Source organism: Pecten maximus, chromosome 12 (assembly GCF_902652985.1).
Source record: "Pecten maximus chromosome 12, xPecMax1.1, whole genome shotgun sequence".
Classification (NCBI taxonomy): domain Eukaryota; kingdom Metazoa; phylum Mollusca; class Bivalvia; order Pectinida; family Pectinidae; genus Pecten; species Pecten maximus.
Genome location: NC_047026.1, coordinates 19,451,802 through 19,573,697, shown reverse-complemented (window position 1 = coordinate 19,573,697; position 121,896 = coordinate 19,451,802). Strand labels below are relative to the sequence as shown.

At 37.8% G+C, this 121,896-nt stretch overlaps 7 protein-coding genes across 9 annotated transcripts in view; 4 read left to right on the top strand and 3 right to left on the bottom strand.

Annotated features, from left to right (window-relative positions):
* Positions 1-922: 922 nt before the first annotated feature.
* LOC117338904 lies at positions 923-4,713 on the bottom strand. Its single transcript, XM_033900268.1, has 3 exons — positions 4,485-4,713; positions 1,743-4,320; positions 923-1,139 (listed from the first exon to the last, which is right to left on the bottom strand). Exons 1-3 carry the CDS (start codon positions 4,711-4,713, stop codon positions 923-925), a joined length of 3,024 nt encoding a protein of 1,007 aa, XP_033756159.1.
* Positions 4,714-7,181: 2,468 nt separating this feature from the next.
* Positions 7,182-24,324, top strand: LOC117339223 (solute carrier family 49 member A3-like). Of its 2 annotated transcripts, XM_033900698.1 has the most exons (12): positions 7,182-7,396; positions 8,670-8,751; positions 9,886-10,044; positions 10,714-10,930; positions 15,860-15,942; positions 18,024-18,158; positions 19,122-19,238; positions 20,816-20,968; positions 21,219-21,376; positions 21,667-21,758; positions 22,257-22,301; positions 23,669-24,324. In XM_033900698.1, the coding sequence occupies exons 1-12, from the start codon at positions 7,374-7,376 to the stop codon at positions 23,812-23,814; spliced, it is 1,410 nt and encodes a 469-aa protein (XP_033756589.1). In that variant the 5' UTR covers positions 7,182-7,373; the 3' UTR covers positions 23,815-24,324. The 2 variants fall into 2 exon arrangements, with proteins under 2 accessions (XP_033756589.1, XP_033756588.1); XM_033900697.1 differs by lacking the exon at positions 7,182-7,396 and having other exon boundaries at positions 8,561-8,751.
* A 7,610-nt stretch (positions 24,325-31,934) lies between these two features.
* On the bottom strand, positions 31,935-73,542 carry LOC117339410 (probable tRNA(His) guanylyltransferase). Of its 2 annotated transcripts, XM_033900978.1 has the most exons (7): positions 73,414-73,542; positions 64,146-64,907; positions 47,237-47,413; positions 42,638-42,807; positions 39,314-39,402; positions 35,681-35,788; positions 31,935-35,300 (listed from the first exon to the last, which is right to left on the bottom strand). In XM_033900978.1, exons 2-7 carry the CDS (start codon positions 64,247-64,249, stop codon positions 35,127-35,129), a joined length of 822 nt encoding a protein of 273 aa, XP_033756869.1. In that variant the 5' UTR covers positions 64,250-64,907; positions 73,414-73,542; the 3' UTR covers positions 31,935-35,126. The 2 variants fall into 2 exon arrangements, with proteins under 2 accessions (XP_033756869.1, XP_033756870.1); XM_033900979.1 differs by lacking the exons at positions 64,146-64,907; positions 73,414-73,542 and adding an exon at positions 48,554-48,645.
* Positions 73,543-74,210: 668 nt separating this feature from the next.
* On the top strand, positions 74,211-81,264 carry LOC117339560 (E3 ubiquitin-protein ligase RNF103-like). The gene is made up of 3 exons (XM_033901240.1): positions 74,211-74,851; positions 77,707-77,953; positions 78,739-81,264. Exons 1-3 carry the CDS (start codon positions 74,626-74,628, stop codon positions 80,366-80,368), a joined length of 2,103 nt encoding a protein of 700 aa, XP_033757131.1. The 5' UTR covers positions 74,211-74,625; the 3' UTR covers positions 80,369-81,264.
* A 3,695-nt stretch (positions 81,265-84,959) lies between these two features.
* LOC117339148 (nuclear receptor-binding factor 2-like) lies at positions 84,960-93,316 on the bottom strand. The gene is made up of 4 exons (XM_033900569.1): positions 93,259-93,316; positions 91,333-91,417; positions 89,763-89,893; positions 84,960-88,627 (listed from the first exon to the last, which is right to left on the bottom strand). Exons 1-4 carry the CDS (start codon positions 93,277-93,279, stop codon positions 88,091-88,093), a joined length of 774 nt encoding a protein of 257 aa, XP_033756460.1. The 5' UTR covers positions 93,280-93,316; the 3' UTR covers positions 84,960-88,090.
* A 22-nt stretch (positions 93,317-93,338) lies between these two features.
* On the top strand, positions 93,339-102,704 carry LOC117339149 (vesicle transport protein SEC20-like). The gene is made up of 6 exons (XM_033900570.1): positions 93,339-93,481; positions 99,160-99,252; positions 99,543-99,634; positions 100,510-100,611; positions 101,810-101,931; positions 102,447-102,704. Exons 1-6 carry the CDS (start codon positions 93,401-93,403, stop codon positions 102,632-102,634), a joined length of 678 nt encoding a protein of 225 aa, XP_033756461.1. The 5' UTR covers positions 93,339-93,400; the 3' UTR covers positions 102,635-102,704.
* Positions 102,705-113,053: 10,349 nt separating this feature from the next.
* The window catches only part of LOC117339396 (transmembrane protein 128-like), a 19,856-nt gene continuing 11,013 nt past the window's right edge, over positions 113,054-121,896 (top strand). Inside the window, exons 1-3 of the mRNA XM_033900958.1 lie at positions 113,054-113,192; positions 117,222-117,447; positions 117,807-117,974. Coding sequence (XP_033756849.1) covers positions 113,075-113,192; positions 117,222-117,447; positions 117,807-117,974 — 512 coding nt within the window. The 5' untranslated portion in view covers positions 113,054-113,074. The remainder of the gene's footprint in view (positions 113,193-117,221; positions 117,448-117,806; positions 117,975-121,896) is intronic.

The following is a 121,896-nucleotide window of genomic DNA, read 5'->3' as shown; positions in this document are numbered from 1 at the left end:
ACATCATTTGCTGAAAATGACACCGGTTCCATGTTCAACGTTGAAAATGGACACCACAACATACTGACCCATTTGCATATCATTTGCTGAAAATGACCCCGGTTCCATATTCAAATGTTACAGCGGATCTCGGTTTACGACCCCCCCCCCCCCCCCCCCCCCCCAAAAAAAAAAATAAACAAAACAAAACAACGAACAAACAAAAAAAACGAACGCTTAATAGGAGAAATTGTTTATTCATGTCGATGAATATAATATACATGATTATCTTATTATTGTTTGAATTTATACGAAAGGTCATTATATGGGTCAACCAAGGTCAATGGTAAATATCGATCAATATCGTATACATTTTATATGCATATCTTATAAACCAAAGGCTATTATATAGGTTATCAAAGGTCACAGGTCACATCGTCAATCAATGTCGATCAATATCTTGTACATGTTACATATATGCATAACTTATATAAGTCATAATTTATAGCAAAGGTCATTATACCGGTCACCAAAGGTCACATGTCAAATTGTTAATCAATGTTGATCAATATTGTATACATTTTGTATGCATATCCTATTACCGTTTGAAGATATACCAAAGGTTATTATATGGGTCACCAAAGGTCAAAGGTCAAATTATCAACCAATGTCGATCAATATCGTTTGCATGTCATATGCATATCTGATAACAGTGATAAGTTATACCAAAGGTCATTATATGGGTCACCAAAGGTCATAGACAGACAGACAGACAGACAGATTCTTTATTTCCTCAATTTTGAGATTACATGTCTTTTATCAGTGAACTAATTAACATGAATAAAGTAAAGAAAACATGATATATACATGTTACATTGCTACATTATAAGCGTTTCAGATTATTTACATAATTCAGTGTCACCGGTATCTCAAACACAGAAATTTATGCCTCAAGAAAAGTGCTAACTTCAAATAGCATCTGTTCTACGCAGTGCGCAACTCCAGTGATGCAGTTCTCCCACTCACTATCGTCTATATCCATCACCATTCTACTTCCTAACAGAAACAAGTACTGCTCATCTTCTTCCAGCGAATCCAATTTAACGTAATCACTAACTTTCAGTGTGTTAACAACATGCTCCAATAGCACATCTCCACTGCTGAATAGATATGGACATTGCACAAGAAAATGCTTTGCTATGTTGTCTGTTTCTTTTCGACACAATTTACAAGTTACTCTTTCGGCTTCTGTCCTATACGATAATTTTATTAATTCCGCTATTGTCCACGTTAGGTTTGGATACTTCAAGCTCAATTCCCAAAGAGGATTTGGGCCAATGTGTGGGTGTATACTAGTATAGCACTTCAGTAGATAATTGTTCTCACTTTTATAGCACCACTCATTGAAATAAAACTGTTCGGTAACGTTTTTAACAAAGAGTTTCCACTGTCTTGAGTTGCATGTCAAAGATGAAAGAACGAATTCAAGGAAGAATGAGTGTATTCCAAATCGTATCATGGTGTCTGATATGTCCCGAATAAAACTGGTTCTACAAAAAGGGTTCTTTCCAAATATAAAGTTACTCACCCGGATAAGGAATAAAGTTTTCCAAACGAAATCAGTGCTAGCATTGCACACCTTATTCCAAAAGAATAATGTTCGTTTCTCGACTTCGCACCAAACATCGGGAAGTCCAAGCGCTCTTGTTGTTATTGCAGAAGATGAAGTTTTTTCGAAACCCTGACACCTTCTAGCTGCATACCTCTGTGTTCGCTCGAGCTCTTTGCTAGATGATTTAGTTGGATCTGCCCATAGCTCACATCCATACAATATAGTTGGAAGGACAACTGATTTGATGATCCGTACACTTTTTAAAGGATTCATTCCGTTTTGATGTATACCGACACTAATAAGACTATTAACAGCTTTACGACCTTTCTTGCACGAACTCGCGATTTGCAAATCGGGTTTAAGGTTATGGCATAAAGTTATTCCTGCGTACACTTTTGACGTTACCCATCCAATTGCGGTATTTCCTAAGGAACACGATGTCGTAGGCTCACTTTGCGGTCGTTTCCGGTTTGAAAACTGCATAAGTGACGACTTTGTTGAATTATAATTGAGTCTCCATAGCTTTGCATAGTCATGAACAATGCCTAGTTGCATCTGTAGACTTCTTATCGACGCAGCTAGAAGTAATGTGTCATCTGCTAGGAAGACACACGGAATATGGACACTTTGCACATGTAACCCAAGGCCTGAATCTTCCAATCTAACCGCCAAATCGTCAATCATAACCAGGAAGAGCCAAGCAGAGAGCGTGCGTCCTTGACCGACCCCTTGCTCTATAGGGTACGCATCGCTCGTTTCCCCGTCGTAAAGAACGCACGCAGTCACATCAGCAAACGAATTATGCAGAATCCGCCAGAATTTACCGTTTATGCCTAATCGATATACCTTCACGAGTAATCCATTTATCCAAACACTGTTGAATGCTTTTGCGTTGTCCAGAAACGCGGCGAAAACTTTTGAATTGCGCTCCAAAAAATGGCAGATTGATTCTTTTGCAGTGAATGCAGCGGTGATACTGCCACATTGAGGTCTAAATCCCTGTTGTAGTTTGTTTGGGAATCCAACTTTTAAACAGTATTTTGAAATTCGCTGATACATGATTTTTTCAAATATTTTTTGCAGTACAGGAGTCAACGTAATGTCTCTGTAATTGTGCATGTCCAGACGATCTTTCTTTCCACCTTTGAATAGTGTAATGACGATTCCCTTCTTGAAGTGTTTAGGATAATCCTCCAGATCAATAATAATGTTAAACAAAATGACTAGGACTTTCTTCAGCACAGTTCCTCCATAACGAATATGTTCCACAATAATGCTATCATGACCACCTGCTTTCCCATTTTTCATATCGCCAATTGCTTTTGTTAATTCATCAAACCGAATGTTTTTCTTGCATATAGTGTTCTGGTTATTAAAACTGTTCATGTACATTTGTCCGATGTTACGCTGTACTTCCTCTTTGAAATCAGCATCAAAATGTGGTTGCGTACCCGGTTTCGCCAGGTTTTTATAGTGTTCAGCCCATGCTTTCCTGTTAGTATCCGAATCGCGACTGATCTCATTTTCGATACGCAGTTCATTTGACGCAAATTTGTGGCATTTCTTTTTCCTGACCGCCTTGTAGAATGTTCCAATATCTATTTCGGCTGCCTCTTGTAGTTCCTCCATCTGTTTTTCCTCATATGTTTTCCGCGCTTCGTCCAATGATTTTCTAAATTCGCGCTTTGACTCTTTATATACTTTGTACGATTCATAGTTATGTCCTCTTGGACGTCCTTCTTTCAACCAATTTGCACGACGTTGCCGCATAGCATTATGTAATTCCTTAACATGCCCGTAATTCCAATAAGGTTTAAGAAATGGGCGGTATCTCTTTATTGGTAGGTTTGCGTTAGCAGCCTCCCGTATCGTAGCTACAATATACTTAACAATGCTTTCCAGCTGATCAAAATTGATACTGGAATCACGAAGATTTAGCAGATGGCTCAAGCTCTCGTCTAACTGTGACACATATTTAGTTTTCTCTTCAAATGTAGCCTTTTTCCAGTTAACTGTCCGAGGGGCGTTTGTATGCGTTCTAGTAACACATAATTCCGCTTCATAATCAATGGTAACAGGTAGGTGGTCGGATACGTTGAGGAAGTGATCATCATGTGTTTCACAAGATGCCACCAAGTCACACTTACTGCTTTCAACCAAAATATGGTCAATAAGAGAATGGTGTTGCCCGTCGTATGATACAAACGTAAAGTCACATCCTAAAGACCAGTCTTGTGAGTTCGCAGATAAAAGTTGTTTCTCATGGATGAAGTTTTCAAGTATTAATCCCCTTTCATTGGCACGCTCATGATTTTTTTCGCCGAATTTCTTTGAAATATGCGCGTTCAAATCTCCAAGTATGATAATTTGCCCTTGTTCACTATAACGATCAAACAAATCAGACACGCATTCAAGAGCTTCCTGATATTCATACAATGGGCGGTTCGTAGAAGGTAAAAGGGCTCCAATGACATACAGGAATGATTTATCGTGTAGCTGTACAGCTACTACTATCACGCGATCACTACCTTCACTAAGAAGTGGCGTTACTTTTAGATGATTCCTCCACAGAACTGCTATACCTCCACAACCACGAAAATGCGATCTTTGTTCAATATCAATTGGTATGCGATTATCAGATCTTCCAAACGACCTGAAGTTACTGTCAATACTTTCCAAGAAATTTAATTGCTCAGGAGGCAACCAGTGTTCGGTAACAACGGCTATGTCTACATTTCGAAGAATTTCGGACAAGAGAGGTGTCCCATACATCACACCTCTTGTATTCCATGTAAGTAGCTTCACAAGCAAAAAGGAACATAGCGAATATAGCAGTTGTACGTATCCTGTATTTACATCCATCAATATTTTTGTTGTTCGAATCTATTCTTACGATCTTCCCACTCACGGATGAGTACATTTTCAGGCCAAAAGTTGGGATCTGTCGCTGACGCATAGTCTTGTTCAAGAATATTCAGTTTCGCCGTGTACGTGGGGTGTTCTATGTCGTTCCAATATTTCAGAATACGCATGAATGTTACTTTGACACCTCTGTTTGCCGCGTAGGAAACAACCGAATTGATTACATCCTCCTCTGGTGCATCTGCTGTAATTCGCGACATGATCATTCTTTTTATTCTAGGTTTACGTTTCACACCACGAAATTCATATTGCGATTGTTTTCTTTCAATTCCAAGTTGTTGTTGCGTATTATATCCATGAAAAGACACATAGGTTATCAAAGGTCACAGGTCACATCGTCAATCAATGTCGATCAATATCTTGTACATGTTACATATATGCATAACTTATATAAGTCATAATTTATAGCAAAGGTCATTATACCGGTCACCAAAGGTCACATGTCAAATTGTTAATCAATGTTGATCAATATTGTATACATTTTGTATGCATATCCTATTACCGTTTGAAGATATACCAAAGGTTATTATATGGGTCACCAAAGGTCAAAGGTCAAATTATCAACCAATGTCGATCAATATCGTTTGCATGTCATATGCATATCTGATAACAGTGATAAGTTATACCAAAGGTCATTATATGGGTCACCAAAGGTCATAGGTGAAATGTTGATCAATATTTTGTACATTTTATATGCATATCCTATTACAGTTTGAAGATATACCAAAGGTCATTATATGGGTCACCAAAGGTCAAAGGTCAAATGTTTTACCGATATTGATCAATATTGTATACATTTTATATGCATATTATACAACAGTTTGAAGATATACCAAAGGTCATTATATGGGTCACCAAAGATCGAATTGTTAATCAATATCGATCAAAATTGTATGCTTGTTTAATTGTATACAGACTTGTTACTTATAACAGTGCTATTATTCAGAGAAACATGTACATGTGGCTCACTTTTCAACGGGTTCCGTTTTCAACAGGCTACACGTGGAAAAGAGAGACCTGATGGGGTCCATTTTCAACAGGAGGGTCAGTTTTCCACGGCATCCCGGTTCCATTTTCAACGTTGAAAATGGAACCGGGTTCCATTTTCCACGGGGGTCCATTTTCAACGTTACACCGGCGGTTTCCGATTGCATCAGGGTGTTCAACCTAGATCGCGTGATATCGATTGCGCCCCGAAGCATATCGGGGCTATATATCATATAAGTTCTTAGTAAACATCATGACAACACATGGTTTGACCGTTTCGAGTTTGGCAAAAGCCATGTCTGGTTAACTTACATATTATTGATTATAATTTAAAAACCGAAATGTAATTACGGTACTGCGTTATCCGGCCGAATTGTATAGCGGTATTGTTAATTCCCGAGAACGCGGCTAAAGATGGATGGCTGGGTATACTGCAATCAGCGTATCTGTCTGTATGTATACACGATTTTGTACCATATATCTATTCCTCCCATGATTATGCATGGGTTTTAACGAAACTTTGTACATTATAGGTTCCATATATATCTTTACCGGAGTTATGACCCTTGACATATTATGGCCCTTGATGCCCTAAAGTAAAACAGTCCTTGTGTTAACGGCTAATTACCTTGGAAACAGTTAGTATTTCGTATGTACATTGGGGTATTTAAACATGGAGGTAAAGGTAAAAATTTAAGGCCACGGACGCATTAAGTGAAACAGACCTTACAGTACTAGTCACCAAATGAAACAGACCTTGTTCAAACCTCGTCAAGTGGTGTAATTTATTAATGTCTTTAATTTGAGACACAGTGGTGTGTTTCCAGAAACGTTAGTTTGGAAACATAATGGAGGCTTCTGAATGGTCAGAATTGAGATATTGTCTGATTAAGCTGAAAATTGGAATATAAGGGTTTTGAGGGATGGCAGTCACAATGGCGCAATAAGAAAACAATAAATGTCATTTGTTTGTCATTGTAACTAAAATAAATCCTATGGCGAGATATTTTGTCTATACCAGTCCTCAAAACTTGTTAAACCAATTTAAATGAAACTACACTGGAATGTTAAGGACAATATTTAGTTAAGCATGCAATTGTTTTGATCATATATTTTGTTGCCATGGTAACCAGGTCACTGTAGACAGAGTTGTGTAATGACCAATAGCTCATTAGCCATGGGATCAATTTTATTCAAACTTGGTCAAGAGGTGTAACTCATTGCCTATAACTTGACACATCGGGTGTTTCCGGAACCGTTACTATGGAAACAATTTTTTTTTGATTGGTCGAAATTAAGGGGTTCTAGTTCAGTTCTAGTCTATGGTATGCACCTACAATGCAGTACAGTATATATATGTTTTCTACAATCGATGCGAATGCACCAAATAATACTTCGCTGATTTGCAATGCGCTGAAATCTTGTACGCCGCTAAAATCTTGAACGAAGCGGACGAAAAGTACAATATTGTAAATAACTTTAACCGTAATTCGAACTACATATTTATGAAACTAGGCAAGTCGTGACTGACACGGGACCCTTTAAAGGTTTGATATATGTTTATAAATACGGCAGGCAAGTTTCATATTGAAAAAAAAAACTACCACAAAGTAACGTAACCCAAGCCCCTAGCTATCGTAATCGTGAATACGGGGGATTAGATTACATCATAGTACTGATCTAAGCTAACATAAAAAATGTTTGGTAAACAAATAACCGTGTCCTCGGGTCGACACAATAAATGTGCAAAGTACTTGGGGATTCCCCTAATTCCGCGTTGCTTTGAAACTTATTGATTGAATGTCTATTCCTTTATGTTTCCTTATCGGCAGTGATCAGATGTTCCCGGTGATAAGCGACCAAAACTACAGCAATGATGGGGCCGATGGACATTAGGTATGTATACATGTAACATGTGTAATTATTAGTCTGGATTTCCCCTGGTCCCGGCACATGTCATGATGTCCAATTAAGTCTTGTGTACGGGCCAGAGGGACATCGGGCTTGTGTAACCATACAGCAGAGCGGATGCTCTAAAATACTTAAGCACTATGATGTCTAATTACCTGCATTAAATCGCCCCCTACCCGAGTTTCCCCTGACCCCAACACCACATATACGATAAGATGGGCAGACCCAACCCCCACTACGAAAACAATTTTGTCCAAATCGACTTGGACAAGGCTATTCATTATATCATTTTAGGCAGAGCCTCTGGTTCTACAATATTTTGTGACCCCTCGGGTGGAACATCCCTATCCCATATCTAACATATGTAATAGTGTTAATCTAATGATACACATGAATATAATCTAGTGCGTGTTCCGATGTCAACCTGACTTGCCATAAAAAACCGATTTTTCAATCGCTTTCTTGGTCCTTAGACAACTTTTAATTGTTACCTCTAATTTTTGCAAGAACTATCAACAGTCTCTTCTTGGAACTACATGGCCACGCTCACTACAAGCACTATATCAAGGTCCATATTACAGGTCCTATAGTTATAGGCATACCACATAAGATTATCAGGATCGGATATTCAAGATGGCCGTCAGCGGCCATTTTTATGCATTTGAAGATTGCTACTGGCCACTATTTCTTAAGAACTCTTAAATGAGTCCGATAAAATTTAGCATATTTTTTTGTTATGATTCTAGTTATGTAAGATAGAATTTGTGAGCTTGATTTCATATTCAAGATGGCCGTCTAAGCGATCATGCACATCATTTTGCTATTCTTGAATTTGTTAACCTTCCGCTTTTAAATCTTCTGGAATACTTAGTTATTAATATTAGGTAGACCTATGCATCACTAAGTTGTGCGTGACCTATTTCGAATAGCTTGGCCTACCATATTGCAACAAGGGGAAGTAACTCTGATTGATCAGACTTATACATATTTATTAGTTTAGTTATACTATTGCTGTTAATATATTATCAATTTATTTCTGAGTCCTTTTTTGCTATCAGATTAATGAAGCAACCAAAAATAGATATATGTATAAAGACAGCATTTTGCAAAATGAACAAAATACGTGTTCAGTATCTTTAATATTATACAGCCTGTCACATGATCATTAGCAGGACAAAATGGCGCCGACGGGTGGTGGACAGTCCACCACTATCAATGAACGAACTGTAATATCTTCTGATTTCTCTTCCTCGTCTAGCACGCCGTCAGAGTACAGGACTTACAAATCGCGATGGTTCATTCTCGTCGTTGTCAGCATCCTGAATTTGTCAAATGCCATGGTAAGTAATGTTGTAGACATGTACCGATAGGCCTGTTCCCAGCACAGGGGTTTGAAGTTCCACAGGCGTCTGAAGTTCTGACAGTAAACTGAGATAAAATACCATATAAAAAATAAGAGTATCTACTATAAAAAAAGAAAATACCCTTATTTTTTATATGGTATTATATATCAGTTTACAGTCAGAACTTCAAACGCCTGTGTTCCCAGTTGCCTGGCCGAAACGACACTCGATATATAGCTCCCTGTATATTGAGGAATGTCCAAACCCGGTGTCACACCCATGGCCGATAGTGTGAGTGTAGGCTGGGTTATAATAGAACAGAAGTAATTGAGAAATTTAGATAAATCTATATGGCACCGTAAGTCGGTTAGGTATGTATTCATGAAATATAGAACGAGAAACGGAATGAAATGATAAACGAAGTTAAAAATAAGCTTGGTATGATAAGCAGAAACGATAAATGAATGTTGTACTCTGAATCTGCGGTGAAATGGTTATTAAATTTAAAATATTATAGAAACATCACCTTTATTCGACTTCTCAGCATTGTCATTAAGTCCATTAGAAATTAAATCAAATGCTAATTATATTTTCAATATTAACCATAAAAATACTTATTGAAGATTGAGGCATATAAGGTTCTGACTATTTATGTGCATTTTTTTCTTTCATTGCAATGGTTTATTGCAAAAGCAAAATGGTAATGATGATAAGAAATAAATGAATGAATGAATAATTAAATAAATTAAATTAAATTGTAACCCCTAAATACAATTATATATAAGTAGTCAGCCATCTTCCAAACAAAATATTTGTTTTGGCATCGATCTGCAGGTCTAATCCTATAAGTTATATTTGAAGACATTCTATGGTTTTTATTTTACATCTTATAACATTTATAATAACTGTACCTGACTCAGCCATCACTACTGACCAGTACTCCTATAACATAAGAGGCCGCTGGTCGGCTCTTTTTCTATCGGATATGATTTTGCCTGTCAAAAGTATCTCGCCGTGTAAAACCTCTAACATTGTTGGAGTATACTGACCAGTAATGATAGAGCAATCATTCCTTCCATGACCTCCTCTTCAGGTATTTCTCACCATTTAACACTATCTATTTTGTTCCAGGTATGGATAACATTTTCTCCAATAGCCGACCTGACAGCTGTTTACTACAAGATAAATTCTTTCCAAGTAAATATACTATCTTTAGTATTTCTCATTGCCTCTATTCCTTTTGGACTGACAGCTTCATGGATTCTGGATACCTTTGGTCTGAGAGCCAGTGTAAGTATCAAAATATGTTCTGACCTTACAGTCTGGTAATGTTAATGGAGAAATATGCTTTGTTGATTAGTTTTTGCAAATTAAAGAGAAATATTCATTTCCAATGCCTCCTTTCGTGTATCATGGTTTTAAGTGGTAAATTCTATCCAGAGATCTTTCTTTCTTTTTTCCCCATTTTCTGTACAGATCATCATTATACACTATGTTATATTAAAATACAGATCATCATTATACACTATGTTATATTAAAATACAGATCATCATTATACACTATGTTATATTAAAATACAGATCATCATTATACACTATGTTATATTAAAATACAGATCATCATTATACACTATGTTATATTAAAATACAGATCATCATTAAACACTCCGTTATATTGAAATAGTGATCATCATTAAACTCTACCTTATATTAAAGGGACATTACTTCGTTTGAATAAAGTTTAGGTCGTCAAAATTAAACTTACTTCAAAGTAGTGTTTCAATTACAACATACTGATGTAGTTAAAGTAGAGAAAATATAGCAAAACTGTCGTTAAATATTAAATGAATTGGAAATCAAAGAAAAGCTATTTGGTTGGTAATTAATCATGCCTGTATTTACAAAATTTAAACTAGTACCCAATTTGGTTGTTAATAATTATGCCTGTCTATATTTCAGCTATTGACAGCAGCATGGCTGAATGGTATCGGGTCACTGCTTCGTAACTTCAGTACCTTTGACTTTATCCCGGATGACTCTAAATTTGCTGTACTCTTGGTTGGTCAGATCCTAGCAGCATGTGCCCAACCATTTGTTATGTTTGCCCCAACCAAACTGGCGGCTTTATGGTTCCCAGAAAACCAGAGAGCAACTGCCAACATGCTAACCTCCATGGGTAAGGGCTTCTGTGTTAGACTTACTTACCTCCATGGGTAAGGGCTTCTGTGTTAGACAAACTTACCGCCATGGGTAAGGGCTTCTGTGTTAGACATACTTACTTACCTCCATGGGTAAGGGCTTCTGTGTTAGACATACTTACTTACCTCCATGGGTAAGGGCTTCTGTGTTAGACATACTTACTTACCTCCATGGGTAAGGGCTTCTGTGTTAGACATACTTACTTACCTCCATGGGTAAGGGCTCCTGTGTTAGACATACTTACTTACCTCCATGGGTAAGGGCTTCTGTGTTAGACATACTTACCTCCATGGGTAAGGGCTTCTGTGTTAGACATACTTACTTACCTCCATGGGTAAGGGCTTCTGTGTTAGACATACTTACCGCCATGGGTAAGGGCTTCTGTGTTAGACATACTTACCGCCATGGGTAAGGGCTTCTGTGTTAGACATACTTACTTACCACCATGGGTAAGGGCTTCTGTGTTAGACATACTTACCGCCATGGGTAAGGGCTTCTGTGTTAGACATACTTACTAACCTCCATGGGTAAGGACTTCTGTGTTAGACATACTTACCTCCATGGGTAAGGGCTTCTGTGTTAGACATACTTACTTACCACCATGGGTAAGGGCTCCTGTGTTAGACATACTTACCGCCATGGGTAAGGGCTTCTGTGTTAGACATACTTACTTACCACCATTGGTAAGGGCTTCTGTGTTAGACATACTTACCTCCATGGGTAAGGGCTTCTGTGTTAGACATACTTACTTACCACCATGGGTAAGGGCTCCTGTGTTAGACATACTTACCGCCATGGGTAAGGGCTTCTGTGTTAGACATACTTACTTACCACCATGGGTAAGGGCTTCTGTGTTAGACTAACTTACTTACCACCATGGGTAAGGGCTTCTGTGTTAGACATACATACTTACCTCCATGGGTAAGGGCTTCTGTGTTAGACATACTTACCTCCATGGGTAAGGGCTTCTGTGTTAGACATACTTACTTACCTCCATGGGTAAGGGCTTCTGTGTTAGACTTACTTACCTCCATGGGTAAGGGCTTCTGTGTTAGACATACTTACTTACCTCCATGGCTAAGGGCTTCTGTGTTAGACATACTTACTTACCTCCATGGGTAAGGGCTTCTGTGTTAGACATACTTACTTACCTCCATGGGTAAGGGCTTCTGTGTTAGACTTACTTACCTCCATGGGTAAGGGCTTCTGTGTTAGACATACTTACTTACCTCCATGGCTAAGGGCTTCTGTGTTAGACATACTTACTTACCTCCATGGGTAAGGGCTTCTGTGTTAGACATACTTACCGCCATGGGTAAGGGCTTCTGTGTTAGACATACTTACTTACTGCCATGGGTAAGGGCTTCTGTGTTAGACATACTTACTTACCACCATGGGTAAGGGCTTCTGTGTTAGACTTACTTACTTACCACCATGGGTAAGGGCTTCTGTGTTAGACATACTTACTTACCTCCATGGGTAAGGGCTTCTGTGTTAGACATACTTACCGCCATGGGTAAGGGCTTCTGTGTTAGACATACTTACTTACCGCCATGGGTAAGGGCTTCTGTGTTAGACTTACATACTTACCTCCATGGGTAAGGGCTTCTGTGTTAGACATACTTACCTCCATGGGTAAGGGCTTCTGTGTTAGACATACATACCGCCATGGGTAAGGGCTTCTGTGTTAGACATACTTACTAACCTCCATGGGTAAGGGCTTCTGTGTTAGACATACTTACCGCCATGGGTAAGGGCTTCTGTGTTAGACATACTTACCTCCATGGGTAAGGGCTTCTGTGTTAGACATACTTACCGCCATGGGTAAGGGCTTCTGTGTTAGACATACTTACCTCCATGGGTAAGGACTTCTGTGTTAGACATACTTACCGCCATGGGTAAGGGCTTCTGTGTTAGACATACTTACCACCATGGGTAAGGGCTCCTGTGTTAGACATACTTACCGCCATGGGTAAGGGCTTCTGTGTTAGACATACATACTTACCGCCATGGGTAAGGGCTTCTGTGTTAGACATACTTACCGCCATGGGTAAGGGCTTCTGTGTTAGACATACTTACCTCCATGGGTAAGGACTTCTGTGTTAGACATACTTACCGCCATGGGTAAGGGCTTCTGTGTTAGACATACTTACCACCATGGGTAAGGGCTCCTGTGTTAGACATACTTACCGCCATGGGTAAGGGCTTCTGTGTTAGACATACTTACTTACCACCATGGGTAAGGGCTTCTGTGTTAGACATACTAACCTCCATGGGTAAGGGCTTCTGTGTTAGACATACTTACCGCCATGGGTAAGGGCTTCTGTGTTAGTCATACTTACCTCCATGGGTAAGGGCTTCTGTGTTAGACATACTTACCACCATGGGTAAGGGCTTCTGTGTTAGACATACTTACCTCCATGGGTAAGGGCTTCTGTGTTAGACATACTTACCGCCATGGGTAAGGGCTTCTGTGTTAGACATACATACCTCCATGGGTAAGGGCTTCTGTGTTAGACATACTTACCGCCATGGGTAAGGGCTTCTGTGTTAGACATACTTACCTCCATGGGTAAGGGCTTCTATGTTAGACATACTTACCTCCATGGGTAAGGGCTTCTGTGTTAGACTTACATACTTACCTCCATGGGTAAGGGCTTCTGTGTTAGACATACTTACCGCCATGGGTAAGGGCTTCTGTGTTAGACATACTTACCTCCATGGGTAAGGGCTTCTGTGTTAGACATACTTACCTCCATGGGTAAGGGCTCCTGTGTTAGACATACTTACCGCCATGGGTAAGGGCTTCTGTGTTAGACAAACTTACCGCCATGGGTAAGGGCTTCTGTGTTAGACAAACTTACCGCCATGGGTAAGGGCTTCTGTGTTAGACATACTTACCGCCATGGGTGAGGGCTTCTGTGTTAGACATACATACTTATCGCCATGGGTAAGGGCTTCTGTGTTAGACAAACTTACCGCCATGGGTAAGGGCTCCTGTGTTAGACATACTTACCTCCATGGGTAAGGGCTTCTGTGTTAGACATACATACTTACCTCCATGGGTAAGGGCTTCTGTGTTAGACATACTTACCTCCATGGGTAAGGGCTTCTGTGTTAGACATACTTACCGCCATGGGTAAGGGCTTCTGTGTTAGACATACTTACTTACCTCCATGGATAAGGGCTTCTGTGTTAGACAAACTTACCGCCATGGGTAAGGGCTTCTGTGTTAAACATACTTACTAACCTCCATGGGTAAGGGCTTCTGTGTTAGACATACTTACCGCCATGGGTAAGGGCTTCTGTGTTAGACATACCTACCTCCATGGGTAAGGGCTTCTGTGTTAGACTTACTTACTTACCACCATGGGTAAGGGCTTCTGTGTTAGACATACTTACCGCCATGGGTAAGGGCTTCTGTGTTAGTCATACTTACTTTCCTCCATGGGTAAGGGCTTCTGTGTTAGACATACTTACTTACCTCCATGGGTAAGGGCTTCTGTGTTAGACATACTTACTTACCTCCATGGGTAAGGGCTTCTGTGTTAGACATATTTACCACCATGGGTAAGGGCTTCTGTGTTAGACATACTTACCGCCATGGGTAAGGGCTTCTGTGTTAGACTTACTTACCGCCATGGGTAAGGGCTTCTGTGTTAGACATACTTACCGCCATGGGTAAGGGCTTCTGTGTTAGACATACTTACCTCCATGGGTAAGGCCTTCTGTGTTAGACATACATACTTACCGCCATGGGTAAGGGCTTCTGTGTTAGACTTACTTACCTCCATGGGTAAGGGCTTCTGTGTTAGACATACTTACTAACCTCCATGGGTAAGGGCTTCTGTGTTAGACATACTTACCTCCATGGGTAAGGGCTTCTGTGTTAGACATACTTACCGCCATGGGTAAGGGCTTCTGTGTTAGACATACTTACCGCCATGGGTAAGGGCTTCTGTGTTAGACATACTTACTTACCTACATGGGTAAGGGCTTCTGTGTTAGACATACTTACTTACCTCCATGGGTAAGGGCTTCTGTGTTAGACATACTTACCTCCATGGGTAAGGGCTTCTGTGTTAGACATACTTACTTACCTCCATGGGTAAGGGCTTCTGTGTTAGACATTGTAAAACTCTATCACCTGAATATTTTGAGGGTTGCAGTGAACCACAAATAGATCTATGTGAATTGTGAAATAATGTGAATTTTGTACAATGAATATTTGAATGGGGAATTTATGTACTGTAAGTTTTTGTACTTTCTATTATTAATGATGAATTTATGTATGATGAATATATATATATAGGATACATACACTGTATTTGTGTGGTGAAGTTGACCTTACAACAGGACTTGGTTCATTTATGCCTTAAAAAGATTTTATATGAAACTTGTTCCAAAGTTTCTTTCTTGCTTGAAAATTGCAGAGACTTCCAATAATGAAATATAACTTTCATTTAAAAAAATTTCGTTTGCAAACTGTATGAATCCGCGTTTGCAAACAATTTTTTTTCATACCCCTATGAAACTAAAAAATAATTGACATCAACGCTTATAATTAATTTTTGAAAATAATTTTCTAATTTAAAACTTGTTTTATGTGCAATTTTACTGGTTTTATATGGGATTCTTTTTCTCAAATCAATATGCAACGTCAATTGTCGTATTGTGATGTCACATTTTTCGTGCCATTCTCGGAATTTTTTTCATAGTGGTATGAAAAAAAATCTCAACCAATCAGAAAGCCGCATTCTGCGTACAAACAATGGAAAATTAATTATAAAGACTTGATACATAGATTTATTTTTCATGGAAACCTGTCAAAGCCATACAAAATTGCTACAGTTATTGCCTAATTTGATCTGTATATATACTGTATTGTATGTTGATCTTTTCACAGCAAATCCACTGGGGATTCTCGTCACAAACGTCTTAATCCCGGCTATTGTGAATGGCTGTAACAAACAGGAGATACCAATAGCGGTAAGTACATATCAACACTAATACAGGTACCATTTTATCTGTGTCTTAACACTCATTTAAACAAAATGTCCTGATATCAGTGTTATAACACACATCACATAGCAACCCTGTTATTAGTGATATAACACCCAACACATAGCAACCCTGTTATCAGTGTTATAACACCCAACACATAAATACCCTGTTATCAGTGTTATAACACCCAACACATAAATACCCTGTTATCAGTGTTATAACACCCAACACATAAATACCCTGTTATCAGTGTTATAACACCCAACACATAAATACCCTGTTATCAGTGTCTTAACACCCAACACGTGAATACCCTGTTATCAGTGTCATAACACCCAACACGTGAATACCCTGTTATCAGTGTCTTAATATCCAACACATAAATACCCTGTTATCAGTGTCATAACTCCCAACACGTGAATACCCTGTTATCAGTAGTGGTGTACCGATAACCGGAAACATCGATTAAATCGAGTTGGACCCAAGATCGATTTGATAATCGATTTTGCACTTAAAAGATCGATTGTGAAATTTGGCTATGAATAGATCGTTTCATATGTTTCTTATTTGAATGGCTGAAGTTATTCAGATACGTACTGTTGTTATGAATGCTTTTATTTTCAATAAACCAAAATAAAACATCCATTTCGCTTGTTCTTGTTATGTCTCGCTTGAACCACGCCGGCATTCAAGCGTTGTAGCTACCTTACGTAATCGTGGTCGGTGCAGCGTTTTGTACAAGGCTATACTAATTTGCTAATATATGACGGAATCCGGACTTTCCAGAATTTATTTAACACGTGGTCGGACCTAATTAAAAACCATTTCCAGCCGATAATCGATTATCGATCGATCTTGACAGCCCGATAATCGATCTTCAATATCATGGCGATTCCCAGCACTAGTTATCAGTGTCATAACTTCCAACACATAAATACCCTGTTATCAGTGTTATAACACCCAACACATAAATACCCTGTTATCAGTGTTACAACACCCAACACTTGAATACCCTGTTATCGGTGTTATAACACCCAACACATAAATACCCTGTTATCAGTGTTATAACACCCATTACATAACTACTGTTATTAGTGACATAACACCCATTCTACCACAATACCCTGTGTTATTCAACTCTCAGACCATCAGTTAATCATTACAGCTGTTGATTAACAATCTGTTTATACCACACGTGGTATAAACTCTGTACGCATTTCGATTGGCTAACACGGTGAACTTTGACCCAAGCTGCAATTGTTATTGACGTCATCAATAATCAAATGACGTCACATCACCGGGTCCCGGACGTCACCGGTACACTTTATTTGCATATGCGAAATTATACTTGGCCACGTTTCCCTTTGATTCAAGCCGATATTATTGTGGTAGAAACAGGTCACACGACTCAAAATTGTTGGATATGGAATTTATTTCACACTCGTAAGTTATTTTTTTAAAGTTGCAAAAAACACTGGCTAAAGCTCGTGTCTTTTGTAACTTTTAAAAAATAACTTACTCGTGTGAAATAAATTCCATATCCAACAACCACTCGTTGTGTAACCTCTATTTACATAACTACTGTTATCAGTGTTATAACACCCAACACATAAATATCCTGTTATCAGTGTTATAACATCCAACACGAGAATACCCTGTTATCAGTGTTATAACACCCAACACATAAATACCCTGTTATCAGTGTTATAACACCCAACACATAAATACCCTGTTATCAGTGTTATAACACCCAAAACATAAATACCCTGTTATCAGTGTTATAACACCCAAAACATAAATACCCTGTTATCAGTGTTATAACACCCAACACATTAATACCCTGTTATCAGTGTTATAACACCCAACACATAAATATCCTGTTATCAGTGTTATAACACCCAACACATAAATACCTTGTTATCAGTGTCATAACACCCAACACGTGAATACCCTGTTATCAGTGCTATAACACCCATTACATAACTACTTTTATCAGTGTTATAACACCCATAACATGGAACTTATAAAGTACAGATAAAACTGATGTTGTATTGTATCCCCTATAGCTGTGGATAGTGACAGGGCCTGCCTTACTAGTGATGTTGATGACTACGTTTGGAGTTTGTAGCTCAGTTCCCCCAACACCACCGTCGGCCAGTGCTGACGAGGCTTCACAGCCATTCGTCCAGGGATTCAAAAAGGTAAAGAAATACTTTGATTTACCAACTGTTTACTTACTCACTTGAAAATATGTATAATTTTCCTTCCAGATATGTGTGGTCAGGTTTCTCAGGGTAAATTAAGTTTATTGATAGTTCTACAAATATAGAACTGTATCATCTCCGTGGCAGATTAATCAGATAAATACACCAAAAATCTTTTGATAGATTGATTTAAAAAGATATTGTAAATGATTGATCAGGTGATGAAAGAACATTTCAACAATTTAAGTTGGTCAATGCCAGCTGTGGTAAATTGATCTTATTGCTAAAGTTCACTGATGTGGGAAAATCTCGAATTGTTTAAGTTTCCCAATCTCACTTGTTGAAGTTTCCCAATTAGGTAAAATTATCTTATTATTTGAAGTTTGATGTGGGAAAACTTGAATGGTTCTGATTATAGAAGTTTTAATGTTTAGTTAAAATTATTTCCGTTGAGCCACTTGATTACAATCAATGCATGTACAATGCATTGTACATGCTTGAAAAATAAATCGCTGAAAGACATGAAATTTAAAAATATGTTATACTAAGAATGTCACATATTTCAGATATTTTTTCATTTGTATTATACTATATCCATGTTGGATTTTTCCAATCATGAAGAAATATCATTCTAAATCATTTTCAATATTTTACGTTAGTTTGGACCTTAGTTACCTCCCTTCATTAGCATTTGAGAGTCTGGGGTTGTTTTAGTTTATATTTCCGTGGTCCAAATGATTGGACTGGTTGGACCAGAATTGTTCATTAATGAAACAAGGTAGGACTTGGTGATTTCATGTTGTTGTCATACAAGCCTTGACAAAGACTTTCAAGGCCTGCAGGTCAATCAAGATATCTGCCTGAAATATTACATTTAAAACAGATGAACAGGCCCCAGGAAACCGAAAAAATATTTATATGCAATGATTTATAAATCATGTATTAAATATCATGTTTCAGATGGCAAAAAACAAGAACTACTGGATACTGAACTTTCTGTTTGGAGCAGGACTCGCCATTTTTACCGCCTTTACATCATTCCTTGATCAGATACTCTGTCCGCGAGGATATTCCAATGTAAGTTTAGTAGTACTGCGAGGATATTCCAATGTAAGTTTGGTAGTACCGCGAGGATATTCCAATCTAAGTTTGGTAGTACCGCGAGGATATTCCAATGTAAGTTTGGTAGTACTGCGAGGATATTCCAATGTAAGTTTGGTAGTACCGCGAGGATATTCCAATGTAAGTTTGGTAGTACCGCGAGGATATTCCAATGTAGGTTTGGTAGCATCGCGAGGATATTCCAATGTAAGTTTGGTAGTACCGCGAGGATATTCCAATGTAAGTTTGGTAGCACCGCGAGGATATTCCAATGTAAGTTTGGTAGTACCGTGAGGATATTCCAATGTAAGTTTGGTAGTACCGCGAGGATATTCCAATGTAAGTTTGGTAGTACCGCGAGGATATTCCAATGTAAGTTTGGAAGTACCGCGAGGATATTCCAATGTAAGTTTAATAGTATTGCGCGGATATTCCAATGTAAGTTTGGTAGTATTGCGAGGATATTCCAATGTAAGTTTGGTAGTATTGCGAGGATATTCCAATGTAAGTTTGGTAGTACCGCGAGGATATTCCAATGTAATTTTGGTAGTACAGCACGGATATTCCAATGTAAGTTTGGTAGTACCGCGAGGATATTCCAATGTAAGTTTGGTAGTAAACAGATACCATATCTTCTCGGATAGCTTTTAGGTTTTCGTATAAATTTCTTAGTTATAGATAAAACATGGTGAGTAAAGTTGAATGTAAGAGAAGCAGGTCAGTGTGGATTGTATATGGTGTTAAATACAGTCTGTGTCACTATGTTGACAGAGCTTGCTTCTTTGACTCAGTTGCATATTGGTAGAGTAGACAACGGAGACATGGGTTTTCGATTCCTGTCAGGGTACTTGATAGGAATTTTCTTTTTCTGTTCTTTTACATATATTGTATTAATGAAGTAAACTTTCCAACCAGCTCGCTGTTTTGACTGAGGTACATTTGTTATGAAGTAAACATTTATGTGATAGCCTACGTGCAGCTAGTATTATACTGCAAAGTTTGAGAACACCACCGTCACATCGTGTGTGTTCTTGCAGGATCTTTCAGGACACCTGTGGAGCCCTGCTATATTATCTCATACTCTGTGCTCTTCTAGAACATTGCAGGGACCTTATTATGCCCAGATATGTTCTGTGATCTTTTAGAACTTCCTCGGGGCCTGAGATGCCCAGATATATGTTTTGTGTTCATGCAGAACGTCCCAGTGACCTGTTGCCCAGATATATGTTTTGTGTTCATGCAGAACGTCCCAGTGACCTGTTGCCCAGATATATGTTTTGTGTTCATGCAGAACTTACCAGGGACCTGTGATGCCCCAATATAATATAATGTTCTGTGTCCTTGCAGAACTTCCCACGGACCTGTGATGCACAGATATATGCTTTGTGTTCTCTTGCAGAACTTTTCAGGGGCATGTGATGCCTCCGATATATGTTCTGTGTCCTTACAGAACTTCCCAAGGACCTGTGATACCAAGATATATGCTTTGTGTTCTCTTGCAGAACCTCTCACAGGTACCTGCGATGCCTGATATATCTTTTGTGTTCTTGCAGAACTTCTCAGGGATTTGCGGGGCTCTGATGATAGCAGGTGGCCTGTTTGGTGCGATCATTTCTGGTATCTATGTGGACAAGACAAAGAGGTTTGAGGAGGTTGTCAAGGTGTCGTATGCATTGGCCATTGTATTCGCCGTAGGTTTTATGGAGGTAAGCCCATTGATCTACAGGTAGATATGTTGATTTATATGTTTTACCTGATAAGCTGTGCTGTTAGATTTTTTGAGAGTAACATTTCACATGTGACTAAAATACTGTTCTAACAGGCCAACTTAAGAAGTTGAGTTCATTTAAGTAGGAGTTATTTGTATCTGACACAATTCAGCATTCGATAAAAAGATGTTTTGTAAAAGATTAAATAACTTCATCACCATTGAGCTGTATTTGTGTATTTCACCAGGTTTCACGCTTGAGAGACCAAGAAGCATTGGTAGCAGCCTCCATTTGTTTGTTTGGAATGTTTGGATTCGCCCTGTATCCCATCAGCCTGGAAATGGCAGTAGAGATCACGTATCCTGTTGCCGAGGCAACAAGTTCTGGTCTGCTGGTTGTCTCTGGGTAAGCTGAAGTGATAGGTATTACATTTATGTCATTATTTGTAGGTATTACAATTATGTCAGTATTTGATGTGTACTTTGTCAGTATTAAGTGTGTACTATGTCAGTATTTGATGTTTACTATGTCAGTATTTAATGTGTACATTGTCAGTATTTGATGTGTACTTCGTCAGTATTATGTGTGTACTATGTCAGCATTTGATGTGTACTGTGTCAGTATTTGATGTGTAAAAATGTGTTCTGTGTCATAAATAAGTGTATACTGTACCAGTATGTTCTTTTGTATTACAGACAAATACAGGGAATTGTTATGATATTGGTATCCCAGGTTCTAGCCCAGCCTCTCCCAGCCACTGAAAAGTCATATTCAAGTTGTGTAGTTGGTATGTAATCAATATTCTTGATCATTGTGGTCACTTTATGAAACATGAGACATTTTAATCCAGTTACAAGGACTGTACATATTTTAGTGGTAATCTTATTTTAGCGATTTTTTCGCACTGGAAGAATTTCACTAAATTTTGATTGGGCTAATGGTAGTTTATCTACAATGTTTTATAGGGAAAGCATTGTTGACACTCTTAGTCATCATTTTGCTAATCCTTTTTAACTTTTGCACTAAAATTTGAATACGCTAAAATAAGTATGTTTACAGTAATTCACCTGATAAAAAAAAGTTCTGTTTTAATTATGACTTTGTGATACAGCAGCTTGTATTATCTGAAGATAACAAAGTCTATGTTATTAATAAAGGTAGTATTTATTTAAATCTTTGAGAATTTATAAAATAGTATTACTGATATTGATAGTTCCCACATTATTTCGTATTATCACCAGAGAAATGAGTAACATTTAGAATTACGTACAAATACCTGTTGTAGGCTGTGGAGCAGATGATGACAATTTTACTCCTCAGGACTGGACAGGTCAGTGATATTTTAAAGCATACATTTTCTGTCCTCAATTAAAGAATACCTCCAATGAATCCTGGAATAACTACCATATTTATCCTGCATGAAGCCTAGAGGCCTCAAATTTAAGTGGTGTCCAATTGTTTGATACAAATTTTCTAACTGTACAGTAAGAATTGCATACTCGTATGTTTTGGGGAGATGGAATGTCATGTCATAAACAAAGTTTGGTCAACGTCTGAGCATTATTGCTTCATTAACCAAAGCCGTTCGAATTGAACAAATATACTTGTTGGATTGTCATTTACTCTATACGGTATATAAAAGTAACAGGTTAATTTGATTATATCCCTCGACTTTGCCTAGCTTTTAGTCCAGTGTAATAGTCTTGGAACTCAAAAACCCTTGTGAACTAAAGCACTCCTGCACTATGGGGATTCCGTCAAGCTAATCAGGCAAGAGGCGGGGCTTGTTGCCAAGCAATATAAGAGAGGGATAAAGTTTGTTACCGAACTAGTTGTCATTTGACAAGCAACACGAGAGATGAGCAGTGTAAAGTTTCTCAGATATTTTTTGGTAAAGGTCACGGTTTTCTGTAAAAGATGATCCAAAAGATATTGGATTACACATAGATGTTGAAGGGATGTGTTGTCGATTTATATATTATTTAACGGAAAATACAGACGAGATTGATGGATGTCAGGTTGATTAATGCAATCAAGTATTTAGAAAATCTTGCGCTGAACTTTAGATTGAAGATGGGTATATGTTACAAAAGCACTTTCCGTTCAGATAAGGAACCAGAATATCATCAACTACAAATTATTTGCCAAGTCAAATCCTGGGTCATGCAGTTATTCTTGTGTACTATTATAATGAAAGTATGTTGCCATAGCTTTCACATCTTAATTCACTTGGGTAGCATTTGGTTTCATTGCCATCTAAACAAAAGCCTTGGTTTATAGATACATGTATTTCTCAGATCTGTATCAGTATAATAAATCGGTTTGCAAACATTTTTTTTACCTACTATGAAACTAATAAATAATTGACATCAATGCTTGTAATTAATTTTTGAAATTGATTTTCAAAATTAAAACATGTTTTATGTACAATTTAAATGATCTTATAATTAATTTTGGAAATTGATTTTCAAAATTAAAACACATTTTATGTACAATTTAACTGATCTTATCAGGGATTCTTTGGCCGTATTGTGACGTCACATTTTTCGTGCCATTTTCGGATTTTTTTCATAGAGGTAAGAAAAAAAATCTCCAATCAGAGAGCCACACTCTGCGTAAAAACAATGGAAAATTATTATTTGATGTTGCTTATTCTTTGTTTGTAACATCTTTTAATAGGAACTGTCTCTATTTCAGATCCAATTATATTTATGTTATGTTACGGGACCACAGCTGCTGTGATAGGAGTTATATTCCTGAGGGGTGACTACAAACGCCTCAAGGCGGAACAGAAAATCATGGCAGGAAAGATATTACAGAATTCCATGACGGTCCCTACGTGATCTTAATCCAGGATATGCTTGGGTGTATATGCTTTAATCTGAGTGTGTGTGACAGAAGTTAATTTTCATTCAGTCCTTACAATATAACTATAGCCCATTCAACATAGATAGAGATTGTAAAAAAGTATTTGTCGGTCCATCAAGTACAACACATCCCTGTGAAACATCATAAACATCTTATAATTTATTTAGCATTTCCATGATTTTTGTTTAGAGTTATGCCCCTTTATTGAAATTCTTATACGTTTAGATGTGAAATGTTAAGATAGCCTACAGTGCTTGTTCCATAAAGAAGAAGGTATACATTGTAATTCAGATTTTGACATTTGCATACATCCACAAAAATAATTCAACTTTATTTATTATTTCTTTGCAAACAAATGTTATAATTTGAAAATTATACCATGCAGGATCACAAGAGACCTACGGAAGTGGATGTTATAATGATATGCCAGGTGGCATAAGAAAATTATGAAAGTAAAAAAAAAAAAAAAAATATATATATATAAAAGAAATAAAAACCATGGTAAACTAAAGAGAATTTACATGCAATGGGCCCCAGGGGACCTTAATAAATCCATTTGTAACGACCGGGAAGTGATCTAGAAATGATTCTTTACACTAAAACATGTTGAAATGTAGTAGCTGGGGACCTAACATCCTTTTAACATTGATCAAAATTTTTTATTACAAAAAGCTTAAAGAGATTGAAGGGGAGTTAATTTTCTATAGAAACAGATAATAATGTAGAGTTTGAGACAGTACCTACCAGTGTATAAAATATGACTATTTCTTTCTAAAAATGATTCACAATTTAATCTGCTGTATTAAGAAAATATACTTCACCAATATTTCTGTTCATGGTTGTTTGCAAACAACGCAATTACAAATGTAAAAGTGGTGCTTGATACCGGCATTATATTTAACACAATATAAATGTGGGATGTGGCTCTTGTCCCACATATCTACCGGTATATATATTTACAGATATATGTTCAAACACAGGGACTTGGCAAAAATTCCATTTATATGTGTATTATAAGATATTTATAACATATATGCAGGCCATCAAGGTAGAGAATAGGTGCCAGGTCCCTGTGCCTTTATTAAGTGCTTTATTGTATCAGTGTTTTTACAAAGAGATTGTGATAAATCGTAGAAGTGATTTCATTTCCTTTACATCAGATCAAAACTTAATTATAATATAACTGTCAACATGGTTTAGTTGGCCAGTTTTGATACCAAGGTATACAGTAAGACTATTATATAACACAAATACATGTTATTTTATTTCATATCTGTTTGGATTCAAATTTATGAAATTGTTTCCGATGAATTTGTTTAAAGTTTTGTATTTTTTCAAGGTAAGATAAATGAACTCTACCAGGGTTAATGATTTTTATATGCCAACAGTACTTTCAATATTATGAAATGTCATGGGTGACTGGACATCAACGTTTATTTATCTAGACCATAACCTTCTTACTATTTCATCAACAAACTTTTCTTTATAAAGTGGAGTGTCACATATAGTCTAATTCTGCCAGATATACATGTATACCAGTACACGACTCATTGTTAGCTTTAATACTAAATTTTCAACGGAGCATGTAAAGTTCTTTCTATTTCACCTGAAGGTCCTCGGGAAGGAGGAGGACATGGGCCTGTTTTTTGTTTTTGTTTTTTTTTGTACTGTTACATATGACAGGGGTAGATTATTCTGCCCTCTTGATATTCATTTTTATAATGAGGCAGTTTTCAGTATTGTCCCTTTTAACAAGTATTTCAACATTCCATAAATATTGTGTTGAAATCTGGTCACATGTTAATTACACGTACATGTATGTTTTCTTTGTAGAAAATCATGTCTTTTGAAAATGAGGTTGATTAATGTATTCAGTATTACTTGATTTTAATTGCCCTCACACGATTTTAATTGCCCTCTGTTACTGGTATCAAGATGTTATTTTCTCACATACTTCACAAGGTGATCCCATGGTTGCCTGGAAGAGATCAGAATCTAACATGGGCCTGTTACATGGACAGGGATCTCTCAACCCGAGTATAAAAGTCTGGGTGGTCTGTACTACGTTTTCCGAGTGCTGGCCAGCCAAACTCCTACAGGGCTGAGATATCCTTGTTTACAGTACAGACCCATGTTTGTTATTTTTCTCATATACATACTTAAAAAGTAAAAAGTAACAAATTGTAAAGTGTTGTGAAACCTTTTCTTCGCACCATCACCAATGTCCTATTGAATGTGCGTTAGAATTGATGTCATGTCCATTTCACATGAAAATTGCTTATTTTTAGCCTTGCATTAAAAATCTTCCGCAGGAAGAAAGGCTTTCAATATTTAGAAATACATATAAATCATCATTGTGAGCTATTTTGATATATTTCATACATCAAGGATAATTGTAAGTTTTCCAATTTCTTTTCATTGATGTAAATTTTGTGGATTTGTATGTTATAATGATTGTGCTATATGCTACAATTTGACAAAGATGTATTTCAACTGTCAAAGCTTGTGCCAAACAGCATGGTTAGTAATTAAGGTGGAACATGCTGCCTTTCTGTGATATAAACCTTCATTTTTAGAGAGTTCCTGTGTGAAAAAGGTCTGTAAATTATTCTATACAGATGTTGGTTTGGATTTGATCGAAAACTGAGGGCACATTTTGAAAATAATTATTTTTTCACCTTTTATAGGATTCATCCATTTTTATTTTTTTGTAATTTCACAATTTTAAAACAAGTGAAGATTTGACTCAGCTTGACTCTTTTAAATAAGGTGCAATGTGTTTCTATATTGCATACTTGTACCTCATATTTTGTTTTAACTGCAGATCCATTTCAAGACACTTGCAATTTTGATTTTTAGCCCACCATCATCAGATGGTGGGCTATTCAAATCGCCCTGCGTCCGTGGTCCGTCGTCCGTCCGTCCGTCCGTCCGTCCGTCCCTCCGTCCCTCCGTCCCTCCGTCCCTCCGTCCGTAAACAATTCTTGTTATCGCTATTTCTCAGAAAGTACTGAAGGGATCTTTCTCAAATTTCATATGTAGGTTCCCCTTGGTGCCTAGTTATGCATATTGCGTTTTGAGACCAATCAGAAAACAACATGGCCGACAGGCAGCCATCTTGAATTTTTACAATTGAAGTTTGTTATCGCTATTTCTGAGAAAGTACTGAAGGGATCTTTCTCAAATTTCATATGTAGGCTCCCCTTGGTGCCTAGTTATGCATATTGCGTTTTGAGACCAATCAGAAAACAACATGGCCGACAGGCAGCCATCTTGAATTTTTACAATTGAAGTTTGTTATCGCTATTTCTGAGAAAGTACTAAAGGGATCTTTCTCAAATTTCATATGAAGGTTCCCCTTGGTGTGGTGCCTAGTTATGCATATTGCGTTTTGAGACCAATCGGATAACAACATGGCCGACAGGCAGCCATCTTGGATTTTGACAATTGAAGTTTGTTATCGCTATTTCTGAGAAAGCACTGAATGGATCTTTCTGAAATTTCATATGTAGGTTTCCCTTGGTGCCTAGTTATGCATATTGCGTTTTGAGACCAATCGGAAAACAACATGGCCGACAGGCAGCCATCTTGGATTTTGACAATTGAAGTTTGTTATCACTATTTCTGAGAAAGTGTTTAAGGGATCTTTCTCAAATTTCATATGTAAGTTTCCCTTGGTGCCTAGTTATGCATATTGCATTTTGAGACCAATCTGAAAATAACATGGCCGACAGGCAGCCATCTTGGATTTTGACAATTGAAGTTTGTTATCGCTATTTCTGAGAAAGTACTGAAGGGATCTTTCTCAAATTTCATATGGAGGTTCCCCTTGGTGCCTCTTTATGCTTATTGCATTTTGAGACCAATCTGAAAATAACATGGCCGACAGGCAGCCATCTTGGATTTTGACAATTGAAGTTTGTTATCGCTATTTCTGAGAAAGTACTGAAGGGATCTTTCTCAAATTTCATATGGAGGTTCCCCTTGGTGCCTCTTTATGCTTTTTGCATTTTGAGATCAATTGGAAAACAATATGGCCGACAAACCGCCATCTTGGATTTTGACAATTGAAGTTTGTTATCTCTATTTCTCAAAGTACTGAATGGATCTTGCTCAAATTTCATAAGTAGGTTCCCCCTGGTCCCTTGTATTGCATTTTTTGACCAGTCTCCTCAAAACAACCTGGCAAACAAACAGCCATTATCGTTAAATCTCAAATTTCTTATATAGCTAGGATTCCCTTGTTTGAAAAGTAGTGGAGGGATGTCTCAATTTGCACAGATTAGTAAAATGAAGGGAAAAGTAGAGAAAAGATCAATCTGACATGGAACTTATGAAGATCATTCAATGGTGGGCGCCAAGATCCCTCTGGGATCTCTTGTTATACAAAACATTGTACAGGGTAAATTTTATTTTTGTTTTTGTAAAGATATCACATGTTGTATGCATGTACACATCTATATGTGCTATATTTCATATTTCGGGGTGTCAACTATGTACAAGAAAACTTGTGTCTGTGATTTTAGGTAAACATGTGATGTTAAACATATATTACCCCATGGGTTTTTTCGTTGTTTTAACAGTATATTGACAACATCATAAACATGTAGTTATGTTGTGTTGTGCTGTATTATAACAAATTATATATGTTTGTTAATGTGGATGAGTTAATAATATTGGTATGAGGAAAAACTAGTCCCATCATGTTTTGTTATTTATAATCAAATCTGTCTAAAAAGGCTAATCAGGGAGCAGATAAAAAGGCCTCTATAGACAGGTGGCCTTTATATAGAGGCAACAGGTGGCCTTTATATAGGGGCTCATATACAATAAGGCATTCAGTGCAGGTTCAACTGTAGTGATAACTAGAAAATTTTGTTAAAAGATGCTACATGGCCAACGGCACATACACTGCTCATCACAAAATACATAAGATAGCACCAAACGTATAGATTAGAAATAGGTACAAAATATCTAATTAACACAAACAAAATAACGGAGGAATTTTTTTTTTTAAAGGATCGCTTAGAAAACCGAAACATAAGTTACAAATATAGGGGTGGAGAATGATAGAATTTCTCTGAGATGCAACTATTGCATAAATTATTTATTAACTAAAGAATTAAGATGAAATGGAAAGCTTGAACTTTCGGAGGGTTCTAATAGCATGAAGTATGAAGCTTTTTGTATTGTATCAAATATACAACCTATTATTGTTTTCAAATGACCACAATTGCTCTTTGGTGGAGATGTCGTATGTTTAAGATTTAGACTAACCTTGTACTGTGAAGCAGAAATTTTAATCTTGATTTTATAAAGAAAACCAAATTTTGAAAAAAAACGTGTTTCATCTGGAAAATGTATGCTGGCATCATGATCTTATATCATGGTTGTGTGGATTAATGATCTCTGACTTGTTACTTTCAACTAAAACCTCAAAATACACGATATTTTTAATTCCACAGAGAGATTTCTGCTACTATAGTGAGTTGTTTTGGGTGAGTGTGTGTGATTATGAGACGTGACCAATGTGTTTTGAATTATTGCCTGCAATAGAATTTTTAGATTAAAATGATGCAATGCATTCCATTTGATGTGAACAGTCAGATGAAATGAAATATTAACAAGAATACACATTTTTCATGGAAGATAATCTGGAACTTTTGAAGCTGTCCAGTTTTCCAAAATAGCTGGGAGATTGAAAACTAAGGGAAATGGATTCTCAGGGTCATTTTCCTAGTTTTGAAATAACATGATATAGTAATATACCGATATAAAATGATATACAGAGGAATTTGTCAAATTACTTGATATACAGAGGAATCTATATCAAATCATGATATAAAGAGGAACATTTGATATAAAGAGGAAGCTTTAAAATTATATGATACAAAGAGGAGTTCATGCCATATTACATGATTTTAAACTAACTTGTAAGTTGATAAATTGGCACACCCACTTTAAAAAATATACATGTATATGCATCTGAAGACAATGTAATAAAACTTTAATTTAGCACAACCATTATTTAGGATGATAAAAATTATATTAAGTTAAGAAATAAGATTGTTTACATTTACAGTATAATCAAAGATTACAGGAAACTTAATGTGATTTCAGGTGAAATTGACCATGTATGATTCTCTTGCCATTAAATGTAAGTAAAAGTATGTTTGTGTTTTCTTTTTGTTTCGATCAATACACAGGCAATTAATTGGTTTCAAAGGAAATATGGCAGAGTAATTTAATTTGGTCTTTTCTTTGTCTTTTCATTGGTTTATTTACAGGGTATTGTCCTTTAGCGGATAGACTAACCCAACCGTATTTGTCACTGGAACTTCATACATGGGGTAAGGGTTCACCTAGGTGAGGCAAAAAAATATATGTTGTTTACCAAATGTAGGCCACTTTAATCCACATCAAAGAAAAGGTTTTCTGAGATCCATTTTCATTACATGTACTTGAAACTTCATATTGGGGCATGGGTTGACCAAGGTGATTCCAATTAAAAAGAAGTTCACTCTGACCTACATTTTGAACTTTAACCTACATCAAAGAAAATGGGTTATTCTTTCATGGCATTTATGAGTATGGCTAAATATTGGTGTACAGGAAGTTACCAGAGACTCTTATGAGTATGGCTAAATATTGTCTCTTATGAGTATGGCTAAATATTGGTGTACAGGAAGTTACCAGTCTCTTATGAGTATGGCTAAATATTGGTGTACAGGAAGTTACCAGTCTCTTATGAGTATGGCTAAATATTGGTGTACAGAAAGTTACCAGTCTCTTATGAGTATGGCTAAATATTGGTGTACATGAAGTTACCAGTCTCTTATGAGTATGGCTAAATATTGATGTACAGGAAGTTACCAGTCTCTTATGAGTATGGCTAAATATTGGTGTACAGGAAGTTACCAGTCTCTTATGAGTATGGCTAAATATTGTCTCTTATGAGTATGGCTAAATATTGGTGTACAGGAAGTTTCCAGAGTCTCATGAGTATGGCTAAATATTGGTGTACAGGAAGTTACCAGTCTCTTATGAGTATGGCTAAATATTGGTGTACAGGAAGTTACCAGTCTCTTATGAGTATGGCTAAATATTGGTGTACAGGAAGTTACCAGAGTCTCTTATGAGTATGGCTAAATATTGGTGTACAGGAAGTTACCAGTCTCTTATGAGTATGGCTAAATATTGGTGTACAGGAAGTTACCAGTCTCTTATGAGTATGGCTAAATATTGGTGTACATGAAGTTACCAGTCTCTTATGAGTATGGCTAAATATTGGTGAACAGGAAGTTACCAGTCTCTTATGAGTATGGCTAAATATTGGTGTACATGAAGTTACCAGTCTCTTATGAGTATGGCTAAATATTGGTGTACAGAAAGTTACCAGTCTCTTATGAGTATGGCTAAATATTGGTGTACATGTAGGAAGTTACCAGTCTCTTATGAGTATGGCTAAATATTGGGGTACAGGAAGTTACCAGTCTCTTATGAGTATGGCTAAATATTGGTGTACAGGAAGTTACCAGTCTCTTATGAGTATGGCTAAATATTGGTGTATCGTTAGTAACAATATTTGTGGGTTATCCAATGGCACAATGTTCATGTACCAAACTTTTACCTAGGTGGCTGTGGTTTGATTCCCAATTGTACGTCAAAAGATATGGGGTCATCACCTACCCCACCATATGGGTTTTCTCACCATACTCCTGTTTCCTCCCTCAGCAAGAACCCTGGTTTGCTTCCATCCGGGCCAACAAACCTGATTAATAGGAGTTTATACAGTCTTATCCATTAGAGTTACTTCCCTTTGTTTCATTTTGTCAGTACAGTTTGGTTTGGTTTATTTTGTTTAATGTCCTATTAACAGCCAGGGTCATTTCAGGACTTGCCTGGTTTTTGAGTTGGAGGAAAGCCGCATAACCTGGAGAAAAACCACTGACCTACGACAAGGTCATTTGAATACATCAAAATTTATGCTACTGATGATGCACCTTTTGGTGCAGATTATCTCCTCATGCTGGTATTGTCCTAATATCGTGATTCTTGATCTTTTGGTTGTTGAAATATTAAGGAGCACTACACATTTTGATTTAATAAACATTTATTGCTGAATATATCATACATGTAATTAACTTCTGTAACTTCGCTCACAAAGTACATGTACAAGGTTAAGTTGACAAGGTCACAACAGAAACTTGCAGACAAGTCTAGTTTGTCATACAAAATAATGTAACCATTCTAGGCTTGAAGTTCACTCATTGTGACCGGACATGTACCATATTATAATAAGCCAGTCCATATCTATTGCAGTTAGTGAAAAATGTTCATCTATGCTTTACCTTCTATCTCTTGTACTCCTCCATACTTTCAGTACTTCATGGCCTACGTAAAATGGACTGGTGATCTTGACCTATATACTTATAACATGGTTGATGAAACATTCTGTATTTCACTTCCTACATGCAATTGTAATATGAATTAAGGGACTTGGCATGAATTCCAAATGAAATGTCCGTAAAATACCTATAGACTGTCAGTTGGGACTGTACCTATTGCCGGTGTGTTGAACAACCAATCTCTGTTCTAGTGCCAGAGTGACACCATCCCAACAAATGTACACAATTTTATCAACTTAATGCTATGCTCAATACACCACTGAACCATGAAAAAGTTTTGTAACAAATGGACAGTTTTAGCAAAATGCCTAAAACATATCAATGATCCTTTTTCTTATGCTTTAAACATGAAAATTGATGGTTTTTCTGTTTGGCCATGAACAAAAATCCTTGAAACATATAAAAAAAATTCATATCTAACTAGCTCCAACATATATTTATGTAATCTAAACAAATATGAATAATTTCCAGTCTAGATATTTAACGAAAAGAAGCATCTCGTTCCATTATCTCTGATCCCAGGAAACCACACGAAGCAGGTCGGTGTGGGCAGGTATAGCACAAGTACAATGTACCGATACAAGTGGTACTTACAAATCTGATAAAGGAATGAACAGTTTCTCATCATTAAAACTATTTCTCCTCATTGTAATACTTCTAGATTTGGTGAAATTCTCTACTTCCACATATTTGTCACGGATGATTAAATGGCGAGTTGATTTGTTACACTGTCCCGAACTCATTGGGTATTGTCACCAAAATACTCAAAAGTAGATTTCCCGAGGAGTTCCGGATGTCTGTAACAGGTGATATTTTAATGGTAATTTTGATTACTGATCATAAATTACCTACATACATGTTTAATATCAAGTTTGTTAAATGTACGATTGCATGTGTATTTATTCTTTCAAATGATACTTAGTAACCACTTACTCTCTTCATGCATTTTAATGACACAAATTTCATCAGCCAATAAATGATTCCAGCCAAACTGGATGAAAATCCCTTCACCCTTCACCTGTGACTCTCTAGGTGATGGTGACTGAGGCACACCCTTCATCTATACAACTTTTTATGAATTTTAACAATTAGTACACACTGGTAGTAACCGTGCACATATATCCAGATGGCCTGCACCTCATGGATGATTCTGACATGTTAATTTTGTTGAGGGATGGAATTTGTCAAATTTATTCACCAAATTTACATTAGTCATGCTTTTCTTCAACAAGGGTAGACACACCTTTTTGTTTCTACAATATTTGTGTTACCTAGGCCCCAAAATAGGGGAGTCAGTCAGTAACACATTGATCAGTTGTTTTATAGAAGTATGCTTAGGAAAAAGATGATACCTTGCCATAGTATAATCTCACCTGGCCTTTGGGTTGGGGTATGTGAATCAAGTATGTAGATAAAAATATCTGATAGGTAGGACTTCTATGCTGTTACCATCAGTTTATCAATTAATTTGAAAGTGCCAGTATTTGGAGTCAATGGTACACAAATTGCACTGAATATTTGTCATGTTTTAATTTTCACAAAAGGAATTTGACACATTTATGAAAATATATCATTAAACTATTGTTGAAAAATGAATGAATTAACGAAAAATTATTTTAAGTACATTGTATACTTCTGAAGAATTCTCTAAGATAAACATAACCTTGGCTCATGAGCCTGGTCATGTCTTATAAACTGATATCTTTGTCGAGAACCAAGGATGAAGTTTGACCTAATTTCTCCATTCACTTATACACTAGTGAATGGAATTTCTTATTGATTTCTTGTTAACTGTAGCCAAGAAGTAATATATCGGTGTCATTCACAGATAATTAGACTTGATGTTGAAACCTCACATATAATAACTGTGTAACATTCCAGAAAATGAGGAAAGAAAATCAATAAAAGCGTAAGTTACATACAGTAACAAATCTACCTACTATAAATAATTGATCTAATAGCTTGTACATAATACAGTCAGGCTCAAGTTCACACCAGGTAACGGCATCTGGTTGTCAACCGACAGGTATTACTGGTTTCTAATAAAGGACAGAAATTGGGGTAAAAAGAAACCTGTCTAAACTGAACTTCATGGAAACCAATAATCATATAAGACAGGTATTCATTTATGTCAAGAATAAATCTGGATTTGCTTCAATTTAATGATACCTGTCTAAACTGACCTCCACTGAAAACCAAATTTTTTAATAATCATATTGGATAGGATTCATGATAACCATTTCATTTATGTCAGGAATAAATCCGGATTTTCTGCAATTTAATTAAACCTGTCTAAACTGACCTCCAGTGAAAACCAAATATTTTATTCATCATAATATAGACAGGTTTTCTAATTACTGATTTATTTATATTGGAATTAAACCCTGATTTTCTCAAACATTAATGTAAGTTTAACAGTGAGAAATACACCTAAACACTGGTCCCAACACTGACACTCTTCATACCAGTCCATATCATTCTTATATTTAACATTTAAAAAAATATATATAGAAATCAAATCAACACCAGACTGATATATATATATATATAAAAAATTATGTCAGAACAATTCAGATTATGTTCATACTTGGCAGGTGTCTTGTATATATAATTCTCATAAAACCTTCCATGATTACTTATACAGATGGAATAATTGGTAATTACAGTCTGCATTTGCTCACATTTTCCAGAGGAACAACAGGATTCCAGTCACACCCATGAAAATCTCGGACAATTTTTGTGAGGAGCTGTTCACCAAACACTGCGCCAGATACAGAATTCATGTTTAATTCTCACATCCAGCATCCAGATACTCTCTGACATGCTCCCTTAAATTGCATGAAAACAAATTTGATAAAACCTAGAATTTTCTATAACAACTATCCATCTAATATTTCAGGGTGTTCCTGCCAGAACCTTTCACCGATAATGTCTGTATGGAGAACGTTGATACGGGGTTTACTGCTTGGGTCGGACGGATACTCAAACGAGACTGACAAGCTTCGCACCCCATTCTGTAACTCTCTGTCACCAGGCCGATCAGCATCCGTATCCTAGAAGAGAAATCATTATTCATTCTCTTAGAGAAATACCGGGTAAAAACAAAATACTCCAATAAGGATGTATATGTCTAATTTACATCTAATACAATGCCAATTCATAGAACAATGGTTTTGAAATAACATGTATAGAGCTTTATTTCAGGATGTAAACCTAAGAAAATGTTAATAAAAATTTGGATCATGCAAGCAAAATTGATATAGATCTGAACACATGATAAAATAAAATGAATTTTATTTAAAGTTGGTATGCATTAATAAACAAATAACATAAGAAGACAACTGAAGAGAATTTGATCAACATCAATGTGAAGCCTGCAATCTAACAATATCTAACCAGAAAGTATAAATCCAGATTATTTAGACAAACTTACCTTCATTCTCAATAATACTGATCCTTTTCTATACAGCTCTGGGAGACTGTTGTAGTTTAGACCAAAGTCAGAGAATAACAGTTCATTTTTATCACTGGAAAGTGTTCCCTGTTAAACAGAAACTTAATTAGATGACATAATAGTTTGATGGAATTTCTCTACATTTTAAATGTTTGGATTTTTTTCTCACAACACTGCATTCGGAATAACTTCATGAACGAGATATTTATGAATGGAATTCTTACTATAATCAACATGTTTCTTCCCCCATGAACAGGTGTAATACTAATTATAGGACAAAAGAATGTTCATATCATAATTCAACGTACACAGAAAACTAATTATGGCTGTGGTAATTTAGACTAGGGTGCAAGACCCACCATTGAATCATTTATACAAAATTAGTTCCCCTTCACCCAAGTATGCTTCAGCCCAAACTTCAAAATCCATTCCACTGTTCATGACTAGTAGTGTTTTATAGAAAAAGTTGACAGATGGACTAAGTCCCATGGAATAAGCTCACAAGGGATAAATCTATTTTATTCTAGTATAGTTTATCTAATGTTTAAGAAACAAGAGATCCCAGAGGGATCTTGGCGCCCACCATTGAATGATCTTCATAGGTTCCATGTCAGATTGATCTTTTCTCTACTTTTCCCTTCATTTTACTAATCTGTGCAAATTGAGACATCCCTCCAGTACTTTTCAAACAAGGGAATCCTAGCTATATAAGAAATTTGAGATTTAATGATAATGGCTGTTTGTTTGCCAGGTTGTTTTCAGGACAGACTGGTCCAAAAATGCAATACAAGGGACCAAGGGGAACCTACTTATGAAATTTGAGAAAGATCCATTCAGTAATTTGAGAAATAGAGATAACAAACTTCAATTGTCAAAATCCAAGATGGCGGTCTGTCGGCCATATTGTTTTCCAATTGATCTCAAAATGCAATAAGCATAACGAGGCACCAAGGGGAACCTCCATATGAAATTTGAGAAAGATCCCTTCAGTACTTTCTCAGAAATAGCGATAACAAACTTCAATTGTCAAAATCCAAGATGGCTGCCTGTCAGCCATGTTATTTTCAGATTGGTCTCAAAATGCAATATGCATAACTAGGCGACAAGGGAAACTTACATATGAAATTTGAGAAAGATCCCTTAAATACTTTCTCAGAAATAGTGATAGCAAACTTCAATTGTCAAAATCCAAGATGGCTGCCTGTCGGCCATGTTGTTTTCCGATTGGTCTCAAAACGCAATATGCATAACTAGGCACCAAGGGGAACCTTCATATGAAATTTGAGAAAGATCCCTTCAGTACTTTCTCAGAAATAGCGATAACAAACTTCAATTGTCAAAATCCAAGATGGCTGCCTGTCGGCCATGTTGTTTTCGGATTGGTCTCAAAATGCAATATGCATAACTAGGCACCAAGGGGAACCTACATATGAAATTTGAGAAAGATCCCTTCAGTACTTTCTGAGAAATAGCGATAACAAGAATTGTTAGCGGACGGAGGGACGGACGGAGGGACGGACGGACGACGGACCACGGACGCAGGGCGATTTGAATAGCCCACCATCTGATGATGGTGGGCTAAAAATCTAAGTTATGAAATCATCATAAAAATAAGTGAAACAAGAGATCCCAGAGGGATCTTGGCGCCCACCATTGAATGATCTTTATAGGTTCCATGTCAGATTGATCTTTTCTCTACTTTACCCTCCCTCTAAGTCTTATAATACTAATCTGTGTAAATTCAGAAACAGCCCTCTAGTACTTTTCAAACAAGGGGAACCTATATATAAAATTTAAGATTTAGCGATAATGGCTGTCTGTCGGCCATGTTGTTTTCCGATTGGTCCCAAAATGCAATACCAGGGACCATGGGGAACCTACATATGAAATTTGAGAAAAATCCCTTCAGTACCTTCTGTACAATAGCGATAACAAACTTCAATTTTCAAAATACAAGATGGCTGCCTGTCAGCCAGGTTGTTTTCCGACTGGTCTCAAAATCCAATATGCATAACTAGGCACAGAGGGCAACCTACAAATGAAATTCAGAAAGATCCTTTCAGCAATTTCTGATAAATAGAGATAACAATCTTCAATTGTCAAAATCCAAGATGGCTGCCTGTCGGCCATGTTGTTTTTCGATTGGTCTCAAAATGCAATATGCATAACTACGCACTGAGGGAAACCTACATATGAAATTTCAGAAAGATCCCTTCAGTACTTTCTGAGAAATAGCGATAACAAACTTCAATTGTCAAAATCCAAGATGGCTGCCTGTCGGCCATGTTGTTTTCAGATTAGTCTCAAAATGCAATATGCATAACTAGGCACCGAGGGAAACCTACATATGAAATTTCAGAAAGATCCCTTCATAAGTTTCTGAGAAATAGCGATAACAAACTTCAATTGTCAAAATCCAAGATGGCTGCCTGTCGGCCATGTTGTTTTCCGATTAGTCTCAAAATGCAATATGCATAACTAGGCACTGAGGGGAACCTACATATGAAATTTCAGAAAGATCCCTTCATGAGTTTCAGAGAAATAGCGATAACAAACATCAATTGTCAAAATCCAAGATGGCTGCCTGTCGGCCATGTTGTTTTCCAATTGGTCTCAAAATGCAATATGCCTCACTAGGCACCAAGAGGAACCTTTATATGAAATTTGAGAAAGATCCCTTCAGTGCTTTCTCAGAAATAGCGATAACAAACTTCAATTGTCAAAATCCAAGTTGGCTGCCTGTCGGCCATGTTGTTTTCCGATTAGTCTCAAAATTCAATTTGCATAAGTAGGCACTGAGGGGGACCTACATATGAAATTTCAGAAAGATTCCCTTATTAGTTTCTGAGAAATAGCGATAACAAACTTCAATTATCAAAATCCAAGATGGCTGCCTGTCGGCCATGTTGTTTTCAGAATGGTCTCAAAATGCAATATGCATAACTAGGCACCAAGGGGAACCTACATATGAAATTTCAGAAAGATCCCCTCAATAGTTTCTGAGAAATAGCGATAACAAACTTCAATTGTCAAAATCCAAGATGGCTGCCTGTCGGCCATGTTGTTTTCAGATTGGTCTCAAAATGCAATATGCATAACTAGGCACCAAGGGGAACCTACATATGAAATTTCAGAAAGATCCCCTCAATAGTTTCTGAGAAATAGCGATAACAAACTTCAATTGTCAAAATCCAAGATGGCTGCCTGTCGGCCATGTTGTTTTCAGATTGGTCTCAAAATGCAATATGCATAACTAGGCACCAAGGGGAACCTAAATATGAAATTTGAGAAAGATCCCTTCAGTACTTTCTGAGAAATAGCGATAACAAGAATTGTTTACGGACGGAGGGACGGACGGACGGAGGGACGGACGGACGGAGGGACGGACGGACGGAGGGACGGACGGACGACGGACCACGGACGCAGGGCGATTTGAATAGCCCACCATCTGATGATGGTGGGCTAAAAAGCTGAAATCTTCTGAAAATTCACATTTCCGTGAAGTGCCTCAAATATCATTTGAGTCATTCCTGTGAACTCTAGAGTTCTCTATGGTATTTATCTTGGGGGTATTCCTATAACTGCACATGACCTGTTTTCTGTAATACGTACTTTGAGGCGTTCCTGTGACTGGGCCGGTGACAGACCTTTCTCCTGGACTAACTTCCAGAAACATGTGTTATATAAGTTGTTGATGTGACCTGCAGGTAAATAACACAGGTATATAACAAGATATTAGTGTTTATTACTTCAAACATGTCACAACTACAGTCAAACCTGACTATAAAAGTCACCTGAATTAACAAGAGGCCCATGGGCCTTAACAGTCATCTGACAAACATTTACAGCAGAGACACACCCCTCAATCAAGCATCATTACAATAAATTGTCTATATTATATGCAGCCAGTTATGTTTCAGATCAAATTTGGTTTTTTATCTTTTTTGGATAAAGGAGGAGCAGCATCTTAAAAGCAAAATTTCAGCCAAGTTCCCATTTTTGGGCCATGTCCCTCTGTCCCCATGGGTCGGATAAGCCTCATTTATATCAATTAGGATTACCCTTCCCTGATGATGTTTCATACTAAATATGGTTATAATCAATTAAGGCATTAAGAAGGAGAAGCATTTTTAAGCAAAATTTTGGCTAAGTTCCCCTTTTGGGGCCTCATCCCTCTGTCCCCAGGAGCCCCACAAGCCTCATGTATATCAGTTTCAAACCAAATTTGGTTGTAATCCATTAAGGAGTAGCGTTTTAAAGAAAAAACTTGGCTAAGATCCTATTTGGGGCCTTGCCCCTGTATCCCCAGGGGTCACACTAGCCTCATTCATAAACAAGAGATCCCAGAGGGATCTTGGCGCCCACCATTGAATGTTCTTCATAGGTTCCATGTCAGATTGATCTTTTCTCTACTTTTCTCTTCTTCTAAGTCTTACTAATCTGTGTAAATTCAGAAGAAACCTCTAGTACTTTTCAAACAAGGGAAACCTATATATAAAATTTAAGATTAAGGCACCAAGGGGAACCTATATATGGAATTTGAGAAAGATTCCTTCAGTACTTTCTGAGAAATAGCGATAACAAACTTCAATTGTCAAAATCCAAGATGGCTGCCTTTCGGCCATGTTGTTTTCCGATTGGTCTCAAAATACAATATGCATAACTAGGCACCTGGGGGAACCTATATATGAAATTTCAGGAAGATCCCTTCATTAGTTTCTTAGAAATAGCAATAACCAGTTTCAATTTTCGAAATCCAAGATGGCTGCCTGTCGGCCATGTTGTTTTCTGATTAGTCTCAAAATACAATATGCATAACTAGGCACCAAGGGGAACCTACATATGAAATTTCAGGAAGATTCCTTCAGTGCTTTCTGAGAATTATCGATAACAAACTTCAATTGTCAAAATCCAAGATGGCGGTCTGTCGGCCATATTGTTTTCCAATTGATCTCAAAATGGAATTAGCATAACGAGGCACCAAGGGGAACCTCCATATGAAATTTGAGAAAGATCCATTCAGTACTTTCTCAGAAATAGCGATAACAATCTTCAATTGTCAAAATCCAAGATGGCTGCGTGTCGGCCATGTTGTTTTCTGATTGGTCTCAAAACGCAATATGCATAACTAGGCGCCAAGGGAAACCTACATATGAAATTTCAGAAAGATCCATTCATTACTTTCTCAGAAATAGTGATAACAAACTTAAATTGTCAAAATCCAAGATGGCTGCCTGTCGGCCCTGTTGTTTTCAGATTGGTCTCAAAACACAACATGCATAACTAGGCACCAAGGGAAACTTACATATGCAATTTAAGAAAGATCCATTCAGTACATTCTCAGAAATAGCGATAACAAACTTCAATTGTCAAAATCCAAGATGGCTGCCTGTCGGCCATGTTGTTTTCCGATTGGTCTCAAATCGCAATATGCATAACTAAGCACCAAGGGGAACCTATCTACGCAATTTGAGAAAGATCCATTCAGTACATTCTCAGAAATAGCGATAACAAACTTCAATTGTCAAAATCCAAGATGGCTGCCTGTCGGCCATGTTGTTTTCGGATTGGTCTCAAAACGCAATATGCATAACTAGGCACCAAGGGAAACCTATATATGAAATTTCAGAAAGATCCATTCAGTACTTTCTCAGAAATAGTGATAACAAACTTCAATTGTCTAAATCAAAGATGGCTGCCTGTCAGCCATGTTGTTTTCAGATTGGTCTCAAATCGCAATATGCATAACTAGGCACCAAGGGGAACCTTCATATGAAATTTGAGAAAGATCCCTTCAGTACTTTCTCAGAAATAGCGATAACAAACTTCAATTGTCAAAATCAAAGATGGCTGCCTGTCGGCCATGTTGTTATCCGATTGGTCTCAAAACGCAATATGCATAACTAGGCACCAAGGGAAACCTACATATGAAATTTCAGAAAGATCCCTTCAGTACTTTCTCAGAAATAGCGATAACAAACTTCAATTGTCAAAATCCAAGATGGCTGCCTGTTGGCCATTTTGTTTTCCGATTGGTCTCAAAAAGCAATATGCATAACTAGGCACCAAGGGGAACCTACATATGAAATTTGAGAAAGATCCCTTCAGTACCTTCTGAGAAATAGCGATAACAAAAATTGTTTACGGACGGAGGGACGGCGGGACGGACGGAGGGAAGGACGGACGGACGGACGACGGACCACAGACGCAGGGCGATTTGAACAGCCCACCATCTGATGATGGTGGGCTAAAAATATGATTGCCCTCCCCCAATGATGTTTCAAACCAAATTTGGTAGTAAACAACCAAAGGGTTAAGGAGGAGTAGCGTTTTGAAATAAAAAGTCTTACGGACAGCGGACAGCGGATAGAAAACGATGGCTATAGATCATCCCGACCCTTTGGGTCAGATGACCTAAAAACTAGAAAATGTCTTAAGACGTAAATGCCCCCGCTGCCACTCGACACCCCGAAACCTCAGCAGTTCCTGAGACAGGACGGAACGGGACAGGACGGAACGCCCCATTTCATGGCAGGGCATAGAAAATAAATACTAAGTGAGAAGACTGACCATCTCCCTCATCAATAGAATAAATCTGTCCAGGGCTTCATTAGTTATCATATTTTCCAGCTTTTCTAAAGTGGTCAAGTGGAGCTTTTAACATTTAACCTTGACCGATGACCACCAAAAATCTAATCAGATCTTGATGGCCTTATGCTATGGTGTGAATATGAACTTTGACCAATGACCACCAAAATCTAATCAGATCTTGATGGCTTTAGCTATAGTATGAATATGAACTAAATCTGTCCTGATGCTCATAACATTACCGATGACACTGATCAAACGCCATCCATCAATCAATATTTTAAAAACAATTCACAATATGATTTTAATCTTGTTTACCTTGAAAATATCTCATGACATTGTACTTACAGTCAGCCTGTCTCCAGCTGAGGTAGTCTTTGAGATTCTTGTCTGAAGGGTAAAGGACAACTCGCCCATCAAACACTGGTGGGTATTGGAGAGGCTGCTTGTTGAAGAATCGTGCCCAGTGAAAGACGAAAGATGAGGAAAACTGGCTCACAAGGTTCGTCATAAGTTTACTGCGGAGGTCAAATAAATGTCATATATAAATTAGAATACAATTTTGGTTGGTAACCTAATTCCTACTTTAGAGTGTTAAACAGATGACAAATATGGGTCAGCAGTTACTGTACTATGGACTTAAAATAGAGAAGAAATATATGAAATGTGGTTGGATAGCAGTTTATAGTATTATAGTAAAGGTCAGAGGTCAGAATCTAATACATATAGATTGGTGACCCGTTTACAGGGGGAGCTAAAACAGATATTAACGACAACTGTTCAGATTGATTTTCTTGTATTAGAAATGGTTTTGACTATTCAAAGCTTTATGTGAGAACCAAACTTTTTAAGATAGACTGCTGTTTCTCTTTCAGCCCAGTTCGTTCTGCTACAATAAGTCAGGAAAAGAAATTCTTCTGTTCACAACTTTTTTTGCAGTATACCAACCATTCATCATTTGAACAAAATCCTTTTTGATTTCATATAATATAAAATGGGTATTTAAGGGAGGTAGCTGTGTTTACAATGACCACACCAAGTTTGTAAGGGAGGTAACTGTTTTGACAAAGATCACTACAGGTTTGTAAGGGAGGTAACTGTTTTGACAAAGACCATTACAGGTTTGTAAGGGAGGTAACTGTTTTGACAAAGATCATTACAGGTTTGTAAGGGAGGTAACTGTTTTGACAAAGATCATTACAGGTTTGTAAGGGAGGTAACTGTTTTGACAAAGATCATTACAGGTTTGTAAGGGAGGTAAATGTGTTTACGATGACCAAAAAAGTTTTGTAAGGGAGGTAACTGTGTTTACGATGACCACAACAGGTTTGTAAGGGAGGTAACTGTGTTTACAATGACAAAACAGGTTTGTAAGGGAGGTAACTGTGTTTACAATGACAAAACAGGTTTGTAAGGGAGGTAACTGTGTTTACAATGACAAAACAGATTTGTAAGGGAGGTAAATGTGTTCATGATGACCACAACAGCAGGTCATCAAAATGTCTTCCTGGTGTTGGACACACTACCTTATAGTGAGCCTTTGTTATGTAGATCTAGCTATCATGGTCAAGCTATGTGTACATAACGCTATCCTACCAACTCAACACATAAATCAATATTTACGTAGGTTTGGGGTTATGTTTTCGTTAACTGTCGGTAGTGCTAGTCTAACAGGTGTGTTAAGACCCATTAAAGGCCCAGGTCTTTGTAACCACAAAATGACTGTCATTCAATAAGTACAAGTCAATATGTAAATATAAAATGTTTTTTTAAATATTTAATATAATACATAGAACGTGGAATTGACCCCAATTTACCACTTAGAATTCCCAGCTCTATATCAACTCAAGCTTGAGATGTTTATCATTATGTTACCGACACCTATGTTAGAGATAATCTTATGATATATTTGGTAACATTTCATTCTTAGCTTCGCCCCCAATGACATTTCATTGAAGGATGCCGCCTTTGACAAGATGAATTGATCACGATCACATATGAACATATATATTCATATACAGGATCTTATTTTATGAATTTATGAAATGAGTCTTAGAAGTTTTTCTTTTTGCAAGTCTTGGTGAGCAAAATTTAACATTACAAGACAATTTTCATAAAATCTCATATGTAATGAAAACATATCATAAAATTTAAGATACTTTTTATCACTTTATAACTCGGAAACATTTTCTGACAGGCTGTTTTAGACAGGCTTTATAGTCAAAATGTGGAGGCTTAATCAAATGGAAAGGCTCCTGGGTATATCACACTAATGCCATATGAAAATATATATCTTAGGTAAACATAATATACAATTTTAGTGTATCATAGTAGTTATAAATAGCTGGCTTTAGCTGCATCCCAAAATTGCAAGTACTTGATGAAAGAAACCTATTGAAACCTCATATCAATAATAAGACATGATGTATGAACTATCCTGTAATATTAGGCCAAAGGGCCAACACATCAACTACATGTACATGTATGGCTCAAAGTAAAGGTTGAGCTTATTGCAGGGCAAAATATATGAGAAAGCATTTGTTAGCTGGTTTGTAGGAATTTCTCTTTAGCTTAGAGGTAAGATGTTCACTTAGAGATTGAGAGGTCAGTAGCTCGATTCCTATTAGCAGGGTCTTTTTCAATATTCCTTCCAATAACACATGTACAATATTTGTTCCGTACCTGGAGACTTAATGTTCCTTAGGTGGAAGTGCACGTCCTTTATGGCCACCTAACTCAAGGGGACATATTTCAAAACCATCTGTGGCACATATAAGGAGACAAGAGGCAATGATTTAATGTTGTGATTTTCATTAGTCATGCAACCTGTTTAGACCAATAAATTAAATCTGGTACATCATGGGTAGAACTTGTATAATACTACATAACACCTCCAACACAAAAACCTGGCAACCACTGTACAGGTAAAATTGACTGGACAGATCTACTATCTACCTTACAAATATAAACATGCCATTACTGACCACATCTGTGCCAATACAAATTCCATTCTTACCCCTCTATCCGGGTGAAAGTTATAAATATGCTAGAACCAGAGTTTATTATGATTTCATGTGGCAATCTAAGGTAGAAAATAACGTCAATAATTCGCCTTTAAACACGATAGGAGTACTGCTGTGTACCAATATTCCATACTTATTCACCAAGCTTGGTCCAAATCCATTTACTGTACAAATACAGTTCTGATTACTTGTTCAGAAAATAAAGACAGACATCAGATATAGTATAATTAGTATATATGAACCTAATACTACCAAATAACAAGATTTTTTTTTTTTTTTTCCAAAAAATATTTATATATACCGATATATACCGATACAGGTCAAGGTTTACGGTAAAATATTCAAATGTGGATACAAGTAACCAGTTACAGGTAAATATGTAAAGATAATTTTTTACAGGTAAATAGTTACAGGTAAATATAAGTAAAAGTGGTTTCTTCAGGTAAATACGAACATGTAGTATCTAAATGTAATTACATAAAGGAAGTTTCTACGGTAACTTCTCAAAGATAATTATTACAGGTAACTATTTATATGTGAAAATTTAAGATACGTTTCTTCAGATATTTATCTACAGGTGGTTCCAAAAATAACTTGTTTTAAATAATCTTTGCCACTTTTAGTTGACCAGAAAGAATGTTAATGACTTACAGAATAAATTTGTACTGTTGACAAAAATGTGACAAGGACAAGACAGAGATTGTAAAGTACTTAAAGCATTCAATTTCTCACTGACAATTATGTAAATCTGTAGACAGGTACACACATTCCAAGGTGATTTGATAAAAACCAGGCAAGATATCTGTACCTCATTATCTGTTACAGGATATATATCAATGTAACAAACAAACAACAAATCTGTGAAAATGTGTAGGTGTTGTTAGTACCAACAGAATCTGTGTAAATGTCGTTAGTACCAACAGAATCTGTGTAGGTGTGGTTAGTACCAACAGAATCTGTGTAGGTGTGGTTAGTACCAACAGTACCTGTGTAAATGTCGTTAGTACCAACAGAATCTGTGTAGGTGTGGTTAGTACCAACATAATCTGTGTAAAGGTCGTTAGTACCAACAGAATCTGTGTAGGTGTGGTTAGTACCAACAGAATCTGTGTAGGTGTGGTTAGTACCAACAGAATGTGTAGGTGTGGTTAGTACCAACAGAATCTGTGTAGGTGTGGTTAGTACCAACAGAATCTGTGTAGGTGTGGTTAGTACCAACAGAATCTGTGTAGGTGTGGTTAGTACCAACAGAATCTGTGTAGGTGTGGTTAGTACCAACAGAATCTGTGTAGGTGTTGTTAGTACCAACAGAATCTGTGTAAATGTCGTTAGTACCAAGAGAATCTGTGTAGGTGTTGTTAGTACCAACAGAATCTGTGTAGGTGTGGTTAGTACCAACAGAATCTGTGTAAATGTCGTTAGTACCAACAGAATCTGTGTAGGTGTGGTCAGTACCAACAGAATGTGTGTAGGTGTGGGTCAGTACCAACAGAATCTGTGTAAATGTCGTTAGTACCAACAGAATCAGTGTAGGTGTGGTTAGTACCAACAGAATCTGTGTAGGTGTGGTCAGTACCAACAGAATCTGTGTAGGTGTTGTTAGTACCAACAGAATCTGTGTAGGTGTTAGTACCAACATATTCTGTGTAGGTGTTGTTAGTACCAACAGAATCTGTGTAGGTGTTGTTAGTACCAACAAAATCTGTGTAGGTGTGGTTAGTACCAACAGAATCTGTGTAGGTGTGGTTAGTACCAACAGAATCTGTGTAGGTGTAGTTAGTACAAACAGAATCTGTGTAGATAGTAACAGCTTCTTCAGTGCTAGTGCTAATTATAAGGTACCACTGTACAATTATACAAGATTACAAATGTGATTGTTTGCACTTTTAAAATCAGAAAACAGCATCCTATCTGTTATACTTACCTAGCTCTTCTGTTGAACATTTTGGTATTTTTCTTGAAGATGAAACTGTATTCGTCACTTTGACCATATGCCATGACAACATCTTTGAACTCCTCGAGGACACACTGAGCAGCCTTGGTCATTAAGCCGAGGCCTCGTTCATCATTAGGCTTCATGTAATGGTGGACATCTGTGAATCTGTAGGGAGAGCATAAAAAAAATATCATCTGACACTTAACAGTATGTATCAACTGATATCAAAGGCAACAGTACATATATATATATCGTATCCATGTATGTTAATACATTGCGATCCAGGTATTCATATCATCTAATAGACAACTTCCACAATGATCATGTCAGGATATCAGGGCCGACCATCACTGCGCCATTGAACAGTTCTTTTTAAGAACGCCGATGTGGCGCAGCGGTGTAAGCTGCCGGTATTTCTGGCTAGGCGATTGGGTGCCGTAGATCGTGAGTTCGAGGCCCAGTCAGGGCACGAGTCAAAAAGTTGTCTTCCTTCATCATTCGTGTTACTATGTTATATATCTATTTATTAGCACAATGTATCATATACACTATGTGTTGGTTGGTGATCCGAAGAATATAGATTTCAATTTCCTGTCGTAGTTGTACCGAGAGAAATATATACATGTATATATATATATATAATTGTCAAGTAGTAATAACGACAGTACAGACAAGTAAACTGTCGAATTTTCGAGGCAATCTGCTCCTTTATCAAGACACAGGTAAATTACATACGATCACATAGACATAGAACATGAAACAGTTACACAAATATAGTGGGTATAAACAACAATAAATATCGTTATGTTGTGAAAACGATTCCCCCTCGGCTGATAATTAATTCGCCGAGGGCCTATTATGATTATTTAGAAAACATCTCAGGTGGTGTACAGATGGTAAAAGTAGATGAATAAATAAATAAATAAATAAATAAATAATATAACTAAAAGGTTTAACAAAATAACATCGCGAGTTAAATTGATGTGATGGCAGTGCGTGCTATGTAGTGAATGTTTTTGTTTTTGTTTTTCTGCGCGGTATGTTCATTTCGTACCGCAAATCTCGGCCCAAACAGCGGGTAGCAGTGACAATATTGGGTGGCAAATCCCATATTACTGACTGAAATTAGTTCGTTTTAAAGAGAATGAATAAATATTTAAATTATGTAAATGTATTTGTGTAGAAATGCATAATTTAGGCATTAAAAATCAAACAGAAGGGTGGTCGAAGGTCCTATTAGGGTAACGATAACCGGGTGGCAGGTATATCAGGACGACTCATCACAAACCGACAACATGTACTCACACAACTTATTCAACCATTCAGCTGCTGTTTCATGTGATCCAAGTCCCTAAGGAAAGTGTGTTTATGAGGTCTGTAGGGGTGGGTCTGATTAATAAACATATGGAGTGGGTATTTCCTATGAGCGAGAATAGAGATTAGTGGTATAAGGTTTGAAGAACAAACATATACATCCCTACTAAAAATAGGATGGCGAAGGACTACAGGTGGAAAAAAGGCGGGAATTCCCCAGATGGGGGTTCCCCCGTCTGCTGTAAGGTCCTTTAATAACCCATGTGTTCCTATATGCTATGAACCTGTACATGTGCACAATATCTGTTTGTGTGTGGCGAGAACATCAAACTATAATAAATATTTATTCCATCATTTGTAGACTAGTTCACTACTGGCATAAGTAGTGGTCTCTCTAGACAGGTTCTACAGTGTTGAGAGAGAAGTGGTAAGTTTGCTCCCTTACAAAATAGGTGGTCCCTCTAGACAGGGTTTACTGTACTGACAGAGAAGAGGTGGTCTCTCTTGATAAGTTTACTACTGATAAAGGGGGTTTTCCATTTGTAAAGGTTTTACTGTACTGACAGAAAAGTGGTGGTCCTTCTTGATAAGTTAATTTACTACTGATAAAGGAGGTTGTCCCTTTGTAAAGGTTTTACTGTATTGATAGAGAAGTGGCGATTCCTCTAGAATAGTTTGCTCCTGAAAGAGGTGGTTTCTCTAGAAAGGTTCTATACTGTACTGACAGAGAAGTGGTAGCCCCTCTAGACATGTTTGCTCCTGACAGAAGAGGTGGTCCCTCTAGAAAGGTTCTACTGTACTGACACAGTTTGCTCCTGACAGAAGAATTGGTCCCTGTAGAAAGGTCCTACTGTATTGACAGAGAAGTGGTGGTCCCTTTAGAAAGGTTCTTCTGTACTGACAGAAGAGGTTGTCCCTCTAGAAAGGTTCTACTGTATTGACAGAGAAGTGGTGGTCCCTTTAGAAAGGTTCTTCTGTACTGACAGAAAAGCTTGTCCCTCTAGAAAGGTCCTACTGTATTGACAGAGAAGTGGTGGTCCCTCTAGAAAGGTTCTACTGTATTGACAGATAAGTGGTGGTCCCTCTAGACAGGTTTGCTACAGACAGTAGACAACAGGTGGTTTGTGTTAAGGCTACACTGTAGATGTATTTTACATGTACAACACAGGAATTCATGTGTTAATATGCAAATTATGAATATCAATTATGAGAACATGGATGATTACGTTTCTGTATGGTTCTCACTGAATTAATTCATCAACGTAGTTTCATGTAGATTAGAAAAGCCACAGGTCGGATTATGTCCAATTGGTCCAGACCTGGGACTTGTATTCCATTAGGCTTATCCTGATATAGTGACAAGAAAGTAGGTAATGAGAGCGCAGATCTCATCACGAATGTAATCTCAATTACATATTAGATTAATCTCGTTTAAAAACCACAAATATATGTAATATGAACAGACACGTTATCTACTTAAACCCAGTGACCTTTTTCACTCGAGACTATAGAGGTGTACTTGATACACCATACTCTCTCTCAGGTATTAGTACAGCTCTTTTGTAAGATAAATGTAGCCCTGGTATACGTATTACATGTAATTTTGCAGATCATTGATAAGGGCTGTTATAATTATTAAATGAGAGAAAATTTAAACACGATTTAAATGAAAACAGATCAGTGCTGCTAACTTATGTGTGATTAATTATCATTTCATTAATTGCTCCAGTTTTTTCACAGATAGAACAGCATATATAGATATTTTCATTAATAATGTGTTTTTTTTTATTGAGAGACATTTACTTTCAATTACTGAATCTACCCGGTGAGACAATTGGGCCCAGGTTGTGTCGGAAGTACATTCTATCACCAGTTCTCTAGATAGTTATAGGCAGGTGATACATATCAGAAATCATGTTAGACCTGTACTTCTATAATACCAATGGCTTAGGAAATACTTTTATCTAAACCATCCAAGTTAAGAGCATATAAATTCAGGTAAAAAATCAGAACCTATCCAACACTACACCTATCTGTTGTCTTTTCTTCAGGAACGTAACTCACTCCAGGTAAAATAGGGTAATATGATTTTAAACACAGAATGTTTCCAGAACCTATTATTAATGTAAGCATGTACAATTCAATGAGAAAACATTTCAGGAAAAAGACATTAAATCGAATGAACATGACAAATGTATTGCTAATGGAAATGCCTATGGTACACTATGTCATTACGTAGGTGAGGAAGTTTATCCCTATCAATTTCAAATCAGGAACACATATAAATGGGAAATTTTCAAATGCATTTAAACAAATTCTTCAGAATTAAAATTGTCATGCATGTTTGGACATATTAGAGGGGTCGATATGTCATGATCTACATAACAACTATCTTAAATACAGCAAAAAATTGTATGTCTGGCAATAAGCTGTCCCATGTCTGGTAATAAGCTGTTCCATATCTGGCAATAAGCCTACTCATGTCTGGTAATAAGCCTACCCATGTCTGGTAATAAGCCCACTCTTGTCTGGAAATAAGTCCACCCATGTCTGGTAATAAGCCCACTCACGCCTGGTAATAAGCTGTCCCATGTCTAGTAATAAGCTGTTCCATGTCTGGCAATAAGCCTACTCATGTATGGTAATTTAATAAGCCCACTCATGTCTGGTAATAAGCCCACTCTTGTCTGGAAATAAGTCCACCCAGGTCTGGTAATAAGCCCACTCACGCCTGGTAATAAGCTGTCCCATGTCTAGTTATAAGCTGTTCCATGTCTTGTAATAAGCCCACTCATGTCTGGTAATAAGCTGTCCCATGTCTGGTAATAAGCTGTCCCATGTCTGGTAATAAACCCACTCATGTCTTGTAATAAACCCATCCATGTCTGGTAATAAGCCCACTCACACCTGGTAAAAAGCTGTCCCATGTCTAGTAATAAGCTGTTCCATGTATGGTAATAAGCCCATCCATGTCTGGTAATAAGCCCACTCACACCTGGTAAAAAGCTGTCCCATGTCTAGTAATAAGCTGTTCCATGTATGGTAATAAGCCTACTCATGTCTGGTACTAAGCCCAAACATGTCTGGGAATAAGCCCACCCATGTCTATTAGGAATGCTAACTAACGCTATTTCCTGCATTAAGCTCACCCACCTTCAGTACAAGTTTATGTATCCTGGCCCCCTGGGAATACCAGATAAATACAGCATATTTTAAGGGAAAATATTTATATCAATCCCCTTATTTCTAAAAAATATTCATATCAATTTCCTGTCATTTTCCCTTAATTTTTATAGAAGGTCAGTTTTTCCTCAGTACAAAGACCCCTATACCATATTTGAACATTTTAAAAATAACATTACATACAAGTACCTGTGCTAAAAATAAGTAACATCTTATCTGGGGACATACTGCAGTGAAACATCAATAGAAATAAGTTTAATACCAAGTACAATCCAAATACAAAACGCAATATTGACATAAAGTTCAAAGGCAATTTATTTTCTACTGACAGCATTGCTGTGATTCTACACCAAGAGTAAACAAGATGGTGATCTCCTCTTTGCTTGTGTCAAGTTTCAGTGTTACTGTAAGATGAGGTAGTGTGCTTCCTGAGTAGTACAAAGAATGTTTTCCTAGGCCTGTGTACATAATGTTCAGACTCTCAGGGTACCTAATTCAAGTGATCACAAGGTGCCTCGTAACATGTTATATTATCTAATGACTGCACTTGGCCTGAAGCTGTAAATCAGTTTCACATTCAGTATTTATTATTTGATCAATGCCGACGCTGAGTTACATGAGAGAGGATTTCAACAATGAAGTATATGAGACATTTTTTATGACATCAATGATCATATGCATGCCCCTTTTCTTACCAATCTCCACACACTGTCTAGGACATTTGGCCTCTTTCCTACTAGGTTCCCATGGTGCTTAGGACCTTGGGCCCTTTTCCTACATGAGGTCCCAATGGTGTCTAGGACATTAGGCCCTTTTCCTGAATTGGGTCCCAATGGTGTCTACAACATTAGGCCGTTTTACTACATGAGGTCCCAATGGTGTCTAAAACATTAGGCCCTTATCCTACATGAGGTCTACATGGTGTCTAAAACATTAGGCCCTTATCCTACATGAGGTCTACATGGTGTCTAAAACATTAGGCCCTTTTCCTACATGAGGTCCCTATGGTGCCTAGGACATTAGGCCCTTTTCCTACATGAGGTCCCCATGGTGTCTAAAACATTAGGCCCTTTTCCTACATGAGGTCCCCATGGTGTCTAAAACATTAGGCCCTTTTCCTACATGAGGTCCCCATGGTGTCTAAGACATTAGGCCCTTTTCCTACATGAGGTCCCTATGGTGCCTAGGACATTAGGCCCTTTTCCTACATGAGGTCCCAATGGTGTCTAAGACATTAGGCCCTTTTCCTACATGAGGTCCCAATGGTGTCTAAGACATTAGGCCCTTTTCCTACATAAGGTCCCAATGGTGCCTAGGACATTAGGCCCTTTTCCTACATGAGGTCCCAATGGTGTCTACAACATTAGGCCCTTTTCCTACATGAGGTCCCAATGGTGCCTAGGACATTAGGCCCTTTTCCTACATGAGCCCCCCCCCCCATGGTGCCTAGGACATTAGGCCCTTTTCCTACATGAGGTCCCCCCCCCCATGGTGCCTAGGACATTAGGCCCTTTTCCTACATGAGGTCCCCATGGTGCCTAGGACATTAGGCCCTTTTCCTACATGAGGTCCCAATGGTGTCTAGGACATTAGACCCTTTTCCTACATGAGGTCCCAATGGTGCCTAGGACATTAGGCCCTTTTCCTACATGAGGCCCCCCCCCCCCCCCATGGTGCCTAGGACATTAGGCCCTTTTCCTACATGAGGTCCCCCCCCCCCATGGTGCCTAGGACATTAGGCCCTTTTCCTACATGAGGTCCCCATGGTGCCTAGGACATTAGGCCCTTTTCCTACATGAGGTCCCAATGGTGTCTAGGACATTAGACCCTTTTCCTACATGAGGTCCCAATGGTGTCTAGGACATAAGGCCCTTTTCCTACATGAGGTCCCAATGGTGTCTAGGACATAAGGCCCTTTTCCTACATGAGGTCCCAATGGTGTCTAAAACATTAGACCCTTTTCCTACATGAGGTCCCAATGGTGTCTAAAACATTAGACCCTTTTCCTACATGAGGTCCCAGTGGTGTCTAAAACAGTAGGCCCTTTTCCTGAATGGGGTCCCCATGGTGCCTAGGACATTAGGCCCTTTTCCTACATGAGGTCCCAATGGTGTCTAAAACAATAGGCCCTTTTCCTGAATGGGGTCCCCATGGTCCCTAGGACATTAGGCCCTTTTCCTACATGAGGTCCCAATGGTGTCTAGGACATAAGGCCCTTTTCCTACATGAGGTCCCAATGGTGTCTAGGACATAAGGCCCTTTTCCTACATGAGGTCCCAATGGTGTCTAGGACATTAGGCCCTTTTCCTACATGAGGTCCCAATGGTGTCTACAACATTAGGCCCTTTTCCTACATGAGGTCCCAATGGTGCCTAGGACATTAGGCCCTTTTCCTACATGAGGTCTACATGGTGTCTAAAACATTAGGCCCTTTTCCTACATGAGGTCCCTATGGTGCCTAGGACATTAGGCCCTTTTCCTACATGAGGTCCCCATGGTGTCTAAAACATTAGGCCCTTTTCCTACATGAGGTCCCCATGGTGTCTAAAACATTAGGCCCTTTTCCTACATGAGGTCCCCATGGTGTCTAAGACATTAGGCCCTTTTCCTACATGAGGTCCCTATGGTGCCTAGGACATTAGGCCCTTTTCCTACATGAGGTCCCAATGGTGTCTAAGACATTAGGCCCTTTTCCTACATGAGGTCCCAATGGTGTCTAAGACATTAGGCCCTTTTCCTACATAAGGTCCCAATGGTGCCTAGGACATTAGGCCCTTTTCCTACATGAGGTCCCAATGGTGTCTACAACATTAGGCCCTTTTCCTACATGAGGTCCCAATGGTGCCTAGGACATTAGGCCCTTTTCCTACATGAGCCCCCCCCCCCCCCCCCCCCCATGGTGCCTAGGACATTAGGCCCTTTTCCTACATGAGGTCCCCCCCCCATGGTGCCTAGGACATTAGGCCCTTTTCCTACATGAGGTCCCCATGGTGCCTAGGACATTAGGCCCTTTTCCTACATGAGGTCCCAATGGTGTCTAGGACATTAGACCCTTTTCCTACATGAGGTCCCAATGGTGCCTAGGACATTAGGCCCTTTTCCTACATGAGGCCCCCCCCCCATGGTGCCTAGGACATTAGGCCCTTTTCCTACATGAGGTCCCCCCCCCATGGTGCCTAGGACATTAGGCCCTTTTCCTACATGAGGTCCCCATGGTGCCTAGGACATTAGGCCCTTTTCCTACATGAGGTCCCAATGGTGTCTAGGACATTAGACCCTTTTCCTACATGAGGTCCCAATGGTGTCTAGGACATAAGGCCCTTTTCCTACATGAGGTCCCAATGGTGTCTAGGACATAAGGCCCTTTTCCTACATGAGGTCCCAATGGTGTCTAAAACATTAGACCCTTTTCCTACATGAGGTCCCAATGGTGTCTAAAACATTAGACCCTTTTCCTACATGAGGTCCCAGTGGTGTCTAAAACAGTAGGCCCTTTTCCTGAATGGGGTCCCCATGGTGCCTAGGACATTAGGCCCTTTTCCTACATGAGGTCCCAATGGTGTCTAAAACAATAGGCCCTTTTCCTGAATGGGGTCCCCATGGTCCCTAGGACATTAGGCCCTTTTCCTACATGAGGTCCCAATGGTGTCTAGGACATAAGGCCCTTTTCCTACATGAGGTCCCAATGGTGTCTAGGACATAAGGCCCTTTTCCTACATGAGGTCCCAATGGTGTCTAGGACATTAGGCCCTTTTCCTACATGAGGTCCCAATGGTGTCTACAACATTAGGCCCTTTTCCTACATGAGGTCCCAATGGTGCCTAGGACATTAGGCCCTTTTCCTACATGAGGTCCCCCCCCCCATGGTGCCTAGGACATTAGGCCCTTTTCCTACATGAGGTCCCCATGGTGCCTAGGACATTAGGCCCTTTTCCTACATGAGGTCCCCCCCCCCCATGGTGCCTAGGACATTAGGCCCTTTTCCTACATGAGGTCCCCCCCCCCCCCCCATGGTGCCTAGGACATTAGGCCCTTTTCCTACATGAGGTCCCCATGGTGCCTAGGACATTAGGCCCTTTTCCTACATGAGGTCCCAATGGTGTCTAGGACATTAGACCCTTTTCCTACATGAGGTCCCAATGGTGTCTAGGACATAAGGCCCTTTTCCTACATGAGGTCCCAATGGTGTCTAGGACATAAGGCCCTTTTCCTACATGAGGTCCCAATGGTGTCTAAAACATTAGACCCTTTTCCTACATGAGGTCCCAATGGTGCCTAGGACATTAGGCCCTTTTCCTACATGAGCCCCCCCCCCCCATGGTGCCTAGGACATTAGGCCCTTTTCCTACATGAGGTCCCCCCCCCCATGGTGCCTAGGACATTAGGCCCTTTTCCTACATGAGGTCCCCATGGTGCCTAGGACATTAGGCCCTTTTCCTACATGAGGTCCCAATGGTGTCTAGGACATTAGACCCTTTTCCTACATGAGGTCCCAATGGTGCCTAGGACATTAGGCCCTTTTCCTACATGAGGCCCCCCCCCCATGGTGCCTAGGACATTAGGCCCTTTTCCTACATGAGGTCCCCCCCCCACCATGGTGCCTAGGACATTAGGCCCTTTTCCTACATGAGGTCCCCATGGTGCCTAGGACATTAGGCCCTTTTCCTACATGAGGTCCCAATGGTGTCTAGGACATTAGACCCTTTTCCTACATGAGGTCCCAATGGTGTCTAGGACATAAGGCCCTTTTCCTACATGAGGTCCCAATGGTGTCTAGGACATAAGGCCCTTTTCCTATATGAGGTCCCAATGGTGTCTAAAACATTAGACCCTTTTCCTACATGAGGTCCCCATGGTGTCTAGGATATTACATGAGGTCCCCATGGTGCCTAGGACATTAGGCCCTTTTCCTACATGAGGTCCCCATGGTGCCTAGGACATTAGACCCTTTTCCTACATGAGGTCCCAATGGTGTCTAAAACATTAGACCCTTTTCCTACATGAGGTCCCAGTGGTGTCTAAAACAGTAGGCCCTTTTCCTGAATGGGGTCCCCATGGTGCCTAGGACATTAGGCCCTTTTCCTACATGAGGTCCCAATGGTGTCTAAAACAATAGGCCCTTTTCCTGAATGGGGTCCCCATGGTCCCTAGGACATTAGGCCCTTTTCCTACATGAGGTCCCAATGGTGTCTAGGACATAAGGCCCTTTTCCTACATGAGGTCCCAATGGTGTCTAGGACATAAGGCCCTTTTCCTACATGAGGTCCCAATGGTGTCTAGGACATTAGGCCCTTTTCCTACATGAGGTCCCAATGGTGTCTACAACATTAGGCCCTTTTCCTACATGAGGTCCCAATGGTGCCTAGGACATTAGGCCCTTTTCCTACATGAGGTCTACATGGTGTCTAAAACATTAGGCCCTTTTCCTACATGAGGTCCCTATGGTGCCTAGGACATTAGGCCCTTTTCCTACATGAGGTCCCCATGGTGTCTAAAACATTAGGCCCTTTTCCTACATGAGGTCCCCATGGTGTCTAAAACATTAGGCCCTTTTCCTACATGAGGTCCCCATGGTGTCTAAGACATTAGGCCCTTTTCCTACATGAGGTCCCTATGGTGCCTAGGACATTAGGCCCTTTTCCTACATGAGGTCCCAATGGTGTCTAAGACATTAGGCCCTTTTCCTACATGAGGTCCCAATGGTGTCTAAGACATTAGGCCCTTTTCCTACATAAGGTCCCAATGGTGCCTAGGACATTAGGCCCTTTTCCTACATGAGGTCCCAATGGTGTCTACAACATTAGGCCCTTTTCCTACATGAGGTCCCAATGGTGCCTAGGACATTAGGCCCTTTTCCTACATGAGCCCCCCCCCCCCCCCCCCATGGTGCCTAGGACATTAGGCCCTTTTCCTACATGAGGTCCCCCCCCCATGGTGCCTAGGACATTAGGCCCTTTTCCTACATGAGGTCCCCATGGTGCCTAGGACATTAGGCCCTTTTCCTACATGAGGTCCCAATGGTGTCTAGGACATTAGACCCTTTTCCTACATGAGGTCCCAATGGTGCCTAGGACATTAGGCCCTTTTCCTACATGAGGCCCCCCCCCCCCCCCATGGTGCCTAGGACATTAGGCCCTTTTCCTACATGAGGTCCCCCCCCCCATGGTGCCTAGGACATTAGGCCCTTTTCCTACATGAGGTCCCCATGGTGCCTAGGACATTAGGCCCTTTTCCTACATGAGGTCCCAATGGTGTCTAGGACATTAGACCCTTTTCCTACATGAGGTCCCAATGGTGTCTAGGACATAAGGCCCTTTTCCTACATGAGGTCCCAATGGTGTCTAGGACATAAGGCCCTTTTCCTACATGAGGTCCCAGTGGTGTCTATGACATAAGGCCCTTTTCCTACATGAGGTCCCAATGGTGTCTAGGACATTAGGCCCTTTTCCTACATGAGGTCCCAATGGTGTCTAGGACATTAGACCCTTTTCCTACATGAGGTCCCAATGGTGTCTACAACATTAGACCCTTTTCCTACATGGGGTCCCAATGGTGTCTAGGATATTACATGAGGTCCCCAAGGTGTCTAGGACATTAGGCCCTTTTCCTGAATGGGGTCCCCATGGTGCCTAGGACATTAGGCCCTTTTCCTACATGAGGTCCCCATGGTGCCTAGGACATTAGGCCCTTTTCCTACATGAGGTCCCCATGGTGTCTAGGATATTACATGAGGTCCCCATGGTGCCTAGGACATTAGGCCCTTTTCCTACATGAGGTCCCCATGGTGCCTAGGACATTAGGCCCTTTTAATACATGAGGTCCCCATGGTGTCTACAACATTAGGCCCTTTTCCTACATGAGGTCCCCATGGTGTCTAGGATATTACATGAGGTCCCCATGGTGCCTAGGACATTAGGCCCTTTTCCTACATGAGGTCCCCATGGTGCCTAGGACATTAGGCCCTTTTAATACATGAGGTCCCCATGGTGTCTACAACATTAGGCCCTTTTCCTAAATGAGGTCCCAATGGTGTCTAAAACATTAGGCCCTTTTCCTATCAGATCCTGTACAATAGTGAGCCTGACTACATCACCTTGAACACATATACGTATACACTGTACAAGCCAGACTACATCACCATGAACGCATTTGCCGTACAAAGCACATTATACAAATATGTAATGATTTGGAGGAGTTGTATCTAATTTCATCACTCTACTTGGAAATACCAATAAAACAAAACAAGGGATATATGATAAAATTATACTCTTACAATAAGTCATGATTTATGCATACATCTTACCGGTATTATTAAGCCAAACTTTTCATCACTAACACTGCAAATTACATGCTGTCAACAGACATTCATACATAATTTATACGTACAATATATACATAACAATGAAATAGAACTGGTCAAATTGATTTGCATCACACAAACTTTCATTGACAGAGCCTCGCTCGGCTTTTTGCCAGCAGTGAATCCATGCAGTATTCCAGAGTTGTGCTGTATTTTACATAAGCTGTACATGTATGGGGCTACATAGGAAGGAACTCGTCACATATAAAACATTAATATTTCAGTAACTCAAGGTACAATTTTCACGAAATGGTGGATCCTCTGTGTAAATTATGTTAGCATATATATACATATATATAGGTACATGTTACATGTCATTGACGAAATTCAGCAAGCCCTGGTCTTTCATGATGTCTAAATGAGAAAAATGAGTAAAAAATGCTTCAAATGTGTGTGGCCACCCTTGGCCATCTTAAGATGTAGTATCCTCTTCCCTTTCTTGATACTTTATCGAGGCTGATAATATCACTTGTTAAATAACAAGTGATATCATCAGCCATGACTTTGACCTGTGATTCTCATGTTCAGTGTTAAAATCTTACACGATGTATTGAACCCAACACTTTTGTACATGTGACATGTATAATCTTGAAGAATAAAAATACATCTTTAATCTTCTGAAGGTGACTAGATTATCTACAGGGAATGAAGGTGGCTAGATTATCTACAGGGAATGAAGGTGGCTAGATTAACTACAGGGAATGAAGGTGGCTAGATTATCTACAGGGAATGAAGGTGGCTAGATTATCTACAGGGAATGAAGGCGGCTAGATTATCTACAGGGAATGAAGGTGGCTAGATTATCTACAGGGAATGAAGGTGGCTAGATTATCTACAGGGAATGAAGGTGGCTAAATTATCTACAGGGAATGGAGGTGGCTAGATTATCTACAGGGAATGAAGGTGGCTAGATTATCTACAGGGAATGAAGGTGGCTAGATTATCTACTTGGAGTGAAGATGGCTATAGATTATCTACAGGGAATGAAGATGGCTAGATTATCTACAGGGAATGAAGGTGGCTAGATTATCTACAGGGAATGAAGGTGGCTAGATTATCTACTGGGAATGAAGGTGACTAGATTATCTACAGGGAATGAAGGTGGCTAGATTATCTACTTGGAGTGAAGATGGCTATAGATTATCTACAGGGAATGAAGGTGGCTAGATTATCTACAGGGAATGAAGGTGGCTAGATTATCTACTGGGAATGAAGGTGACTAGATTATCTACAGGGAATGAAGGTGGCTAGATTATCTACAGGGAATGAAGGTGGCTAGATTATCTACAGGGAATGAAGGTGGCTAGATTATCTACTTGGAGTGAAGATGGCTATAGATTATCTACAGGGAATGAAGATGGCTAGATTATCTACAGGGAATGAAGGTGGCTAGATTATCTACTGGGAATGAAGGTGGCTAGATTATCTACTTGGAATGAAGGTGGCTAGATTATCTACAGGGAATGAAGGTGGCTAGATTATCTACTGGTAATGAAGGTGGCTAGATTATCTACAGGGAATGAAGGTGGCTAGATTTTCTACAGGGAATGAAGGTAGCTAGATTATCTACTGGTAATGAAGGTTGCTAAATTATCTACAGGGAATGAAGGTGGCTAGATAATATTATCTACAGGGAATGAAGGTGGCTAGATTATCTACAGGGAATGAAGGTGGCTAGATTATCTACAAGGAATGAAAGTGGCTAGATTATCTACAGGGAATGAAGGTTGCTAAATTATCTACAGGGAATGAAGGTGGCTAAATTATCTACAGGGAATGAAGGTGGCTAGATTATCTACAGGGAATGAAGGTGGCTAAATTATCTACAGGGAATGAAGGTGGCTAAATTATCTACAGGGAATGAAGGTGGCTAAATTATCTACAGGGAATAAAGGTGGCTAGATTATCTACAGGGAATGAAGGTGGCTAGATTATCTACAGGGAATGAAGGTGGCTAAATTATCTACTTGGAATGAAGGTGGCTAGATTATCTACAGGGAATGAAGGTGGCTAGATTATCTACAGGGAATGAAGGTGACTAGATTATCTACAGGGAATGAAGGTGGCTGGATTATCTACTTGGAGTGAAGATGGCTATAGATTATATACAGGGAATGAAGATGGCTAGATTATCTACAGGGAATGAAGGTGGCTAGATTATCTACTGGGAATGAAGGTGGCTAGATTATCTACTTGGAATGAAGGTGGCTAGATTATCTACAGGGAATGAAGGTGGCTAGATTATCTACTGGTAATGAAGGTGGCTAGATTATCTACAGGGAATGAAGGTGGCTAGATTTTCTACAGGGAATGAAGGTAGCTAGATTATCTACTGGTAATGAAGGTTGCTAAATTATCTACAGGGAATGAAGGTGGCTAGATAATATTATCTACAGGGAATGAAGGTGGCTATATTATCTACAGGGAATGAAGGTGGCTAGATTATCTACAGGGAATGAAGGTGGCTAGATTATCTACTGGGAATGAAGGTGGCTAGATTATCTACTTGGAATGAAGGTGACTAGATTATCTACAGGGAATGAAGGTGGCTAGATTATCTACAGGGAATGAAGGTGGCTAGATTATCTACAGGGAATGAAGGTGGCTAGATTATCTACTGGTAATGAAGGTGGCTAGATTATCTACTGGGAATGAAGGTGGCTAGATTATCTACAGGGAATGAAGGTGGCTAGATTATCGACTGGGAATGAAGGTGGCTAGATTATCTACAGGGAATGAAGGTGGCTAGATTATCTACAGGGAATGAAGGTGGCTAGATTATCGACTGGGAATAAAGGTGGCTAGATTATCTACAGGGAATGAAGGTGGCTAGATTATCTACTGGTAATGAAGGTGGCTAGATTATCTACAGGGAATGAAGGTGGCTAGATTATCTACCAGGAATAAACTGATGGTGACCAGATTATCTACTGGGAATGAAGGTGGCTAGATTAGCTACTGGGAATAAATTGAAAACGACGGAATTATCTACTTGGAATGAAGATGACAGGATTATCTACTTGGAGTGAAAATGGCTATAGATTATCTACAGGGAATGAAGATGGCTAGATTATCTACAGGGAATGAAGGTGACTAGATTATCTACAGGGAATGAAGGTGGCTAGATTATCTACAGGGAATGAAGGTGGCTAGATTATGTACAGGGAATGAAGGTGGCTAGATTATCTACTTGGAGTGAAGATGGCTATAGATTATCTACAGGGAATGAAGATGGCTAGATTATCTACAGGGAATGAAGGTGGCTAGATTATCTACTGGGAATGAAGGTGGCTAGATTATCTACTTGGAATGAAGGTGGCTAGATTATCTACAGGGAATGAAGGTGGCTAGATTATCTACTGGTAATGAAGGTGGCTAGATTATCTACAGGGAATGAAGGTGGCTAGATTTTCTACAGGGAATGAAGGTAGCTAGATTATCTACTGGTAATGAAGGTTGCTAAATTATCTACAGGGAATGAAGGTGGCTAGATAATATTATCTACAGGGAATGAAGGTGGCTAGATTATCTACAGGGAATGAAGGTGGCTAGATTATCTACAAGGAATGAAGGTGGCTAGATTATCTACAGGGAATGAAGGTTGCTAAATTATCTACAGGGAATGAAGGTGGCTAAATTATCTACAGGGAATGAAGGTGGCTAGATTATCTACAGGGAATGAAGGTTGCTAAATTATCTACAGGGAATGAAGGTGGCTAAATTATCTACAGGGAATGAAGGTGGCTAAATTATCTACAGGGAATAAAGGTGGCTAGATTATCTACAGGGAATGAAGGTGGCTAGATTATCTACAGGGAATGAAGGTGGCTAGATTATCTACTTGGAATGAAGGTGGCTAGATTATCTACAGGGAATGAAGGTGGCTAGATTATCTACAGGGAATGAAGGTGACTAGATTATCTACAGGGAATGAAGGTGGCTGGATTATCTACAGGGAATGAAGGTGACTAGATTATCTACAGGGAATGAAGGTGGCTAGATTATCTACAGGGAATGAAGGTGGCTAGATTATCTACAGGGAATGAAGGTGGCTAGATTATCTACTGGTAATGAAGGTGGATAGATTATCTACTGGGAATGAAGGTGGCTAGATTATCTACAGGGAATGAAGGTGGCTAGATTATCGACTGGGAATGAAGGTGGCTAGATTATCTACAGGGAATGAAGGTGGCTAGATTATCTACAGGGAATGAAGGTGGCTAGATTATCGACTGGGAATAAAGGTGGCTAGATTATCTACAGGGAATGAAGGTGGCTAGATTATCTACTGGTAATGAAGGTGGCTAGATTATCTACAGGGAATGAAGGTGGCTAGATTATCTACCAGGAATAAACTGATGGTGACCAGATTATCTACTGGGAATGAAGGTGGCTAGATTAGCTACTGGGAATAAATTGAAAACGACGGAATTATCTACTTGGAATGAAGATGACAGGATTATCTACTCGATGTGAAGATGTCTAGATTATCTAAATTTTAGGAGACAGCCCCTTTGGTCATGAGTACATGAACTAAACATTTTAAATGTTTCAAATTGGTTTACTAGATAAACACTTTGGTGACATGATGGGTTATGTACTAGTCCATACTCAACACCATGTAGTTAAAAGCATGTCTAGTCGAGGAGGAACCTCAGGTTTTCCGACTGTCATACACGGGAGAGACATGCATCAGAAAAATTTAAATCATACCCAGCACTGGCGATGGAGGAAACCTAGGTTTTCAGGCCTGTCATATACTGAAGAGACTTGGATCAGGAAAATTAAAATCATACTTCAGGCTATCTGGCCTTTCATACTCTGGGGAGACATGAAGCAGGGAAATTAAAATCATATTTGGGGGTTTCAGGTCAGTCATACTATGTAGACATGGATCAGGAAAAGTTATGAATGGTTTGAATTCGGAGAAATGATAAAGTAACTGAGAATGATTTCACAGTCTTTATCAGTGCCCCTATATAGAATACAACAGTATGTGTGATCAGTAATGGATATTATATATATAAAGTCAATATTTACCTGTGGAATGCCTTGCCATCGATCCGAACCACTATCCAACAATTAGGTAGGCACTTGTCCTCCGCCTCAAAATGTTTCACATATTCAAATTTACTCTTCGCCATGACTTAAAAAAATGTTAGCAGGATGAACTGAATGGAATAATGTTCACAATACTGGTACCATCACACAAGTCTGTTGAACTATTACACAGGACACAACAGCAGAAATATCCACCGGAATCCAGTCAACCATGTCAAATAAAAACAGAATCTAATGATGCGTGGTATGGTGTCCCGACTTGACTTTTTCCTTGTCTAAATCACAGAATTTAACAGGTTTCTCTGAATCGTAGGTTTAAATACCCAATATATGTCGGTATATGCCTTCTATAAATTGTACCTGTCGATTTAAAGGTCTCAATACACACTAAACCTAAACAATAATGACCGTCCTACTCCAGACTGGACTTTAAATTGGCCAGTTATTGCGTTGACAAGTCCAAGTTAAAGGCCAGAACCCACTGTCGCTCACAAACAATCTACCTGATCACTGAATGAGTATAATTCCTACCATACATGTAGAACGTATAACATTTCTGATTTGCTCCATCAGACTTGGAGAGATGTTTTTTTTCTTGGTGTCAAGATTAAAGGTTTCCGTCCAGCATACTGGTGTCCAAGGTTTAGGTTTCCAGCTCAGCGTACTGACTTCGGAAGTATTTCGCTGTCTCAGCTATCCTAGCCGTCCGACTTGACAGTTCTTTGCTCTGTGCACGCTCATCTAATAAAGATAGATATCATAACGGTACATATCATTCTACAGACAGCTCTAGTACTACACAAAACAATTGTATACTAACATAATTCTACATAATACCAGTCTGTTCTCGCATGATTGAACTTTTGTCTGGTACTCGACAGTATAGGACGAAAAAGGATCAAACGATCAAAGGTAGATATATATTAGACATATATATTAACTGAAGAACAAACAGACTGACACAGGATTCCTACTAGTCTCCCGAAGTATGAACAGAAAACAAACATGAGACTTGACACAAAATGTTTGCCATATCCGAGACTTTTAAACATTCTCCAGAACTTTAAATATTTTTCAAGGTTGACAGAAACAGTAAATGCTCAATTATAAATAGAGATATATGGCTATCTTGAAGGGTTTGAGGAGAGGTGTAGATATTTAAATTCTTTATCTATACATCTGTACATTGGAATTCAATGACAGACACAGTTACCGGGCAGGCCTCCATTGTACTGGAAATAGGATACATGTCTTCTCAAAGCGACGCAGCAAGTCACACTTTTGTTGTGACAATGTATTTTAACAAAACCTTGTAATCACCTGTTGCTTTAGTTGGACTATTTATGTCCTAACTAAGGGTCTTGTGATAGGGCATATGACCCGAATTTTAAATTGGCCCATCTTCTTATAAATGTGAAATTTTTTGTAAGTGGGCCACATCTCAAAACGAAGCCTTTGAAGTTCCTGTATAATAGTGCCAAATTAGGGAATCAAATTAGCCCTCATTTGACATTTCAATTCCCCATCATATACTTATGACATACATACCTGGTAATCTGGTAATGCATTACATCTGTACAAACGGATTCCACATAATATCACATTGCTTAATATCACAGTATGGTTAATGTCACATATGACTTAATATCATATCTACTTTTTGTCAAATCGTCTATGACAACTGACCTAATTATTTTATGAAAGAGGGATGTACTAGCTAAGAAGCATCATTTATTTAAGAAATAATTAACGATGATTCATGTATTGTTGCAGGATATACAACGAGGACGAGGATATTTTGCAATTAAATTAATAACGAGGGCCGCAGGCCTGAGTTATTAATTAAAATTTCAAAATATCCGAGTCCGAGTTGTATATCCTGCAACAATACATGAGTCAAAGTTGATTATTTCTATTCTACCATGTACTGTTTAGTTCTGAGATCTACCTCTTTCTAATAGAAAAACGGCAAAGAAACCCCGGGAAAACCTTGTAATTTATTTCTTGATAAAATATACATTTCTTTATACAGGCACTACAGTACTACGATCAAGAACATCTATCATATGGCATTGATTTTAAAAATTAAAAAAAAGGGGGATGAAAAAAAAAAAAAAAAAAAAAAAAGCGGCCTTCGTAGGAATCGAACTAGCGTCATGATAAAAAGGAGAGACTAACCCATTAGCCCACTCAGCTAAAGTAACCATATTATCAATGGGTGAATATTAGAAACATAACATTGTAACAGCCTTGACTTACGAGCGTGTATTATTGACATGAGCGTGTATTATTGGAAAATAATACATGGTTTTAAACCAATCAAAACTGGCGTTGCATAGCAAACATTGTAGAATTTCAAATCACTTTTCTTTGTGTTCATAATACATTGATTGCATTGTATTTTGCTAAAGGTGCTAAACCCTGGTTGACATATGAAGTGCTTGTCACAGAAATGCATAAAAGTCACCCAGTCAGTGTAAAAATACATCTTATTAACAAGTACATAATAAAAGCATCCCAAAAGTGATTGATTATAAGAGTTTCATCTATACCGGACTAAATAAAAGGTGCAGCTAGAGCACAATATTTCTTCAAGATGAAAATAATTTCATATCCACTTTAGATTTAAAAGATTAAAGAGAAGCTCAAACTTATGGAGGGTGGTAATTGTGTAAAAATATACAAAGGCCTATTTTTATACAGATGAATAAAATACTAACACATCTTCAGCGCTCTCATATTGAGGCTAGGCAAGAGTGTAGAATCTGAAGTAATCTGAAGATTTACCTCAACACGGTGAAAATGCTCAAGATTTGATGCCAAGTTTTCATTTTTTCTTTATTCATATATTGATATATCAAATGTTTCATAACAAATGAAAAAAAAAAAAAAAAAAAAAAAAACTAGTTCGGACAAATCTCAAAGGGTTTCATGTTTCATATTTTAAATTGGAATATGAACTTCACCTACATACGAGGAATTAATTGTAGGTATTCAAGCTTATTAAAACCCAGACAGGTAGAGCATTCTATTGCAGCCTGTCCTATTATATATTACCAGCTGTTAAATGATAATACAGTCAATATGTAAAACAGAATTTATCAAAGGAAAATTATGACCCATTTAATTTATCAATTGAACAATGCTTAACATATCATATTTATCTCAAACTTGAAGTTATTAATTCACCTAAGTTATAGAAGATACAGCAATTAAATGCCAAAATTCTATAAGTAGTGTAAAATGAGTCGCCTCCCCTAGTCGGTGTAGTTTTACATACATGTACGTGTTAAATACTGTCTCCGTCACTTAGTAGCTGACAGAGCATGCTACTTTGGCTCAGAAGGTAGACCTATGGATTATCACACGAGAGACCTGGTTTGATTCTTGGTGAAGCACTCAGTAGGAATGATTATTTTACCCTGTTCATTAACAATTGTATAATATTAGTAGGATAAACTGGATAGAGCACAAGATATTCAGCTAAAAATGACACAATAAACAATGATGAATCATACTGACGATGCCCTTATCTTTAAACATAATACAGTCAGTCATTTCCCAGTACAGCATACCAGGAAATGTTTCTAGTGTAATACTTTTTGTTTCCATGGTGACAGTGGGTTGTCTTACCTAGTTCCACTACATCCTACCTACCTTCAGTATTGTACGAAGTTCAACCCAAATTCCATCCTCAGCAGTTTTCAATGCTTTAGACACACCAGACGCCACTTTTATATTGAGTTGGATGTCAAGTCTAATAATAAGAATGGATTGGTTTGGTTTGGTTTATTTTGTTTAACGTCCTATTAACAGCTAAGGTCATTTAAGGATGCCCTCCCATGCGTGCAACATGTATGCGTGTGGTGAGTGTGTATGTGTGTTTTGGGAGGCTGCGGTTTGTTCGTGTTAAGTCTCCTTGTGATAGGCCGGAACTTTTGCCGATTTAAAGTGCTATCTCACTGAAGCATACTGCCGAAGACACCCAGCAGCACACCCCACCCGGTCACATTATACTGACAACGGGCGAACCAGTCGTCCCACTCCAAATATGCTGAGCGCTAATTAGCAGGAGTAGCAACTACCATTTTAAAAGACTCTGGTATGTCTCAGCTAGGGGACAGAACCCAAAACCTTCCTCACAGCGGCGAACGCTCAACTAAAGGCCAAAAGTGAGGCATTGTCAAGGGAGACATTAGGAAGAACAAAGTTGTTAAGAAAGAAGAGAAAAGATAAGATCCTAAGTTTAGTCGCCTCTTACAATCATGCAATGGGGGCAGCAAGTACAATTCTTACGCCCTACCTGCAGGGCAGAATAAGAATGGAAGTGTAACAGCAGAGGAAAATTGCAACAACCAGACCAGGACTCAAACCCAGGTCCTCCGAACTCTAGACCGACACTCTAACCATTTGAGCTATCAGCCCAGTCTATTTCCACTATATTCCTCCCTCCTTCAACAAAATCTTAGACCCCAAAGACACAGGAGACCCTGTACCAACTAGGTGGGTATTTATTTGGGTGCCAAATGTAACAGGAGAGGAAAATTGCAATGACCAGACCTGCACTCGAACCCAGGACCTCCAAACTCTAGACGGGTGCCCTAACCAGGACCACAACCATGGCCACTGGCATTCAGTCCAGTTCACTACATAGAGATGCTATTCATACCCAGATATGAATAATCACGAGGCTCAATGAACCTGTATTGCTTATATAATTACCTGCTACTAATGTAACTTTTAAAGTTCATTTGAACATTTTTGTAGCCCTCCATCCTAGCATGCCACTGGCCAAATATCACGACATTGGTTTTTTTGGTTTATGAGAAGACATCTTTATTAAGTTTTTAAAACATTTGACGTCTATGACCTTTAAAGTGGGTTAAGGTCATTCATTTGAACAAACTTGATAGCGCTTCCTCCCAGCATGACACTAGTCCAATATCATGACCTTGGGCCTCTCTGGTAATAAGTTGTTTGAGGTTTTAAACAATTTGATCCCTGTGACCTTGAAAATAGTTCAACAGGATTCATTTGAACAAACTTGGTAGCCCTTTGTCTCAGTATGACTGACCCAAGATCAGGAACCTGAGCAGTTTGACTATTGAGAAGTTGTTTAAAGGGAAAAATTGATAGGGAACAGATGATGACCACTGCATGGTGGCAAATTAAAGCTAATTTTTTTTCAGGTAAATGAGTTTCAAAAAGTCAAATTCACTGGCTAGGCATACAATACAGCCAATATTAGATTAACCACTTCTGTTTGGCAAGATTTGGCAAATGACCTAGTCAAGATCTGCCAAATATATATGTGTAGTTATATAATACAAAATGTACTCTATAATACTCTACTGTCATTTATCATAGATATCAAATCAATTCCAAGTGTCCACTGCTTGGAAGTTTCTATTTGTTATAAATCCTTCTTAATCCCCTAGTTTAAACATATTTCTGTTGCTTTGTATACAAAATAAATAGTGAAAATTCTGCTACAGAATAAACCTTCACAATATCAATGATGTCATCAAAGTTGATGCACAAATATGATGACATAACATGGGATTAAATTAGACAGGAACAATGATAATGCCTAGATACAAAATCAATGAGCCCAAGGGGGAGTAGAAAGTTTAAAGTCTAGTTAGCTTAGCTGAAACTTAGCGAACCAGTTATACATTGTTCCAAATATTTAATTGTTATGAAAGATATTCTGGTAGTGAGATACATGATAATGAAATTAACATCATGATAGGAATATATAGTTTGAAAATTTTCATTTTTCATTTTTTCTACAAATTTCTGTAACGCAGTGAACCATACTTTTGGATGTGTGTCTGATATGTGTGTGTCTGATAGTCAATCAATGTTAGGAGTAGCACTGGGCTGTTAGATTGATCAGGGAGGTTTAAATCTTCACTGGTACATTTACTGTTACATATATGCAATATTACCTACATTGATAAACATGTGATAATCTGATATAATGTTGGACTTGACACATTTCACCTTTATTGATCACATGTTTACAAGGTAATAACAAAAGAACAAGACAACGGTCACTGCCTACCGGTGTAAATGTGGAGAACGTAGGCCACCTTACTATGTCAGGCTAGTAAAAATTTCCCTTTAGCCTAGTTGTAGGATGTCTGCTCAGAGAGTGATGGGTTACTAGTATGAGGAGAAGTGTGGGCAGGATTTTTTCATTTCTCCTTTCTATTACAGATTTGATGCCGTTGACCACTCCTAGTGCAAGCGTTAGTAAATTAAGAGGCTTCCTTGGAATCAAAGAACCTGGGGGATCATCTTTGGGGGCCTAGACTTCATGAAGGAGGGAGTAGTGTAAAAGTGGAGAATATAAGCCACCTTACTACATTGTAGCTCAGGATAGCAAGAATATCCCTTTAGCCTAGTGGTAGGAGGTCTGCTCAGAGAGTGAAGGGTTACTAGTATGAGGCCAAGCGTGGGCTGGTTTTTTTCATTACTCTTTCCTATAACAGAGGCCAAGCGTCAGGTTTTTTTTCTGTATTCCTTCCTATTACCGATTTGGTGCTGTTGACCACTCTTGTGGAAAATATAGCAAATTGAAAGGATTCCTTGGAATCAGAACCTGGGTTGTGGTCATCTTTGGGGACTTTGTGAAGGAGGTAGCAGTGTAAAAGTGGAGAGAAGGGGGAATTTCCCTTAAGCCTTTAGCTAGTGGTAGGATGTTCACTCAGGGAGGGAGAGGTCACTAGCATAGGCAGGGTGTTTTTCATTATTAAGTACCAGAATTAGTAAGACTCGTGGACAAGCTGATCATGTGGGGTAGTGGATATAATCTCGCCTTGTTACATCAAAATCACCTGTTAACTTCAATCTGGGTCAACATGTGTTATTGAGATTAACTTGCATCAATTAATTCAGAGTTGTAAAAGAAGCTGTTTATTACCTGGTCTTTACTTCGCCCTAACAATGAGAATGGTTTGAATAATAAGACGTTAAAACGAGAACCCTATGGACAAATTCCCAACCTCAGTGTTTACATACAAAGCACAAATACGAACTGTGGGGTAGAAACTTTCGCTTAGTCAATCCCTAGCTGTAGCGTGTATATTACTTCATTTTTATGAGTGGATGAAAAGCAAGTCAATGGTAGTTCCATAACTATCACTTAATTTTACTATTTATATACAACTGTTGAAACTATCATTAGGGACAGAATTTGTTTTTGTTAACAGAAAGAAACATTTGCCTCCTTTTATCAACTGAAAATATCTTAACTATTGTTAGAGTTTTGGATGCACAGGAATTACAAGAGTTCATCTGAATTCCGATACGTATACTGATAGATGATGTTTTGCGTTTAAATATTCAATGCTTCACAACCCTGTAAAATGTACTCATTCTCTGCCCCCTGTACAGTCAAGCTATAGCTATAATGACAGAGAGAAACAAAGGGAAGTAACTCTAATACATCAGAATGACATGTACTATGATGTGACTTGCTTCTGTCCACTTCCAATTTTGCTGGGCTAACAGAAAAGAAAATACCAGTATAATACCCATTTGTTAGCTTCAATTTATTTTATTTCAGCCTTAAAATCCTCTCGCTATTAACAGAATGATTTATTGTCAGTCAAGTTTGTCCCTAAACTTCGGACCCAAATGACTTTGACCATTGGTCAGTTGACTACTTGTTTAATTTCAACCAACTTTGCTTCATAAAGTCATATCAGAATTTTCAACAATGAAAAGATAACAAGTCTGGCTTTAACTCTTTTACAAACTTTGCCTCATGGTGCCATAACAAATTGTAGTTTATTAGTGAAAAGATACAAAATTTGACCTTGACCTTTGGGCTGAATATCCTGGACCTTTGGCTTCGAGTTTTGACCTCAACATACATGTACGTTTGTGTGAACTTATAACAAAAATGACCCTGGGCCTCTTGGTCAACGAGATGAAGTTTTTGAAAGATTTTAACACATTTGACCCCTGTGGCGTCGACCCTAACAGTAAGACAGTGATCGAGTCATTCATTTTAACAAAGATTTTTGCTATATAGACATGACATTTATAGACAGGTTTTTATCATATAGCTGTGGCATTTATAGACCTTTTTTGTTATAAAGAGGTGGCCTTTATAAACAGGTTTTTAATATAGTAGTGACCCTTATAGCCAGTTTTTTTTGTATGAAGTCATTGTAAATACAGGCAGGTTTTTGCTGTATATACATACATGGCCTTTATACCCAGTTTTTTTGTTTTATATCCGAGTCATTTACAGGCAGATTTTTGTTATTTAGAAGTTATCTTTATAACCAGGTTTGTGATATTAACTTGATAAATATAGCCATGTTCCTATATACAATGCAGACATGATTGGCCTTTATAAACAGGTTTATGATAAATGCCATGACAAATACAGACAGGTTTTAATTTTACATACCTAACCTTTATAGGTAGGTTTTTGTATGTGGACTTCTGAGGTTATTGGCCGTGTATTGTAAGTTTCTTTTTTCTCGTGACAAGGCCTTCTTATGTTGACTTCAATCTTGACTTTGTCTCACAATGTAGAACCGGTCTTTAGGAACCAAAATCTTTCTAACTTTTTCAAGCCTATGTTTTAACTTACCTCATAGTCAAAATATAAGAATACTATAAATATGCATGTTGACAGTGTACTGACGGGGCACAGGGTCATGTATAGTATATTACTGATTATTCTTACTAATTTTTCCCAGTTGTTCGTTCACATTTCAGTGTAATCTGTAGCAGAAGCTAAAATAAAATTCTTTAAATGCATGATGCATAAAAAAATTGAATTAAAACTTTCGAAGATTGACAAAAACATCTGACAAAGTAAAGAAACAAGCACAAGGGTAGGTACAATCTTATAACAAGGAGGACATGTTTTTATTGAGGTACTTCTCATCGAGAGTATAGGTATACCTGGGTTCGGAATGATGACATTTCCATCTATATTAGAAATAAGGAGATAATCTCCTTTCTTCTTCTTCTTCTTCCATATGCTGCGATATATTTTACTAAAAGGTTTCAGTGCATTAGTCGCAGTTTTTTGGCATCTTTGGAGGTGGCATTTGTGGATGACATGTTAAGACTAATTTAATTAATAATATAGTTATTAGATCTAGACTAGATCATGTTAAAAACAAATGGTTCTCAAAATTGCATCATTGGCTGCAAGTGCAATACAAGAATGAAGTAATTAACCCCGGCCGGTTAGATATGTAAAGTCACTACTTACCGAGTTTTTTTATTTTCAATTTCTAGGTCAGATTGAAGCAAACCAGTTTCAGTAGCCTGTCAGAATGATTACAGTGGTGGACACTGTGTACACCTCATGACAGCTAGTAACACGTGCACCCTTTCACAATTTTCGTAAACAGTAAACAAGTAATAAAAAACCGAACAACTGGAAATAATTCCGGTTACTATTTCCGCAATGACACAAGAACGTAAAGCATTTGTATTACATTAAATGAAATAATTTTAAAAAATATATGTTTTTATATATTATATATGAGTAATATATAGCAAACACAATATTTTATTTCAATGTTGTTAAAATATTACATTCCGGGTAAAATATTCAGATGCCTGAAAATTAACGTTGTTAGACTTTTAATTGGTCTATGTCAACAGAACGCTTTAAATGGACGAATCTGTTGGATTAATTTCAAAATTGGTTCCAAAATTTATTGTTTTATTAAAATATTTTTTTTTTTGCACAGAACATAAGTTTTTAAATATATGTGTCAGCTAACTGATGTTTTTTTTCAAACTCATTTTTGTGCAAACTTGTTCGAGTGGCCTCCCTTGTAACCATTTTCTGATTGCATCATGCATACATGCATAACGGAAAAAGCTCACAAAACAATCAAAAAGGGGGGGGGGGGGGGTCGAACTGCGACATCTCGCTCTCTGCTTAGACAGATAAGACAGCTATAGGCCTAACACATCATAATTTAAATCAGTCTATATAATTATACAGTATATATTCGCCGATCCGGATCCGCTGAACGAGTTTAGAATTAGACACGATTGCAATCACGTGATCTGTTTTGACAGTAGCCATATTTAGATCAAGAGTCGACGGTGGAGTTGGAAACTGCATTAGAATGTCATTACCAGGAAAGGACACGGGCCCATATATGTAAACCACACCTTCTGTGTGCCACTTCTGTATGAAAATGTCGGTCTCACAGGGCAGTGTAATTGCGTCTGTGCATTTGCAGACATTTTGTGTTTGACAGTTGGCGCGCCTCGATTTGTTGACACGTCAAATTCAGTCCCAAATTCAGTCACATCGAACGTGCAAACTTGTGGAATTACATTGCATTTACCGACAACCATTGCAAGCAGTTCCGTTAATTTTCATATATTTTTGCCCGCTATTCATTCACCTCAAATTTGATTAAGATCTTTGAATTCGGATAATATTCGACAACAATTAAGAATGTGGCTGAAGTTGGTTTTAGTGATAATGTATGTGATGGTCTTGTTCGTCCTGGCTCGCATTCTCGAGACCGTGACCTGGGCTGAGTCTGGTAACATATCCCGTCGACTCTTGGATCCAATGACGATGTCGGTGCTGAAGTTGAAAGCCCTGCTTGAACAAAGGGGTATAAGCTATGAGGGTGCTGTGGAGAAAAGGGAGCTTGCCGACCTTGTAGAGTCCACTGGTCAGTTCATATCAATATACATGTTTATATGTTATTCCAACGATGTTGAAGGTTGACATAGCGAGGAATTTATGATTTGCGCAGCAGTACAATGGCACAATAATGTTGCATAATTAATCGCCAAACCAGTAGTCTCTTATGTTATAGGAGTGTGTACAGTATATATACCCTCGACCTATAGCTATAGCCACCCGAATCTACCGCCATCTTCGCATACTACCACCCAAAGCTCTGGAACGGATTTCCCTCCTACATGTAACCCTGGTAAATACTAGCCGCAATATACCGCTCGGCTAGAGAGATCTTAATCCTCTTTAGCTCGATCAGTTGAGCGTAAGACTAGTAAGCCAGAGGTCGCGGGTTCGATCCCTAGCGGAGGCAGTGATTTAAATTTAATTTATCATGCGCTCTGTTACATACATAATTCCCTCGTTAAGTTATAGCCACCCTCACATACCGCCATGTTTGTTAAAATATAAACACCCCAAAATCACTATATATTTACCTCATTGATATTGCCATTTTGTTCTCTTTATGGTGATCGAGCTATTGAGGAACTCTTTATAATTAGTGTTCTATTTGTAGACATAGGACATTTCCTGTTTTCACTTGCAAATCGTACAGGTGACAAAGCGTTATGCTTGGATGATTTTCTATCACTGAGGTAGATCAATATTCGGATGTTGTTTTTATTACGTCACATCCACCGACACTTATAGTTTGGTTTGGATTAAAAGCAGGACTGATTTCCTCACTTTGTGTTCCTATTGGTTATGGTATGAACATTTGGCTTCGCCAGTTTAGGTGGAAAAGCCATTGCCAAATACTTTTGCATTAAGATCGACAGATAATAACGGACGGCATGCGGCAAAAGCAGATCAATATTATGTCTATTTCCAGAAATTTGTGACTTATATATACGCCTGTAGAATAATTAACTGACGAATTTACATTATTTACATGTATATTGTAAATCGTGTAACGTTGTTACAGCGAGATTATCTGCATAACGTTGGTAATGCAATGCAATGTCTTATATAATTTCATGGTTGTACTTTCGATAATTCAATACTATCGCCACCCTCATTATACCGCCACAACTGCCATGGACGAAATGTGGCAATATAACGAGGGTAGACTATATGATCAAAGTACAGGTGTTACTGACAGTTTATTTATCCTATGTACATTTATAATTAGATGCCCTGTAGTGAGCCTTTGGCTGATGTCCTTTAAGACCAATTGGTCAAAGATTGATTATGACAAAATATCTGATTCTCTATATTATGTAATAATTAGTCTAGATCTTTGACTAATGAGCATATTAAACACCTATGGTTTGAGATCCAGCGTTCAATTTTCAGTCTGGTCTTTGCATTTTTCCTCCCCTAATACATTTGTTGCCAAACTATAAATATTCATAGAAGGTGATATCTAAAGGTCTCCTGTTTTTCTTTACGGTCAAAGACTTATAGATAAGTGCTCTAATACCATGCCATATATATACAGTAGCTTGAAGATTGTGCATTTACCAAATTTTATGCACAGAACATTTTCAATATGAAATGACAATTGTCCATACAGTATTAGCAAGCAAACAAGAACAGAAAATATAGAAGAAAACAACAACAACGGAAATTATAAATATTTATCAGTCTTAAATTAACCATTCCACAGTATACAGTTGTTTCATGCCTTATCAGTCAATCGTCAAAACTCCTCCCCGAGGTGTTGGTACCAACCTGATGAACTGTTTCCCGAGGCTGCAGGCCTGAAAAATCCACGATTTCACATATAGGCTATTTTATTCAGCTGAGGAATGCGTAAAAATTCTTCAATAAACTGTTATTTCCGGCTTTGGTGCATTTTCAAACTCCAAAGTTATCGTTTTTTTGGCCTCACAATACACTGTAAGAATTCATGTATATTCATTATATCATTTTATGTGGTAGCCAAATCCCTGTTTTCAATTAGATGTAACGAACCCTGATTAGAGATTTCTTTGAACCTTTCTGACTTGGAATCTACTATTTACAAATCACGGTCAGAAAGATACTTCATTGTAATTATTTGGGTGTTTGGGTGTGTGTGGATGTTCTTCACCAGTCAACAGTCAAAAATATTGACTGGCCAACAGTCGAAAATACTAATTATTTACATAGAGAGTCTGGAAAAAAATATTTTGGTTGCATAGACTTTGTAAAGGGAAGTAACTCAAAACCAGCAGAACTTTCTAAGTAATTTGTTCTTTATTAAGGGGAGTACACTGTATTCCAATGAAAAAAAAAATGAAAAAAAATGTGTAAATCATAACTCTGGTAGTACATGTATATTATGATTATTTTTAGGGATTGAGAGTATAAATACAGGTGTGCCATAAATTCAGTAATTCTTTTTATAAAAGTTTAGGTCTCCTATTGGTTGATTGGTTCAGGATTATTACCTGCGAAAGGTGGTAATCCTTAGGATGATGGTTCTAGTTGATCATAATCCTAAATATTGCTGAATATCCGCATTGCTCCTAGCTCCCAGAATGTTCCCAAATTCTTCATTACTAATTAAACTGCCTCTTCTATGTGAATCATAATTTACTGAATACTAGTCAATCATCCATTTTTCTGCAGATTAAGATAAAAGGAAATATCAACTCGATAATATAGTACAATTGGGTACTCTAGTTACCAGTACACTATGACCTACTTTCCACCATTTTTTTTCTCAAGTCTTGTAGAGTATCAATCTGATTGAAATCATCTGTCCATGGATTCGTTACTCTGTTGCTACTGTATAAGTAGCACAAGTTGGGACTCGCATAGATTTATCACAGTATACATTATATATTGTCTGTCTGGCAGGTCCTGTCATGGAGGAAGCAAGCCCTGAGGCAGCCCTGGAGGAAAACTCCAGCATGACCAACTTCACAGGGGAAGCTCATTTCCTGGAGCAGGTCGAAGACTCCAAAGACAGTGTTTGGTTGGTTGAAGTTCTCAGCAAAGGTCGTCAAATCAGCGCCCTCTCTGATACAAGCTGGCTAGAATTTCGAAAAAAAATGTCAAGATTTGGAGTCAATGTGGGAATTTTTGACTGTCATCTTGATAGAAAGTAAGTTGTTTTTCTTTTTTTTTCCAGTTTGAAGCAAAACTTGTACTGAAATACACATGCAGGTTATTCATTTATAAGGCACACTTTATTATCACACAAGAGGCCACTGGATGACCAACTATTGATGGGTACAGACTGTTTCTGTTACAATATCGGTGTTAAACCTCTCCTCTGACATTGGAGTACAGTTATAGTCAAAGTTGCTGTCAATCACAAAACTTATACAAAAACTGTCCATTTGGGTAGGTGCTGGTGGAAAAATTGTTTTGGGATGTAGGTGTTAAGGGTAGAAACGTACTGGTATTTGACTCATCCCATTATTGTATCCCGTGCACTTACTAATCTAATCCACATCAGGCTATTTCCTCAAAGCTTTTCTTGAGTATCTAATTGTCGCTAGAATTATGACCCTGACTGTTAATAGGACGCTAAAAAAAAAAAAAAAAAAACCAAAGTCACTAGAATTGTCCACAGTGAAGCACATTTTCATTGTTGTTGAGACCGATTTCCAAACGTCCAGACACCTGGGGACCTCCAAATGACAACAAAAAAGACAGATATACAAACTACAGTATATACAATACCATCATTTCTCTAGAATAGACTTCATTTGAAGTGAACTTCAGTCTGTTTTAGTTTGGGGATATCCCTTTGATCCAATCCTGATTTCTTATAGCCAGTGTGTTATTAATATTACTGGAAAATATTTGCAGTTATTGCCTGAAATATTGATAGCCATACAGGAATATTATGTTTGCTTACTATACAGTTTTCATTTATTTCAGATTTTGTTCCAAGAAACATTGGCACGATTCTCATCTTATCCTTGGTCTTCCTCAAGAATTCAAAACCAAGGCAGTAGTTAAGTTATACAGTTACCAAGGCCAGTATCGTCAACAGAACATATTCAATTGGATAAAGGAAACAATGTCGAAAAAGGTATATCGGATCCGCTCATGTGAAGAACTGAAGAGGGAATGGCTGAAATTCAATCAAGGAGATTCTACTGCAGAGATCCGCATGGTCATGTTTTCTGACATAAAAAATCCGCCTTTGTTTTTCTCTGCAGTAAGCATTAAGTTTCCAGGGAGAGTGAAGTTTGGCATCATGAACAATAAGTCGCTGCTTAAGAAAGACATTTTGAAGGAGTTTGACTGGGGTATTCCCCCTAGATATGTTATAATTACTGCAGAGGAAGTTACTGTATATGGTAATAAGACTATAGAAAACATCACTTACAAATCCATGGAAGTTTTTCTGAAGACGCTATACCCAAGTTTGAATGACATTTTTGTATTGAGTTTAGTACTCTGTAATTTCACAAGCTTATTTGAACCATTTCTTGTGCAAGGATCAGTGTTAAAGAGACTTTTTAAGTTTATTGTTTGCATCTTAAAAAATAACACTGTTCTTTTGTTATCTTGGATAATATTGTTGACAGTTTTCCAACTCAATACAATTTCATTTATGATAGAATTTGGATTGAAATGTATCCGCATTCTTGGACTTTCTGAAGTTGGTTCGTACATACGACAAGATTATAGTTTCTATACCGCTCATAAATATTTTAGCGGATTTTCGTTTGTTATGTACGTTTCCATTGTGGGGATTTTGGTGTATAGATTTAAAGATCATGAAGCTGAGCAATTCAATCCAAATGAGTGGAACTTTTCCGAATTTCGAACTTTGGAACATTTATTTTATCCAACAGCAAGTCTTTTCTTGGCATCTCAGAGAAGAAGATTCATCGATTATGAGGATATGCCTGATGATACGGTCATGATTTCGACAGATTACATCTGTAACCTTCCTGTTTGGAACCACAAACTACTTCCAATTGTCAGCTATAACAAAGGAACTTTTCAAGATGCACATTTCGATAGTGAATCAGAAAGGATTTCATCCCAAGATGATTCAAACAACAGTGAAAATAAGGTTGTCTTCCATGAAGAAAAATATCAGGAAGTTAATCAAAAGGATGGGCCTCTTAACGGTGTTTGTTGTGAGGATGGTAGGAAAGAAATGTCTGAATTGAAGTCGGAGGTGCAAACAAGCATGAAAGTGGATAAAGCGGTAGCAAGTAATGGGAAATCCAAACAAAACACTGATAATACTAATGGTGCTGTGTCGGACCAGGCAATAAATCCAAAGCACATCTGTGATGATGACATGAAACAAAATGGGGTGCTGTGCGGGGCTCCCGAGGGAATGCTGGTGGAGATCCGATGTGGCATCTGTCTTGAGGAATATGAGATGGACACAAAGCTTTGTGGACTGCCCTGTGGTCATTGTTTCCATCGTACCTGTATCCTGACCTGGTTGGTTAAGGATACTAGTAATGATAACCACTTTTGCCCATTTTGTCGCTGGCCGTCGTACAAACAGAAGCAGGCAGTTCATCTTCACCAAGAGTAGTATCAAAAGTCATGTAGTAACTTGTTCTATACTGTAACCTTCAGCAAGTTTTCAAAATGGTATATTAGAGTCTAATTAACAGAAGCCATTTATGGTTTTTACTCCAGATGGTAATTTTGAATTGCTTTGTGAAATTTACTTTAAATTTGCAAAATAGAATGGCAAGGATGGTGTTCATAAATGCATTGAATGACCTATCGTGCTATATATGAGCCCAATGATCCTACCATGTGCGTATTGTAATTTGAGATTGATCAGAAATCAAGATAACTGTCTCTTGGCGATAGACAGTTCAATATATCTCAAGAATCAATAGGACATTCTGATTGGGTTTTCTCACGTTTAATTTGTTGTAGGTTTCCAATAATACCTGCTATATTTATATTTTATTCATCATCTTGGCCATTCTAAAGACATCTTGTTAAATATTAACTTATTTATAATTTAATCATGACTCATTCAGAGATCAGGTAGATTGAATAAGAAAACTATGGTGATTACAAAAATGTATCATGTTATATTTGAATTCTGTATATCATGTGAATAGAAGCATGTTTTTGTCTAAATTTTGTCTAGATCTGTACTCTTTCATTGGTTGTCTATATTTGCTAATATGTATTCACCTTTTAGGATTTTTGTTTTACATTTCAGCTTTGTGGCATACATATAAAGGAAGAAAAAAGTTTCTTTAGATATGGTGAATCATTGATAATTAAGAAGTTTGTTGCATTAAACCTGATTTGAGATTTGATATCGGTTAATGTCCTGAAGCTTTATTTGATTCTGTACATGTAATCCTATGAAAACTAGTGATACTATAATCGTAACCATATACATGTATTTAAGCATTGAACGGCTTTCAGTTGGCATTCATAGTCAATATGAATGCCAACTGAAAGCCGTTCAATGCTTATATTTACCATCTGCGATTTTTTATTTGTCGTGCAATTTTTTTTTTGAAATTTTCAAATTCATATTTCAGTTGGCAGTTCATAAGCTGGTGAACTCGCTAGCGCGCTTCATGGAATTTGCCTCTGTCCAGTTGGAATTCATATTGACTATGAATGCCAACTGAAAGCCGTTCAATGCTTATATTTACCATCTGCGATTTTTTATTTGTCGTGCGATTTTTTTTTGAAATTTTCAAATTCAAATTTCAGTTGGCAGTTCATAAGCTGGTGAACTCGCAACTGAATTGGTAGGGTTATATAGTGGCAGTGCCATACAATGGTAAATATATAATGATAAACATCAGTATGATGTCCATAGTGTTTGGTTGTATAAAATATCACATTTTTGTTTGTTTTTGTTTTAAATCAGACATTTGAAGAAATAGATAAAATTACCATAGTTTTGTGTGTAGTAGATCATCATGATATTATAGGGACCACATTCATGAAAGTATTTTGTGTAAAAATTTTGCAATTTCTGATGATGATTCACCATGGAATAGGTCATTGGGAATAGAATGAAAAACTTGAGACAGTTTTGACACATGAATGTTATTGTAAACAAATCAGAAGTAAGGTCATGGGACTTCCTAAAATCATGTTGTCTATTGCACATTTCAAGAATGTGATGAAGACTTCCTGGTCATACAAAAATATTTTGGTAACATGTATATCTATCCACCAATAAGCCCCTGTCCACAAATAAGCCCCCACTTTTCATTTATGCAGAATCGTCAGTTCTAAAATAAGCTTAAAGTAGGTCACAAATATGCCCTTCCTAAACTTTAATATTTACTTAACATTTATGCTAGGGGAAGGCATATATATTTGAAGATGAATACTGTACTGAACTTTTAAAGTAAATTTACACTAGGGGAGGGGGCTTATTTGAAGATAAATATAGTATATTATTTTTATTGTCCTTATATACTTTCTGACATGAACTACATTTGTATTAAGCAGATTTTACAATGGAATCCAATTCTGACAAAATCTTATCTTGATCTATGCTCCCTTTCTGTAAACCATTTTGTTAACCACACTCTGATACTGTACTAACTTAAACAAGAAAACTTGAGCTTACTTGTAAATCAAGGTATGATTTTAATCAGATTGCAATATGGATTAATAGTTGTTTTTAAGTGTTATATGGAAAATCATTTGTTTTTGTTCATTTATTATAGATCTATAAATGTTACTTCTAGGTTTCTAATTTTCCATAACACATCTTGTGTTTAATACAATGTTAGATTTGTTAGTATTTATGCTGACTGTCGAATACTGATGTTTTCATGAAAACTTTTAAGTACTCAGTGTATATCTCAATAATTTATAACAGATCTCAAATTCCATACTTATTACTTAAGAACATTTGGAGAAACTAAACTTTCATTTTATAAACACAAGAGTACAGCAGGGCTGATCAATATATGCCTGTTGAATGCCATATAGTGTTATATACTGTCTTGTATTGAAATAAGATTTGAATGGTTAGCTGGTATGCAATAAATCTCACTTTTCATTACAAAGTAAATTTTTGATTTTCTAACAATATGAAGAAAACAAGTAATTAAAATTTAAAAGTCTTTGAGGAAAACAAGTACATGTAATCAAAAGTCTCCAACCCATTATAAACACAACTTCATAGCTATAAAGCCCACCAAGTTTCAAAGAAATCGGTCGGAAAATGCAGGAGATCGCCCTACAGATTAATGCACTAGAAATAAAAAAAATAAAGGGCAACAACTCTTGTAGGAATAGATCTCTGGACAGACAATGCTATACCAGAACCTGTCAATTGACGAGGTATATAAAAGTCTTTCAAAGGTATGCTGCTTGTAAGTACACCATCCATATGGTTAGATCTTCACATTCTTATTCATAAATTAAAGCCTCACTGAAAATCCCCAAAGTATAGACTTTTATAGAAAAGATTATGGACAAACCTGTCTATAAAGGCTAATTGATCATATAAAAGTGACTTAATAGACAGGTAGCCATTTTGCAGAGGTTCATATATGATTTGTTTAATTGGAATCCAAAGCATGGCCTATAGACAGTTTTTTTTTTGTTATATACAGGTGTTAAGTGCAGGTTAGCTGTATGTATTTTTTACTTTGCTACTTATACTTGCATTGGATTATTGTGCTCCAAGTTGCTGAGGTGGGCAGAGTAAACATTTTGGGAAGTTATGTTCCTTCAACACATCAAACCAGAGGGGCTATATATACTGTAAACATGGTCATTTCAGTGGGGAGTTAATTTAGCGTTTCAATAGCTATATAGGTAAGCTTTAAAGCTTAGGGCTTATTTCCACTTTATATATTTAACCTATTCAATGAATACCACATACAGCACAAAATAATATATGTGGGATTGAATTTATGTATGTGAAGGGCTTATGCCTGTTCAGGGTAAAAAAAAATCTTCTCTAAAGTTTCCATGTTTACAGTATTGACCAAGAAAATTGTCATATCAGTGTATGGCTATTAACCAAAATGTAACTTGTTATTTATGCAGTTTTGTTAATGTTTCCTCTTCATTTTTTGTTTATTAATTTTCAGTCTATTGTCTTTAATGTTCAAACATCACTTACTAGATCCATGTTATTTCTGAATTTTACATGTAGAACCTGCCATGAAAATATTTTATATTAACATACATATATGCAGTGCTTTTCTTTTTTTGTTAATAAATGTGTTGCAATCAGAGTGTCTGTTATTGTGTGTACAACCTCGACCTGATTTCTTCAAAGTAGTGTAGGAGTAAATTGGTCCTTACTGGAATGTCACTTTTACTGTATAATAACTATATGATAGCTATCTACTTTGGATGTTTATAAATTGTGAAAATGGCCTCACCATATTTATTTGTGAAGTTATTCAAGACATGCAGTCTAGTGTTATTAGTCCCCTACAGATGAAATCAGGGGGAATAGGACTAGGTTTCCTCTCCGTGCCTCTTGTAGGTACATGTACATGTATGTACATTGTATGTAACACCATAAGTTTGTCTGCACTCTAGAGGCTTCATTCCTTGAGGGATTTTGATCGAACTTCACACAATGATAAATGATCATATCATGACATCTCGAACAAGTTAGAGTTTCAGGGTATTTGGGTCAAGGTCATGCACTGTTATTATTTTTTGGGGGGTGGAGGGCGGTAAGGGACATGTATTGCTTTAGCAATACCTATTATGCTGGTTTCAGTGCTAATTACAACAGTTGTGCAATACACAAAATATGAAATTCAAGTATGAAATGAAGTGTAATAAATTTTCAATAGAATACAAAGGTTGTCCGTGCACAACCGAGACATGTATAGGAAGAGTTGTATACACAAGATCTCCAAAATATGTAAATATTCTAACTGTCAAGGGCCATAAAACTAACCAAAATAGTCAGAACAAAAATTCCTTACTTCAAGTAATATAGGAGTTGCTACTGAGAAATGTCTTAGAAAGGTTCATCTTGTGTCGGAGAGTATACTGTGTGCGTTTTTGAAGACCTCAGAATTGTCAAAACTAGATTTATCAAAGACTATGAAGACATTTTGTCCACAACAGCATAAATTGAGAAAAGCTTCTTAGTAATAATACAAAAACTCCATAAATTTGCAAAACATAACAGATGAATGATGTGATCCAAATTATATTTATTATTAAACCAGAAAAAATAACCCTGCACACCATTTCAATGCTGTGGATTGAATTCTAAGATTGTAATATCACTGACAATACTGTAATTTCAATCATTTTCCACAACAAATATGTATACATTCAATTTCAAAATTGAGCATTTACAGTAAAAAAAAATGACAATAATAGTACATGTATTACATTTAAAATAAAACTTATTTTCATAAATATTGGTCCCTCAAACATATACATTAACATTACAATAGCATATCAAAATAAATTAATCCGAAGCTTTCTGATGTTTCATCAGCTTTTTAAAAATCTGATTAGTTAATCCAAAGGTTTCTGATGTTTCATCAGCCTTTTAAAACTCTGATCAGTTAATCTAATGGTTTTGATATTTTATCAACCCTTGCCCATATCTGATTTTTAAAATGTTGATAAAACATCGGACACCTTCGGGTTAACTCCAAGTGTACATTGCTTATATCCATGAACATATGCTTTAAATCCTAATATTAACAAAAAGTGTATTAAAGACATTCTATTATTGCTGACATGATTTCAAGTTTAATCAATCACTTGTTTCTCTGTCTTCAGCTATTCCCAATTAGTTTACTGATGTACTTCGCCTATTGCTTGGTTTTGTCTCTATCCCCAATTACAAGTTTGTGCTGTGTACAATATCAAGTTCATTAAATATTCTATCCTGGATGATGATCACATCACCAGAAGTTTGTATTTCATGCTGTTTGTTTATCTCCGCCATGAGAGGCATATTGTGTCGTCCCGTCCCGTCCCGTCCCGTCCCGTCCCGTCCCGTCCCGTCCCAATGCAATCTAACTACCACTGTGATCCGTACCAAACTTTGCATACATAATAAGTATGATGTCTTTATGAAACATCCAAGATGGCCGCCACAGCCTCTGATTTGCTGAAATCATATGTAGTTCACTTTAAATGTTAAAAAATGCCCATATCTGTTCTGTCCCGTCCTTATTTAATTTCAAATACCTAGCAACTTCATTATTTAACAAATTTTTATCAATCTTTTAAACATCAGTCGAGTATGAGTATACTTCTGACATTGATGTGTTCCAGGCTTCTAAGGTCAAGGACATTTATGTTTTACAGACAATTTCTTGTTTTTTTATGCTATGTTAAATTTAAACAAATTTCTGCTGCTCTTTTGCACATAAAAATATCATAAATGTTTTCAGTTTTATAGCACTATGTCATAAAATCAAGAGTACCACTGTGATCAAACAGGGTCCCGAGTATTTCATAAATGGGGTAATTTTCAGATAAAATGAGGTCCCTCTATAATTTGAATTGAGTCCTTTTCATTTTCTTTGCTTAATCAAAAGACTATGGGAATGACTTCAAGGTAATCTGTGACAACTGCAGTATCCATATAAGTAACAGTTGATTAAGGCATATAACAAGAGGGCAAATGTATGGAAATTGCACAATATCAGAAATACTGTAACAGAAAAATAACAGCAAGATCGTACCTGTTTATACATGTTTTTGTAGAGGATAAATTTCATTCTCCAAGTAACATATACCATATTCATCCTCAAATAAGCCTAAAGTAAAGTATGAAGGTTTGGGGAAGGCTTTATTATTTATGAACCACTTTATTTCAAAATCTGCAAAAATGAAGGGATTTATTTGTGGATTGGTATGGTACTAGTAGATAAAAGATACGTGAAACATACCCTATATACGGAACATTGACAGAACATATAGAATGTAAAGTAAAACAACGGGAAGAGGAACATACTGAGGTGTCATGGTACATCAGGGAACACACATCGTCAGATACCACAATCGAGTGGGCTACATTTATCTAGGTAAGTGTAGTACAATTAACCATGGTTATCTTGACAATGGTGAACACAAGAGTGTAGGTAAAATATTGTAAAACATAATAATTTAGATAAAACCTAGGGAATTGGGAACACATTGCAGTGAAATAACACATTGTTAGGCTTCAGAAAAGTCTGCGTATCAAAAAATGAACCATGAGCTTTAACTTGTGTATATGGTTGAACTCTTGTCTCAAATAAACTTCAGTATGCAAGACTTTGTTCGAAACCTACGTGGGGCAGTTGCCAGGTACTGACTGTAGGCCGGTGGTTTTTCTCCGGGTACTCCGGCTTTCCTCCACCTCCAAAACCTGGCACATCCTTAAATGACCCTGGCTGTTAATAGGACGTTAAACAAAAAACAAAACAAAAAACTTTGCATTTTCAAGATCCATACCTAATAGTTGTTTTGATAGCTCAGGTGAATTATGATATATCCTAGATAGGTCTACAGGAGCTGTGGGACAACAGCCAACACAATCTGTACAGGTATTTATTGATACAAATTAATTTCATTCTATTACAAGGCCTTATCCATGAAGCTTAGAAAAAATTTAAGTTAAAATCCAATCTGACTGTGCAAAACCGTTTTAGTGCTAAATATCAGTATTTTATCACTATGACAAACTGCAATTTCTTTATGGAAGGGTAGATGGATAAAGCTAATCGGGCCACTAACCACTTTGTAACAGGACAAAAAAGTAATTGTTTACTTCTCATCCTACATTTAGTTAGAATTTCAACAACACACCCTGATAACAAAGGGTTACCGCCTCAATATGAAATTATATGTTTTTGTATAAGTAGAGAAATAGAGGATATCTAACAGTGTCTAATGTGGGGCTAATAATTTGATTTTTTTTTTTTGGTATTACTGAAGACACTGTTAGATATTCTGTTTATTAAATTTTATAGCAAAATATACCAGATCAACTTTTAATTTTTCCCACTGTCATTTGTAAGCAGTGTTTTGATTGGTCAAATCAGAAAAAGGGATATTTTTCACTAGTGAAATATAGAATATAGAAGGAATAATTTTCCATGTTTCACTGTTAAAAATATGAAAAATGATGCTACCTTACTTAATCAGGCTAGTAGGAATATCCCTTTGTCTGCTTAGTGCTTAGAGAGCAAAAGATCACCAGTTTGAGCCCCAGCACAGGCATCTAGGATGTTTTTCTTTTTACTCCTACCATGAGTGATAACCCAACTTAGTAAATTTAAATAACAAATCATCCGCAAATATCAATGTATCACTTATATCAATCATTGAAAAAAATGCTTTTTTCCTCCGTGCTATGTTCTAAGGCTTCTACTGGAATGCCAATTGAGTCAAAGTCAAAATGAGGCTGTTCTAGGGGAGGTAACTCAAAGTTTGGTGACTTCTCGTCATCAATTGCTCGACCAAATAAATCTTTATTACTTGAGCCTCTATCTGGCCTGTCAGCAGTCAGTACTCTTTGAAGTAGGAACTCGTTGTCTCCCTTATATTCATCCAAGTCCTTTATGAGTCTATGAACATGTTTCCGTAGCTCAGCATTTTGTATTGTCAATTCTTCAATAATTGTTTTATCATCTCTTGGAAGGTTTTGTACTATCTTCTGTTTCTCTGGTTGTTGATGAGGAGACATAGGTCCACGTTCTTGTTTTTCTCGGTTGATGAGGTATTCCAACACAGAGTCGGTGTCTGATAGAGCTTGAGATGCAGCATCTATGCAGTTCTGTGAGCCATCCAGGTTCAAAAAGTCAGTCTGTGTTCCTTGACTCTGTGTTAAATCTTTCCTGTTTAATTTCTTTTCCTGTTGAAAAACAGATTTATAAAAGTAAGTCCGAGGTTAAACCCCTTCATCTTAAAATCATACCAGGGTAAGTAAAATTGAGTCTTGATAAATGTTTGTTCTCTAGAATACATTATCGTATGATCCTAAGTTTCAGACTAGGGGGAGATAATCAAGTGTAAGACTTTATCTGGGCAACTCTTTACAAAAACTTCAGGGCTGTTAACCAGTCTACTAACATGGGGCTTGACATGTTCCTATGACCCAGAATGAAAAGGCCTGACCCTAAGATCATTTATTATGGACAAGGGCAGGAACACTGTTTTCCAAACTCATAGACATGTATTTTCAAAATTTCGATTCTGAGCAAAAATGAAGCCCAATTCTTTCCATCTTTAACTCATTTTAATAACCTTTCAAGTGATACCAAGCATACGATATTTTGAGCCAGTTTTGACATTATCACAAGCAAAAGTGGGAATAATGCTTGCTAGGTGCTAGATAAACATTGGGTATTTGTGGGGTAAGTGACCTAGGACACTTGGGTAAATTTTTCATTCTGGATCATCGGAACATCAAGCCCCTATGAGCCTACCCTTCATCATGAAATCACTGTTCAAAGTTTCTAATGAATCACCTTTAAAATAAATTTAGGGTTAGATACAGTAGAGCCAAAATAAATTAACACTCCAAATGTGAGAGGAATAGAATGTTCTGATATCACCAACACACAAACAGAATTCTAAGTACTTGGTGTGTCTCGGTGTGTCTCGGGAAAGGGGTTTAACCACTGAAATTTCACTGTTCACCAATGTGAAAGTACAGGGAAAAATAAATTCCTGACAAGTGTTCCCATAAGAATCAAACCGGACGTGCTCGTGCCTGGCTCTACCCCCTAAACCAAGGAACCCTCCTCTGTCAGCTGAGTGACAGACTATTTGACACTACCCTATAAATAAGCCAGCCCATCTCAACCTGCTCGTTTGACACTACTTTTTAAAAAATAATTACTAACAAATCACCGAGTCCATTTAAGTGCTTAAGTACTCCTTTTGAATTGAATTATATTACAATGTTGGATTGACAAGTCTGTATCTGGTTGCTAAGTTTGAGCATTTATTTCTGTCAGGAAAACAGGCCAGAACTATCTACCTACCTGGAGTGCCTGTAACTTGTTGAGACGTTCCTGGAGAAGATCCTGCTGACGGAGATGGAATTGATGTTGGAGTGATATAGAATCTTTAGCTTTCATACACGTGGATAACTGCATTGCTTGTAGAAGGTGTTCTACAAAAAAATTTCAAAACAATTTTAAACACACAGTTCCAGACAATTTCGTTATTCTGAAATTTGTATTTTGTAACAACATTTTTTCCCCCGTTATGGCAATTGCAAGTATTTTGAAAAATTGAAAGAAATGCCATTGAACTGTAATGTTTCATGTGGCCACTTCTATACAATTTTTACATTAGGGACATGGTGCAAATTCCCATATATAATATAAACCAAGGGTTGAGAATTTGTTAGTCCTATAATATAAGACTTTGAAGGTTCATATTGTGATTTTTTACATTTATTATGGGATATTTACATTTTTGTTATTTGTCGAACCTCGTGTGTGAAGTCCCTGTGATTGTGACTATAATGTTTAATCACTCAATGCAGTTATATACATTAGCTTGGACTACTATAGTGAAATCAATGCTGACTACTGTTTTTAGTACAGAACTAGAAAAGAGTACTGCTGGGTGAAACAAGAAACACCTGTCCAATGCCGAAGTCATATAAAAATCTTGTATCAAAATGCACATAAAAATGAATATAGGGCATGTAGAGTTGCCAAATGATAATCTGGCTTAAGAAAGCAGAACTGCATATCATGGTAAAAAATCCTATCTATCTTATATAGACCATGGACAAGATCAAAATGCTGGAAAAAATGGCAAAAACTCTTTCAAAAATTCTTCTGCAAAAAAGCACAAACACTTATGTGTATAAAGTCTACAATATTTCAAAGAGGATAAAAAATGGGAGGCTCCAAATAAAATTTAAGATACATGTATTGAAATAATAAGGGGATATAACTCTTTCAAAAAATGTTCAATAAAAATGCCACTTCTGAATACAAAACTACATCAGAATTATAAAGGCTACTTAGTTAAAAGGGATACATTGAATGCTGGTAAAGAAGATTTCTGGACAAATAAAAGATTGCGATGGACAGACAGCACCATACTATAATACTTTTCATCATTTGACAAGTACAAATATTGGCCGATTATGGAGCATCTTAAGTTAATATGGATTAATAGAATCATCCCAAACTTTGAGGGTATGACAGAGAAATCTTCAACACTCTGTGTGATATTCTTGGTTGTCTAACCTCATGCAGGCTTTGCCAAGCTCTGGGTAATATTCTTGATTGTGTAACCAAGGGTTTTGTCAAGGGTAAAAATAAAAATATAACTGGAGGCTGAGGGTTGGAGATTTCTTCATCATGTCATGTAGGGGATGATATTTTTCTCCTATAATACTATTTTATTTACACAGGGTCCAGTATAGTTCAAATATCAAAAATAATATTGCAATGCAGCACAATGTTGATGTGACGTTATTATAATGTGCTACCTTACAGAACATCATACCTTATGATGACAAAGAAATCTTGAACAGTTAAAATGGGAGACAAATCCTTGAATGATGGAAGAAATATGTATTTATTATACCTGCTGCTCTCCTATGACAAAAGATGGCTTCCTCAGCTTTCCCGGACTTGAGCATCATATCTGCCTTCCTACCTTGTTGGTGAGCCTAATGTTACAAAAGATATACAAATTATAATTTATCGGAAAAATATATGTTACTCTCTAATTTATTATAACCTGGTACATGTATATTCAGACTAACATGTAATGCGCCTTTCAAAGAAAAAAACACAATGTTGCCCAAGTGTGTATACATGTACATGTGTAGTAATTAAAGCCAAACGCTACTGGTAAGTTCAGTTTTTGGTCACAGGAGGGATGTGTGAAATAGTGCCAAAGAGATATTTCAACACAGCATTTCAAAACTCCAGGTGAATGCTAGCATCTAGCACTGCTCTAACCAAATTAAGCTGCCTAGAAACAAGTGGCATGACCCAGTACTAGTTCTGCTACACATCTCCTTCCTTTTTCTATATCTTTACCTTTGAAGACAATACTGAAATCAAGGTTTGCTGAATGCTTTGCTAAATCATACACAGAACTTAACAAATACATTATACTGTAACAGGGGAGCAAAAATGTGACAGGCTAAACCTGGAAGCCATCAGGCCTGGTTCTGCTACATAAAAATGTATCTTTTTTATTATTTGACCTTTGACCTTGAGGTCAAGCTGGCCACCTTATTCAAATGCATAAATTAAAACACTTAATGTGGGTAATTCATTTATGCTTCAAGTAGTGATCCCTTCAAGTTTCATTCTGACATTTCTGTAACAGGAGAGTTAAGGAAAATGCAGTCCAGTTCCATTGCATTCCTCCTTTCTTCAACAAAGTTTTCCCCTCAAATACACACACACAAGACCCTTTATCCATGGGTATTTATAGTTGAGCACCAAATGTAACAGGAGAGGAAAAATGATGTTGTGACCAGACCGGGACTTGAATCTGGGACCTCCAGGAAACTCTAGACGGAGGCTCTAATCATTTGAGCTACTCTAGATCTGCAACCCATGTTCAGCCCAGTTCAGTTCTACTATATCTTAAACAGTTCAGAAGTTATTGCCTGGACAAGATTATCCTGAATTTTTTTGCATTTTCAGTTTTTTACCTTTTCTATGACCCTACAGCAACAAAAAAATTTACGGAAATTGATTACAGTACAGATAACCATAATTTTGGCTCGAACATGTGGAAACTGACTGAAAATAAACCATTTCTAAACAAGACAGGACTTCTCTAAGGTATGCCATTTAGATCATTTTAAAATATGATGGGAATTATAGTTACGTGTAGTCATAAGAAATTAATCTAATTTGTTGCTAAAATACTACCCGCTCACATGGAATATGATATGACTTTTAAACCATTTTTAAATAATATATGGGACTGTCATTTCTAACTACAAAGGGACTTATAAAAATATAAGCTATTTCATTAAAATCATTTCATACTACCACAGAAGGTATGTCATTTAAATCATGTTGACTATGACAGGACTTTTGATAACTGATGTGTTTTGTTGCAGGTCATATTTTGATCGTATTTGTTTCAATTTTTATTAAGCTCTGTTTTTATTAACTGTTTTATTTTTTATTATTATCTTGTGGGTTTTTTCTGGCATAATTCGACAAAATAAATGACAGCTATTGTACATGTACAGGTCGGAAAGAAGTCCTGCTTTTACTAGTATAATAGCTATATACAGCATATATGGTGGGTGTATTCCGACAACGCGGTGACAGTTGCAGGATTAAATAGGCCTATACGTATACGCAGCTGTCAAACTACAGCTGTCACTGTCAAATATGGAGACAGGTCTCGTTGGTCTTGACTTGTTGGTCGAATGTCGAGGTCCAGTGTCCAGAGACAACAAGGGAAACTTTTATTTCTATACAATATTAACAGCTATAGATGTATAGTATATAGTGTGATATAAAGATTATTTACCGAGTTCAAAGCGGAATCCATCGGAATCGTTCTTCACCGGAAAGACAATATCAGTGCCTAATACTAAACATGGATATGAATTCCTGTTCCGGAACTTCATTTCCGGTTTCATTTTCATTTTGTTTGATGTGGCAAAAGTGACATGGCTGCAGAAGACATCCACGTGCGACTGTGTTTACAGGAAATCGTTAGGTTAGATCTTGAAGTCAAAGCACTCATCCAGGTAGTGTATCTTGCTATAACACATATTTTGATTTATCTCATTCAAAAGCGTTTCTTTTTTCAAAATGTAGCCTACTTTGGTCAGGTACAGTACATACTGGACAATCATCATAGGTCATGATAATCCGAAGGGCTCTGATGTTAATATCGCCTTTCAAGTTACCTTTTGGCGATTTAAGCCTTGTTTACAACCATTTGTATAAGGTTTGCTGACATTTGTACAGTAAAACCACAGGGGTGTGATGTTCCATTAATAAGAATGTATAAAAATCCCTATAAAATAACATACCGTATTTTTTTTCACTACTTTGGGAATGGGACTCATATGGCTTATCAAAATCTCAAATTGGGAAAAATAACAAAATACAAAAGTCTACAAAGATGTTTAAATTGTTATCATAAATTTATCATTATGTTTATATCTTCATTGTTATCTGATGTACAGTTGAGTGTAAGCTACTCCTATAACATAAGAGGCCGCTGGTTGGCTCTTTATTATTTTGCCGACTGTTACACGGCGCCTGTCAAAAGTATCTCGCCGTGTAAAACCTCTAACATTGTTGGAGTAGAGTGTAAGCTAACCTTTACACCCTAGTGCACTGGTTTAATCCTGTTTCTCCCAAAACTGAAAATCTAGGTAAAATTTTTTTGGGAGAAACAGGATTTGTTTACACAGGGGTCTAATTATTAAGTAAACCAGGAGGTAATTATCGCTCACATTCATTAATTGCAAAATCCAGGTAAATAAGGTAAATACAGGTAGATAGGTGATATAACTACAAAAAACTTTAAAAAGTTAAAAATAATGCATTTATATTACACACATATATGTACTTTTTACTGATGATATGATTTACTTGTACAGTGGATAACTAATAAGCACTATATATTATCTTCAAAATACAATATAATAAGCACCACATTTACATTGATACATACATTACAAATGAGCACTATTTATATCATAAATAAACCAATAGTTTACTCTTCCTGTATACTATTTTTACTGTATTACAAAAGATGAAGCAAAGAGGATGCATTATTAACAGAACTATGTGTATTAAGGAGTGAATCTGAAATTTAATAATCAATTCACCAGTATTCAAATACAGCTATCAAATCAGGGTTGTAAAGCAATGTTTGCACTTTTTACAAAATGTAATCACATGAAATTAAATATTGAAACTATGCTTCATCTTTTCGATTCATATGTTGGAAGTATTTTAAGTTATAGTTGCGAGATATGGGGATCGTCAAAGGCAATTGGCGTTGAAAAGGTCCACACACATTTTTGCAAAAGAATACTTAATGTAAAAAAATCAACCTCAAATGCGATGGTGTATTGTGAACTAGGTCGTTTTCCACTACAATATTACTGGAAACTAAGGATAATTAAGTACTGGTTTAAGTTAACAACTACACGAAATTGTATTTTAAATCGTGCATATGGATTTTTAAGAAATTGTAATACAAAAAATTGTTTCCTTGGTTTTGGTCATGTGTGGGAAAACCAGCAAATGTATGCAAGTTATATCGACAATATTTTGCCAGTTATTAAGCAGAGAATTTTTGACCAAGCTCAGCAACACCTACACCATTTATTAGAGTCATCCTCAAAATGTCATATATATAAACATCTTGTGGACAATGTAACATTACATTTTTATCTTACCAAATATATTCCTAAAAGATATAGAATTTTTCTTACTAAGATACGTCTAACTGCACATTGTTGAGCCATTGAAGCTGGTAGATATAACAATACTCCAAGATTAAGACGATTTTGCAATATGTGTAATAATAGACAACAAATTGAAGATAAATATAATTTTATTCTTGAATGTAATAGTTATAGAAATTTAAGGAAAAGGTACATCAAGCGTTATTACTGGAATAACCCATCTGTTTTTAAATTAATCCAGCTATTCAGAGTACAAAATGTTAAGGAACTGTGTTCTCTAGGAAAATATATACATGAAGCTACTAAATTAAGAAATAATTACTAAACCAATCATTGAAGTTATGATGTCTCATTCTCTATATGTTATTTCCTGTTGTATACGCCATGCTGTAATTTGTATTTCATGTACAATGTTTTTGTGACTGATAGGCCGTACGGCCGAAAGTAATAAAAGAATTGAATTGAATTGAATATAAAAATAAGTCAATTATATAAAAAAAAATGTTAAGATATCAATAACTTTAATTAATTTATCATCTTATTAAAAAGAAGTCAATTATAATCACTTCTATAAATCTATGATAAATTATATACATAAATTGTTAATACAATTACACGTTTTATTTTAAAATTCAAACTATCTGTGAATATATGGATAAATCTATCAATTTATTTATTTGTCAACTGATACATTCAGTAATAGACACCTTAATTCACCTGTACAGGTAACACGGACGTTGATTTACCTGTACAGGTAGAAGTTATCTTAACTGTTAAAACAACACTCTCCCTATATTGTTTACATAAGTTTTTGGGAGAAACAGGATGACACCAGTGCACTACGTTTAAACTAGTAATGCACTACATTTAAGCTACAGGTAAACTAGTAATGCACTACGTCCAGTCAGGTGTGACCACAAACCCCCCTATACAGGTGATGGACAGTGCCACTGGACACCTGTGTTAGATACCTGTAGTTGTTACATATACAGACCCGTGTAAATTGACTGCCTTATATATGTCATTCTGACTTTAACAGGTGTAACCCTGGTAAATACTAGCCGCAATATACCGCTCGGCTAGAGAGATCTTCTCTTTAGCTCGATCGGTTGAGCGTAAGACTAGTAAGCCAGAGGTCCCGGGTTCGATCCCTAGCGGAGGCAGTGATTTAAATTTAATTAATCCTGCGCTTTGTTACATTGGCGCCCATGTAGTGACTCGGGAATGATACTCATCGCTGCTTGCAAAAGCATCGCTGTTACCCTGGAAACTCGAGGACGAGTTCTTTCCTGGAGGGGGAGTATGTAACCCTGGTAAATACTAGCCGCAATATACCGCTCGGCTAGAGAGATCTTCTCTTTAGCTCGATCGGTTGAGCGTAAGACTAGTAAGCCAGAGGTCCAGGGTTCGATCCCTAGCGGAGGCAGTGATTTAAATTTAATTAATCCTGCGCTTTTGTGGTTACACAGGTATATTTAAATGTTGATAAAATTTTATCTAATATAAACTCAAAATAAATTTGACTGTGGTTCTTAGCAGAGACATATATATGTCTCTGGTTCTTAGATGATATATTGCACAAGAAGAATTAAAACTCTTATCAATTGGATTTGTAGTGGGTCTTTTTATCATTAATTTTTTAAAAAAGGTTTCATTATAGTGTAAAATTAAGGTTTATCTTCCTGATTTCAAAATTTTGATGCTTTTCATTTATTTGTTTTTTTAGATGTAATTAATATACATCTTACACTAATGATTAATCCTAACTTAGGCCTTGATGACTGTTTGTATATTTTTCTCAAGTACACTGTATATGTACATATATTTTAATATTTATTATTTTATCAGACAAAAATATTTTTAAATTCAATGTATTGTTACTTCACTAATATCTGTTAATTCAACCACAAAATCATTTCAAAGTACAAAATCAAGTATCAAGAATCAGAAGTTTCGTATATTCTCATTTATGTTCTGTAAGAGACATATAATATCTACATAACAAGTTATGTACATGTATGTATGTATAATTGGTACTCTCAGGGCATGCCTGTTGTCATGGCCACCTGTGCCCCAGGGCCCAAACCCCACCTCACCACCACCTTATAGACCTCCATAACACAATGTATCAGATGAGGATCAGTCTTAAGGTGTGCCTGTTTTAACACCTGGCTATAGTTTTGTAAAGTCCGGAATTACCCCCCAGGGGTCCATTTATAGCATGCTGTCTTACCTACCTGTAATTAGCATCTAACACTACCCATATACAATATCTACCTGTGGATGTTTTTCAAAAATTTATAGGTTTTTTTTGGCTAATCATTCAAAAAAAATTAATTTTTATATACATTTTTCCGCATAATAAAGATATTTGATAAATATAGATAATATGCTGATTTTCTTTAATTACAAGAAGAGGTAAAATCCCCATCGATCAGTTATACATTTTAAGGTAAAGAACAATTAATCACTTTTTTAATGCAATAGGGAAACACTTAAATGCTGATCAAAATGTATCCCAAAATTTTCTTTTTAAACAATATTGCAAAAAACATGTAAGTGTGAACTGTAAAAAAACATTGGCTTAAGGTATACACATGATCCACATGTGTATATAATATATTTGATAGCAGGTAACTTCATAGAAGAAAATTATGAAATTACAAATGCAAGTGTTGTACAGCTCCAGATACATGAACATGTATGCATGTTATATATAAGCTTAAAACTGTTGCCCTCCCCCTCCTCAAGTTTGCCAGTACATGTATATGTATTTCATAACAAAAATGGGTAATTGTTCCCTCAGGCCATTATTTCATTCTGTGTTACCTGTGACTGATCGATACATGAACCTGGAATCAGATCCAATATGTTAGATCTTCAAAGTATTAGATACCTGCACACAGGTCCATGTACAGAAATTTCAACTATTTCAGTAAAGGAAGGTGGGAGTTGTATTACAAGTAACATATACCTTTTATAAACTTAAAATTTTGAAATGTAGAACTGTTATGATCACTTAATTACCAATACATTCAAATAATCTCTTTCTTTACATATGTTAAATCAATGTTTAATTAATTTCTTGTATTCAGGTTTCTGACTTTAAGCATTCATGGATGTATACACATAGAATATACAACATATATTATGGGCTGATTTTATATAGGTTTCAATAAGCATAATATCACATACAAAATGAAATTATGAATATGCTGCTTGATTTAATCTGAAATTAAACTACATTGTTCAGCATTATAAATTAAATGTATAAAATTGAAAATGTTCAAGTAACGATAATTGTTTTCAAACGTTTTATTATATACTTTCATGTGATGAAAACAAATTACTGGAATTAAACATGTGAAATTGTGAAATATATAACTGATTAATCAATACAAAATATAAAGTACCAAAAGATAAATGAAACTTGGCTTGAACAATGTAACTTAGTTTAAGGTCATTAGGATTTATAAAGTAGATCTATCTTAACTTAGTTACAGTGTATAATTAACAAGAATAGAAAGGTTGAAATATAAGATCAAACTAAACTTCCAGAACCTTTTTAATAACTCTTTGAATATAACTGCTAGATAGCCTTATGTACAGTACAGGTAAAAATCACAGGTAGCCTTGCATTGGGTACTGCCCATTACCTGCATGGGGGTTTTGCCGTTCATCACCTCTTAGGGTGTAGTGCACTACTAGTTTACCTGTAGTTTAAATGCAGTGCACTACTTGTTTAAACGTAGTGCATTACTAGTGCACTAGTAGTGCACTAGGTGTAAAGGTTAGCTTACACTCAACTGTACTTAGCTGAAGCAAATACACAAGCATCTGATCAAAGGGTTGACTATCAACATATGTTACATGGGATGGTGGCACCATCCTGAATTTTCGACAATTTGTTAAACTGTTGTTAAAAAAAAAACATGTATTGTTGCATTGTATTTGACATTTATCTGGATTTGTTTGATACAATTGTTTTGTTTTTATAGGACATTAGGGAGTGTGCTGACACCAAGGAGGTGCTAGAGGACATAAATGTTGAGGCAAGAGGAAAAGTTAACAAGCTTCGGAAAAAGATTGAGGTAATTATTTCTTGAAGTGTTCTGAATGCATCCTTGAAGGAGTCAAAAAGAGGAAAACTGGAGATTTTTCTGTTATGTTATTTCACCATTTTCTTGGTTCAACATCATATTTTGATAAAGAACAGGTTTTCATTTTGTTTAAAATTCATGATAATATTATTTGGATTGATTACTTTTTGGCTAACTTAATTTGTTTTGAAAGGTGCTAATATCTTATGTGTTTTTGTACAATACTCTTAGAATGTATTCAGTGTTAAATGTAATAATGATGTTTACTTTAATATTGACAGGAGTTGGAAACTCTAGGCTTTGAACAAGATAAGGAAGAGGATAGACAAATAATACACAAGGATGTGGAGAATCAGAAGCAGAGACTTGCCAGGTACATCAATTAATGTTAGCATACTTCTTTTGGTGCCCACAAATTTTACTGTGTCACCAAATTTAAACAGATTAGCGCAATGGTAAATTTGAACACAAACAGTGTAATGGGATGGATATACATGTGTCGCCCGCTCCACATACAAACAACATACGTAAACTGCAATTAGTGCAATCATAATTTAGCAGAATGCTGTCAGTGTGAAAATCTCTAAAATATGATTTCCTCTAATATGTTACATTACATAAAAGTGGACATCATAATGTACATGTATATGTACAAATTTTTGTCACTGAAATTTTAGCCTAAAACCAAATTTAAACAGATCAGCACAATGATGAATTGGTGCACCCACAATACTTGCCAAAGAAAATTTTAATTAGTGCAATAATAAATCAGCAAGATGCTTTTGATAGGAAAATTTCTAAAATAAGATTACCACTAAAATATGCCAGTATACAGTAATTCATCTTTACTTCCAAACCCAAATCAGGAGAGATTGTCCTGTGGTAAAGGTTATATTTAAGTTGATCACAATTTACAATTGGTTGTCATGGAGATTACTTACTAGTGTGTAGTTCATTTCATATCAAAATTTACTTGCGTTTACTTAAATGTGTATTGCTGTATTAATGATTGTACATAGATTTTGTTGTGTAGTCAGTAGTGTGGAATTATTTGGGAAGACATTTTGGAAAAATAAAGTATTAACTTCAGTTTACTATGAAAATTAAATACAAGCTCTAAATCATTGGTGTAACTTCAACATCAGTGGAGAAGAATACAAGAACATCTGTCATATTAAAAAAAAACCCAAAAAAACTGTGAAACTCCCTGTAGCTCTTGTGACAACTGTTTATACTTGTTTTCCCCAGTACTGTCAGCAGCCTTAGAAAGACAAATGTATCTGTGCAGCTGAGAATTGACAAATGTGAAAAGGACATGTTATTGAAGGGAGGAACTTCGGTGAGGAAACGGTGAGTGGGAACAGTGAAATGGTAGGTACAAGGATGTGAGAAAATGGCAGGTTCTTAGTGAAAGGGTAGGTATGATGATGTACCATACAGGAAATGGTATGGCAGAAAAGTACAAACATTTCTGGGCAGCTGAGAATAGACTAATTTAAAAAAGACATTGAACAAGATTGAAGAAACAGTATGTACAGGGAATGTTTGGAAATTATTGACAGGTACAGCTAACACCAAAGTTGAGTGTGCGACACTGTTATTGTAGTATATATGGAGTTGTCAATATTATGTAGGCATAGTGGTCATAGAGTATGTATGCTGTAATGTTTACAGGGGATTCAATTTTCAAAAGCACCCAGTGAATATTGATACTATACAAACAAATGTATAGGTGTGTTTACTGCAGAATTTTAACAAGGCATAGTTACAAGAAATTCAATACCCACAAATTAGGTCCGACCGAATCAACCACAAAATATTAGCCATGGAATAAAAACTTTACTGTAATTAGGATATTATTGAGTACACCATCTTCACTATAATCAGAGTTTGGTAATAGTATACCAGTATTGTTGAACCAGGAAACTTTTGTATTCGTATAAACAAAATATTTTTTCAACCAATTTAATATTGATCCTGACCATGTGCAAGATGTTTACATTAAGGGGTAATGAAAGTATTGCTACACTGCTTAAATTTCCCTCTTCTTATTGAGCCAAAATAACAAACATTTCCTGTATACTGTTTATAGGGAGGAATACAGTCAAAAATATGGTAGGCACATCTAACAGCAAAGTCTGGAAATACCTGTCGACCACTGAATCACAATGGTGACATTAGTAGTAGCCATGGTGACATCAGTAGCAGCCAGTTTCAGTTTGAGGAGATACCTGATGGCATTTACTTCCTGACACCTGACTTTATTTCACTGGCACAATATATTTCTTCATAAAGCTGTTGTTTTACAATTGTTTAGAAATTTGATGTACGATATTCGCCTCCTCCCCTAGTGTAAAAAATCTAGTATAAAAGTGTGGGGAGGATTTGTGAACCTCTTTTAGCTTTCGATTTCAAAATTGATAATTCTGCAAAATCTAAGAAGGAGCTTATTTATGGGCAGTAGCTTATTTGTGGATGAATACGGTAATACAACTAGCATGTTTTATAAACAATGAAATGTTATTTGATTTTTTTCTGTGTTTAAAAGGACTGCAAACTCTAAGGAAATATTAGCAAAGAGAGGCAGTGACATATCGGAAAGTCTGATGAGCTTAAACAGAACAATGGCTGCGCAGGTCGAACGAAGTGAACTCACAAAATCTACACTGAGTAAGTAACACACTCCTTTCGAAGTGTATCAATTTTAATCTGACAGATATGTTAGCTCATGTTAAATTAGTGTTTGAGCCAAATTCTGTAATATGAGATTAAATTTGAATTATATTAAACTTTTTAAAATTTTAATATCAATTCGTACAATGGAAAAATAACTTATAAACTAAAACTATATTTCCCTGTGATGGATACAGACAGAAGAGTTTAATATGTGGGAGGAAAGCAGAATGCCCGTGGAAAATTATTGTGGTCTGGCATGTGACCTACACATTTTCACATCCCATCGGGATATGGAACCCTTTGTTGTTGCCAATATGGAGAGCACATCCCATCGGGGTATGGAACCCTTTGTTGTTGCCAATATGGAGAGCACATCCCATCGGGGTATGAACCGTTTGTTGTTGCCAATATGGAGAGTGAAATCCACTATGCTATTTGACCAGATTTGTTAAAATTTGATCATTTCAGAAATGCCATAGCTCAAAAATGTGTCTTTTATTTTACTTTAGTTCAGTCCTCATCCACGCTACATGGTACACAAGAGGAGATGAAAAGCATGGGTGGACATTTAGTCAGCTCCCGCAAACTTATCACAAAATACGGAAGGCGACAACTAACCGATAGACTTCTAATATTTTTGGCTGTAGTGTTCTTTTTTGCAACTGTATTGTACATTGTGAAGAAACGGATATGGTAACAGTCTCTGTATAATTAGATTTTGTGTAGTCAATTTTTTGTTTATTGTTGAAATAAAAATGTTATTTGAATTTCTTTGTTTACTTCTCTGTTTCTACGTAGTTAATAAATGAAAAATAAATACTTAGTTGCACTTAAACCAAAAAGTACTAATCTTTTATTCTTTTGAAATGCTTATAGTAATCAAAAATTATTTCCAACTTATAGTGTACACCAGATACAATAATTACCTTGACGAGGACAGAGAACAATCAATTAGTAAATAGATTCAATCAGATGTTGTGGTGTCCTTAGTGGAGGAGTGATATACTTGTATATCATGGATCTGACCAACCAGTGAAGGGATGACATAACAAGATTTATGATTCTAATTCACTTCGTTCAACCAAACATAATATAAAACTCAACACCTAAGTATGGGTGTGGCCTTCGACAGTCATCTTTTTTTTATTAGATAGATCGTGCATGGAAATCGACGGGCCCCTATTTTCTTGTGTTTCATCCTTCTACATTTTGCCTGTATCCAGCCCCTCCAGTTAGTATAACCTCTCCAATACAATACCTATCTAACAACGATAGGTAATCAATATTTTAAATAACAATGCAAAAATTAAAAATTGTGTATAGTGTTTGACTGTCAAGACTTGAATGACGACAAAAACTAATCACACCTTTGTAATAACTAATAATACTCGTGTATCACCTGTATCACGTGCTATGACACGTACCCTGTCCCTACATGGCTATGTTTGACCTCTCACATACACTGTATATCCACTTTGACCTCCCAACCTAACACGTGTACACTGTTTACCAACAGCAGTGTAATGTGACTATAATAAATACCTGGATATCTAATGGATCTGACCACCAAGTTTAGGGGTAATATACCTAGATATCTAATGGATCTGATCACCAAGTTTAGGGGTGATATATCTAGATATCTAATGGATCTGACCACCAAGTTTAGGGGTAATATACCTGGATATCTAATGGATCTGACCACCAAGTTTAGGGGTGATATATCTAGATATCTAATGGATCTGACCACCTAGTGTAGGGACGATATACCTAGATATCTAATGGATCTGATCACCTAGTGTAGGGGTGATATACCCAGATATCTTATGGATCTGACCACCTAATGTAGGGTGATATACCTAGATATCTTATGGATATGACCACCTAGTGTAGGAGTGATATACCCAGATATCATATGGATCTGATCACCTAGTGTAGGGTGATATACCTAGATATCTAATGGATCTGACCAACTAGTGTAGGGGTGATATACCCAGATATCATATGGATCTGATCACCTGGTGTAGGGGTAATATACCTGGATATCTAATGGATCTGATCACCTAGTGTAGGGTGATATACCTAGATATCTAATGGATCTGACCACCTAGTGTAGGGTGATATACCTAGATATCTTATGGATCTGACCATGTAGTGTAGGGGTGATATACCTAGATATCTAATGGATTTGACCACCTGGTGTAGGGGTGATATACCCAGATATCTAATGTATCTGACCACCTAGTATAGGGGCGATATACCTAGATATCTTATGGATCTGATCACCTAGTGTAGGGGTAATATACCTGGATATCTTATGGATCTGACCACCTGGTGTAGGGGTAATATACCTGGATATCTAATGGATCTGACCACCTAATGTAGGGTGATATACCTAGATATCTTATGGATATGACCACCTAGTGTAGGAGTGATATACCCAGATATCATATGGATCTGATCACCTAGTGTAGGGTGATATACCTAGATATCTAATGGATCTGACCAACTAGTGTAGGGTGATATACCTAGATATCCAATGGATCTGACCACCTAATGTAGGGTGATATACCCAGATATCATATGGATCTGACCACCAAGTTTAGGGGTAATATACCTAGATATCTAATGGATCTGATCACCAAGTTTAGGGGTGATATATCTAGATATCTAATGGATCTGACCACCAAGTTTAGGGGTAATATACCTGGATATCTAATGGATCTGACCACCAAGTTTAGGGGTGATATATCTAGATATCTAATGGATCTGACCACCTAGTGTAGGGACGATATACCTAGATATCTAATGGATCTGATCACCTAGTGTAGGGGTGATATACCCAGATATCTTATGGATCTGACCACCTAATGTAGGGTGATATACCTAGATATCTTATGGATATGACCACCTAGTGTAGGAGTGATATACCCAGATATCATATGGATCTGATCACCTAGTGTAGGGTGATATACCTAGATATCTAATGGATCTGACCAACTAGTGTAGGGGTGATATACCCAGATATCATATGGATCTGATCACCTGGTGTAGGGGTAATATACCTGGATATCTAATGGATCTGATCACCTAGTGTAGGGTGATATACCTAGATATCTAATGGATCTGACCACCTAGTGTAGGGTGATATACCTAGATATCTTATGGATCTGACCATGTAGTGTAGGGGTGATATACCTAGATATCTAATGGATTTGACCACCTGGTGTAGGGGTGATATACCCAGATATCTAATGTATCTGACCACCTAGTATAGGGGCGATATACCTAGATATCTTATGGATCTGATCACCTAGTGTAGGGGTAATATACCTGGATATCTTATGGATCTGACCACCTGGTGTAGGGGTAATATACCTGGATATCTAATGGATCTGACCACCTAATGTAGGGTGATATACCTAGATATCTTATGGATCTGATCACCTAGTGTAGGGTGATATACCTAGATATCTAATGGATCTGACCAACTAGTGTAGGGTGATATACCTAGATATCCAATGGATCTGACCACCTAATGTAGGGTGATATACCCAGATATCATATGGATCTGATCACCTAGTGTAGGGTGATATACCTAGATATCTAATGGATTTGACCACCTGGTGTAGGGGTGATATACCCAGATATCTAATGTATCTGACCACCTAGTATAGGGGCGATATACTTAGATATCTTATGGATCTGACCACCTAGTGTAGGGGTTATATACCTAGATATCTTATGGATCTGACCACCTGGTGTAGGGGTAATATACCTGGATATCCAATGGATCTGACCAACTGGTGTAGGGGTAATATACCTGGATATCTAATGGATCTGACCACCTAATGTAGGGTGATATACCTAGATATCTTATGGATCTGACCACCTAATGTAGGGTGATATACCTAGATATCTTTTGGATCTGACCACCTAGTGTAGGGGTGATATACCCAGATATCTTATGGATCTGACCACCTAGTGTAGGGGTGATATACCCAGATATCTTATGGATCTGACCACCTAATGTAGGGTGATATACCCAGATATCTTATGGATCTGACCACCTGGTGTAGGGGTGATATACCCAGATATCTTATGGATCTGATCACCTAGTGTAGGGTGATATACCCAGATATCTAATGGATCTGACCACCTGGTGTAGGGGATATATACCTGGATATCCAATGGATCTGACCACCTTATGTAGGGTGATATACCTAGATATCTAATGGATCTGACCACCTAGTGTAGGGGTGATATACCCAGATATCTTATGGATCTGACCACCTAGTGTAGGGTGATATACCTAGATATCTAATGGATCTGACCACCTAGTGTAGGGTGATATACCTAGATATCTAATGGATCTGACCAACTAGTGTTGGGGTGATATACCCAGATATCTAATGTATCTGACCACCTAGTATAGGGGTGATATACCTAGATATCTTATGGATCTGACCATGTAGTGTAGGGGTGATATACCTAGATATCTAATGGATTTGACCACCTGGTGTAGGGGTGATATACCCAGATATCTAATGTATCTGACCACCTAGTGTAGGGGTGATATACCTAGATATCTTATGGATCTGACCACCTAGTGTAGGGGTGATATACCTAGATATCTAATGGATCTGACCACCTAGTGTAGGGGTGATATACCCAGATATCTTATGGATCTGACCACCTGGTGTAGGGGTGATATACCCAGATATCTTATGGATCTGACCACCTAGTGTAGGGTGATATACCTAGATATCTAATGGATCTGACCACCTAGTGTAGGGTGATATACCTAGATATCTAATGGATCTGACCACCTAGTGTAGGGTGATATACCTGGATATCTAATGGATCTGACCACCTAGTGTAGGGGTGATATGCCTAGATATCTAATGGATCTGACCACCTAGTGTAGGGTGATATACCTAGATATCTAATGGATCTGACCACCTTATGTAGGGTGATATACCTAGATATCTAATGGATCTGACCATCTAGTGTAGGGGTGATATACCTGGATATCTAATGGATCTGACCACCTTATGTAGGGTGATATACCTAGATATCTAATGGATCTGACCATCTAGTGTAGGGGTGATATACCTGGATATCTAATGGATCTGACCACTTAGTGTAGGAGTGATATACCTGGATATCTAATAGATCTGACCACCTAGTGTAGGGGTGATATACCTAGATATCTTATGGATCTGACCACCTAGTGTAGGGGTGATATGCCTAGATATCTAATGGATCTGACCACCTAGTGTAGGGACGATATACCCAGATATCTAATGGATCTGACCACCTAGTGTAGGGGTGATATACCTAGATATCTAATGGATCTGACCACCTAGTGTAGGGGTGATATACCCAGATATCTAATGGATCTGACCACCTAGTGTAGGGGTGATATACCTAGATATCTAATGGATCTGACCACCTAGTGTAGGGTGATATACCTAGATATCTAATGGATCTGACCACCTAGTGTAGGGTGATATACCTGGATATCTAATGGATCTGACCACCTAGTGTAGGGGTGATATGCCTAGATATCTAATGGATCTGACCACCTAGTGTAGGGTGATATACCTAGATATCTAATGGATCTGACCACCTTATGTAGGGTGATATACCTAGATATCTAATGGATCTGACCATCTAGTGTAGGGGTGATATACCTGGATATCTAATGGATCTGACCACCTAGTGTAGGGGTGATATACCTAGATATCTAATGGATCTGACCACCTTATGTAGGGTGATATACCTAGATATCTAATGGATCTGACCATCTAGTGTAGGGGTGATATACCTGGATATCTAATGGATCTGACCACTTAGTGTAGGAGTGATATACCTGGATATCTAATGGATCTGACCACCTAGTGTAGGGGTGATATACCTAGATATCTTATGGATCTGACCACCTAGTGTAGGGGTGATATGCCTAGATATCTAATGGATCTGACCACCTAGTGTAGGGACGATATACCCAGATATCTAATGGATCTGACCACCTAGTGTAGGGGTGATATACCTAGATATCTAATGGATCTGACCACCTAGTGTAGGGGTGATATACCCAGATATCTTATGTATCTGACCACCTGGTGTAGGGGTGATATACCCAGATATCTAATGTATCTGACCACCTAGTATAGGGGCGATATACCTAGATATCTTATGGATCTGACCACCTAGTGTAGGGGTGATATACCCAGATATCTAAAGGATTTGATCACCTAGTGTAGGGTTGTATACCCAGATATCTTATGGATCTGACCACTTAGTGTAGGGGCGATATACCCATATATCATATGGATCTGATCACCTAGTGTAGGGTTGATATACCCAGATATCTTATGGATCTGACCACCTAGTGTAGGGGTGATATACCTAGATATCTAATGGATCTGACCACCTAGTGTAGGGGTGATATACCCAGATATCTAATGGATCTGACCACCTAGTGTAGGGGTGATATACCTGGATATCTAATGGATCTGACCACCTAGTGTAGGGGTGATATACCTAGATATCTAATAGATCTGACTACCTAGTGTAAGGTTGATATACCCAGATATCTTCTGGATCTGACCACCTAGTGTAGGGGTGATATACCCAGATATCTAATGGATCTGACCACCTAGTGTAGGGGTGATATACCCAGATATCTAATGTATCTGACCACCTAGTGTAGGGGTGATATACCTAGATATCTAATGGATCTGACCACCTAGTATAGGAGTGATATACCCAGATATCATATGGATCTGACCACCTAGTGTAGGGTGATATACCTAGATATCTAATGGATCTGACCAACTAGTGTAGGGGTGATATACCCAGATATCATATGGATCTGATCACCTAGTGTAGGGTGATATACCTAGATATCTAATGGATCTGACCACCTAGTGTAGAGGTGATATACCCAGATATCTTATGGATCTGACCACCTAGTGGAGGGGTGATATACCCAGATATCTAATGTATCTGACCACCTGGTGTAGGGGTTATATACCTGGATATCCAATGGATCTGACCACCTTATGTAGGGTGATATACCTAGATATCTAATGGATCTGACCACCTAGTGTAGGGACGATATACCTGGATATCCAATGGATCTGACCACCTTATGTAGGGTGATATACCCAGATATCTTATGGATCTGACCACCTGGTGTAGGGGTAATATACCTGGATATCTAATGGATCTGACCACCTAATGTAGGGTGATATACCTAGATATCTTATTGATCTGACCACCTAGTGTAGGGGTGATATACCTAGATATCTTATGGATCTGACCACCTAATGTAGGGTGATATACCTAGATATCTTATGGATCTGACCACCTAATGTAGGGCGATATATCTAGATATCTAATGGATCTGACCACCTAGTGTAGGAGTGATATACCTGACCACATTATACTGACAACGGACGAACTGGTCGTCCCACTCCTAATATGCTGAGCGCTAAGCAGGAGTAGCAACTACCATTTTTAAAGACTCTGGTATGTTCCAGCCAGGGGACAGAACCCAAAGCCTAGATCCAGCATCTGCAGGTAAGAACTGTTGATTTTCAGACCGAAAAGAGTTACGGAAAGGATACCACCTTGTTTGGCTGTTTCGGAATAAGTTGAGCCAACGCGAACTTTAAAATGTCTGTCAGATATGTAATTTGAAATGAATTTTGGGAGATTCCCACGATCACCAATTTCATGCAGGTCTTTCATAATACCATATTGCCATGTAGTAACGTATTTTTTCTCCAGATCAAAGAACACAGCAACAAGATGTTCCTTCTTTGAGAAAGCTTCTCGAAAGAAGGTTTCTAATCTGACCAGATGGTCTACCGTTCTTCTGCAGTTTCTGAATCCGCTTTGGAGTGGTCTCAAAATAGTATTGGATTCAAGGAACCAAACTAGTCTAGTGCTTATCATCCGTTCAAGTGTTTTACAGATGCAGCTCGTTAGAGAGATAGGGTGATAATTATATGGTTCATTAGCGTCCTTGCCAAGTTTTGGAATTGGAATAATTGTGGATTCCTTCGAAGACTCGGGGGTCTTTCCGGAAGCGTATACTTGATTAAAAATATATAATAGACAAATAAACCCCCAATATTTTATATATGATACAGTTGGGCATTGTAGAACATATATTTGGGTCTGTTCTCTGAAAAGAATGCTAATTTAGGCCCCATTTTTCTCTGTTTCCGTAATTCCAAGTCCGTTTCGGTCCGTTTCAGTCCGTTTCGGTAAAAACCCCAACCGCACTAAGCACCACCGTCTGATTGGCATCCGGAAAGTACCACTGGGAGACACGAATGCCCTAGTTTTATAACTAGCAGATATCTTCACTCGGAACTCCTCGGATGTAACTATGCAACATCACTGTTGCACTGCATGTCTGTGTAGCACAGCCGAGGAGTTCCGATTGAGATATCTAGACTGGATTACCTGCCTTAGTACCATTTCTCTCCGCTAGGCTGCGCTCATGAATACAAATAATAATTGTATTTTCGAAGCGAAGCCTAGCGGAGAGTAGAACAAGGGCCAATGGGCCCGAATCGCTCACCTGCAATGCAGTGATCTTTTCATATATGGATCCTGCAGTTACATGCTACAGGGCCAATATAATGTCTCTCGGCACTTTGGCTATTCAGAAGTCATTTAAAGATTTAAGCATACTTGACCGACGTGACCTTGAATGTGAGTCAGGGTCATTCATTTGAACAAACTTGGTAGCCCTTCACTCCAGCATGCTACATACCCAATATCAACTCCCTGGGACTCTTAGTTATTGAGAAGAAGTCATTTAAATATTTCAGCCTTTTTGATCCCTGTGACCTTTATTAAAGGTTAAGGTCATTCATTTGAACAAACTTGGTAGCCCTTTATCCCATCATCCTTCCAACCTAATATCAACTCCCGGGGACTCTTGGTTATTGAGAGGAAGTTTTTTAAAGGTTTTAGCCTTTTTGTCCCCTGTGACCTTGAATGAAGGTCAAAGTAATTCATTTGAATAAACTTGGTAGCCCTTCATCCGAGCATGCTACAGACCCAATATCAACTCCCTGGGACTCTTGATTACTGAGAAGAAGTAATTTAAAGATTTCAGCCTATTTGATCCATGTGACCTTGAATGAAGGTCAAGGTCATTCATTTGAACAAAATTGGTAGCCCTTCACCCGAGCATGCTACAGACCTAATATCAACTCCCTGGGACTCTTGATTAATTTAAACATTTCAGCCTATTTGATCCATGTGACCTTGAATGAAGGTCAAGGTCATTCATTTGAACAAAATTGGTAGCCCTTCACCCGAGCATGCTACAGACCTAATATCAACTCCCTGGGACTCTTGATTAATTTAAACATTTCAGCCTATTTGATACCTGTGACCTTGAATGATGGTCAAGGTCATTCATTTAAATAAACTTGGTAGCCCTTCATCCCAGCATGCTACAGACCCAATATCAACTCCCTGGGACTCTTGGTTATTGAGAAGAAGTCGTTTAAAGATTTCAGCCTATTTGATCCCTATGACCTTGAATGAAGGTCAATGTCATTCATTTGAACAAACTTGGTAGCACTTTACCCCAGCATGCTACAGACCCAATATCAACTCCCTGGGACTCTTGGTTATTGAGAAGAAGTCGTTTAAAGATTTCAGTCTATTTGATCCCTATGACCTTGAATGAAGGTCAATGTCATTCATTTGAACAAACTTTGTAGCCCTTCACCACAGCAAGCTATACAATCACAATATCAAGTCCCTGGGTCATTTCGTTATTGAGAAGAAGTTGATTCAATTTGTTTAGCATATTTGACCCCTGTAACCTTGAATGAATGTCAAGGTCATTCATTTGAACAAACTTGGTAGCCTTTCACCCCAGCATGCTGCAGTCCCAATATTAGGTCTCTGGGCCTTTCGGTTATTGAGAAGAAAATGTTTAAATGGAAAAGTTGACGCCGGATGGACAGCTGGACGACCGGACGGCGCACGGACGACGGACACAGCAACACGGCATAAGCTCACTTGCCCTCTGGGCAGGTGACCTAAAAACTACGGCAGGTAATCCAGTCTATTGAGATATCTTGCTGGGCCGTTTTTGTTTTTCGGGTCCAACCGGTTAGACCACTTGGACAGGCGTTCGATTATGAAATAAAGACTGACCTGGTGATTTTATATTTATATTGTTTTCAGACGAGCCTCGACAAAGGCTTCCAAGGCCTGTATTAACATGTCCGTCAAGACACATGTTTGAAATATTACATTTAAACAAGAATTCCACGGAAGTGGAGGTGTCGGCTGTGTATGCGAATAATTAAAGGGCCATAACTCTTTAAAACTAGGACTTGAATAAAAAAAAACAATAACAAACTTGTCCACAGTATTATGGTAACGAACATTCTATTTTCGCAAAAAAAATTAAAGGGCTATAACTCTTTTAAAAAGGTCCGAATAAATTTGGTTAACGAACTTGTCCACAGTATTATGGTAACGAACCTTCCCATGCAGTTTCAAATTAATCCAGTAATAATTATTCAAGTTATTGAGTGGAAACCATTTTCGCAAAAAATTAAAGGGCCATAACTCTTTTAAAATGGTGCGAATAAATTTGGTTAACAAACTTGTCCACAGTATTATGGTAACGAACCTTCCCATGAAGTTTCAAATTAATCCTGTAATAATTATTCAAGTTATTGAGTGGAAACCATTTTCGCAAAAAATTAAAGGGCTATAACTCTTTTAAAAAGGTGCGAATAATTTTGGTTATCGAACTTGTCCGAGCTATCATGGTAATGAACCTTCCCATGAAGTTTCGAATTAATCCGTTCTAAACTACTAAAGTTATCGCACGAAAACCATTTTCCGGACGACGCCGACGCCGACACCGACACCGACGCCGCCGACGCCGCCGAAAAGTAATACCTATATGTGTCCTTTTTCAAAGGCGACACAAAAACGAACAGGCCTTTAGTTCTGTTTGTGTTCGCTTCAGAGATTTTACCTACTTGGTTAAAGTAATATAAAATCAACGTTGATATATGCTTCTTGATTCTTTTTCGAATCAAACGCACGAGTGAGGTAGAAACAATCGTCAACAACTATGGCATCCACTCCGGAAAATGAGCCGCTTCTTATTTCCAGTGAAGAAGAGATGGAAAAAATCCGCCGGCGAGTGCAACACAAGATAGCAGAAAAATACCTTGAAGTTTTAGATCCTGGTAGGTTGATTTTAGATACGATTCAATTCGCGTAAAAGTGTATTAGTGCATTTTGTTCGATGTGTCGTGTCATGTTATGACGGATTTAGCTATACTCAGAAAAGTCTGTCGTGATTTCAGAGGTTATTTTTAGAACAAGTACAGTGGTACAAACAGAATGTATATCTCCTTCTTTAAAGAGATGTGTAGTATATATACTATGTAATTCAAAATATATAGATAAACGGTTTATGAATTGATTGTTTCACTATACAATGTTAGCTAGTGGTTTTAATTAGGGAACAATTTCAACAAACTACTTTTCAAAGCATTAGTTAGAATGCTTTGATACATGTACAAATTCTGATAGAAATGCAAGTTCTGTATGGTCACCTTATAAGAAAAAAGATATTGAAATAATATTGAGAACGTCCAGATGACCAGAGGAGAACGCAACAAGAATGCTGCCTCAAATGAAAAACATGCATTATGAACATTTCAACATCTGAAGCATCTCGGATTGCAGTCATTGAAATCAAAGAGAATGCAGGGGTAGACTACATGATAGAAATTTTCAAGATTATGAAGAGAATAATGACCCAGAAAATATCATCTCATTTGGAAAAAAAATTAATGTGGCGGTAACACCAGCTTGGGGAAACTCACTGAAATTAACAAAACAACATATTTTACCAAAGACAGTCTTTCTGAAAACGTAGTCAAGGCAGAAACAAAACAAAACAGTTAAAAAATAGGCTAGACAGACATTGGGAAAAATCAACCGCTTAGGGTAGACTACACTGTGAATTATGGACCAGTCACCTGAGAGAACTATATATCCATTTACAACTAAATGACAATTCAAAGCTGTCTAAATTTAGAGCACCATAAGTCCTGCAGGCAAACCATCATAAGCTTAAAGGTAACAAATATTGTTTCATGGTGTTATCTAGGTGGCGGTTGTATATACAGTACATGTTATCGTCGGATACCCACACTGTCACAGTTGATTGCACTTCATGATCACTACGCTACACTTCATCATATTATTGCACTTATCCATGGGTATCCAACGATGCATACACATATATGTCTTGAATAGTGATCTGTATCTGGTTATTAACACTCACACAGATACACATATATACACAGATAGTACACATCAATAATATTGGATTTTAACTCTTGATTATAAATTACCAGATACAAGTGCCCATATAGTCTATTTGTAAACTAAATGGGCCAGCAAGGCATACATATTGTAAACATTATAGATGAATATATATATGGCAGCTAGCTAGTCTAACGCTTAATTATAAGTTAACCAAATTTAAAGGAAAGTTAAATAACTTATCACTAGCACCTGTGGGTATATAATGTAGTGTTTATTAATATCTTACCAGAGATGACGGTGTCAGTCACCAATGATCAATGTAAAAAAAGATGTAATATTTTATCAGTCAGGTTCATCAGAATTTGGATAAATGTACATGTGTCTACCGATCTCAGCCGGTTTGATAATGGCATACAAGCTCAAAGGATCCACTGTCATAATCACGAGTATAAAGAATCTCTCGTAACAACAAAATTGTGACTCCTTAATTAGATCTTAACATTCATGATCAGTTTCAAGTAAATACACTGTATCGCTTAGTGTCTCTCATAACAGCAGAATTGTGACTCCTTAATTAGAACTTAGCATTCAGTTTCAAGTAAATAAACGGTAGCGCATGATGTCACATCAAATTGACTATGGGTATTGTAAATGAGCTTTACCAATGAAGCCTGTACAGGAGTGGATGCCTGTTGAAATTCACAGCATGTCATAAGAGGTGACTAATTGTGGAGCTCCCTTGTAGGGTCAGGGGTGGTTTCTCTTTTGTCTTCTGTTCAGGAGGACATTCAAGGGTCCAAGAATAAGGCCCTCTATATCCCACTGCATGTTGATCATAGAAAGTGACTATAAGTCGGCCCCTGAAGAATTGGGGATTTTCTTCTATTTAGGGGACATTGAAGAGACCAAAATGGATCTGCCCTTATTGCACCACTATAGGCATCTTAAATATTTCCTTGCTACTGTCTGTCTGTCTTTGCTTTGTTTTCATACTCTTGGTGTCTGTCCTCATATGACCGAGGACTTTAAACCCCTAAAACAAACTTTGCCAATTGAGTGAACAACACCAGAGAATACATTTCTTTATTTGTATTCAAGATTTCAACAATTTATATACAGTTACTCAGTTTCAGCAAGCTTCCTGACAGCTTTCAAACCTCCAGACCAATCTTAATCACACTCTCCTCTTTGACCCCCCTACCCAATTAAGAACCTCCAGACCTCTTGGGGCCCCAGTTTTCCTGAGGCCAGGCCTGCAAACAACATCTCAGCACTCCTTTTTAAAATCAAGCCTAACAACTTCACTAACACTCAAAGTTAACCTTGTGTCTCAGGATTAAGAGAAAACAATAATATAATCCCACCTTTTAACAAATGGGCCAAATTAGAGACCCACCAATACCTGGGCACTAGAGCCTCAATTATCAGCCAATCTTTCATAAGCTAGTGCCTCACTTGGGAGGGAGCCTGGCTGATCCCAACCCCACCAAACACTACCTCTTATCACAACCCAGACCATAAACAACATTCACACCTCAGATAATGTACTGCTGCCCCACATGCTTACAATTCTGATCCACCCATATCTTACCGGTATGTCTTAACACACTCATACATACAACAGATTGAATGCTCCCTTGTCATACATATAGTACAGGGTGTGTCAGAAAACATGTCCCCTTTTTAACCTCAATAAAAACTAAAATTTTCAACAAAGTCAGAAATAACGCTCAGATGTCACAGTTGTGGTTTCGCCACCCTCTTCATCAAAAAATGGCCCAATGATTTCTGAAGTACTCATTGCTGCCCAAACAGTTACTTTCTGGCTTTGCAATGGTTTCTCTGCATAAAAGTCTGGCTTTTCTGTTCCCCAGATTCGCATATTCTGCTTGTTAATTTGTCCATCTAGCATAAAGTGCACTTCATAAGAGAACCAAACAATGTTGCTAGTGTTTGAATGCTCATGTATCCATGTGGCAAATGCATACCGGTATTTGCTAGAAGAAATGTCTGTATCTTTCAGATGCTGCATACTGGAAATTGTATATGGTGTCAGCTTCAATTCAAATTTTAAAATCTAGTATATACAGACAAAGAGTTAATGTTGCCATTCAAGTGGGGACATGTTTTCTGAAACACCCTGTAAATACACATATCACATATTTGGATTACATGAGAAGGTACCTATCTCATATTTACATTACAGTAACATCAATGACAACAGGCATTTATATCTTTTAGGAACTAGATATAAAACGTCAATAAGGTAACATATCCCTATGTAGAAATGATCATGACACATGATACTGTTTCATACATCCAGCTTACAGCATATATATATATATATATGTACAGTAATAGGATTGATATTATTCATTATGTAATAGGATTGATATTATTATCAGTGATATATCCCACTTGTTCCAAGCAGAGCCAGAGTTTATCAATATATACTCCTGCTGTTACATTTAGACCTAAATCTCTTTGATTCCATAATATATTGGCTGTGTTCAACTTAATTTACTCAGAAGCCAATTCTATGTGTTTATGAAATGCTGTGATATCAACTCATTTGGTAGAGCAGGACAAGAAAAATCCTAGGTCCAAAGGCTGAGGCCATTAGATTTGGTCTGTGGGCAAGTACAATAGTAACAAAATAAGTTATATCATCTTATATTAATCTCTTTTGTTGGCCCTGATGTAAGTCCATGAGGGGTCATGTGGAAGCTAGGTAACGTGAGTGTCAATGCAAGGGAACTCCAATGTGGCCCGACGGAAGACCTTTTCACGCCTGCAACCAAGGAATCGTGTCGGGGCAAAAGGAAATCGTGTTACCTACCGCCCCAAATTATCATGATAATATCATAATCAGTCTAGATCTGACTGCCTCAGAATCCTACATAAGTGATAAGTGTATTAATTTTCATCATTGGCAGATGCGATGATACCAGAGAGTCAAAGAGAGGTTCCAGACCACTCCAAACTGAGCACACATTTTGATGAGGAGACCCGAGAGGAGTTTGAGGAAAGGTTTGGGAAATACAGGAAAAAGAAAGGCTCTAAATACAGCCTACAGAATGTGCTGTGGTTTGTAGGATCCATTGCAATATTCTACTACACTGATTTCTACATAGCATGTAGATATGACCCAAGGGTCAACAGGTATGTCAATTGATACGTGTACCAATGTATTTATCCTAGCACCTGTGTGTAGTAGGCCTGAAAGCCTTGGGTTATAATATAGTCAGTCCAAGGTGTGCTGTAGTTTTTTTTGTTTTTGTTTTTATCAGTTAAAGATTTGATATAATAATTTTCAAGGAATTACTTGTTTAACACTTGTTTTCTCTAGCAAGGAATATGAAGCTTAAATGATAATACAACTTGTAGATACAATGTATATGTATATATACATTTAATTTGAAAATATGCTGAAGTTGTTCATAAGTATACATTGAGAAGTAGGATGATGAATGCATTTATCATCTAGACAATACACTGGTTAAATTTACTTTTTTCTGCAGGAATTGGTTCAATATTGGTGCTATCCTCATTGTGATCAACGTGTGTATAGCACTATTCTTCATTGTATGGTTATCTGCCATAAAGAAGGTGGATGTGGATGATTGGGAAAAACGCTATCCAATACTCATTCCCATAGCAACAGGGGCGTTTATAATGGGTGGAATGTGGTGAGTATACAATGTCATTCCCATAGCAACAGGGGCATTTATAATGGGCGGGAATGTGGTGAGTATACAATGTCATTCCCATAGCAACAGGGGTGTTTATAATGGGCGGAATGTGGTGAGTATACAATGTCATTCCCATAGCAACAGGGGCATTTATAATGGGTGGAATGTGGTGAGTATACAATGTCATTCCCATAGCAACAGGGGTGTTTATAATGGGCGGAATGTGGTGAGTATACAATGTCATTCCCATAGCAACAGGGGCATTTATAATGGGCGGGAATGTGGTGAGTATACAATGTCATTCCCATATCAACAGGGGCATTTATAATGGGCGGGAATGTGGTGAGTATACAATGTCATTCCCATAGCAACAGGGGCGTTTATAATGGGTGGAATGTGGTGAGTATACAATCTCATTCCCATAGCAACAGGGGCGTTTATAATGGGCGGAATGTGGTGAGTATACAACATTTCTCACTTCCCTAGCAACAGAGACTTTTATAATAGTTGGGATATACTACCTTTCTCAAAGTTACAGGGGTGTTTATAATAGTTGGGATATTCTACCTTTCTCAAAGTTATAGGGGTGTTTATACATGTAATGGGAAGAATGTGATATATATGCTACCCATCTCATTCCCATTTCGAAGAAAACTGTTTGCATGACAACATATTCTGATCTATTGTTTATCAATATAAATAATTTCATGGATAAGAGTTTAACCCATGTCTGTCTGTTCTGTCCTGTTGCATTCTGCCCTGTTCTGTCTTTAGAACCTACCGGCAGATTTGGTCCATGTTCACACCATAGTATGAAAACTCTAAAGCTACGATACTATGGTGTTTAGGAATGAGGGCATTACTTCCTCACAGAAATGTTCTTATAGGAGTGGGGGCCTTAATGCCTCACAGAAATGTTCTCATAGGAGTGGGGGCCTTAATGCCTCACAGAAATGTTCTCATAGGAGTGGGGGCCTTAATGCCTCACAGAGTGTTCTCATAGGAGTGGAGGCCTTAATGCCTCACAGAGTGTTCTCATAGGAGTGGGGGCATTAATGCCTCACAGAGTGTTCTCATAGGAGTGGGGGCATTAATGCCTCACAAAGTGTTCTCATAGGAGTGGGGGCCTTAATGCCTCACAGAAATGTTCTCATAGGAGTGGGGGCCTTAATGCCTCACAGAAATGTTCTCATAGGAGTGGGGGCCTTAATGCCTCACAGAGTGTTCTCATAGGAGTGGAGGCCTTAATGCCTCACAGAGTGTTCTCATAGGAGTGGGGGCATTAATGCCTCACAGAGTGTTCTCATAGGAGTGGGGGCATTAATGTCTCACAGAGTGTTCTCATAGGAGTGGGGGCCTTAATGCCTCACAGAAATGTTCTCATAGGAGTGGGGGCCTTAATGCCTCACAGAAATGTTCTCATAGGAGTGGGGGCCTTAATGCCTCACAGAAATGTTCTCATAGGAGTGGGGGCCTTAATGCCTCACAGAGTGTACATGTTCTCATAGGAGTGGAGGCCTTAATGCCTCACAGAGTGTTCTCATAGGAGTGGGGGCATTAATGCCTCACAGAGTGTTCTCATAGGAGTGGGGGCATTAATGCCTCACAGAGTGTTCTCATAGGAGTGGGGGCCTTAATGCCTCACAGAGTGTTCTCATAGGAGTGGGGGCATTAATGCCTCACAGAAATGTTCTCTTAGGAGTGGGGGCCTTAATGCCTCACAGAGTGTTCTCATAGGACTGGGGGCCTTAATGCCTCACAGAGTGTTCTCATAGGAGTGGGGGCCTTAATGCCTCACAGAGTGTTCTCATAGGAGTGGGGGCCTTAATGCCTCACAGAGTGTTCTCACAGGAGTGGGGTCCTTAATGCCTCACAGAGTGTTCTCATAGGACTGGGGGCCTTAATGCCTCACAGAGTGTTCTCATAGGACTGGGGGCCTTAATGCCTCACAGAGTGTTCTCATAGGACTGGGGGCCTTAATGCCTCACAGAGTGTTCTCATAGGACTGGGGGCCTTAATGCCTCACAGAGTGTTCTCATAGGAGTGGGGGCCTTAATGCCTCACAGAGTGTTCTCATAGGAGTGGGGGCCTTAATGCCTCACAGAGTGTTCTCATAGGAGTGGGGGCCTTAATGCCTCACAGAGTGTTCTCATAGGACTGGGGGCCTTAATGCCTCACAGAGTGTTCTCATAGGAGTGGGGGCCTTAATGCCTCACAGAGTGTTCTCATAGGAGTGGGGGCCTTAATGCCTCACAGAGTGTTCTCATAGGACTGGGGGCCTTAATGCCTCACAGAGTGTTCTCATAGGAGTGGGGGCCTTAATGCCTCACAGAGTGTTCTCATAGGAGTGGGGGCCTTAATGCCTCACAGAGTGTTCTCATAGGACTGGGGGCCTTAATGCCTCACAGAGTGTTCTCATAGGAGTGGGGGCCTTAATGCCTCACAGAGTGTTCTCATAGGAGTGGGGGCCTTAATGCCTCACAGAGTGTTCTCACAGGAGTGGGGTCCTTAATGCCTCACAGAGTGTTCTCACAGGAGTGGGGTCCTTAATGCCTCACAGAGTGTTCTCATAGGAGTGGGGGCCTTAATGCCTCACAGAGTGTTCTCATAGGAGTGGGGGCCTTTATGCCTCACAGAGTGTTCTCATAGGAGTGGGGGCATTAATGCCTCACAGAGTGTTCTCATATAGGAGTGGGGGCATTAATGCCTCACAGAGTGTTCTCATAGGAGTGGGGGCCTTAATGCCTCACAGAAATGTTCTCATAGGAGTGGGGGCATTAATGCCTCACAGAGTGTTCTCATAGGAGTGGGGGCCTTAATGCCTCACAGAGTGTACATGTTCTCATAGGAGTGGGGGCATTAATGCCTCACAGAGTGTTCTCATAGGAGTGGGGGCATTAATGCCTCACAGAGTGTTCTCATAGGAGTGGGGGCATTAATGCCTCACAGAGTGTTCTCATAGGAGTGGGGGCATTAATGCCTCACAGAGTGTTCTCATAGGAGTGGGGCCCTTAATGCCTCACAGAGTGTTCTCATAGGAGTGGGGGCATTAATGCCTCACAGAAATGTTCTCTTAGGAGTGGGGGCCTTAATGCCTCACAGAGTGTTCTCATAGGAGTGGGGGCATTAATGCCTCACAGAGTGTTCTCATAGGAGTGGGGGCCTTAATGCCTCACAGAGTGTTCTCACAGGAGTGGGGTCCTTAATGCCTCACAGAGTGTTCTCATAGGAGTGGGGGCCTTAATGCCTCACAGAGTGTTCTCATAGGAGTGGGGGCCTTTATGCCTCACAGAGTGTTCTCATAGGAGTGGGGGCATTAATGCCTCACAGAGTGTTCTCATATAGGAGTGGGGGCATTAATGCCTCACAGAGTGTTCTCATAGGAGTGGGGGCCTTAATGCCTCACAGAAATGTTCTCATAGGAGTGGGGGCATTAATGCCTCACAGAGTGTTCTCATAGGAGTGGGGGCCTTAATGCCTCACAGAGTGTACATGTTCTCATAGGAGTGGGGGCATTAATGCCTCACAGAGTGTTCTCATAGGAGTGGGGGCATTAATGCCTCACAGAGTGTTCTCATAGGAGTGGGGGCCTTAATGCCTCACAGAAATGTTCTCATAGGAGTGGGGGCCTTAATGCCTCACAGAGTGTTCTCATAGGAGTGGGGGCATTAATGTCTCACAGAGTGTTCTCATAGGAGTGGGGGCATTAATGTCTCACAGAGTGTTCTCATAGGAGTGGGGCATTAATGCCTCACAGAGTGTTCTCATAGGAGTGGGGGCCTTAATGCCTCACAGAGTGTTCTCATAGGAGTGGGGGCATTAATGTCTCACAGAGTGTTCTCATAGGAGTGGGGGCATTAATGCCTCACAGAGTGTTCTCATAGGAGTGGGGGCATTAATGCCTCACAGAGTGTTCTCA

Bases quoted from the DNA above. Each gene is read 5' to 3' on its own strand.
- LOC117338904 (XM_033900268.1), bottom strand. From the start codon at position 4,713: ATGTCGCGAATTACAGCAGATGCACCAGAGGAGGATGTAATCAATTCG. The intron at 4,321-4,484 runs GTAAGAATAGAT...TTCGAAATGTAG, and splicing joins CATCCGTGAGTGGGAAGATC to ACATAGCCGTTGTTACCGAA. The intron at 1,140-1,742 runs GTATGCAGCTAG...ATATCTATTCAG, and splicing joins GAGCTCGAGCGAACACAGAG to CAGTGGAGATGTGCTATTGG.
- LOC117339223 (XM_033900697.1), top strand. From the start codon at position 8,590: ATGGCGCCGACGGGTGGTGGACAGTCCACCACTATCAATGAACGAACT. The intron at 10,045-10,713 runs GTAAGTATCAAA...TCTATATTTCAG, and splicing joins CCTTTGGTCTGAGAGCCAGT to CTATTGACAGCAGCATGGCT. The intron at 20,969-21,218 runs GTAAGCCCATTG...GTATTTCACCAG, and splicing joins TCGCCGTAGGTTTTATGGAG to GTTTCACGCTTGAGAGACCA.
- LOC117339410 (XM_033900978.1), bottom strand. From the start codon at position 64,249: ATGGCGAAGAGTAAATTTGAATATGTGAAACATTTTGAGGCGGAGGAC. The intron at 42,808-47,236 runs GTAAGTATAACA...TGACCTCCGCAG, and splicing joins ATGTTCAACAGAAGAGCTAG to TAAACTTATGACGAACCTTG. The intron at 35,789-39,313 runs GTACGTATTACA...TCTGTTTAACAG, and splicing joins AGTCACAGGAACGCCTCAAA to GGAACACTTTCCAGTGATAA.
- LOC117339560 (XM_033901240.1), top strand. From the start codon at position 74,626: ATGTGGCTGAAGTTGGTTTTAGTGATAATGTATGTGATGGTCTTGTTC. The intron at 74,852-77,706 runs GTCAGTTCATAT...TCTGTCTGGCAG, and splicing joins CGACCTTGTAGAGTCCACTG to GTCCTGTCATGGAGGAAGCA. The intron at 77,954-78,738 runs GTAAGTTGTTTT...CATTTATTTCAG, and splicing joins GACTGTCATCTTGATAGAAA to ATTTTGTTCCAAGAAACATT.
- LOC117339148 (XM_033900569.1), bottom strand. From the start codon at position 93,279: ATGGATTCCGCTTTGAACTCG. The intron at 91,418-93,258 runs GTAAATAATCTT...TTGTAACATTAG, and splicing joins TGGATTCCGCTTTGAACTCG to GCTCACCAACAAGGTAGGAA. The intron at 89,894-91,332 runs GTATAATAAATA...ATTTTTTTGTAG, and splicing joins TTGTCATAGGAGAGCAGCAG to AACACCTTCTACAAGCAATG.
- LOC117339149 (XM_033900570.1), top strand. From the start codon at position 93,401: ATGGCTGCAGAAGACATCCACGTGCGACTGTGTTTACAGGAAATCGTT. The intron at 100,612-101,809 runs GTGAGTGGGAAC...TGTGTTTAAAAG, and splicing joins GGAACTTCGGTGAGGAAACG to GACTGCAAACTCTAAGGAAA. The intron at 101,932-102,446 runs GTAAGTAACACA...ATTTTACTTTAG, and splicing joins ACTCACAAAATCTACACTGA to TTCAGTCCTCATCCACGCTA.